The sequence below is a fragment of the Pollachius pollachius genome (genome assembly GCF_949987615.1).
Source record: "Pollachius pollachius genome assembly, chromosome: 4".
NCBI classification, from domain to species: domain Eukaryota; kingdom Metazoa; phylum Chordata; class Actinopteri; order Gadiformes; family Gadidae; genus Pollachius; species Pollachius pollachius.
The window spans coordinates 8,366,083-8,494,645 of NC_136937.1; the positions used below are offsets into that span (position 1 = coordinate 8,366,083).

Consider the following 128,563-nt stretch of genomic DNA (forward strand, 5'->3'; position numbering starts at 1 on the left):
TAAAAGTCAATATGAACGGGGGAAGGGGGATATAACTAAAGAGGGACCGACAACGCCACCTGGGGAATTACACCCCAGGAAATATATAACAAAGAAATTTAAACTATATTACAGAAATAATAAGGACACAGGTTCGAGAACTAAAGAGGCAGAGACAATAAATATACTAACTTTCTTTTATTACAATAATAACTAAATAAAGAAAACTGGAGCAAAACCAAACCAAACCAAACAGCAAAACAGGGGTTCTGTAACCCAGCAAACCAATGGTCAAACAATGCAGGGGCGTAGGAATGAGTTTAACAATTGGGGGGACACATATCGGAAACCTGACCGATCCGTTAATGGTTTGAACAGAAATATGTCATAAATTAACTACACTGAAAAAAATCACAAATATATTTTATTCTACTAAAAAGATACATTTGTAAATGTAAAGGAAAACACATTTTGAATGGCAGTAATGAACGGATAAATATCAATTCTTTAATTGCACGCTCAATCATCCAGTTTTTTTGAATAAGAAGCGGTGACAAGACGCTGTGTTGCGCTTTCAAAATAAAATAAAATATTTTTCTCCCCCCCCCCCCCCTCAAAACTGTTAAAAAACGGGGACCCTACTCACCACCCTAGGAGGTAACCAACAGAGGCTGAGTTCAGCCATCTTGGCCCTCTTATCTTGCACCTAGGTGCAGGAGGAGGAGCTAAGATGGGGTTGCATTCTCAACCCCTACTGAGGTTCACTACAATCTACCCCCTGGTTTTTTAATCGTCGGCCCGACGATTTACATTTACTGCCATGGCCTAAACACCACACAGTCACTAAGCAAAGGCATCAGAGAGTTAGCAGTCCCAATAGCACTACTCCCAGCAACCTGAGGAAGATGGTGAAGGTTTGGGTGTCTGCCTGCGTTTGGACGGGTAGTTCTCCTCAGGGAGGCCTCACTGGTGCTTGGAATTTCAGTGCTAGTTGTTAAATACGCTGGGCCTTCGCTTGGCTGAGATGTAGCAACAGCATCAATTTGGTTTGGTAAGAGGGTGATGATGACAGGCCGCGCTGGTAGGTGGTTTCTTGGGACAGCCATGGGTTCAGAGGTCACTACAGCCCAGTCGCTATCAAACGAGGACTCATCTGCTAAGTTGGATCCCATCTGTTCAGGGGGTTCACTGGGGGGACAATTAGCAGCACAATCCACTTTGCCTTTAATGAAAGAACGATGAACATGCTTTACCTGCTGGGGGTTATGCATGTTCACCGAAGCCACAGTATACACAGACCCTACCATGCCAGGGGCCTTTACTACTTTATACACTGTTGAGCTCCAGATGTCTTGAATTTTGTGACGGCCCCTTATGCTGGTGTCTTTGAGGAGGACCAGCTGACCTTCTTGCAGTGGGACATCACGAACATGCCTGTCATAGTGTTCCTTCCGCCGGGCAGCTGCAGCTTCCAGATGCCTGGTTGTACTTTCAAAAGCATGACGTAGCCGTGTCTGGTGTTCCACGATCCAATCATGGGGGTGGCCAGGTACACGTTCCTGTACTCTGCCCAACAGAAAATCAACAGGTAATTGTGGGTCTTGGCCAAACATCAGGAAAAACGGAGACTCACCAGTCGACTGATGTGCTGTTGTATTGTATGCAAAGGTCACTTGGGGCAGGTAGCTGGACCAGTATCTCTTCTTGGTAATGGGCAGAGTATGAAGAAGGCTGTGTAAGGTGCGATTGAACCTCTCACATTGGCCATTTTCAGCTGGATAGTAGGGTGTGGTGTGGCTCTTCTCAATGCCATACATCTGGCAGAGCTGCTGGATTAGGTTGCTTTCAAAGTTCCTGCCCTGGTCAGAGTGGAGGCGACCAGGCACACCGAACCTGCAGAACCACTCATTGACCAATACTCTGGCCACTGTGGATGCCCGCTGGTCGTGGGTTGGGATGGCTTGTGTATACTTCGAAAAGACATCGGTCATGACCAGGATGTTCTCTGCCCCACTCTTCGAAGACTCCATGATGGTGAAATCGATGGCCAGGATCTGGTTTGGACGTGAAGCAAGCAGGGGACCCATATAAACCCAGGCAGTAGGTTGACTGTGTTTGGATACCTGGCAGCGTTCACATTCCCGACACCATTGCTTGATGTCGTGGTGCATCCCTGGCCAATAGCACCGCAGACGGACCAGCTCTGTTGTTCGCTCAGTACCTTGGTGCCCATGTTCATTGTGCAACTGCTGAAGTACCTGTGTCTTGAGCGATGTAGGGAGTACTAACTGGAGCCCTTCATCTCCTCTAGGGATGATGACACGGCGATAGAGCACCCCTCCTTGCTCCACCAGCCGGTCCCACTGTTTGATCAGCCTGAACTTTGGCTCAATGGTTCAGGGGGTGCAAGTTTCCCTGGTTTCTGGGGCGGGACATGGGTTGTGTGGCAGCAGGAGCTTGCTGGGGCTGTATAGCTGCATAATCCTCTCTATACTCCCTAGCAAAATGACCTGGTTTTTGACATCTTATACAGATCACCGTTCTCTTACCATGGCCTGACTGAGTTTTAGGGCCTTCCTTAAGGGCTAAAAAGCTCTTTGTGAGGTGGATCAGTTGCTCTTGCTGGTTGCAGAGGATTTCCTTCAGTTCACTCAACTCAGAACTGAAGGATGAGTTACCTGCCCCCTGGTGCTTGGACTGATTACCTTGTACAGTGTGCTGGTAACTAAATGCACATGGAACAGAATAGCATATGCGCCTTGCACCCCCAGGCATCCCTTCTTGTTCCCATCTAATAGCCTCAGTACGGACCTCTATCAGGGTGGCGTTAGGGTGGCCCCGGACAAACTGCTCTGCGAAGGGAACAATCAAACACATGTTCAACAAATTGATCTCTCAACAACACCTCCCTATTAAGTGAACCATGAGGGTTTTTTTGTACCACCTTCTCCATCAAACACATTAATGCATGAGAGAACTCTTGTTACGTTTCATCATCTCGTTGCTTCTTGGAGAAAAAGTCTTCCTGCAGGGACACATATGATTTTGTACACCCAAAGAGTTCTTTTAATATAAGCAGAACCTTATCTGGATCTGCCCTTTCCTCTGGGGACCGATATTTAATTTCTTCTCTTGCTTCTCCCTCCAGGTGATCATAGATGAAGAGCGCTTGGTCCGCTGGAGACAGGTGACGAGCTCGTATGCAGGCGTGGACCTCTTCAATCCACTCCCCAATGATTAGTCCTGTCCTGCCCCGAAAGAGTGGGCATTTCCGGTCTCTGGGGAAATTAATCAGTCTCTCAGTTACTGTAGGAGCTGAAGAGGGTCCAGGAGCTGATGGAATTGCTGAGCCAAGGCTGGTTAGCCTCTTGATCTTGACGCATGTGTTGATTCTCAGCTCACAGCTGAGTGACCAAGTCTCTTAATTGGGCGACCTCCTCCTCCATGAGGAAACAAAACTGAAGAGGTGAGAGAAACTGTCCGTGCCAGGAACTGCCCGGCACCTGCTGCTGTTTTGTAGTAAAAAATAAAATAAAAACCCTAACAAACTACATACAAATCAATTGGGTTGTGGAAAAAAATAAAAACTACAAGTCTCTGCCTCAAAGAAATCCTGCCGTCAATGCCAAAATGTGGCGGGGCTCAGTGTAAAAGTCAATATGAACGGGGGAAGGGGGAAATAACTAAAGAGGGACCGACAACGCCACCTGGGGAATTACACCCCAGGAAATATAGAACAAAGAAAATTAAACTATGATATTACAGAATTAATAAGGACACAGGTTCGAGAACTAAAGAGGCAGAGACAATAAATACACTAACTTTCTTTTATTACAATAATAATAATAACTAAAGAAAACTGGAGCAAAACCAAACCAAACCAAACAGCAAAACAGGGGTTCTGTAACCCAGCAACCCAATGGTCAAACAATGAAACAGATAAAGGGAAAATAACACAAAAGCAAACTGAACTAAAGCAATCAAAACAAAATAGCAAAACAGAACCAAAACAAAACCAAAACAAAACAGCACAGCTAAAACTGAACTAAAACCGTAGAAAACAGCAGCAGGGGATCCTAAAAAACAAGAGACACTAATTAATAAAAGTTCAAATGGGAACCCAAAACTGTTAAAAAAATGGGGACCCTACTCACCACCCTAGGAGGTAACCAATCAGGGGCGTAGGAATGAGTTTAACATTGGGGGGGACACATATCGGAAACCTGACAGATCCGGTATAATTTTTAGGTGGGACAAATGCGCCTGTTTCCGATATCGGAGGGGATGTGTCCCCTCCGTCCCCCCCGGTTACTACGCCCTTGTAACCAATAGAGGCTGAGTTCAGCCATCTTGGCCACTTTATCTTGCACCCGGGTGCAGGAGGAGGAGCTAAGATGGGGTTGCATTCGCAACCCCTACTGAGGTTCACTACACACATTTTAGATGGTAAAATGGTTAAGATGAGGGTTTTGGTTAGGGTAAGTATTTTTACATCTGATTGAGTTTAGGTTAGCTTTATGTTGTGTTTAATAAAGTTTTCCTGAATTATTCTTGAGTTACTCATGAGATTCATTCGCGGTCCAAGGAAAAAGTAGTGCGTGTCCCGATAGGGCCCCCACGAAGGAATAGGGTCCTGGAACTGCGATCCTGAAACCGCAGCCTCCTGTGTAGCAGGGACATACCACCCTGAACGGGAGCTGAGGCCTGAAACACTATTAATTCAGTTGTTTAAATCCTCATAAGATAACCCACCAAGAGAAGTTCTGCTTTACTTGAAATTTAAATGTTTCTGTAGCGGACGACTTTAGCATACTGAACAATTGCTTCGTTACATTTTATTCGGATTTATCCCGATTATTAAACAGAATGGTTGTTCCACTCATGTGCAAATGAGCTGTCTCAAATGCAAATACAGACCATTTGTATTTTATTGTTTGAAGTATTCTATGTAACACCGCCCAACAGTCATAACAAAATAAATTCCTAAACTGAACAGGAAACTTTGTTCGTAAATATCCTTACGCGTTCATGACACAAATGGTCAGGGTTGAGGAAGGTTAAGGTCAGAGATGCCCTCCAAGAGCGTTATTGATTCAGGCCTACATTTTCCTTATGACTGTATTGGTGATGTACTTTTAATTGCATTCTTCCTTTTGTGTGTTCACAAAAGGAAAAACACAGATTTTCCTGAATTAGAAAGAAATGAGAAGGGACCATTTTTCTCTTATTTCTTCACGATGCTGCCATCTAGCGAGAGACCGATGTATATATATTTATTAACAGACCTATTCTAGCTGACCTATTCTATTATTTTCAGGATGTTGTCTGATGGATATAATTAAAACAAAATTACAGTTCAATTAAAGTCACTATTACAGGCGGCTATATTAGACTCTACAATATTTATATGAAATTGTACTTTATATCAACCATTGGCTGTTTTGGCTAACTTAAATCTTCCATGTTTTTATTTCACTACATTGCATTTATACCTCACCTTGATAACACTTTGATACCTTTTACCCAACATTGTGTGTGTGTGTGTGTGAGTGTGTGTGTGTGTGTGTGTGTGTGTGTGTGTGTGTGTGTGTGTGTGTGTGTGTGTGTGTGTGTGTGTGTGTGTGTGTGTGTGTGCGTGCGTGCGTGTATGTGTGTGAGAATTATTTGTGAAAAATAAAACATATTTTACCAGGGTAACATTCAGGCTTGCATTTAACATAATTGATATATATATACACATAAAGAGCATCAATCAAAAAGATTCAATTTAATAAAAATAGACCTTTTCTCAATATATATATATATATATATATATATATATATATATATATATATATATATATATATATATATATATAACCAAATGAACCAATGGTTCATTTGAATACATTGGGACCAAAGAAATCCATGATTTGGAGTCATGAGCAAGTGGAATTTTTTTGTTAAAAAAAGTATTTCATATTGAGAAGAGATTATACTTTAGACAATTTCAAACATTTAAATAACATTCATGTTTTGTTTTGCTTACACTTCAATATTCAATTATATGTGTGTACTGGGACCTGGTGTTTGCATTTCAAGAAAAACACGTATAAATTAGAAGAAAAGGGGCATGTAGGAATGAAAAAAGCTTTTTACAACGTCAGTCCAGTAGATGGCACCATTGACCCATCCAATAAGAAGGAGACAAACAATATCTGCATTTTCGTCATAGAAGGCACTTAACGACTCTGACTTCATTCTCTGTATAACTTCCAGAGCTAGTTTTTTCATGAGATTTTTTCCAAAGACCTCACTACAGGGAGGGTTTTTGTCTGTCCCCCCCTGCTCATTCATTGCCACGAGTATACAGTTACAGCCAAAACTGCTTCTTCTATCCGCCCATTTCCCACCAATGGGACAGCAGTAAACCAGACCACGATCAAGTGTCGCTTGAAAGAAACTCCCATGTTGTTCGTTGATCCAGTTGTCGAGATTAATGCAAAATGTTTTGCCCAAAAGTTTCACACATAATATAGCACCCCCCTGTTGGCTCTGGTATAACCGCGTTTATAAGGCGTTCACTTCTCACCACGTAACGTCTTGAGCGGGGTCCTCCAAATGTGCGTTATAGGCGAGAGAGAGGGCGGGACTTCCCGTCATGCAAGAGAGGAAGCAATATCTGTTGCATTTACACGGGTTTAGCGGAGAACGGCCAGAGAGAGGGCGGGACTTCCTATAGAGGGATATCAGTCTCTGTAACATGTTTAGGAAAACCTCTGAATTCATCCTCCTTGTCTTTGTTGTTGTTGTTCTTCTTCTTCTCATGTTCTTATTCTTCTCGCTCGGGGAATGTTAACTGGTGTACACAGCTCTAATAGACTGGGAGACTGGGGACTGTTAACTGGTGTACACAGCTCATAGTTAGTAGGCAACCAGGGACTGCTCAACGGCGACCACATCTCACAGAAAGCAAGATGCGGGGACATTGCGTGGCAGCAGACCGAGATAACGCTTCCCTTCACGGCCCTCTCTCAGTCTCTCAGCCTACGTGTGCCTTAAAGTAGTCATGACAGCGCAAAGGGGCATCCTCCTTAATGGATTCCCGACGTTAAGGCTCAATTATTGTTTCAGGTCGACGCAATGCCAACACATGACAACACAGATGCTTCGACGCAGTCGTGAACCTGTTTTGGTTCTGCGTCGGGTTTAAGTGAGCGGAACCAATCCCAGCCCTTGCTGCTGCGTCGCCTCGACGCAAGGCTACAGTTTCTGGGAGGCGGATGTCAGGCCCTTGCGGTGGATGCAAGGAGGGTCCGCAAGGACGTGATGGCTCCGTAAACCCCCCTTGCGTTGCTTCAACGTGGAACCATAATCAGTCCTTTAGGCTTTGGTCATCTTTTGGGGCTTTGCGGCGGGCTTCTGCTGGCGGAGGTGGGCCTGGATCTCCTGCCTGAAGAGCAGCATTCCCAGCTGGCCGTGCGAGGCCTCGTTCATGGCCTTGGTCTGCATGCACATGCGGTACTGGTCCGGGCGTAGCTCGTCTGCGCAGTGCTTCTCGTGCCACAGGTGGAACAGCCCCCTGGAGGGAGCCCGCACCACCAGCAGGTTGCTATGGAGATACTTCCTGTAGAGGTGGACGTCCTCGCCGCCCCAGCCTTTGATGTCCACGTCGAAGCCCCCTAGAGGAGGGAAGGAGGGGAAGGGGTTGGGTGTTGGGGAGGGGCAGGGGGGAAACCGTTGTTAAGGACCCAACTTCATCGCTAAGTAAGAGGCACAAGTCGATGGCCTTATTATTTATTCGAAACAAGGTGTAGGCTAAGGGTAGTTGGTTTTATTTTTATTATTATTTACTAACTGACTTTATAAAAATAATCAAAATCATCATCATCATCATCATCATCATCATCATCATAAACGTCATCATTATCATTATAATTAACTAACCTACTTTATATTCTAAAACGTACATCAACTATTGTAATACTTTTTTCACCCTTTACAACAAGGGTACATTAATTAACTATCATTGGCATTGATGAATTCAGTAATAAGCATTATTATAAGCATAAACATTATTACACAGCATTAGCATAGGGGTGAGGGCAACAACTGACTATATCCGTTGTGTCGCTGCTACAACAAAAACGAGTTGTGATTGATTCAGCTCATCATGATTAAAATATATGATGTTCGTCCCAATCTTTCCTCAAACTGACGTGGGTCAATACCATCATGGCCTACAGGTGTGTGAAACAGTTATCTCACAGTAGGCATTATGATTGGAAGGCATGTTTATGAGCAGGGAACACAGTGATTATTATTGTACATGTTTAAACGTGCCGCTTTACAGTGAAGCATTCTTTCCCTTCTTTTATTTTAATTTCTTTGTTTCTGTTGTCCTGCGTGTCGGAGACCGGCTGAACACGTTATGATATGTTTTGAACTTGGTCTAGGTTAAGAGAAAGGATCTAGAATACCATCAACATAATTATAGTAAGATAAAAAAGAAACGCCATTCTTTTAATATTTGTGTGTTGTTTATTTTTCCAACCAGAAAAGTTTTTTTGTAAAGCTATGCACGATTTTAATCTTGGGCAGGGATTTAGTTGGCGCAAATACCATCATTAGCTCCACCATGATGAAAGCACATTCTGGAACTTTCTGACCCAGTTGAACTCATTCGGTTATTTCCTCAGCAGAAAAATAAAGCTAAGTGGGCCTCTTTGTTAAAACACAGAAAGACAATTATACGAACAAAGCAAAATAACACGTTGTTTCGCATAAATATAAAACCAATGATAGAAGTCTAATTAGTGTGTTTGTGTGTGACCTGTACCTACCTATGTTTACAAAGTCTGATCTGTATTGGCAGGTCATGCCGTAACCAAAATCCCTCCAAAACCCTGTGTCCTTCTTAATCACCTACGAAAGGAAAAGGGAGTTGGTGGTAAATTCACAAAAATGATCTAGCTAACATACACAAACCCACAATCTACTCAACATAAGCACGTTTCTGGGTATTTTTTTCCTTTGCCACTGAAAAGGAAACGGGGCACAGTAAATATTTATATCCCACCCAGAATTGAAAGCAACAACTCTCTGCCCAGGGGTTTTTCCATTAGTGGTTGGCAGTTGTCGGCCCTTGTTTAATGTAGAGGGAAACATCAAATAGTTTGTATTAAACTGCATTACCAGCTGTTGCTGCACAGGTGGGATGTGGTCGGGGCCTCCGTAGATAAGTGTGGGGTTGTACTGGCTGAAGAGCACAGGGTAGAACACCTTTTTACCTGGAAGAAAAGGAAGAAAATATGTGTTAGACCTCTGAACATGGCTGTGGTATGTGTGCTGTGGGGTTGGCTGGCTGTGTATCACACTGTGGCTCGTGTCTGCTTGCGTGTATTTGTTCTGTGATTTGTTTTTTCGTTTTTTGTCAGATTTAGACTATATGCATAGGCCTACTACTTGGAATCTTGGTTTCGTTTCTTGTTCCATAGTATTGGTAGCGTGTTGGAAGCATGTTGGTAGCGTGTAGGTAGCGTGTTGGTAGAGTGTTGGTAGCGTGTTGGTAGAGTGTTGTTAGCGTGTGGGTAGAGTGGTGGTAGAGTGTTGGTAGCGTGTTGGTAGCGTGTTGGTAGAGTGTTGGTAGAGTGTTGGTAGAGTGTTGGTAGAGTGTTGGTAGCGTGTTGGTAGAGTGTTGGTAGAGTGTTGGTAGCGTGTTGGTAGAGTGTTGTTGTAGCGTTTATAGCGTGTCGGTTGCGTGTTGGTAGAGTGTTGTTGCAGCGTTAATAGCGTGTCGGTTGTGTGTTGGTACAGTGTTGTGTGTGTCGGTAGCGTGTGGGCGAGGCTCACCAGGTAGGGTGTTGAGTCGGCAGGTGGTGAGGAAGTCAGCGTTGAAGTAGATGTCCACGTCGCAGAAGAAGAGCAGAACGTTGCCTCCCTTCCAGGCTCGGGCCCCCAGGTCCAGACCCCGGCCCCGGGAAAACTCCTCGTCCAGCTGGATCAGAGTGTAGTTCTTAAAATTTTCCTCCCTATAATATATAAAAAAATGTTGGAACGCCATGAATTTGACAAAGTGTAGGGAAAGAGTGGGCCAGTCGATTAAAAGATAGACGTATTCATGAATTGTTCTGAACATGTTTTCTTAAATATGGTTGTTGTGAGGAATATGCTGTTCTTCAGTTCATTGTAGACATTTGTTCTGCCTGACCTACATCCGGACACATCCAGATCAGTTTATAGCACCTGCTCTCATTCTCTCCGCTCCCTCAATATATTCTCAAAAATAAAACATTTTTGTTGTCAAATTAGAAATGCGTAACTTCTCTGACTCAGAATATTTATTTTACATTTGTATGAAATGATGTGACTCATTGTGTTCCATATTTTGCTCTTTCTATTTGTGTGTGTGTGTGTGTGTGTGTGTGTGTGTGTGTGTGTGTGTGTGTGTGTGTGTGTTTGTGTTTGGGTGTGTGTGAGGTGTGTATTTTGGTTTGTGTGTGGTTCATGTTAGAATTAGAATTAGGGCATTTAGCAGACGCTTTTATCCAAAGCGACTTACATTGGTTAATACACACATTGACACACCGACGGCAGGGTCAACCATGCAAGGCGACAGCCAGCTCGTCAGGAGCAGGCTGTCCCTTACCCTAACCCAAATAAAACAAATTTAAAAAAGTGTGAAATCATGTGTGTGTGTGTGTGTGTGTGTGTGTGTGTGTGTGTGTGTGCATGACAGACAGACAGAGTGAGACACAGGATGTGGTGTTATACTTTCTACAAACGTTTACAAAATAGAAAGTATACAAAAGTTTAATGGGTGACATTTTTAACATTTGCAGACAATCTGAAAAGAGCCCTTGAATACTTTTTCAAGGCTTGCACGATTTTAGGAGCTTTTTAGAAAATCCCCTCCTTAGGGGAAATTCTTGCAGCGCTTATGACACAATTCTAGAATCTCCTGTCAAGTAAATAATAATAATTCATTATATTTAGACAAACGCTTTTCAATGACCCAAAGATGCTTACAGTGAAGGGGGGGACCTAACTCAACACCACCAGTGTGTGTGTGTGTGTGTGTGTGTGTGTGTGTGTGTGTGTGTGTGTGTGTGTGTGTGTGTGTGTGTGTGTGTGTGTGTGTGTGTGTGTGTGTGTGTGTGTGTTTGTGTGAATATGCGTGTGTTTGTGTGTGAATATGTGCGTGTGTGTCCGCTGTTTGTGTGTGGAGTGCGTGTATGTGGCGGGGGGGTCATTGTTTGGCCATGTTATAATTTCTATAAAATCCAGGTGTAAGAGGTTAAACACTGGTGAAATACAGGTGAAATACACGTTAAATACAGGTCCAAACAGTTAAATACTGGTTAAATACAGAGTAAACACACCTAAATACATTGGATTTATAATTTTATCAGTGACTTGCACAGGACTCACGCTTCAACCTTGTTGAACACAAAGAAATAATTCAAACGTTCACAGCAACTCTCATTTAGGTGTTCAAAATGTGCATTCGATGCAACACACCTTCATGGACAGGTAATCATAAAACTATATTGAAAACACATCTATTAATAGTAGGATGTGGTGGTGGATGTGGACGTGGATGCGACAGGAAATGCATCCCATCTGTTTACAGTGGGTGTAGTTTGCGCTAAATACCAAAAAGAGGTCAAAACTGAGTTTGATAAACACTCAAGTACCGTATCTGACACACATACACAGATCCTATTAGTTCTGCTGTCACGGGACGGAGGAAGACTTGGTGTGTGTGCGTGCAGTCGTGCGTGCGTGTGTGATCATCTGTGTGCTTGCCTCCTCTATCTTGTCGCTTGTTTGTCCTTGTGTTCAAGAGATAAGAGTGATGTTCATAGACGTTGATGTGTGTGAAACGAAAGGAAGCCTGAACTCTTCCTGGATTCATCTTGGTTGTGTTTCTGATGATGATATGTAACATAGAAGATGCAATATCTGTCTCTGCCTGTATTTCATCATATCGTGTCATCTGTGTGTGACTGTGTGTGTGTGTTTGTGGGTGTGTGTGTGTGTGTGTGTGTGTGTGTGTGTGTGTGTGTGTTTGTGTGTGTGTGTGTGTGTGTGTGTGTGTGTGTGTTTGTGTCTGTGTTTTTGTGTGTGTTAGCTCTCGGAATGTAATCTTACTTTTGTCAGACATCATATCATGTCGTTCATCTTAAGCAATCAAACACGTGCATGCTTGCACACGAATGCACGCACGCACGCACACACAAATACACACACACACACACACACACACACTCTTCTGCACCTTTTCCTCACCGTAGGATTCTTATCATTGTGTGTGTGTGTGTTTGTTTCCCCCTAGCAAGCCCTTCCTCCTACCCTTCTATATTCTCTGCTCAATCTCCCTTCTCCTCCAAGGCTCAGTCTATTGCTCTGTGCTATTATAATATCTCATACTCTGAAATATTATTCATATGTATTGCTAGATCTCTTCTGAGCTCCCTGCCCTCCATAGCCTTGTGTAAACACCCTTCCTCCCTTTCTCTCTAACCACACTTCCTCTCTACTATTTTTGCAGAGCCCTTACACATTTCAGTCCTTTCAAGTATATTTTGCTGTAGATGTATTATTTATCATTATCAGATCATTGCGCTGTTTGAGCCTCTGGAATCAGAGATTTGGATTTGGATTTTGAATTACATGCATATTTATTTATATGGGATAGGTTGATAAATGTGTACCCCAGTGCTGTATTTATATGAGCACCTATTTATCTAATTTGTAATAGCTTCCTAAAAGTTGTAATATTTTGCTATATGTGATGTTAAAGCAATACCTATATAAAAGTTGGTAAAGCTGGTTGAGCTAATGCCAAAACAACAGGCTTACTGTCCTTCCCATTGAGAGGAGCTGAGTGTTTTGGCTAACTTGAGTTGTTATCTGGGTGTGACATTCCTGGTGTGTCCAGTCTCAGACGCATTTCACATTTATAAAAGCAATGTCTGTCCGGAGAACTAGACTTATTAAGAGCTACAATGCTATCACTTCAGTCATTGCTGGCAACTTGTCCTGGCTGAAATATCATCTTGATTTGCACTTACTGTACTGTACCAGGACTAAATTTCACAAAATAGCACTTAAGTACAATGCTTGCGTTTACCTGCTTAAAGCAAGAGTGTAGAACACTGAAAATGGTGAAAACTGAGAACTCCAGGACCAATTCATACTATAATTGAATGAAATTGAAATTGGATTTACAGAGCAGGTCAGTGTCAGACCAGATCAGCTTTGAAAGAAGCATGTGGCGAGTTGGTGTCTCTACTTTACAGTTAGGTATAGGGGATCCATAGTAGAACTAGGATTGACAATGTTTTAGTGTAACCAATAAGACAATGAAAAACAAAGCTATTTGGACTATGAACTTGTTTTAGTGTAACCAATAAGACAATGAAAAACAAAGCTATTTGGACTATGAACTTGTTTTAGTGTAACCAATAAGACAATGAAAAACAAAGCTATTTGGACTATGAACTTTTCTATCCCTCCTTTCTCGTTTCTTCTATTTTCTTTTCAACCATTCACTCATTCTCCATTTGTCACTCAGACTTTTTATATTCCTCCTAATCCCAACAATTTGGGAAATGTGCAGCTTTTCCCTTGAGCCCCACAGACAGACAGACAGACAGACAGACAGACAGACAGACAGACAGACAGACAGACAGAGACGGAGATGGATTCAAGGCCATACTAAACCGTCCAGGCAAACGATATTGCCATGGCAACAAATCTCATAGCATATGCAGCTTGATTCAAAAAACGAATAAAGTAAGTATAACCCCCCTCCTTATTTTATTTTAACATGTAAATGTTAAATCTAAATAGAGGGGTGGGGTCTGACCTAACAGTGTCAGACGTTATGTCTAACAAGACAGTGGGGTGTTTGTGACCTCTGGGCTGTGATTTCACTCACCTGGATGTGTTCTCCAGAATGCTGCGCACTTCTTCGACCTGTTCCTTCCCGAAATACACCACTGTCAGATGGACCAGACCATCCTGGCGCACACACACCTCCCTGTACACACACACACACACACACACACACAGACACAACCCCCCCCCCACACACACACACACACACACACACACAAACACAGTGAAGGACGAAAGATAAGAGCTTGGCTCACAGTTATTGTGTGTGCTTTCTGAAGGGGAACTTTAGGAAGGAAGAGAGCATTTACATCAGAGGATGTTTAAAAATATACCCGAGAGTGAGAGAGAGAGAGAGAGAGAGAGAGAGAGAGAGAGAGAGAAGAGAGAGAGAGAGAGAGAGAGAGAGAGAGTGAGAGAGAGTGAGAGAGAGAGAGAGGGGGGGGATAGGGGGGTGGGGCGGAGAGAAAGAGTGGAGACTAGAACTGCAAGCTTTTTGACCAAGATGTTTCCAGCAGTCCACTCAGATAAAAAATGATTCATGCACATATGCACACACACACACACACACACACACACACACACACACACACACACACACACACACACACACACACACACACACACACACTGTAGAAGTATTTTCCTCAATACGGATTAGGCTCAAAGTGTTTACTCAGCAGCTCCTTTGCGTACCCCTTCAGCAGGCCGACTGTGGCTAACAGGGTCTTATACGAGCTCTGCTCCGGGCTGGGGGGCTTGTTAATGGCCGGCAGGACTGCTGCTCTAGAATAGCTTTGATAAGCACTACCTAGTAAATAACCCAGTACAACCTTTGTACTGTTTTATAAGGAAATGAATCAAAACATCGGGGTTAACCTGACCTGAATTCTGTTTTTGCATTGGTCACGCAATCATGCATAATTATTTTTTATTATTATTATTGTCCTATGTCACGCTTTCACGTTGAACTATGCTTAATGGCATGTGGCTCAGGAGGTAGAGTGGGTTGACCGGTAACCGGAAGGTTGCTAGTTCAACTTTCTTGAAAATAAAGTTGAATCTCATTAGAGATTACGAAAAAAGTCTTATTCTTCGTCTGAATGAGCCACCAACAATCTGACCCGTTCAGATCCTTCACAGCCCTCTCTGGATGCTTATGATTCCATCGAAGTTCAATTAAATTAAAAAAGTTGTAAAAGGTAACTGCAGTGATGGCTTACACAACTTTCATCATCTAATATTTGATTACACAAGGCAAGGCCAGACACATCGTCAATACCAGTAATGTATTGTGTACTGCATAAATCGACCCCGACGGAAAGAAAAATGTACAGATCAATGCCTCAAGCAACAGGCCTGGCTCCAACCAAAATGCAGGGAAAGCCAAGTTTAATGGGTGAGACTTCAGACTACAGACTACACAGGCCGGTGTCTCACTTGAAGTTCTGCATGAACTGCTTAAAGGTGTCGGTGCGTCGGGCCAGCGGGACCACGATGTTGATGGGGATGTTGCTGGTGTCGACCCTCTCGTTCTTCACCTTCATCAGGGGTCCAAACGGCCGGAACAGCACCATGCGCCGGAAGTCCCTCTTGGCAGCCCCCCTGAAGGTCAGTTCGTACATGGTGCCCTTGTCCTTCTCCGTCCGGGTGATGCCTAGGTGGTCGAGAACAAACATGGATTCAGGTTACGCTCTCCGGTAAGAGCAGGTTTGCTCTTTTGTGAGATTGTTGAGGCGTAGACTGTGGTTAGGGGGTGCTGGAGGCTGTTTGGTTTGATACCCACAACCTAATGGTGTGTTTGAGGTGACTCGTACACCAACCGCACGAGTTCCTCTTGTGACGTTATTACCTGGCTTGGAGCACTTATAGCGGGCCCGTTTGTCGTCGTCATCATTGGCTAGTCATTGTGATTGTTAGCTACATTAGCCTCTTTAGCAAACCAGCTCGAAAACAAACCGCACAACTTTACATTGTATCGCACGCACAGCAAGACCGTGCAATGCACAAATTGGTGACCGGATTAAAGCAGCAATCAAGTGTGTAAACATTAATATGACCAACGTGGTACAAATACAAAGAAAATACATCACAACCTCACTGAGTTCAGTCAACCTCACTGAACTTGGTGGACTCGCAGAATCCCGAGTGGGACTGACTGAAAGGGAGCGTTCCTCCTTTAAATGCCGCAAGAAAGCTTTGCAACTCGTGCGGATAGTGTATGAGGCATCTCAAACACACCATTACCCTGTGTTGGGTAAGAGCAAGATGCCTTGAGTAAGATGCCTAACCTGGAGCAAGATGCCTAACCCCTACCTTCTCCGTAATTAAGGAATAAACCAAGAGGGGCTGTCTCGTTATTGGGAAATATCGAACGACCAGGTGGTGGTGGAGGTGGAGGAATAGCTGAGGTTGATTGGATTATAGCGCAGTGGCCAACACTGATTAGCTAGTGAGTTAGTTTGACTGTTAGTGCTTTGAGAACATTGTTTTTTTTTCATTTTCAAGGAAACATCTGGTCGATGGCTGTATTGTAGACATGTATCTGAATGCATTGTTTGCCAGGGATAAAATAGATGAAAATTCAGTAAGTAGTGACTTCTGTAGTCTGTTATGTCTGACATACATCTTGGATGGCACACAAACTACACTTTTGTGCTTGGGTCACTCTTTCTGATTTGTGTTAACCACCAAAATGGCTTCTATATCAAACGAGGATTTTCGGCTCCAGACACTACATCAAATTGATTTGTCTTCTATTTGCCTGCACTTCTTTGTGAGAGACGAGTGATATGTGTACATCTGGCTATTGGACATCTGATGCGTGTTGTGCATGTCCCTATCTGCTCTCTCGGGAACTCAATGCAAGCTCAGATACCCGGGAAACAGCTGCACACACACTCACATACAAACCCACAAGTCCACCAAAGCTTGCACGCTCACACACATACACACACACATACACACGGAGAAACACACACAGACACACATGAAAGCACACACCCACCCACCCACACACCCCCCCCCCCACACACACACACACACACACACACACACACACACACACACACATTAACACACATAGGGAAGCACCCACACACATACATACACACAAACACACTCAGAAACACACTTACACACACACTTACACACACACACACACACACACACACATTAACACACATAGGGAAGCACCCACACACATACATACACACAAACACACTCAGAAACACACTTACACACACACTTACACACACACACACACACACACACACACACACACACAGATGGACGGAAGGATGGATGTGTGTATAAAAACAAGATAAAAGAACAAGGATAGGACAAAGCCACTGAGAATTTATGAAGAGCAGAATTACCATAACACAAGGGAAATAATGGATATAAGACAAAGAGGAAGTAATTGCATACAGAAAGAAGAGGGAGAGAGAGAGACAGAGAGAGAGAGAAAGAAAATGAGAGAGAGTGAGAGAGAGAGCGAGCGAGCGAGAGAGAGAGAGAGAGAGAGAGAGAGAGAGAGAGAGAGAGAGAGAGAAAGAGAGAGACTATGTGCTAGTAATGACTTCCTGTAATAAAAGCCCGGGGACGTACAATCTCATCTCCCATAGGGATCTGGTTGGTTGCACACTTTAAATATGTAAGATATAGATCATTCAAAGTATAAGCCCCTCGCTCCCTCTAACGGTCTTCCTTTTCCTATTCCTCTGGCTCCTAGCTCTCTTATCCTTCCTCTCAGAACCCAGCACACTTTGGGTACATGATGGATGGTTCTGGACGCACGATATTAACGTTTATAAGATTTATCATAAACTTTACACGCCTTTTTGCTTCAGAAAGTCGGGAGTCAGCAACTTGAACACGCAGTGGCTGTGCAGCTCGACTGATCGGAATAAACAAAGAGTTTGCACAGTGAGTTTCTCCTGAGGCGTCTCTTGCCCTCTCTGCTGCTAACGTCTCTCTTCCCTCCCTCCCCTCCTCAAATCATCTGCAATACACAATAGACCCTCCCCCACCCCCACCCCCACATTATCATCATCATCATCATCATCATCATCATCATCATCATCATCACCCTTTATCAGTTGGCTTTCAATGTGCCGCAGAAAAACGAAAGTAAACCAAAAAAGGGGGCAGCGATGACATTCGAGACGGGCGTAAAACCGCCGCTCACCCTCCACGAAGTCGGACGGCGTGTAGACCTTCTCCGCCGCGGCGGCGGCCGCGCCCCCCCGCCCCCCGGGACGGCGGGGGGGCGCGGCGTTGAGGGCGAGCAGCGCCGTCTCCAGGGCCTCGCCCAGCTCCTCCCGGCGGTCCCGCCTCACGGGCTTCTCCTCGGGGTGCCTGGTGAGCCCCGTCTCCAGCTGGTACACCCGCTGCAGGGTGAAGCTCTGGAAGGGCGCCACGGCGTACTCGCTGGCCAGCCGCGCGCCCACACTCACCTCCGCCCGCGACAGCTGGCTGGCCAGGAACTCCTGGAGGTCCGCCTGCTGGCTCCTGGCGCCGCCCGGGACCCCGTCCCCTACGGCCGCCGCTCCTCCTCCTCCCCGAGCGGCGGCGGCGGCGGCGGCGGCGGCGGGCCCCTGCGGCGGCGGGGGGCCCCCTCCCCTGCTGCTGGAGGCCCTGTCCAGCGTCTCCTGCACCCCCTTGAGCTGCAGGCTGCGCTCCTGCAGCGCCTCCTTCAGCTGGGAGATCTGGGACTTCAGGGAGGAGATGTGGAGCCGGTGCTGCTCCTCTCGCTCCTGCAGGAGCAGCTGGTAGGACTGTCCCCCCGGGGGCCCGCCTCCTCCGACTCCTGCTCTTGGGCGCCGGGGGGCCCCAGGCGCTCCCCCCGGCGCCCCCCCCAGGGAGGGGAGGGTGTGGCCCGGGAGCTGGGCGTCGGGGTGGGGCGGGCTACAGTTCATGACGTAGAGGAGGGACAGGGTGCAGCAGACCAACACGAGCACCCCGCCCACACGGGACGCCCAGGAGAGCAGGCCGCGGCGAAGCATCATGGCACGCACACACACTCTCGCGCGCATGCACACACACACACACACACACACACACACACACACACACACGAGACTCACAAAAGGGGTCAAATTCTAAAGCCCAAAGCACAGGGCTGTGTAGGGACGGATGCAGAATGGTGTTTTTGATTATTCATGTCCAGCAGGCCCTAATGAAGCAAACAGGGAAACACAGCCCGCTACCTTCACGCTGTGTGGGCTTCCATCCATTCAAATCAATATGATGCTATTTATTTTCATGAGGTTGATTATTCACATTGATTTCTTGCTGAGCTAATTAGTATGACTGAATTTTCGCAGGTTGCGCCATCTCTGACGATAAGGGTGATAAGCTTGCTTTTTTAATTGGCCTCATCAATTATCTCAGGCCTCGTACGAAAAGGTCTTTTTTTCGCCTTTCCTGGTTTTCAATCAGCCGTCGTCTTGGAGACCTCTTTGATGTTTCTGACCCGATCATGTACTATTTTGCCGCACATCATGGTGCCACATGTTCTTCCCTCTTCCCGTCTTGATTCACGACACCCTTGCGCTTTAATCTTGAAAAAAAATGAATTCCTTCATGTATTCCGTCACGGTTTGTGGAATGTTCAGAAGTAGTCCAGAAATAGTCCAGACGCGAGTGGAGGAAAAATCGTTGTAACCTTTTTAGGGTTTAAGGCAAACTAAGCATGGTGACACCACCTCAGGGCAGGAGGTGGAGCCAACGGAGGGGCCAGACACTACGTCCGATGAGAAAGCAGGCTCTCGCAGGTCCCTGGGGGTCTCTTCAGAAGATGCATAGTTCCTCTGTGAGTGTTCTAGAAACCGGGGGTCAAAGGAGATGAGTGGGTGGTTGGGGTTGAGAGAGAGAGAGAGAGAGAGAGAGAGAGAGAGAGAGAGAGAGAGAGAGAGAGAGAGAGAGAGAGAGAGAGAGAGATGGTGTGTGTGAGAGAGAGAGAGAGAGAGAGAGAGAGCGAGAGGGGAAGGAGAGAGAGAGAGAGAGAGTAGAAGAAAGGAGGAGATGAGGAGAGGGAAGGGAACAGGGGGGAGGAGAGAGGAGAGGACATAAGAGAAGAGGAGAGGAGAGGATAAGGGAGAACAGAGGAGAGCAGAGGGGGGAGGGGGAGGGGGGAGGGGGGAGGTTCCAGACACATTAACAGACATGGGAAGAGAAAGAGAGATCGTTTGTTATTTGATTAAGTGTCAAACATTGCTAAACAAATCTCTGCAGTGTACACATCAGCTGTTAACATTACAGCTCCATCAGTCTGTTCCTTGTCTATATAAATGACCCCGACTCGGAAGTAAATCTAGTGCGCTGCTCAGACTATTTGTCAAGCTTTCCCTATGCTATAAGCTAGTTTGCACAAATATATCATTCTAGTGTGGCCCATGTGGGCCATATCTGGCAACACACCAAATAGGTAAATTAAAAAAACCTGAGTAAACAGGGGAGGGGGAATACAAAATGAGGAATTACCCTCCCAGGATGGCTACCAGTCCAACAAATGACATGTGGTTGCTCTATTGAAAGCCACCCAGATCACAACTTTACCAGTCCATTCTGGCGGGGCGGGTGAGTATGTCTAAGGCGATAACTATTTGTACTACCCTCGGCCAAACATAAGCACTGCTCTGAGACTAAGGCCACTGCAGAACAATATAATCAGTGATGTGTGAAAGTGTGTGTGTGTGTGTGTGTGCGTACGCGCCCGTGTGCCTCTGTGTGTGTGTGTGTATAAGGTCTGTGGAAAAGCAGAGAGAAAGAAACTAGGCTTCATTCAGACGCTGTCTAAAACACACACTGCTGTGGTATATGATCGTCATCATGTAGGTATAACATTAATAAGTGTATGCTACACGTGAACCTCCTAAGATGGCGCAATTTGAGTGGTTCGCTATCTCGTGATCCCATGATTGAGATCTCAAACTTAGGATATTGTTTTGCGCGTGTGACGGTCGTCTTGTCACGCTAATAACAACAAATAAACTGCTAATAAAAACCAATAAATCCCGACAAAAAGTGTTATCTTGTTTATTTTTGGAGTGTTCACATGTAGAATATGCTAAAACAAACATTCACCTCTTCTGCGAATAATTGTTAATTATATATATAAAACACCTCTATAAATATGTATACATTTGTTTTTTAATATAAATTATTTAGAGTTCAGCTGAGAGCTAAACCTACAGAGGGAAAGTAGGCTGAAAAGCACATTCAAAACCTTTCTATCCAGTTTGTGTGTGTGAGGGGTGTGTGTGTATTTTGGTGTGAATGTGTGAATGCTTACGATTATTAAAACATATCCTCATGTGCATCGCGGTGTTGCCATGAATTGGGAGACTGTCAATGTATCTGTATACTCGTGCCTGGCCCGAACTGTAAGAATACAGTTTCTCTCTCCCACACACACACACACACACACACACACACACACACACACACACACGCACGCACGCACGCACGCACGCACACACACATGCACGCACACACACACACACATACACACACACACGCACACACACACACAGTTGGGCCTTTGACAACGTGGCGAGGTGAAGCCAATCCTGAAGAAAGGATTAGTATATTGCACCAGTGAATACTTCACTGTGTCTCCCAGTGTTTGAATAAGTGCAGACAGAGCTCTACCTCGGCCAGAACCCTCCACAACGCTTTTGAGAGGACATTTTCTCCTCCTGGGGTCGCTCCAGGGTAGCACACTATACAGCCAACTACATGGCTGCTGTAAAGCCAGCCATGCCGTCTCTTAAGGCTACACTTCATACACCTCTATCGCTAGAAGCCAGAGGGAAAACACACAATGCGCCATTAAATTGCTTCCAGCTGCCGCGCTGCTGTGGGTTTCATCGATTACAAGGGGTTGTGTTATTCCTACTAACACGAACGAGACGAGGAGGAAACGAACACTCATTCAAATCATTAGGTCATGTCTCAGGATAAATGACTCGCAGTTTCCTTGTTTAAACTGCCTGCCTGTTTTTTTTTTTCATCATCCTTTTTTTCTGTCATTATACTGCCTGGCCCGAGGGTTAGGGTTAGCCTAATATGGGATCCGGGTGTCAATGCTATAGCAGAAGGGGGTTAGGGGGGGTTGTGCCTGGTTTCCTGTTTTGTAAAAGAGATATTTTAACCAAAGAGAAGCTTTCAAGGGATTTTATCACAGGTATTTCTACCGTGGCAGGTCTAAACAGTGTTGATTTGAAACCCTCACGTTTTTTTACTGTTTGCCAGTGCTAGACAATTCTGCGATCACTGTTAACAGCCAATAATGCACTTACAAATCCCCGCTTCCAGCAACATGATTAGAGAAAACAAATAAGCAGTATTAGAAAATACCCACTACAGCAAGATTTGAGCTCGAACGGGGTAGTCTAGTCTGATTTGTGAGACCAGTGTTATGCTTATAACTCTATTGTCTAATAAAATGCGACTAATGCGCATCTTAGCTTCCTTAAAGAAGGTGCTCCCAAGTCCAGCTAATCTATTCAATGCTGTTGAGTCCTGAGGGAGAGATTCATCATTGAGGACGTGCTGGGTGGGTGACGGTTGGGCACTGGGGGAGTTTAATCCACAGACTCCCACTGCTGAGTTCATTCAGTACTGTCTGGCACTGACTTCCAGTGTGGATCGGTTGAACAGCCATCATAAATCATAAGCCATCTGACTAACAGCTCACATTCAGTACTTCAAATGGCCCAATTCATTACAACATCTGCATGTCATTTTTTTTAATCAAATCAATATAAGTACAGCATCCTCAATGTTGCATCGATAGCCCCATCTAAATGGGAACGGGATACTAGGGTTCGGGGTCCATAAACCAAACTGTCCCTGAACACAGTTTGGCACTTTCAATCGTTTCCTGCTGTTCTGACTTCATTTGCCTATAACTCAGACTTGGAATGAATGTTTTTTTAACCGCGGCTAAACCGTAAAGCCACCACATTTCACAACAGCCAAGCCGAACCCACACTGACTTAACTGTTGGATAATGTAACAGTTCCTTGCTTTAATCCCTTCCTCCACTGCCACCCTTCTGTGATCTTCTGGACAGTGTTGTCATGGTTTCTAACTGGCCCTTCCTCTTCTGATGCTTCTTCTTTTCCAGGGCTGTTAACGAGCCTTAGCTCGAGCTATTTAAATGCAACACATAAGACACATGTTACTGTGTCATCATCAAAGAGCAGGACATAATAGGAGAGGGGGGAAGAGGGAAGGGATATGAGAGGAGAGGAAAGGAGGGGGAGAGGAGAGGGGAGGAGAAGGAGAGGAGAGGAGAGGAGAGGAGAGGAGAGGAGAGGAGAGGAGAGGGAGAGGAGAGTAAATGACAAGAGAGGAGAGGGAGAATAGGGGAGAGGAAAGAGGGAGAAAGGAGAGAAGATCAGGGGAGAGGGGAGAAGAGTAGAGGAGGGAGAGTAGGGGAGGGGAGAGGAGAGGGAGAGTAGGGGAGGGGAGAGGAAAGAAGAGGGAGAGGAGAGTAAATGACGGGAGAGAAGTGGGAGAGTAGGGGAGAGGAGAGAGGAAAGAAGAGGAGGGGAGAGGAGGAGAGGAGAGAGGAAGAGAGAGGAGAGGAAGGGAGGGAGGGGATGTGAGAGGAGAGGAGGGTAGGAGAGAGGAAAGGAGAGGAGATGGGGGGGAGAGGCGAGCAGGAAGAGGGGAGCACAGGAAATGTGAGGGAGAAGAGAGGAGAAAAAAAACCCCTGAACACAGAGTGTGAGGGAGAAGCAGAGAGGGTCTCAGATTCCCTCAGGTGATTCGGCGTCCCCCTCATTAGGGGAGGTTTTTCCATGCCCTGTCCCGGAAGGTTCTCTGCCTTCCAACTCCTGGAATGCCCTAAAACACACATGTTCTTCTATTCCACTACAGGCAGTCCCTGTCCAAGTCCCTCTTCCTGCTTCCCCCCCCCCCCCCCCCGCGCGCCTCAAAATCCATGTTTCACTCTTAGGGCCATGCTATTAAGTCATTTAATAGTCCAGTTGGCTATTTAGAAGACTGTTTAGTCCTCTAGAATTACAGTAAATTCAGATACATGCTAGGTAGCAGCATGTGGGAGCTTTGGCACCACTTTCTCAAGGATGCCTGCGAGGTAAGACTGGGCACTCTGACTGGGGTGCAAACCAAAAACCTTTCAAATGGGATATAAACACACTAAACTGCTATCTCTATCATTCCAGTCAAGATCAAGTTGGAGAATAAAGAAAGTAAGAAAGAAAAAGAAAGAAAGAAAGAAAGAAAGAAAGAAAGAAAGAAAGAAAGAAAGAAAGAAAGAAAGAAAGAAAGAAAGAAAGACTGATATACAGAGTCTGTAATTCTAAACTCCAATCCAAATGCACAGCAGGAAACCTGCAGTCATAAAGTTTCTGACAACAAATTAGAAACATCAACCAACAATGTAATCTCTGCTCCGCCCCATCAACAATTATTCGGGATTTCCTGTATCAATAAATCACGATGAGGAAAGAAAGAAAATGGAAATACCATCTTGAAAGATTAATTACAACCCTAACCCTGGGTGTTGGGGTAAATGAGGAGAGGAGGTGTGTCTGTGTGTATATGTGTCCATATATCTGTGTGTTTGTGTGTGTGTGTGTGTGTGTGTGTGTGTGTGTGTGTGTGTGTGTGTGTGTGTGTGTATGCATGAATTACAATAGTCTACAGGGTAATTCCAGAGCACTGCTGTCACCACCCTCCCCAGCTATCTGGCATAACCAGCTCTGTTGCACTATATCTTTGCGCTGTCGCCGTGAGAAATGATCATAGAGTCTTGAATGCCCCATTGCTATTATAATTAGTAACTTTCATTGACGTGTCTTTGTCTTATTGTAAACATCCACTGAATTGACCCTGACGAGGGAGATTGGGCTACAGTGTCGCTCTTTGGGGAAGTTACATCATTGTCAGTGAAGGCGTTGGAGTGTGACTGGAGGAACAGTTGGTTGACATCGGTGCCTCTATGGAAAGGGAACTGCGGTCTGATCTAAGTAACGTGAGAAATAAGGGGTCCTTCCCAAGGGGGATGAGCTCATAGACACGCACACACACTACATAAGTGCACACATACACACAAAGATATACAAATTCCTTTCCACAGACAAATTCACACACGTACACATACGCATTCTCACAGGCACACACACACACACACACACACAAACACACACACACACACATTCTCACAAACACATTCTCACACAAACACGGACACACACACACACACACACACACACACACACACACACACACACACACACCAAGACTCCCTAGCAGCGATTGTACATTAGAAGTTAGAACTGTCAAACAAGCCCCAACACCACACATGCTAATGTATTCATCTCACTTGAAATATAGTCAAATAAATGTGGGGAAACTAGCGGGAGGTGTGAAATCAATTATTTGACTGCAAGGTGCTTATAACTAACAGACCTAAAAAGGATTAGAACCATTTCCCTGAGGATAATCACGACCAGCAAGCCGTCAACATGCAGAGATTGTGTGTGCATGTGTGTGTTCGTGCGTGCCTGCATGTGTGTGTGTTTGTGTGTGTGTGTTTCTGTGTATGCATGAATTACAATGTAGTCTACAGAGTAATAACAGAGCACTGTTGAGGTGAACATCTAAACCGAACCATCTCATAATTGTCATCATCAGCTACTCCTCGCGCTACTTGAATTTGTTTTAAATTCGTCCAACAACAAAAAAAAGTAACAATTTATTAAGGAACGAATAAATACAAATCCTCTAAGTACGCCTACATATATCTAATTCAGGCTAACTATCACAATGTCCGCATGGCTTAGATGCTCTTCATTTTCTAATATAATTAACGATTAACACAAAGCTACATTGTTAATTATTCAACAGCTCCCCTTCCCTCACTTACCTCCGCGTGCTTCTGAGTTCTCTGACGAGAGGGATAGCCCAGTCCGCGAGCGCAACTCGTCGTGGCGGACGTGTCATACAAGCGTGTGTGTGTGTGTGTGTGTGTGTGTGTGTGTGTGTGTGTGTGTGTGTGTGCGTGTGTGTGTGTGCGTGTGTGTGTGTGTGTGTGTGTGTGTGCGTTAGCGTGTGTGTGTGTGTGTGTGTGTGTGTGTGTGTGTGTGTGTGTGTGTGTGTCTGAATATGTGAGAAACACTCGACTCTGAACGAAGTCTGAGTGTGACCTGAGGAATATCGCTGGTCCCACCCACTCGCCTCCTCGGATGCCCCCGCCCCCCATGTAGCCTTCTCATAAAGGCGGCGTTGTTTACCTGCTTCAACAGCAGCACGCTCGCTTGGAACACTGGCGTCTTTCATTGCTTCTTCGCTTGAGTCCAAATTTAAATGATTTCAACGAGAAGACCCATCTTTCCCCCCCTTTTTTTCTTCTTCTAAACTCCTAACGAACAAATAGGTTGAGTGTTGAGTGATGAATATCTTACTACGTGATAAAATGATCAACTCAAACTGGCTCTATGGATCAAAATAGCCTAGATATCCGCATTTCTGGCTATTTTAAAACCTATGTGAACCCCATTTCCCACCATTCATTGTGTAATAGTATCATTGCAACATCTAAATGGGCTGTTAAAACATATGAATATGATATGATGATATGAATAATCAGGCCTAATTAGTTATGCTTACATTAAATAATATTATGTCTGAACCCCAACATTTTAGTTTTAATGTTATGGCCTAGAGTTGAGATGGGGCCAGTAAAAAGCCGTAATCGCGCTATAGGGTGAAATAACCGGCTAAAACAAAAGTGTGCCGCCCAAAATATAAGGGGTTATTCCATGATTTTTATATATTTAATTCACCTGCAACAACAGAGAAGCCGGAGGCAGCAATAGTTCAAGATGTTTGAAGTATGTGGATGCATGTGCGTGGGTTACGTCAACTGTCAGTACCTTCCGTGGTCCCAGTTGTCCGGAGTTACACATCGGTTCTGATATCTTTCTATCATGATAATGCGTGTAATGGTCTGGTAAGAGGCTGTGCTCACCACTTGGAGGCGCTACTGACCAGACATTGAATCTGTAGGCTATAGTATTCTGTGAGGCACTCCTTTTCGGCGTGAATCCAGCATCGAACACCATAAAGCCCGGCACCTTTTGAGTTAACGTTTAAAGTGCATTAGAAAATAGGATATATCTTCTTTATGTCGATGCATTTGAGGCGAAAACCTTAGTTTAACATCACATGAACTGAACTTTAGCGACCCCACGTGGAAAACTGACTGCAACACTTTAGTGGAACATGGGCTCCAAGGAACGTTGATTTAAAACGTAAGTAGACTAGCCTAGCTCATAATTACTCACGTTTTGACTATGAAACATATTATCTATGATGTGGCTTTAGATAGATATGTGTTTACATAAGCCTAATAAGTTAGATCTTGTAACTTTATATTATATTACTTATACTTTGCAAAGAAACAAAATCTATCAGAGATGTAAAGGCAATTTCCCTTACATAAACTTACAAACTGACTTAAATCATGAATATACAATTATGTTGCAAATGAAACTAGCCTGCCTTTTGTAAAGTGACAATTTGTTCAGTTAAATAAATGTGAAATTAACATATATTAGACCTCTCCTCACTTTGTAAAAGCATTGTTGCAGCAATATTTAAAAATGGGTTAGTCTCTAGTCTGCAATCTCCCGATAACAATAACAGCAATAGCCTTCTTTGGCAACAATTCCTGTGCACAACGCAAACTTCCTCATTATGCCACTGAACCGTTCACGTTCACGGATGTCAGCATCTCTAATTGCGTCAGCAGGCTTCCTCATCCACCTCAGACCGGCTGCCAGTGTTTCGCGGGCCCGGGTCGACTAACAGCAGCCGGTGTATAGCACCCACAGGTGATTTACGAATCAGTGTGCTCCATGACAGTGGGTATAATAGAGAGGAAGATGAAACAGTGCACTTATAACCTAATTAAAAAGTGTCCAGGTCTTCTGAGAGACATGCCGGAGACAGAACGTGTTGGAATAGAGAGCGAGAGTGAGATAGTGAGGGAGTGAGAGAGTGATGCTCTATTTAAGCGAGTGAACAAAGAATAGCTGATGAGGAGGAATCTGAGGGTTTTAAATTATTGAACGGCTAAACAAGCAGCTGACTTTGCATTGCTTAGTTAGAAGTGGTGCCACATTTGTATGCAGATTTTTAAGCCTTATTTTGCCTAATGAGATATTTACTCACAATCCTTCTGCACATATTGTTATAGTAGTGATGAGAATATTTAATTATCGGGTCAAAATGTGTGTCTCATCAAGTCATCATTATGAATCACAATCATTGTGACTAATCACATTGTAATATGAGATGCTACCAGATAGTGATAATTGTTATCACCATCACCATTACCACCATTGAGAAATACTTTTTCACTCATTTGAAAACTGCACAACATGTGGCCTTTCCTCCTATACTTTGACGTGATTGCATATAGTAATTACAGCACAAGCAATTAAAGCACAATGTGTTAGCATGTTGGGCTCTGTCCTTTGGGATTGTGAGTCTGTAAATGAGTCTGTGGGGAGAAGGCTAGAGACTTTGTTTTGTGTAGTTACTTGACACCATAACAACACGATGCAGGAAGTGAAAAAAAAAACACTAAGTAAGCGACAAATATTTTGTTCGTTTTTATGAATAAACAAAATAAACTATTTCATTAACTCTAGTAATATTACCAACTTGAAGGTGTGCTATTTCTGGAATACATGTTCAAATGTATGTAAAATTATATAAAATATATAAAACCATTTAAAAAATAAATATTACACAAACATTTTTCAGATTACATGTCAAGCTCTTTTTAAGTGTACATACAGCAGCAAGTCATCATCACACTACCTACCTCAAGTTATTGAGGTTCATTTCATTACCATCATTAAATTTCAAACGTTGTCTACGTGTAGACTAGTACTACACTTAGTACTACATTAGCGTTCATTCAGGTCTAAAAAAAGGACAAATAGGTTTTCATAATAAAAAAAAATGAAGCAAAATAAGTTGCTTTAGGGACCTGAATGTAGTTTTGCATAGTTTTGTAATCAAACGTTTGCAACAAAACTAAAACAATGCAAAAGGTTATAATAAGAAAAAAAAAAAACATCCCAGGCTACATTGAACTTCTTCAACATCTCCAAAAAGGTGAGCCAGTCCACAGAAATAAAGACTATAAACCCAGTGTCATCCCCCTCTCGTCCAACAATGTTGTGTACCATTTAGAAGCTGTTGAAGTTCTGAAAGATCTCCGCCGCCTCCAGCCATGTCCTGAAGCAGGCCAGGCCCTTGTCTCGGATCTGTTTCCTTCCTTTATCCGTAATTACCTGGCCGTTCTCCTTCACTATCACCAGCTTGGGCACCGCTGTGATCTTGTAGTGCTGTTTCAGTTCACTGTCACACAGAGAAGAGAAAGTGTGTGTTGTGTGGGTGGGGTGAACAAGCAGATGACAGTCATAGTTGTCGTTTTTTCTTATTAAAAGAAAGAAAATAAACATCACTCAATGAACATTCGCTGTTATCACTGGATGTAGGCCAGACATTGACCTCGACCTCATGTATCGATGCCCATTGCTTGTGGTAAACCCTGACCCTAATCCTTAAGACAGGTTGACTCTGCCAAGAAGGCTATCTTGCATAACAGTTCAGCCTATTACGACTAGGCCTACTGTACATATTTGACTGTAACATGGTATTGGAAGAGACAAGGATATAATATGCATATGTAGTAGCTTGGTTTTATGGGTATAGCGAGGGGATATTTTCTTTAAGGAATACGCTACTACGTACTTACTTTTTGAAATCATCGGTCCATGGTAGGGCAAGCCAGTCCCCATGCATATCATGATAATATTCAACCATGTCGTCACTCGACTTATCGGACGATATGAAAACTATCTCAAACTGTGCAGGGGGTTCGCCTTCTTCCACGAGTTCAGTGTAGAAATCACACAAAATAGGCGTAAAGTCTCGACAGGGTGGACACCAACTCGCAGAAAAATAGATCCCAACCACTTTGTTCCTCAGCGCCAGTTCGGGGTCAACGAAATCCCCGTCTTTATTCAAGAGAGTTCGTCCGGAGAACACTTCGACCATGGCTCCACAACACAACGCACTTCAGATAACGAGGCCTGTAGAATGTATAAACTGACTTTGACAGGTGAGAGGTTATAAACTTGTTCTAACGCTGTGTAAAGGCTTTGAAGGTATTCGTCTACGACCGAATCATCTAAACTTGCTAATATATTTACCTGCTAGACAGTGCGTGCTCATGTTTCCATGAGAGATCGAGGTCATTCTAATGCTCGTCTCTCAACCAATGGGATGCTCGGAGAAATTTAGCAGCCACGTGGGTTTCAGCCAATAAGTAGCAAACGTAAGCTTGTATGGAAAAACAACGGGGACAAATAAAGCGGGGGCATGTACTGAACAAAAGCGATGTACTGTTTAGTGTAGGTACTGAACAAAAGCGATGTACTGTTTAGTGTAGGTACTGAACTTAAGCATGAGGATTCACGTCTTAATACAAAAGGACAGTTTCCTAGCGTGCTGCAGTCTACGTCTGTTCAAGCATTTACATAACGTTGTTATTATCCAATCGCTAATAAAACATCCTATATCAAATCATTAAATTTTTTGCGAAGTGGTCAGATATAGAATTTCCACATGTTCAACATCCATTTAAAATGTTGCATATCTTTCTATCATCTATTTATAGTATATTTAAGTAAAGTTAATCATATCATGGTCATTCAACATGAGGCCCCTACAATAACCATTATAATAAATAATAACTGTAGAATAGCAAGTAAAATAGGATTTTCAAAAAGCCAATCTCTTTTGTTTTTAAGGAACCACTGCCCACTTCTATGAACAGCTCAGGTCTTTTTTCAGCAGTGTGACTGTGAAAGCAAAGTGGGCTTGGTCAAGGGAGGCCATTTGGAAGGAAACTCAGCCATTGTGGGTGAGGTTGTTACACACTGACCAGCTCCACTGAAGACATCCACAACCCCAGCCTTTTTTTCTCCCCCCCCCCAAAGGACTTGAAGTAGGACAAGAAACTGCAGTTTACTCTCCGAGATGACCTCGACCAACTCCAGTTTATCAAACATGAGGCGTCTTGTGGCACAGCTGAAGCTTGAGGCGAGCGTTGAAAGGATCAAGGTAACTAAACATCACACGTACACAACACACCATGAAGTTCGTAGGAAAATGTACATGTTACATATGTCAAGTGTGTCAATGGCTCTCATTTCACTGGGGGATTCATTGTTTAATTGTAATTAGGTGTTAGAGACTGAATCTACTGTATGTTTAAAAATGATAGTTTCAGCCATTTTGATACCTTACCTGTAAAGTCAACAAATGTGTTTGTGTGTGTGTGTGTATGTGTGTATGTGTGTGTGTGTGTGTGTGTGTATGTGTGTGTGTGTGTGTGTGTTTGTGTGTGTGTGTATGTGTGTGTGTGTGTTTGTGTTTGTGTGGATGTGTAAGTGTGTTTGCATGTCTGTGTGTGTATGTGTGTTTGTGCACATGCGTGTGTCTATCTCTCTGTCTGTTCTAATGGCGTCAGTCGCGGTTAATGGAGTCCCTTTCGCTGTGTCTCCTCCAGGTGTCCCAGGCTGCCTCAGAGCTGCAGCAATACTGTCTGCAGAACGCCGGCAAGGACGCCCTGCTGGTGGGAGTGCCCACGGGAAGCAACCCCTTCAGGGAGCCACGCTCTTGCGCTGTCCTTTGAGGGGCCCTCAGAGGATTAGCATCACAACATCCATGCCTAACTGTACCCCTATAATGTATCGGGGTTCATAATGTTCCCCTCGAGTTACCGTGTGGAATGTAGAGAACTTCACAGTCAATGTTTTGGTTGTTGTTTTCATATATAGTATAAGGGAGAGGTGGCTCCAGGTCAATGGATTTGGGTTTTCGATGAATCAACGCTTTTTCTTTCTATAGGTTGATTTTTTTTAACATTTGTATCAATGTTTTTTATTACTTATGCTAAACAACAACACGGATGAAAAGAAGGATGATGTCACTTTTTAGTTTTTCTGCCAAACTGTCTGTATAGCTACATCAGTGCACTTTCACTTTGTATTTTTCTACTTTCAACCATAATAAAAAAATATCTATTGATTGATCATTTAATTTAAATGCAAATGACACTATAGGACCAGTGGCAGTGAGTGAGCAAGTAAGGAAGTAAGAAGTAACCAAGTAACTAAGTAAGAAAGTAAGCTAATATAAGTGCGTATCTATTGATTGTACAAAGTGGGTGTTTGTGTAGGGCTGTAAATTGCCCCTTGGAATTTTAGCGGGTTGTAGTTTCCTGAAGCTGGGGGCTAAGTTTGGAGCACAGCTAGCAAGAGGAAACAGAGTCTTCCTGTTCAAACAGACACATACACACATACACAAACACACACACGTACGCACACATACACACACACTCACACCCCGCCACACACACAAGCACACACACACACACACACACACACACACACAGACACACAGACACACACGTACGCACACATACACACACACTTACACCCCGCCACACACACAAGCACACACACACACACACACACACACACACACACACACACACACACGTACACGCATGTGTGCGTACATGCACACCCACACCCACACACAATCTATACTTTACTTTATACTTTATGAGTAAGGCCCTTTAAAGGTCAATTTCAACACACGTGAGGTTACAAAATGTATTTTTTAATCACCAATGTAACAACAATCACGTATATCATTAAAAGTATATCTACTATTCCTTTTACGTGTGAGAGATGGAATTGTGTTTCAATGATCCCTTAGCTACCAAGCACAAAACTTCAATTTCCTTAGCCCAAGGGGGAGACTATTGTCATGAGACATCTCCTGTGCTTGCTCGGTCATTTCCCCTTCCTTTAAGCACTTAAGACCAGTCTCAATGGATGTTACATACTTCCCTATCTCCTCCACTCAAATAGAGTGTTCATGTGTTTTCTTTTTGTTCAGTATTTTGCTGTTTAGATAACCCTGAATGCTCAATTTTAACAGTGAATTGATTCGGTAAAGGGGGGAAAAGACCCCTCCTTATTTCGAAATTATAAATTTGCCAAAAATCGATATTTAAATTGAAAATGTATTGCATTTTACTGTACAATAGGTTAAGTAGGATTATATATTCAATGTTCCCATTTTTTTTTTTCCGGTTCCCCCCTAACCTGCCACACCAAATGTGCACCCATGATAAACAGTGATATGATGTCTTGGCTGATAGAAGACACACAACATATTACCAAAAAATATATATGGAATAAATCGCAAATAAATAAAGACACTTTAAAAGGTAACATATTGTGCCTGTATGTGTTTGTTCACGTGTCTGTATGCGTGTATATGTGTGTGTGTGTGTGTGTGTGTGTGTGTGTGTGTGTGTGTGTGTGTGTGTTGCTGACCTCTGCTGACCTCTTGTGTTTGGTTTTTGAACTGTAAATAGGATGAGATATTAATAGTAAATATTTAGGATGTCGCGTAAATATTTGTGTGTGATTTCAACATTCGTTCGAAAATTGCTTTATGAATGTTGATTTGTTATAGATTTTTGGAATTATGTCTATAACTGCTCCAGTACACACAGCCACATATTATGAAAGCGTAACGCTTTAATAAACACATACACACAATATAATAAGAAGTAATATAGATCAATCCAAATGAAATTGTTTAAACGGTCATCAACAATGATGAATGGTGAAGTCTCAGGCTCAAACCGGTCTTTCAAGCAGGTAGAATGGTGAAACTAGTGTCCAGGCACTCCCAGAAATATGTCAATGGATTGCCCTTCTGAAAGGCTGCAGTTCAATGGAAGGTGTTCCAGTGTCCTCCCTATCCTTAGTTTCACCGGCGCTGACGTAGGATAGGCCTAATTCCAAGTCCTTTGAGATACTGTTAGCATTGGTTTATACATCACCCCTGCACTTTGGATTATACCACGTAGTATTAGATGATCTCAACCGGCTATGTAGAGCGGTCCACTGTATAATCTAGTCTAAGGAGTTCAGAAGTAGAGAGTATGGAAAATGTGCTCAATAGATTTAAATGCCAACTATCAAATGAACTTAATTTGAAATACATCTCACTTGGAACCCCTTTAGATAAGCAATTCCTAAAAGTACATTTGTAATTAAGGACGTCAATGTAGATGGTGGTATTTCCCTTTAAAGGAAAGTGAACTGGTGTTTCGACCACGCCCCTTTCTGTGGTGTAAGTGCGGCGTGCAGCCCGGCTGCTCTCCGGCTGTCTCTGCTGGATCTGCTGGACTAACCCGTCAATGAACTCTCTCCCTCGAGCAGCGCACAGTATAATTTGTCTTTGGATAATTCATACCTTCACACAGTCGCACCGATGGAACGGTCGCCTCACCTGTAAGACTATTATTTGAGCTATATGAGTCTCTCTAACATAAACTTAATTTAGATTATTACTTCTTGGAGCAGAAGTATCCTACAGAGATGTCCAACTCATTGAGACTGTACGTCGGCATAGTTACAGGTAAGTTTAAAGCAGCGTTTGCTTCTTCATCTTAACTTGTAAGCCTGTCGGGACTGTTTACATGCAGGCTACCTGGCTTTTATTGCCTTATTAGTCCAATGAATATTTAACACATCTGTGTTATCAAAAATCAAAACTGCAAAGGTTATCATGGTTGTTAAAGTTTGTAAAGGTTATTATTGTTTCGTAATAGCCATATAATTCACATAGTATGCTACTCTGTTGGTGTTGTAGGCCTAGACGTCCAAATACTTACAACCTTCCTTTCTTTCCTGTGATCACAACTTAGGAATGTGAATGTGACTGTTGCAAACAGCCTTCTGTCATTTGACTGAAGATTAAAATGAGTCAATGCAGTGCTCAGTCGCAGTGTGTGTGTGTGTGTGTGTGTGTGTGTGTGTGTGTGTGTGTGTGTGTGTGTGTGTGTGTGGTGAAGGAGTTTACTCTGTGTGTGTGTGTGTGTGTGTGTGTGTGTGTGGTGAGGGAGTTTGCAGTGAGTGTGATTGTGTGTGTATTCAGGAGGGAGGGGGGGAGATAGGTTAGTGTGTGTGAGATATTAATATACAGGTTGATATAAATGCAATATGCCATTGTGTGAGATTATTGTTTGTGTGATCAGCACTGTTTGTTTTTTCCTCCAGCTCTGGCCTTATGCAAATACTGCCTGGCAGAATGGAATTCCACAGAGGAGTCGTCTACCAATCGAACTGTGTCCTGCCATCACCATGGCAACCTCAACAATTGCACAGGTAGATATGACCGGGGAATGTGTGGGCAAGTCATAAAAAAAACAAACTCTATGAAGTCTAAAATGTAGTATCGGTAATTGATGGAAAAACAACACCCCCTGAACAAAAGGAATGCAACCAGGAAAACAACGAGAGAGTAATGGAGACAAACGCATCAAAGATTGAAGAAGGAAGTTATTGTTGGGCTTGCACCACCAGTGTCCTATTACTGCTCTGCTCTACAGAGAGGACCACCATTACTATCAGGAGTGGAGTTGACCTGGGGTTGTAAATGGCGTCTCTGTGTTATTGGGAAACACAACACCTGGCGCATGCAACCACGCAAACATAGACTAGTTCAATCAAACTGCGGAGTCATGGATTCTTACAATAGGTTTTCGCCAAAAGGCTATTGTGACCGGATAGCCTACTCCTTAATTCTCTCGGGAGGCATTGTGCAAGGGGCTGTTGTAGTGTTTTAAGCTCACAAAGATGTGCAAAGTGTTTGAACTGTTGTTAAACAATCATAAAAGTAAGGAAGGGAAAGAGGGAGAGAGAGCATGGGGAAAGAGCGGGGGGAGATAGTGAGAGAGAGGTAAGGAGAGAGAGAGAGAGAGAGAGAGAGAGAGAATCACAAATACCACACCAGATATTCGTAATCAGGTGCAGTAAAAAAAAAAAACGATTGGCACCGGCAGCATCGCCCATGTTTTTCCTGCCCGTGACATCACCAGGCTTCCCGTGAAGATCATGTTGCTCCTGGTCTATTAAAAGGCCAGTCCACAGCAGAGCGAGAGGCCGCCAAACACAGAGAGGCAGGCAGCTCATCAATAACAGCAGGGCTCTGTTAAAGTGCACTGCAGAGTTTCTCTTGCGTATGTCATCGCTTCCATGATGTCATCAGCAATGGTGGCCCAAGATGAAAGCTAATTAAAGTTGGGGGATGGAGTGAATTAACCAATCAATGTTGGTGTCTCTTAAAATAAACCGTGGAAGGCCGAGACAGGTGGAGGTTTAATTATACATGCTCTGTTTGAACCATAAATAGAGTTGTTGCCTGGGACTCTGCAGAACATACCAAATTAACCTAATTCACCTGCAAGTGTGCCAGTGTTGAATGTCTGACATGCAGCAACACTGCATGTCAATCATTCAACAGGCAGAAAAGATTAGGATAGCGTGTAACCCTATGTTTCTGAATTCAACTTGCTTTGGGTAAAAGTGTCTCATTAATGAGTCGATGCAATGTGGTTACATTATCCATTTGTGTTATCTCCTGGTGTTTCACACATACGCAAGAACATTTGCATATATTTATCTTAACCTGATCCCACCTTTGTACCTATGTGCAACTCATCATTCAGCAAATGCTTGTCAGTACAAGAAATTAATCCTACATTATGCGTAAACGTGTAAATTCCTACCTGTTAGGGTTACGGTTAGAAATGAGTGGGTGCGTTAATGAAAATTTAAATGTAAATGTAATGCAAATGATCATGAACAGACTCCCAACAAACTCGATAAAACGAAGAGTTATGCCTTGTGTCTGCAGAATTGAATTCATAAAAAACTTCAGGCCAAAAAGTAAATTAGTATTTTCAATTAGATTCCAAAATGCGGCCTGCAAGGGAAAGCGGTGTAGCATGTAGTTTGAGCTATTTTTGCACAGCGATAATATTAAGGTCATGTTTAATAATATTGAATTTGTTCTGAAGAGTAGGTCTTCAGGCATGACAGAGAGCATGGCTCAGAGGGACTGTGGTAGCTAGTACTTCAGTTGATACAAGTTACAAACAAGGCAACTGTGTTTAAAAACCTGTCCTGTACCTTTGAGCACGCAGCCAATACCTTCAGCCAAAATGATGAAGGACTGATGAAATTAAATTTTAATTGAAAATCATTTTAATTAAAATCCACAAGTGTGTAATGAAGCTTGTTATTCTTAAACTAGGGGCCCTTTTTCACGTCTATACTCTAGATGAACTCTTGTTTTGAGTTTGCCTGGCAGGGGTATCCAAAGACCAAATTGATTTAGGGAGAACATATTGGCGAGCCATGAGTTGATGGGTTTCAATCATATTTGCTTACTTTCAGACATGATATCTTTTCAGACAAGGGTATTAGCAGTCAACATTTTTGTTTTGCTTCCAGAGATGGTATTTCCCCTGAAAGTTATAACAGCCTCGCCATGTTCCGTGTCTGCATATCATATCCACAGTGGAATCTAAAGATACTGGGCAGTGGAGCGGACATTTCACCAAGTGTCCCACTGAGCTGAAGCATTACTGCATCCACGGGTCATGCCGCTACATTAAGGAACAGAGCGCACCTTCATGTAGGTGAGGATGTGCAAGCATGAATACATATTTACTTGGACTACAGGGAAAAGCACATAGCACTCATCACCGGAATGTAAGTCAGGCCAATGAACATCATGGTTTTGCATCAGGTTTTTCAGTGGTGACTTGACCTTTGATCACCCATACTCTTAATTGTAGAACAGATTTATAGAATATGAGTAATATGTATGCCTATCAATAAATACATTTGTTTAAGTTCTTGTTCTTTTGGAAGGCCTAATGCCTATTTGCCTTACTATCAAAGAATGAATTGAGGATGCATATAAAGAATATGTAATCATGATATCCCAGTGTTATACCACATCTGTTTCTGTTGGAACAGCAAGCAGTAAACGTAGTAACACTATAGATACACACACACACACACACACACACACACACACACACACATCAATACACACACACACACACACACATCAACACACATCAACAAATGATAAAATCGCTTTATGATGTGCTTGTTATAAATAACCATGCATCCCCTTGCAGGTGTGATGGAGGTTTCACAGGCTCCCGGTGTGAGATTTTGGACCTGGCCTGGCAGATAGGAGAGCAGAAACAGATCATCATTATCTGCGTGGTGGCCGGCCTGGTGCTGTTGGTCCTCTTCATCATCTTCATCTGCCTCTGTTCACAGTGAGAACTTTGTGTGAGAAATGATGACCGGAAAGATAGAATAAAATACCACATGTTTCAGAATGGTCAATGACGCATTTAAATTCACATCCAAACACTGTAGCTGCTGCTATTGCTACTACTATTGCAAACCTGGTTGAAATCCGATTGCTATTGCATACTTTTCTTCATCTTTCTTTTGTGGGTTTTCAGCTATTTGTAGGATGTACTTTATTCATCCCAGACTGGGAATGTGGGTGTCACAGTAGAAGTACCACAAAAATGAACATGATATGAGATTCTTGCAACGTACCTAGAAGAAAAAGTGAGGTAGTGATTATGAAACCAGGCAGTTCCATCAACGGGCTGTTCCATTAAAGTATGTGTCATTCTACAAATGTTGCGCCCTAAAAGAGTAACAGTGGTCGGGGGGGAGATAAAGTCACAGATTTACATTGCACAGTGTGTTGAAGTGTCTCTGAAGGGACTGACGGGACGTCCTGTGACGCTTGTGTCCCCCCTAGTCGGGGGTTCAGGAGGTTAAGGCGGCGGGAAAGTCCCAGGGACGTGGAGGAACCGGACAACAGGGAGAAGTTCAAGATGCTACCTAACCACGTCCAGCCAGACCCAACGACCCCATCCACGCCGTGAGAGACGGTGGGTTCAAGTGTGTGTGTGTGTGTGTGTGTGTGTGTGTGTGTCGGAGAGTGTGTGTGTGTGTGTATATGTGTGTATGAGAGTGTGCTGTCAAGCATTGTGTAAATCCTGTGCGATTGTCTCATAACTTTGGCCACACACAAACACTTCATCCCAGACTGTTTCCACTCCCTATATAGAGTTCACTGCACACACACGCACAAGACAGAGAGAGCGTTTGTGAGTGAGTTAGTGTGTGAGAGGTGGCATACGTACACCGCTCTAGCTTGTGTATAGTGTGTGTGTGGGTGTGTGTGTGTGTGTGTGTGTGTGTGTGTGTGTTTGTGTGTGTGTGTAGTGTGTATTTGTGTGCGTTTCCACTCTGAGTGGACATATTGTAATGCTTCAGAGGATATTGCCACCGGCTTCCTGACAGCTGTTGCCTTATCTCTCCGCAGTCATAAACCTCTGCCGGGCCCGCCCTCCCGGTCAGAACAAGGTCCGGGCTGGGGGGTCTAACAGGCAGCGGCATCGGGACATGGAAGCCGGTGTGTGAAAAACGGATTGGTCAATCACATGCTGATGTCAAGACGAGATAAGCAGAAGAAATGGCTAACTGATTTGCCGGTATTGGGAGATATGCTCACCCCGCCCACCCGACCCCGCTTGCCCCTGCCCATCCCATCCCAGCTGAAGACTCTCAGCGGCAACTCAGACTTTACTTTTCCCTCCTCGCGGCTGGGTTGTGTGTTTTGAAAGGTTTGCTTTATCTTCGGCAGTAAACAGGAGTAGGCCGCCTCTTCGCATGTAGCGTGGCTTTCTCTGATTGGACGAGCTCTGATATGCGCTGGCTCCATTCATGCTGACAGCCCTACGTTCATAGAGAAAGGGCCCGGAGCCAATGGTTGATCAGGTTATCAATCTTTCCCCTCTGCTATACTTTTTGTCACTTTTAGTTTAGGCTCCCGTTGAGCTGAACTGAGAGGTAGAGAAGATCAGAGATGTTGTATCCTGGATCCGCTTGATGAACCCTTACCACATCGATAATGTGAAAGCAGCTAGGCACGATATTATGTGTTTGTGTAAAGAAGCTTTTCTATTTCTGTATACCGTATTTATAGTTGTATTTACGTTCTGTACGCGCTATAGCTTCTAACGTTCTACTTCACACCGCGTTTTCGACCGAGTTCTTGGAAACGTGCCTCAGTCAGTATCGCTGATCTCCAATTGCGTTTAGCCTATTGTTTTATTGCATTCATTTGGGGGAAGAAAACTTTTTTCGCTTCATCCAGAGAAAAAGTCACGTAAAAAGCTCCTCATAATCACAATACTCATTTAGTTTCCCCAAATCAACCCTGCCATAGATTCTGTATATCTGTGCGCCTGCAGTACAGAATATTGTTACTAGTCAACATCAGCAATGTAGACAGACTAATGAACTATGCTAGCCATACCCCCCCCCCCCCCCCCCCCCCCCCCCAACCACTCCTGGGGTTGGAAGATGACCAATTCTGGGGAGTATTACAAGCCCAACTTGTGCTGGCAGGATTATTATTATTTGACGCGTGTATTTGGAGCCGCGGAGCCTGCGAGTGACGTCTCCGGGAACAGGACCGTGACTGTGTTCGCACCAGACGGGGCTGAAAGTCTTTCACTGTGTTGACAACTTTCCAGACGGAAGCGTGGAGCCGTTCACTGAGTGCAATGGGTATCTCCTACGTGCGCGCTCCACTCTGAGAGGAGAGCGTGGAGGAGGAGGACTGTGTGAAGCTCCACTCTGAGAGGGGGAAAGGGTGGAGATGGGGGGAGGAGGACTGTGTGACCCGCTGCCAGTCTGAGAGGGGGTGGAGGAGGACTGTGTGACCCTCTGCCAGTCTGAGAGGGGGGGAGGAGGACTGTGAATCTCCACTCTTAAAGGGGGAGATAGTGGAGGCAGACTGTGTGAAGCTCCACTCTGAAAGATTGGAGAGGTTGGAGGGGGACTGTTTGTCTCTTCTCCACTCTACATTTGAAGTGGGTGGAGAGAATGGGGAAGCACAGTGGGAGTAAGCAAGATTTCTGATAGATGTTTTTATACATGTCAGCAAGTTTTAAATAAAACAAATATTAATTATTTTTCAAATTCAGACCCTGGAAGATCTGATCTGTTTGTTTATTAAAGAACCACACCAACGGGGCCTATTCAGGTGGGCATACTGTTTGACTCTCAGCCCAAATGTTCTGGGATGATCCCCCGACAGCCGTAGTTTACCGGAGGGCATCGCTGAGAAAGATGCCTTAACCCTGGGCATCGCTGAGAAAGATGCCTTAACCCTGGGCATCGCTGAGAAAGATGCCTTAACCCTGCACTACCCTAATTAATGAGAAAAGGAAAACACTTTCTGGATGAACGCATCTGATAAACACTAACTCACTATGTAAAGTGCTTTAAGTGCCTTGAAAAGTGTGCAATCAAAATACAATGTGTTTATTTATTACTGAATAGTAATGGTAAAATGATTGAGTTTCAGATCCACACAAAGATGTCCCAGTTGGGAAATCATGCTTCTTCTGTTTACCTGTCATATCTCCCCTGGTATCACTGAAGTCCCTGGTGACCAGTGATCACATGTTCTACTGTTCCAGGTGTTCAATGCTCAGTAGAATAAACTTTTGAGCTCAAGGCGTAGAAGGAACTACCTAGAAGAAAACATTCCGGAATAACCAAGCGACCAGTTGTTATTTAGAGATGTTAACCAAATAGTATAAATAATTTGTACTTATCTATAATACTACTATATTTTCTGTCGACTTTCATTTTTACGTCACCACAAACATTAAATATGTTTTTACTTGTACTCCAATACATTTGCAGTGGACTGAAAATGATTGCCTTACCATAATGGATCTTTACTAAAAATGTACTTTTTATCGTGATGGCAAATCAAGGCACATCAAGCCCAAATAATATTTGCTGGAAAAACACAAATAGATGTCGGTCAGTTACAGCGAAAGCAGCAGTATGAACACATCAATCTAACTAGCCATAGCATTCATCCCCTAGCAGTTGGGCCGCTGGTTGAAGACTTTTGGTACAGAAGTACATTTTATTTGAGCTTCTCTTTGACTTACTAAAGTGATTTTCTTACGGACAACTTTTACTATTCAATTGAGGTGTCTGTACTTATACTTCAGTAGGTACTCATAGTCACATTGTACAGTTGGGGAATTTGATTTACAGATTATGATGCAGTAGATACTTTTAAGTATACAAAGTTTTATACCAACATAAATGTCACATTTTGGCACTTTAAATGTTTTTTATTGGTACATAACCCTGTTAATGTCTTGGTAAGCAGAATTCAGTAACCGAATGTGATAAAATATAGATTGATCCTTTTACCTCAAAGGAATTATCTTTAATTACTCTTTTGTTTAATGGCTAAGCACTCACAAATGTGTCCGTCTAGGATTTTGGTCAATGGTAAAACTTTTTCCGGAAAGAGAATGCTTATCTTGCTTGTCTCTACTTGAATTTTATCTTCAAGATTCCTGCTTTCAAAATGTGTTGTAGTAACTGACCAGTGACCAGGAAGAATCACAGTTCTGGATTAGAGTACCTTTCAAACCCTGATTAGGAACCTTTCGACAGTACCTCCTGAATTATTTCTAGGTCTATTTATATAGCAACCTTTGATCAACAGTTTGTTATGCAGGTTATCCTGCAGAATTTTGATACCCCTTTGTTTTCATACTCTCCTTCAACATGTAAGCCTTAATGCCATGGTTTAATCACAGCTCTTAACATCCAGTATGAAAACCGCTAGGCATACCTGAGAAAAAATCTATTGCTGGATCATGGACAGTCCTTAGTAGTTGACACATAGCAATATATTCTCACACAACAGTATTCAAAGCTGAAACACTGCCAGTAGGAAGAGGAGAAGTTATTTCTTTCTGCAGTCGGTTAGCAGTTAACCTAACAGAGTTAACCCTAACCCTAGCAGTGAGTTAACCCTAACTCTACTAGTGAGTTAACCTTAACCCTAGCCGTGGGTTAACCCTAACCATAGCACTGAGTAAACCCTAACCCTAGCAGTGAGTTAACCCTAGCAGTGGGTCAACCCTTACCCTAGCAGTGGGTTAACCCTAACCCTAGCAGTGGGTTAACCCTAACCCTAGAAGTGAGTTAACCCTAACTCTACTAGTGAGTTAACCCTAACCCTAGCCGTGGGTTAACCCTAACCATAGCACTAAGTAAACCCTAACTCTATCAGTGAGTTAACCCTAGCAGTGGGTCAACCCTTACCCTAGCAGTGGGTTAACCCTAACCCTAGAAGTGAGTTAACCCTAACCCTACTAGTGAGTTAACCCTAACCCTAGCAGTGAGTTAACCCTAACCCTACTAGTGAGTTAACCCTAACCCTAGCCGTGGGTTAACCCTAACCCTAGCAGTGAGTTAACCCTAACCCTAGCCTGTAGTTTGCCTGAGGATTTTGAATTACCTGATACAGTTAAGGACAGATACATACCAGATACTTTCAATGTCGCATTTCCAAATATCTTGAAAGAGGAGCTGGTACACAGAATCTCAGCTGTCATTTGATCTGAGAGAACAAATAGGCCAATATTATTGGTTGGTGAGGATGGACTGGAATGTGTGAAAGTGTACTGCTTGCGCCAGCTGCTAACTTCGGGCTATTAATGACGGTTGGCATAGAGATGTTGCAGCCAATGGAAAATTATGTATTTAATCTAAGTTGGTTTGAATAAGGACCTAAAAGTTTGTTTTGTTTCGGCACAGTGGTAATAGGGCTTCTAAATTCGAAAAAAATCATTGTTGGGTAGTAAATCATTTAATTATTTTTAATTTTTAAAAGTGATTCATGGGTTTGAAATTGTTTTGCGAGACAGTTTTGCCCTCACCAAAAATAGTGATGGGATCAACAAAAAGTCTTGCATTCTGATTCTGTATAAGCCCTATTAAGTTAGTTTAGTTAATGTCGTGTTGTCGCTAAGCACCACAGGAGGTCAGTATAGGACAACCATTCTAATATTGGAACTGGCTTGTAATGTTATCACACGCTTGTCATTTTAAAATGTATCCTGTGGATTAATATAATTTATTTGATGGTAAGTCATCCTTGATAGGTTTGACGCATTAATTATTCAAGCCAACACACACAGACTACCCACACCACCCATGGGTTGCCATCTAAATCACACAAAATAAATTCCCTGGCAGGGAAGGAAAGAATATGTAAAACAGGGGGAGGGAATATTTTTTGAAAATTAAGAGGATCATACATTTCTGGAGGGGTACTGTGCTGTCTCATAATTCGACAGGGTATTAAAGAGTTGACGCACAGAGGCCAACCGACATGAGATTATGCACACACACGGGCATGCAGACACACACACACACGCGTGAATTGCGTAACAACTGTGGTTGGAAAAAGTTGATCAGTCTTTAAAGTCAATAAACTACATTCTTCACATCTGGTAAAACCACAAGGCGTTCCCTTCCCCAGTACACACACAGTCACACAACGCACGCCCCACACCTTTTTGATTGTTTGACAGCACAGTTCGTACTAATTTCTTCTCCTTTTCCTTTCAAAATCCTGTATTTGTATCAGCTATAGCCTATTTATTTGTCCCTTGTACAATTAACGTTGCAAATGACTTCAAAATGTATTTAGTTAACGTTTTTGTACACCCTGTTGGTTATCTTAACCGTCCAATGTGTGGTTTATCACAACAACATCGACATCCTCCCTTGCAGTGGTGTATCGAGGCATTCCACTCCTATAATTAGTCTGTGCGTTTACACGTGGAATCAGAACCACGGACAGCGCCTGCTCCATGCAGCTGTAAAGGAGGGACCTGGATGATAAAAGCCTGGTGGTGGGGGGAGCCTATGGTCAGACCGCGAATCAACTCTGATGGGGAAACACCTGGGCGCCGGACACACCACAAACAGCTTCCGCTGGATTGATCACTTTCATACACCAAGGAGTAACCGGTCGGATTCACTACTACAAAGACGCGGGAATGCGATGAACAGTTCGCAAGAAGTTTCACCTTCAAACTGTTGGATGGATATATAGACTACATTTTTGACAGCTGTTTGTGTGTGTACGTGTGTACGTGTTTGTGTTTTTGTGCGTGTGTGCGCGTGTGTGTGCGCGTGCGAGCGCACGCGCGTGTGTGTGTGTGTGTGTATGTGTGTGTGAGCGCTTGGTGGGGGGCATCGATCGCTTGAGATGTCCGGGGAGTACCCCGACCCGTACGAGGGCTCCACAGAGTTCTCCTCCGGCTGCTGCCTTGTGGGGAACTTCTCCTTCAGCCTCAACGCCACCCACAACAACAACAACAAAAACAACAGCTCCACCACAAATTCGTTCATGCTGTCCAACATCAACAGCAACGATAAAGTGGGATACGGCGGGGACGGCTCGGCCGCGCTGAGGATCACCATCTCTATCATCTACTCCGTGGTCTGCGCGCTGGGACTGATCGGCAACCTTCTGGTGCTGTACCTGATGCGTTCCAAACACGTATGGAGGAAGTCCTCAATCAACCTTTTTGTCACCGGGCTGGCCCTGACGGACCTCCAGTTCGTGCTCGTGCTGCCCTTCTGGGCGGTGGAGAACGCGCTAGACTTCAAGTGGATCTTCGGCAAGGCCATGTGCAAGATCGTGTCCTACGTGACCGCGATGAACATGTACGCCAGCGTCTTCTTCCTCACCGCCATGAGCGCGGCGCGCTACTGGTCCCTGTCCTCTGCGCTTCGGGGTGGCCGGCGCGGTGACGGAAGCGGCGCGCGCTGTGCGCGTTGCTTTTGCTCCGCCAAGTGGATCAGTGCGTTGATCTGGTGCGCCGCCGTCTCCGCGGCACTGCCGCACGCGGTGTACTCTACCACGGCCACCGTGTCAGAAGAGGAGCTGTGTCTTGTGAAGTTCCCTGACGCGCCGGGGGACGCGCAGTTCTGGCTGGGGCTGTACCACGCTCAGAAGGTTCTAATGGGCTTCGTTGTCCCGCTGGGCGTCATCAGCGTGTACTACCTGCTGCTGCTGCGCGTCATCCACTCCAAGCGCGGCAGCAACTCGAGCGCGAAAAGACGCTCCAAGGTGACCAAGTCCGTGACCATCATAGTGCTGTGTTTCTTTCTGTGCTGGCTGCCCAACCAGGCGCTAACGGTGTGGGGCATCCTGATCAAACTCAACGTGGTGGACTTTAGTTCCGAGTACTACACGACGCAGGCGTACCTTTTCCCCGTGTCAGTGTGCCTGGCGCACTCCAACAGCTGCCTGAACCCCATCTTATACTGCCTGATGAGACGGGAGTTCAGGAAGGTGCTGAGCAAACTCCTGTGGAGGATCACGTCGCGGTCCGTGACCAACATAAGGCCGTTCACAGCCACCACCAAGCCGGACCCGGACGAGCAGGGACGGGTCCTGGTTCCCATCCACTCCCCTGAGGAGCCGGTGGCGTTCTACCCGCCCGGGGCTGTGGTCTACAACCACAGAAACGACGCTCTGCCGAACAGTACATGAGGCCCGGGCCGATCTGACTGGGAGTGTTTTGGTTGAAAATCGTTGATTTGGCTGATTTGGCTGATGACCGGCACATTTCAGGCAAATTATTTTGTTGTTATTGATTTTATAAGAAATACAATAGCGATACCCGAAACATAAATTAATGTAAATGTTGCTATTTTCTATGATTATGTCTACGTGCTTTTGTATGCATTTCAAGATGATCCACAAAAGGAACTGAAGCAAAAAAAGGACGAGACATAGAAAAACAAACAATGCAGGAGCCTTTCATTGTGATGGAGAGAGCATACTCATGTTTTCCATAGGGGCCCAGAGCTGTGAGTGTGTGAGTGATCTCTCCCTGGGGGCCCCTTCTCCTGGTAAAGTGTCTCACTAAACAGACAGTGTTATTCAATCAAATTTCACCGCCTTCCTTTTAGATATAAATTGACTGTCACCACTTCTTGGTTCCATTGTTTTGTTTTCGACTCTATTTTATCATTCGATGTTTTTATAGACATGTATTAATGTCTCACAATGTGAGACATTACCGCGTCACTTGTGATTCTCGTGTGTGTGTGTGTGTGTGTGTGTGTGTGTGTGTGTGTGTGTGTGTGTGTGTGTGTGTGTGTGTGTGTGTGTGCAGAATAGCTAAACGACTTTGTGGTGGAGAAGCTGACTGAGATACGTCTAGATTCTGTTGATTTTTATGTAAATGCAAATGAATGCCATTTAATATTTACAACAAAATCATGTCCGAAAAACAGACTGAACCCAAAACGTCTGGCCTCACTTCCTCAGTCAGATTGCTCATCTCACCATGCGATGGAATCTTACGCAAGTAGCAATTTAATGTCGTTATTCAAAACCAATGATGTCAATCGCACAGCGTCGGACGACTCAGCCAAAGAAATAAATCAATAAAAATATCCGGTCGCTCGTATAAAGATTATTTTATTTATTAAAACACTCATTTTGACAATCGCAAAAAAACAAAGGTGGTACAAAAAAAATCACTTGACGTCTCTGACGAAAAGGGCGATGAAGACACAGCCGAGGAAGGCCACGGCGGACGCGCCGACGACCACCACCACCACGCTGCCGGCCATGTTGACCAGGGCCCCCAGCCCCGCGCCCACCAGGATCTGGGCCAGCTGCACCATGCATGTCAGCGCCGCGCAGTCCACGCCCGTGCCCCGCTGCGGCTCGTTGGACTCAAGTAGCCTCAGCTGCTCCTGATGGTTGGAACATTTGATTTGAATAAATTGCATATTTGACATGGATATTGACAAATATATATCAAATCATTCAGCTCAATTAGATTACTATTTGGGTGCATGCATGTCCATGTGCGTCTCCTTGTGTGCGTGCGTGTGAGAGAGAGAGAGAGAGAGAGAGAGAGAGAGAGAGAGAGAGAGAGAGAGAGAGAGAGAGAGAGAGAGAGAGAGAGAAAGAGAGAGAAAGAGAGAGAGAGAGCAAACGAGAGAGAGAGTGCGGGCGAAAGAGACCACGCACTCCTAAACACAACATGTGTCCCGCTACCTCCTCCTCGCGCTGGTACTCTGCGATGAGGTTGAAGGGGATGGTGTACAGCGTGCTGGACATCACGCCGAACACGCTGCAGAGGACCAGGGTGGCCACCACGTTGGGGAAGAGGCCGATGAGGCTGGTCCCCAGGCCGAACACAAAGTAGCCCACGAAGTACAGCCCCTTCAGTCCAACGTGGGGCAGCAGCAGTCGCTGCACGTCTGGAGGCGGACGCGGGGGAGGACGGAAACAGATAAAAGTAGTTTGAACCGGCATTGTATGTATGAGAGCCGCCACAGCAGGTCAGATTTAAATGCTATTGCTTGAGTTTAATTGGCCTCAAGTGGCAGAGCGACCCGTGAACTGCTAATGAGTGGAATGCTCAGAGTGAATTTTAATTTCGAGTTGACTTGCCCTGCCGCTGTTTGAAACTGAATATGGAATCACTCATCACTCATTAATAGGTCTAACAGACCTAGGTAAATATAAATATATATAATAGGTAAACAGACTGTTGAATGAATCATACAACGGCAAAAACCAAAAAGGCCAACACTGTGTTAAGCGCCGATAGGATTTCGGTCCTTCCGTGACTGGCTCACAGTTTCAATTTAAACGTCAAGGTTGGCACGACATGTTACACGCTGCTGCAAGCGATTTTTCCAATCCCAAGTGTTGTTTGTACTTGTGCCATTATATTGCTGCACTGCTACTTCTCACACTCCAGCTGGTAGCTCACTGCAGCCGAAAATCGATTTGTTTGGCCCATCGCAATCCTCTTGGTGCAGCTGGCTCCTTAGAAACAGGATCCGCTCAGGAACGCTGAGGGAGCTGTCTATCTGCCCTCACAATGCCATTCACTGCGTTTCACTCTATTTATTGCAGTATACTTTTAATATTGAATAATGTTCAACTGCTGACTGGACAGCTGTGCATCCTGACACCTGACCCCTTAGCTGAATACAATATGCATAATAAAATGCCCACGTATACCAGTATATTATATATAATATGTATAAACGCACACACACACACACACACACACACACACACACACACACACACGCACACGTGCGCACACACACACGCACGCACGCACACACACACGCACGCACACACACACACACACACACACACACACACACACACACACACACACACACACACACACACACAACTGACTTACATGAGTAGAGTGCCGAAGATACAGCGTTGATGCAGAGTCCCCAGCAGCCGATTTCCACACCTCTCTCATATCTGCTATAAGCTGTTGAGCTATGGGCAGCGTACGGGTTTCCTTTGTATACAATCTGAGAGAGACACACTTGCCAAAGTCACTATGCACTATGCACTATGCACACAAATGGTTCCATAACCTGTGCTATTGAACGGCTCTAAATGGCACAGGGTTTGTAAAAGCTGTTGATGAATGAACCAAGAAAAAGGACTGTACCATTGATGCAAGAATTGATGTAAGAATTAAGCTTTCACTTTAATAGACCTTTTTCAAAGGGTTAGGGTATTATATAAATGAGATCGGATTGATCTTATAATTAAGCCTTTTACTTGAATAGACCCTTTTCAACAGGGTTAGGGTCGTCACTCTTAATGCCAGTTCCCAAAGATTACGTGGAAATTAACGAATAACGCACTTCACATGTGTGTGTGAAGGTGTACTGCTCTTTTTCCGCCATAGGTGGCGCCAAAGAGAACGAAATGGAGATCTTCGATATTAGCACTTTGTTTCACTTTTCTTTCAATTTACTTAGCAGTAAATTGATCATAGAAGTCATGCCCTGGTATATCAGCGCCCCCGCCACGCTCCTATGTGTTCTTCATCAATAAACACCGTGGGTGATGATACAATGTCTCTCCTCAAAGACACCCACACATACATGCACGGAACTCGCACACACACACACACACACACAAACAAACACACAGACAGACAGACCAACAGACACACACACACAAACACATAGACAAACATACACACACATGCACACACACAAACACACAGACACACACACACACAAACAAACAGACACACACACACACATACACACAAACACAGACACAAACATGCATATAGGGGGATAAGCGAAGGGTTATAATACTATAATACCATAATACCGGGTTATAAACGAGGGGAACCATACCTGTCCCATGAAGTCAGTGAAGAAGAGCATGTTGCAGAGGAAGGCCGTCCATCCCAACAGGTGACTAATGCACAGGTATCGGTAGTGGTTTGGCATGTTGAACATGACCTTCATTAACGACCTGAATGTCATTCTCTTCTGGGCCTGAACACACACACACACACACACACACACACACACACACACACACACACACACACACACACACACACATACAGACACACACACACACACACACACACACACAAGCAGAGAGAAAGACAAACACACAAATAATTCAAATGGAGATAACACCAGGCATGTGGAGTATTGGTTTACATAAAAATGAAGGGTAGTGTCATTTTGTTTAGTGTAATGGAATGGAATTTAACGCGTATAATTTCATTTAAGGCCATGTATTGTATGCAATGTAAAGTAATCGAATCAAGTATGATGAAGAGATGCACATATTGTGAAACCTTGTGACCTCAGTTGGGAAACTGTACTGGCGACAGGTCGTTGTCCTCTGTCTCTGTCCGTGTGTCTGTCTGTCTGTCTGTTTATCTGTCTGTATGTACGACCATCTATCAGTCTGCCTGCCAGTCTCCCTGTCAATCAGTCCAATTAGAAACCAGTTGGAAACTAGAAATTTGAATGAAGGAGGGTTCAGTGTAATTAGTCAGTGTTATATTTGCCTGTATTGCCCGTAGGGTTTTTCTTGTGCTCTCTAAATGTGTACCTATTGGTGCGTTTTATTATCCATCCGTCTCGGAAGTCCGAGGACGTTGCCTAGCGACACGCATGAACACGCCCCTTTTCCTCGGACGGCGAACTTGCTTGCCCGGATGAACTCAGAGGAGGCCGAGCAAAATTCCGAGACAGAATTCAAGATGGCTGCGCCCGGTGTGACTTGAAGTATGAACTGTTTTCATTGTGCTTGGACCGCTTTGGTGGTTTAAATGGCAATTTCAATCACTCGTATTACTGCAGTACCTTACTGCGTCCGTATCTCTGCCTATGGCCTATTTTTGAGCGCCTGGTACTCTGCCAATGCTAACGCGACAACAGCTTTCCGGGTGGCGCCCACGTTTTCCTCCAACGACCGAGCGAGACATAATAAAACGATTGAAGGGTGGGCGCGACGTCACATCCGCGGTCCGAGTCGGTTCGCAGAGAATACTCAAACGCACCATTTGTGCGGGAGTGGGTGTGGATGACGGCTGGTGTAAGCAGCCCCAGCTGGCCCCTCTCAGAGTGATTGGACTCTGGGGCAGGGGGAGGCTGCCCACCTGTTGCGCATTGAGCAATCAACGTGCAACAGGTTCAACCGGCCGTCACCGCACCCACTGCCACCGGTGGCCAATCAGGTCTCTCTTCACAACGAGAGACCTGAATAAATGAATGCGTTTCAACAAAGCCCTCAGGACCTAAAAACATAAGGTCAAATCAAAACCAATCAATCGAAACAAACCCCCCCACCCCACCCACCCACCTCCTTGTTTGGCTGCTTGGCGCTGGATGTGACGGCGTTGGCCTCGGACAGAACGGAGAAAGACCGGGGCCGGATCTCCATAGTCGTCTGGTAGGCGGGCTCCTTGGGCAGCGCTCCGTAGCCACCGCCGCCGCCGCCGCCGCCGCCGCCGCCGCCGCCGCTCTGGTACCGCATCAGAGGGATGCCCCCCGAGGTGGAGGTCGAGCTGGGGAGCATCATGGGGGACTGGGGCACCTTGTCCAGGGGCGTTTCCGGGATGCTGACCAGGTGGACGGTGAGGAAGAGGACCCAGGTCAACGCCGAGAAGAAGTAGATGACCTGGTACTCGGAGCCCAGCAGCTTGCCCAGCAAGGAGTTGCCCCAGTCCATGGCTCCTATCAGGTAGCCGAAGGCGCCTCCCAGACCTGGAAGACCAACCGCCGCAGCAAAACGGTAAGACCGCTGAACCGCTGTGACTCGTCTGAGACTCATTTAGTAGCGGTGGGCCGTGACACAGAGGAGGGCACCAGACTGATTGATTGGGCCTTTTTGCGTGTTCAACTGTAGACAGGGTGTCCGCCCCCCCCCCGCTTTGCCATGTAGGTGATTTGGAAAACTGTCAAACCTTTCAGGATTGTGTTCATTATTATATAAAATGGCCGAAGGCACAGAAGCAAGAGGCACTTCAGTGATTAAATTTAAATCCGTCTGTCGGATTTAATTTAAAAGTTTCTACTCTTTTTGAGGAGCAGAAGTTAAGGGATACGCACCGGTCGAGTATAGGTTTGAAAAGGTCTGTTGATCCTCTCATTTTGTGGAAGGGATCGTCGATGTGCAGCCAAGGATGTGAAGGAGTATATATAAATCACGGTAAGGTATGGTTTCGCCTCGTTCTGTTTTCCTCCACCACCCGGCCAGAGCCCTATCTCTGGCCCCCAACGCTAGTGGATCAGACAGTCGGTGTGTCTCGCCTTCATCCTGTTTTCATCCGCCTCCCTGCCAAGCGTCAGCTTCTAGCCCCCCACTACTCTTGAGTTGATCGAAACAATTTATATGGATTCACCTTGATCCTGTTCCCATCCCCCTGCCTGCTAGACCTGTCTCTCACTGTACTGGAGGAGTAGAACAGGAAGCATTTTGGAGGGTTGGCATGAGCATTAGATATCCTTCTTTCACTTTACAGTCCAACAACAGGTCTGGGAGCCGATCTTACCCCTAGAGATCAGGGGATTGCATCTTTTTGTATGTTATGATTATGATTATTATTATGATTAGAAGGTGTCTGCCCTGCACTTGTCATGTGTTTTTATTTACTGTGTTTTGTGATGCATCAAGAACGCAATAATGGTAGAAAATTACAGATGATATAATAGTGGGAGAAAGCAATGCATAACAATGGGACAGTGAAATAATAATGGGACAGTATAATGATGCAACAACGCATTATAATGGGACACAAAGCAAAACATTGAGTGTGAGTGTGATGAGAGTCCATGTAGCAGGATGGCATTGGTTGTTGGGAACCAGGGTAACCTGCAGGAGCTCATGAATAAAGGGTTGAACATAAATCTGCATTATTGTGGCGTTATTTGATCCATCATGTCAACGCACAGATAGTATTATGCAAATGATGACAGCGCAGAGCGACTAATGGCCATACCCAGGGTGAAGCATCAATTCACTCGCTCCCCCCTGCATCCATGAGACTGTTTGCCTCTGTTATCCTCAAGTCTAGGGGATAGAGAGGCTAACATAAAGCCAACTCAAGGCGTACAGACTCTGGGTTTCACGAGAAAAACAAAGCAGGCAAAAGCTGTACTGGTTTAACAGATTCATCCACCTGCTTTGGATGCTTGAATCCTTTCACTTGTTTGGGTAATGGTGTGATTTGTTGTTGAAGTGTAACAAGTGTAGTCTATAAATGGATAATGGATCAAAATAACGCCAAACCATAATAACCTATTTAAAGTGTGTCAAGCTGCATTCTCCAGAGGCCAGCTGGATTATCCTAGCCCAGCCTCAAAACTCTCAAAATTACCCCAGCAGTAATCTTATAATTAACACTGGCAGTGTTTCATGACGATTAAAATCATGGGCGGACAAAAACGCTTGGTTTGGTGAAAGAAAAATGTAATTAAACACCCATTAATTATACAAACGCTTTTCTGATTCATTCTGTTTCTTGCCCTCACGCTCTTAAACACCCGCACATTCCCACACACACACACACACACACACACACACACACTGGATCCCGATCTCCCTCCAACCCCCTTAAGAAACGTCACATGATGCCCGCCTCGCAGTGGCGTCAGAGTGGTCATGACGCAGGTCATGTGTCCGGGCTCCCTCTCTCTCAGCACAGCCCCGTGACTGCAGCACATGACCCCCGGTTGGGCTGGATTATACTGGCCCCGCACCGACGGCTCACTACACCCTGGGCCTCCACGAGCAGATCACTGGCTCCTGGGCCCTCATACTCTGTGGAGTAAAGCATGAGCCGCATGGGGGATACAACATGGGGCCTCATGGGTTTTAAGCATGGGCCTCAAGTGGGGTAAAGCATGGGCCTCATGTGGGGTGAAGCATGGGCCTCATGTGGGGTGAAGCATGGGCCTCATGTGGGGTGAAGCATGGGCCTCATGTGGGGTGAAGCATGGGCCTCATGTGGGCTGAAGCATGGGCCTCATGTGGGGTGAAGCATGGGCCTCATGTGGGCTGAAGCATGGGCCTCATGTAGGGTGAAGCATGGGCCTCATGTGGGCTGAAGCATGGGCCTCATGTAGGGTGAAGCATGGGCCTCATGTAGGGTGAAGCATGGGCCTCATGTGGGGTGAAGCATGGGCCTCATGCTATATTTAGCATATTAAACTGATGCTCATACTGTCTGGGGTGAATCATGGGCCTCTTGCTAGTGGTGTTATGGTTCTGTTAAGGGTTGTTAAAACGATTATGATTGTTATGATGATGTTTATAAGTAGTATTAGTAGTAATGGTGGTAGTCCTGGTGGCAATAGTAGCCGTAAGGAAAGTATTAGTGAATTAAAAATGTTTGTTTTTGCAAGAAACCGTATTAAAAGTAGTGACATCAGCCTTCTATTGGGAGTAATAGCAACAACTTTCTTGGCACTGTAGCTTAATAGGACAAGAGGATATATATTTTTGTGCTTCTTTGTGTCTAGTATATTGGAACTTTTTAGATGAGAATAGGCAAACTAACCATATCAGCCTCGTCAATTGGATTTCCAAAAAAAAAAAAAGTAACAATGTTACTGCAGAGAGGACTCGGAAAAGGTACATTTGAAAAGAAAGATGCAGTTTTCAACTGGGGCATCTGGCGTCATCATCTTGTGCAACTAGAGCATAAAGAACAATTAAATAGATAACCCTTATAGAGTCCCTCACACTTTCATAAAACCCAGAGCCCGAGATCAAATTAGCATTTCCTCTATAGCTAATCACCTACACCAATCCACTCCACACCAAATTAGTCAGCAGGCAGAGCCGGGGACATTACATGCATGACACTTGTGTGTGTGTGTGTGTGTGCGTGCGTGCGTGCGTGCGTGCGTGCGTGCGTGCGTGCGTGCGTGCGTGCGTGCGTGCGTGTGTGTGTGTGTATTTGTGTGCATGTGGGTGTGTATGTGTATGAGTGCGCGTTCATGAATGTGTGTGAATGTATGTGTGCCCTTGGGCGGGTGGCCTTGTGCACAGTTGTATTTGTGGGGTTATGTGTCTGTGCGCGCGTGCACTTGCATATACTGTATATGAGTTAAATTCAAATTCAATTCAAAGTGTTTATTGTCATATGCACAATAAGAAACATGTTCTCAGTCATACAATGTAATTCTTCCTTTGTTTTCCACAGATTGAATGCCAAGAAAGAAATATAAAAAATATGGAATATAGAATATACAATTATTAGAGTTATTAATTATAAGAGTTAGAGTGTGTATGGGTGTGTGTGTTTTATTTCTGCATACACATGCGTGTATCTGTGTGTGTCTGCCCATGTCATTAGTACATTTCATTTATCATTATCATTAACACAAGGACACGTTCCAGATGTGTGGTTCAGCGTCTAGAGTTGCGTTGAACATCAGGAACACACTGTTCAGATGCACAGTGTGTGAAGGGCTAAATCCAAAAGTGTCTGTGTGTTCAAAGGGGCGCAAGATAGCGTAGTTAGCTAATGTGTTAACTAGCTAGTGTTAAGCCACAGGGAGGTTCTGGGTATTGAATCACAATGAGCCCTCGGTCTTGCCGTCAGCATCCTCGACTAAGATGTATTATTCAGTCAGGATGGTGTAATGGCCAGGGTTATGGACTCCCAGTCTGAAGTGACTGGGCTTGAGCCCCAACCTACCTGTAGGCCTCCTTAGGCAAGACGCCTCTCACCCCACCTGGCACCAATTTACGAATCCTCGAACCATCGCCATGGGTTGCTTCGGATTGGAGACTATACGGTGCGTTGTGCAAACGGACGCCCATCCAGTTCCACGAACCTGTGAGCAGGGCGTGGTAGTGGAGGCCTCTCTCCTTGTCTTGGTAGGAGCACACGTCAAAGAGGTAGGCCTTGATCGGCCCGTCAATGAAGTCGGCCGCAAAGTCGAACAGCACCACTCCCAGCATCACCACCACGATGGCCCATATCCTCTTGAGTTCCGGCTCACTGACGATTGCTGCAAGACAAGACATACACGCACACACACAGACGCGCGCGCACACACACATACACACACACATACGCATAAAATAGTTCATCATACGTACGAATCAACTTATGATGTGTGCCATGATGTACTATCTGGCAAATAAGGAGTCATCTTGACGAAAACAGAACACCCTCCTCCCCCCGAGCCAAGGAAGACAAATAAGTACATTGACGCTTAGCTCGGATTGAATAAGCTAGCAGTATATCAATACTCAAACAACACTTGGGTGGAAGTAGTAGTCGTGCAAGAAAAGGAGCATAAAAGCTATTGGTCATTCTTTGCAATTACTAAACTGAGGGCAATCACAGCTAAGAGCACGGTGTCTTGACCAAGCTATTATGCTTTCCCTGGGGTAGGTCACCACAACCTCAGGAACATTGAGATGATCAGCCTACACCGTGTGAGCTCCAACCAGAGCAAGTAGCAACCCCTAATTCATCCAACCCTATACACGCATGTAACACCGCATGAATACAGATTATTTATTAAGCTATACGTGAAGCATTATGCTCACCATTTATTCCATCATGCATTTTGGCCATACATTAGTAGATAATAACATAGAGGATAATTTGTAAAGTCACAGTCAAGGTCAGTGGTCATTATTAAATCATAAGTATGCCAGCATGGGGTTAAAATTGTGTTCTCACAGTTTTTAATCGGACTAATAGCACTCTACAAACCTAGCGGGAATGCGACCAGATCAAGGAAAACCTCCCCCCCCCCGCCCCATGCATGATTATGGAACCGAGTGTTTGGTGACAGTGCGTGGTATAAAGTGTGAGCGCTGCCTTCAGCCCTTTAGCGCACTGAGCTGCTGTTGATGGCGTTTGCGTATTTCGGCCCCCGGAGACTAAAGTCCCAGATGAGGTAGGAAAGTTGTTCCAAACAGGAAGTTAAATAAAGTCAGTTTCTTACCACAACCGTTTATATAGCACTTGCATATCGGTAGTACCAGTTGATGGGTTCCATCCTTCCCAACCCCAATCCCGCCCGTCCGCTCCACCCCCTCACATTCTCTACCCACCCCCTTCACATGCACCCCCCATCCCCTCCCATCCATCCAAACCCTCACATCCACCAATCCCCCCCTGAAATACCTCCACCCGGCCCCTCACACACACCCACCATGTCGGAGGGATGTATTATGTATTATTGTTTCATGACTTGACTACTCAAACATGTATCCCCGTCATGTCAGGTTTCTGGAATGTAATGACTTTCCATTAAAGTATAGGATCTGCGTCTTTGGCCCATTATACAACCCCACGCACATCCACCCAGCCTCACCCTCACATCCGACCACCCCCACCCTCACACAAATCCACCCTCACCCTCACATCCCCCCCTTAACATTCATCCACCCTCACATACATCCAAAGACCCCCAAAATCCCCCCCCCTTTAACACACATCATCCCGATTCCCCCCCGGCCCCCCGGCCACTCACCTGAGACCATGGCGTCCCCGTTGAGGAAGAGGCTGATGCCCAGCAGCATGAGCAGGCCCAGGGCCAGGATGTAGGGCCGGCGGCGGCCCCAGGACGCGCGGCAGTAGTCGCTGGCCGAGCCGATGACGGGCTGCAGCAGGAAGCCCAGGACGGGGCTGATGAGCCACACCAGGCTGTAGAGGCTGCGCGGCAGCCCCACGCTCAGCAGCACCGGCGTGACGAACGCCGCCTCCACCGCGTAGCAGAACTCGCGGCCGAACATCACCAGGCCGTGCAGCAGCAGCCGCCCGCGTGACCGCCGGGGGGGCTCCACCGCACCGAACACCAGCGCGCCGTCGCCGCCGCCGCCGCCGCCGCCGTCGCCGCCGCCGCCGCCGCCGCCGCCGCCGCCGCCGACGTCCCCCATCGACTGCTTGCTCGCTCGGGTGGGACACCAGTCCAGGGAGGTGGTGGTGGTGGTGCCCGTGGTGGTGGTGGTGGTGGGGGAGTGCTCCGGGAGCCGGCAAGGCTGGGGCTGGGTGGACTGGTCTTCCACTAGCAGAGTCATGGTTTAAAAGTCCGGAAGGAGGGGGGTGGAGGGAGAGAGAGAGAAGCAGGAGAGAGAGAGATAGGGGGAGAGAGAGAGAGAGAGAGAGAGAGAGAGAGAGAGAGAGACGCAAGACCTGTGTGTGAAGAGATGAGTCTTGTCCAGTCGGCCCTGGCTGGTGGATAGCCGCTCCTCAAAGTTCCTCAAAGTTCCCCAAAGTTCCCAGTCCCTCCGCTGGTCGCTCGGTAAGGCAGCTTGGTGGATAGTCCTCCGCTCTAGAGCATAACTGGGGAACGGAGCAGCAGCAACACACGACCACTCTCTCGCTTGTTCTCTCTCTCTCCCTCCGTGTGCGGGAATGGCAGGCTTCTCTGATTAGTCTGAGGAGAGCAAGGGGGCCGTGCAAGGTGAAGACCGCGACAAGAGGGGAGGAGAGAAGTATGGAGGCGACGTGTGTGTGTGGTGTGTGTGTGTGTGTGTGTGTGTGTGTGTGTGTGTGTGTGTGTGTGTGGGGGGGGGGGGGGGGGGGGGGGGGGGAGATGTGTGTGCTACTTTAGATCACTTGTTTTATTGCCCTCACTGTCACTGAGGCCTGATGTGCTGCATGGCCGAGAACCTACGGCAAACTGCCTTGTTATTGTTTCTGTGGTTTGCTATGACGTATTTTCTATCAGTTTGTCACCCATTGAGAAGTAGTTAAAGGAGTAAAGACATTGGTACAAAGGGAGGACAATCTTCAAGGAAATCATGCACAAGGTGGGATGACTTGGTGAGGCGCCTTTGAGGTCAGAGCATCATGTGGTGGTCGGTATTTACATATTTGCCCAGGGGCTTAGATAGAAAGGCGAGAAGAATATTGAATGGCTTGAAGGGGCTTAAGGGGAGTTCAACACACAGACCATTAAGTCCTTGAATTGCAAGAAAGGCTTGAGTGTTTCATTAACTGTAATGGCATTTCATTGAACTTCCTTCCCAAAACACAAACCGTGATTCGTTTCCTTTAGTAAACAATTAAACGCCAGATTAATTTGTGCCTGCGCATGCAATTAAATAACATCCTGTTGTTGTGATTTTAATCAAACAAAAACACAAGCAATATTTGACTACCCAAAAAGTACCAAAGAATTGAAATAGCCATGCTGGTTCGAGGAAAAATGGATGTGAGATCCACTTTGATTTTCTCATCTCAGCAAGGTCAGGTGTTGGCTTTACACCAAGAACCAGCAGACTTTACCCAGAAAATCACAAGAGAATCATTAGGACCAGGCAGACACAACCACACACAGCGCACACAAACACATACACTCTATCAGGAGTGCGGGCCTTTTATTTGAGGGGATACACATAAGCTTAATATATTTAACAAAAAGTCACAAAGTGTAGGGCACATTCACTTTTGTGTACCAGCAACTTTTAACGTGTGTTCAATGTAAAGTCAGAATATCCTGGGTTGCCAAACATAGATTGATTTAACCTCTATGAATCTCTCTCTCCCTACATTCTCTCACACCAAATCTCACACACACACACACACACACACACACACACACACACACACACACACACACACACAAGCCCACACACACACACACACACACACACACACACACACACACACACACACACACACACACACACACACACACACACACACAAGGAGATGTTTGTGGGCCGCCTTCGCAATGCTTTAAGCTGATCAAGTGATGGATCATGTGACTCCCAGCCACGGCAGCTGAGCAGTGAAGCAGGAGGAGAAAGGGGGAGGAGTTATTGAGGTGAAGAGAAAAGAATGCTTTGAGCAATTAGGTGGTTTTCTGCTGTATTAAAACATGGTATATTACAGGACACAAACACTACAAGCTGACAATTTAGTTGTGTGTTCTACTGTGTTTAGCCATGCTATTCTACCGGAAACAATCACTACAAGCTAAAGAATTAGTTGTGTGTTCTACTATGTTAAGCCAAGCATGTCTTACGATAGCCTAGCTATTGTCACTAAATGAAAGATGGAGGACCATAAAGAATAAAGTTGAGAACATGTGATATGTTGGTGGGCGAGGGGACCCTCTTCTCTTTTGTTAATTATATATTATCAATATATTTATACATTAGAGAGACTGTAAGAAACCCATTGTTCAGTTTGACCTATGAACAGTTGAGCCTGTGGAACACAAATTGTACAAGGCTGTGTTTTATAATAATAGAGCACTTGTTTATGTTTCAGCTTCTCATTGAGCCTGATGCTGTACTGATGTCCTCCTTGATTAAGAATATATACAACGTGACTCCACCTAGGGTTTGATATTTATGATCTGGTCAAATGTAACGGCATTTCTGCAACTCCACAAGTCCTTAACTTGCAGGTACCTGAAGAAAGAAAAAATCTCTAAGCTTCTCAAAAAGTATGAATTGGTATAAAAAAAGAGTATAAAAAAATTATAATAAAAGAATAAAAAAATATTAGTATTTAGTGGTAGGCCTATTTCCCACTCTGCCACTTATGTAGATGTGTTCACATTATACTGTAAAACAACAACAATGAAACAACGTATTGCGCTTCAAGCCAAAGATGAAAAGCCATCTTTACGTCATTGGTGTCAAAGTGTAAAATTATGATTATGATCCTCATTTCAAGGTTTGCCCACCTAAACTGCAGAACAACCCTGTCCATTTCTATTTAATCACCAAATTAAGTGCGCATCAGGCCTGCATGCGAGGTTGACGAAACATAGTGCACCCTGCTGGGGGTGTAGCAAGGATGTCAGAGTATATATAGATTATTAGTCACAAGATAAATTCAAAAGACACCCTATACTTCCATATTATGAAATGTGTTAAAGGATTATTGAACATACAGAAAGCGATAACATTAAGGACATAGATTTCATACCGGTTGGTCACAGGAGGAGGAGGAGGAGGAGGAGGAGGAGGAGGAATTGGTGGTAGCGTGTGTATTGTGTGAGCGAGTTGCCTGAAGGGTTAACTCTGGTGACTAGATGACAGAGAGCATAGTGTCTTCAGGCTTATCAATAAGAAATGAGCCCCACTGTTAGTTTTCATCTCCCTTCTTCCCTGTATCGATCTACACTCATGGTGCCAGGTACCCCATAACCGCCTTAATTCCTTGGAGGTACTCCAAAGAATTGAACGCATTCCCTTATCCAACTATATATATTTAATTGCCTATACGTTCCATAGATTTAACATGCGATTTTCCTTCCGCAGCACAGCCGAGCATGAAATAGCGGATTAGGCCATTTTCCTAATGGTTTTCCAAGAGACATGAGGAAAATGGCAGAATAGATTCCCTGTTCTACATTTCCCTACTCATTGAGCGAGCCATCCTCAAAGCCGACCAGATCACACTGCTCAGTTTCCTCAAAGCCTCCTCCAACCAAACCGGGGAGACACACACACCCCTCATTCTGTCTTGCCCCCTGCTGAGGAGTAATGACTACGATAGTCCCTTCATCAAAGGCCCCCTGTAAGCGCTTGTCTTGTGTAGGATCAAGGGAGGAAGATCCCCACTGGAGATGCACAGTCTGAGGTGATCACCATCATCACCTCCACCTTCACCTACTCCGGCTCCACCATCACCACCACCATCTCCATCACCCCTCCACCACCATCACAAACTTTTTGGGTGGGAATTAAGAGTTATCGTTTATGCTTTATATTTATGCTTTTATCCCTTTGAGTCTGCCTCGTGTATGTATGTAAGTGCTACATAAATAAGGTTGTCTTGCCTTGCCTTTGTATTACCTTTGCCATTTTTATAATGCATTTCGGCAAAATATTGAATTGTTTATTATTAAACAAAAGAAAAGCCATAGACATTAGGATATTCTGAGTGAATGGTTCTCTCCACAAAGCTCTTATAGCTTTAGTCTGTTCTCGCAGCTGAAATTCACTGTGAATGACCCTGTCTACGGCCAGGCCTTGTGAGAGTCAGATGGATTAAGTCACAACACACATTCCAGTATGTTGATGCATGCATGTGTGTGCACATGTGTGTATGTGAACTTTAATAGCTCATTAGGAACAACTGACTGAGCAAGATGTGAGGAAGGAACAAAGCCGCTGTGTTAAAGCCATGAATAAAATGTAAGGAAAGACAGAGAGAGAGACGAGGGTGGGGGCGAGCAAGATACAGAGAGAGAGAGATCCTAATGTTATTTTTTTATTTTAACTGTTTCATTTGTATTCTAAAGCACTCAAAAATCATTCTTGGTGAGATTCAAATTGATGTTGTTTTTCTCAAAACTAGAATTCAGCTCGAGGATTTGTAGTCATTTTTTGCCATTGGTAGAAATCCACCGAACTGTGTGTGTGTGTGTGTGTGTGTGTGTGTGTGTGTGTGTGTTCTATACTTAATATTTTCTCTAAAATTTTAACAAAAGTATTATCGCGACACAAATGAAAAGTCCAATGTGAGTATTTATGGATTTGGTGTGAATACAGAGTGCACGTCTAAAGCATATCTGCTCCTACAAAAGTGTTGACAGAGCAGTTAAGTTCATTGGCTCAGTTACAATAGTGGATGTTAGTCATGGTTTGGCGGCATAATAGTTTTCTGTTATGAGGATTAAAATTAAAGCCTTTATGAGAACTTTCTTGTGCAGTTATTACAAATGAATGTAGAAGTGAAGCGCAAATGCTTTGAAGTAATTAATTGGGACCCTAAAAAATAGGGACATTTGGAAAAAAAGTTAGACTTAAAATGAATATAGACGTTCTGCTACAAATTCCCAGGAAGTGTACCGTCTGTTGAAGTTTTATCATCTGGACAGCAGCTCAAATGGGTCATTGTTATATATATATTTGAGATATATAACGAGAGTTTCAGACAAGATTTTAACTCTAAAATGTATAATAAATCACCCACGTCTTTAATCAATTTAAGTTGTTTCTCTTGCATACAGAAGTTTAAAATGGGTACTGCAGACCAAATTCACAATATTGAAGCCACGTCTCCAACCAAATTACCCGGAATATCTAGTCCCAAGAACTTCTATTCCTATATATTGCTTCAGCCCCTTGTGGTCTGCGTTTCCATTCCATGTGACATCGTCTGGGAATTGTTCTGGGCTCCAAGCAATCACCATCTTTTAAATGCAACTCCAAGATGAGCCCATGGTTCAGCACGGCTCTGACGTCGGAGCCTTTTCAAAAAAGAACAAGGCTTTTAAGGTTGGGTAGAAGTGAGGAAAATCTCAGTTGATCCAGTTTGATTCCATGGATGCAGCACGCTGCGTTTTATCTGCTAATTTGTAAAAATATTCGGCATCCCCGGCTGGCAGCAATAGAGATCAAATTCACCACTGGTGGTAAAATATGGAAATAAAAAATTAGAAACACCTTGTAGTGTTGCAAACAAATGCAATCCCACACAGTTCTTAAACTGAAAGCCGAAAGAAATTGAATTTCAGTGTAGATAAAGCTGATGGGTTTTTCAATCCCCCAGAGTGAATGGACATAAAGAACAGAAAATCATATAAACAATCATAATGGCCAGGCACGTGCGGGGGGGGATACCACCTGCCACTTTGCCTCTGAATGTCCAAAGAGCCCTTTTTAGTGGCCATTTAAATTATCAATGCTTCGTAAAATTACACAATGAATGTGTCAATCAATTATTCGAGAATAAAAAAAAAGATTCTCGGTTTTCATTCATTCATTTTTACATCTAGTTTAGTACATTTAGGTTAAATTGTTGATCTAGTATTATGTACAATTTCATATTGTCTGTAGGGATATAGTATGGACAGTACTATGTAAGACTACACAATACATTTTGTTTGAACATGGGTAATTCATTATTTCAAATAAAGATGACATATATTGTTAACAAATCTTGTTCTATGTGCCCTCAGAGCCCCTGCCCCTCAAAAGGTCTCTGCACGGCCCTGATAATGGCATTAAATCATAGGAGTTACAGGCATAACAAAGGAGAGCCCCTATAGGACTCCTGCATATATGACACGGCATGGTGTCTCTGGTTGACGTGCAGAATGTCTTCACAACCCCATTTGCACACACACAAAAAACACATAGAAATTTTCAATCCATTTTTATTGCTGGTCAAAAAACTATTTATGGATAGTATTTACAATATAACGTCAGGCAATGTTCCTGTACTTTAAGGCACTATTATTTAACAGATTTTGCAAAATACTAGCAAAATTTCAGAAATGTTGATTCAACTAAATAAATATAATAATGCCCACATCCTAAATTAGTGATGGTAACCTTTTTTAGTTAAAATAATAACTGAACAAGACAGTAAAATTGTTGTCTTTCATTGTATTAAGATAAATTATAGTACTGTCACATACTTAATTAGCAATTAATTAAAACAAAATATCCTCCAGAGGCCCCAGAGGCAACGTTCCAATTGGCTGCGAGTTAAAAGCACCAGATGTCATTCTCCTTCGTTCTCCTTTACATAATTGCATTTGTGTGTCTTTGGTGTGACTGACATTCATTCCCCCGAAGTCGTGTTGGCTTGAGGAGCCACTTATATTTCACAGAGCTCACAGCTTTGCCCCGGGAACGTTATGCTCTATGACACCTGCTGCCAGAAACTGTTCCACATCATGGCTTTTAAAGCCGTTCTCCTCCAGAACCTCGCGGGTGTGTTGCCCGATACGAGGGTCCCGGTCCAGGCAGGGGTCTGCAGGGGTACGGGACAGAACCGGAGCGGGTCGGGGGCATTCTTCCTCTCCACGATCCCTGACGAAAGACCCCCGTTCCTTGTTGTGGGGGTGGGAGCTCACCTGGTCGAAGGACAACACCGGCGTGACGCAGGCGTCCGTTCCGTCAAAGATCTGCGACCACTCGGCTTGGGTTTTGGTGGCGAAACAACCCTCGAACACACGCTTGAGCTCCGGCCAACCGTCAGGGCTCATCTGAGGGGGCAGGTCTGCGGCGTCCAATCCCAAGCCTGGAAGAAAACAAGACGTTCAGAAGAAGTCAGGTGTCAGAGACAAGCCTTTCAAGCCTCCTCTTTCATGAAGAGGAGCATTTCTTCAATACAACTCCTACATTTGTAATCATGTAAAAAAACATGAAATACCGTTGGAGCAAAATGGGAACAGGGTATATATAGAGATGATTCGACTCAGATCTTCAGAATCACAGTAAAACTAGCAAATGTCAAGTTGATGTTGTTGTGTCGGCCCCTCAGCACACTTTTAGATGAGAATGGGAGCAGAGCAGTCTGCCGGCATTCAGGAGGACAAATGCGATTTGAATTACCCCCCTAAATTCTATTACAACTCTCAAATGTATTCACAAACATACTTACCCAGCAACAAACAAACAAACAACCCAATGTTTCATCCCTCGCTTGCCCCGGTATTAAATTGCATCTCAAAATTGACTTGTGCCTTATTGAGCTTCACTACAGCTCAGTGTACCACAACAAAGACCATTGATGGACAGCTCCGATATGAGCTCATAGGAGTCTTAAAGATTAAGCCTTGTGCGTGTGTACGTTTGCCTTTTAAGTTGCATTGGTCTAAAAAAATAAAAAGCTTGATCCCATTCATTGAATAGAATAACTTGGCGCCTAACCTGTCAAGTTTTGTGCCGTGGAATGATAGGCATGTAATGAGCAAGTTCAGGCTAACATCAAGCACTATATACTGAACTGTAGGTGAAGTCGTACATTTCCCCCAAACTATTAAAATATTAAAATCGATGTAATTGTCCATTTTTCCTCACTTGTCTGCATGTATGACAACAATTAATACATTAGGTGGACTACGATGCTGTAGGTTTGATTTTAGAGCTATTAGTGCAATTTGTCGGAAATGGCATCACCATCCGTCAGTTATTACTGAGTTATTAGTGAGTGAAAACGCGTGCAGAATATTTGTTTTGTATTGAAGGCGCCTCCCTCTTTTGATTTGTGTAAAGATAAATGAAAGCAGTACTGTCACGTACTTCTGGGTAATTCATTAAAATGTAATGTCTCCAGCCTCAAGAGGCTGCCCTCCTATTGGCTGAGCGTTTGGAGCACAATATGTTATTGTGCTTCTGTATGAGCCAATTTAGAATTTCAACCGCTCCTGGCACATTTCAGACCAGTCAGGGCATCTCTAGCCCGATTGGTTCGGGGAATGACAATGCGTCGAATGCAACTTGTGGAATGGGGACACGTAGGGAAGGAGGGAGCAGAGAGGGAGGGGACGATTTTTTAGGTAGTTTCAAAATCGTGCAACTCTCTAATCTTACTACCAACAGCACCTTTACAAACAGTTTGTAAAAATGATGCAAGAAATGTTTTGCCTCAATATATGACACCATGCTGAGAGCGTATGCACTTGCGGTATTGTTGAAGTTTTCTTTTGATAATAGCATCCACCTAATAACACATTTAAAGATCCCATTGCATGAAAATCTCACTTTATGAGGTTTTCTAACATTAATATGAGTTCCCCTAGCCTGCCTATGGTCCCCCAGTGGCTAAAACTTGCGTTCGGTGTAAAACGAGCACTAGGTATCCAGCTTGCCTTTGAAAAAATGGAAGCTCAAGCGCGCTGATTTGGAATGTGGCCCCTTATGTCGTCATAAGGGGCCAAGCTACCTGCCCTTTCTCTGCCTTGCCCGCCCAGAGAATTTGGCCCGCCAATGAGACAATGAGCTAAGACCTTGCGAGCGCCAGGTGTGTGTGTGTGTGTGTGTGTGTGTGTGTGTGTGTGTGTGATTACACATACTGTAACGCAAGTGTTGCACACCTCTTTGCTATTTGGATAACCGTTCTGCTGTTGGTGTTATGGCGCATAACACGTTGGTTCTCTGACGTCTCGTATTTCCACAATGAGACTGTAGTGGGGGTTATCTCAGCCATCGTTGAGCCCCGCTGCCCGCTGCCCGCTGCCCGCTGCCGCGAGGCACCACCACCACGAAGCACCACCGCCCAGAAGCGGGCAGCCGGCAGCGCGTCTGCTTCAGTCTACTTAAGATTGATGTGGAAGTGGAAGAACCAGAGACGTCTGAGAATCCGACGCAGTCGTTTGTGATTAATAATATCGTCTGGAGTCACACAAAGCTTTTGGCCGTGATAATATGTATTATATGATATGTAGGCCTATTAGGCTATACGATATTATTTAGATATAGAGCTCCAGGAATGTAACATAAGTGTTGTAGGACTACACTTCTTTATTGGGATAACCGTTCTGCTGTTGTTGTTATGGCGCATAACACGTCGGACTCTCGTCTCTGGTATTTCCACAACGAGACTCGTAGTGGGGGTTATCTCAGCCATGGTTGAGAAGGTATTGGGAGAAAGGAAATTTGGCTTTTACTCCCTGAAGTACATGAACCATGACATGGAGGAGAAAGGGATTGTTGCCAGAGATTGGCTCCCGCTTGAGCCCCGCTTCCCGCTGCCGAGGGACCACCACCTCGGCGTTGCCCGCTGGCGGGAGACAACCACGGTCAACAATCGCGGGCAACAATCCCTTTCTCCTACTTGTAGTGGTTCAGCCTACTTCAGATTGATGTGGACGTGGAAGAACCAGAGACGTCGGAGAACCCGACGCAGTCGTTTGAGATCCATAATATCTTCTGGAGGTGCACACAGCTTTTGGTCGTGATAATATATATGATATGATATAGATATCTATGCATAATATGATATTATTTAGATATAGAGCTCCAGGACTCCTGAATATTTACAGAACACGGCCAAAGGCTGTGTGCGCCTCGCCATTGCGATACATCCACTGTAAACAGTGCATGGTACTGTGGCCAAAAGCTGCTCAGGGCTACACCCCCACCATCCTCCTTGACCCGCCACTCTCCTCCTCATTTGCATTAAAGCTACAGACACCGAAATGGCGCGTTTGGGGAAAGCTCAATGTGCGACTGGCTCCTAGTGGCTGTAATTCTGCACCACGGCTGAATTTCGGGAACGTCTTCAAATACTGTGTTAGGGGCCCACTAATATCTATATTAAAGCATCCATAAAGTAGCATGCCATGGTACTTTTAAAGGTGACATATTATACCACCAGGTGCGAGTGTGATAAGCCGTTACAAGCCGTTTTTGACATTTAGTAGTAGCTATCATCCAATGTGACATGTATTTGTATATATCTTCCTTTAGATTACGTAGGGTCAGACTGTGCCTCCATCACCTGGGCGAGATGAATGCACGCCTACCTCCCAGAAAACAGAGACCATGACAGAGACAGAGACAAAGACAGAGAGACAGAGACAGAGAGAGAGACAGACAGAGACAGCGACAGCGACAGAGACAGAAACAAAGACAGAGAGGAAGAGACAGAGACAGAGATAGAGATACAGAGACAGAGAAAGACAGAGAGAGACAGAGAGAGACAGAGAGGAAGAGACAGAGACAGAGAGAGACAGAGAGAGACAGACAGAGACAGATACAGAGACAATGACAGAGACATATGGTTTCTGTACGCTACAACGCACCGCGGAGCAGCTGCAGGTAGAACTGGGGCTCGATCGCCCCGACAGCCACGTGCTTCCCGTCGGCGGTCCGGTACGTGTCGTAGAAGGGAGCGCCGCTGTCCAGCATGTTCTGCCCCCGGCCGCGCTCCCACATGCCGATGGCTCGCGACTTCCATATGAAGGAGCCCATGTAGGCCGCGCCCTCCACCTGGGAGAGAGAGAGAGAGAAAGAGATAGAGAGAGAGAGAGAGAGAGAGAGAGAGAGAGACAGAGACAGAGACAGAGAAACTACAGACTCAGAGGAGATGCATATGGCATTATTAATTTACAAATTATATAAATTTAATTTCAAAAATGTTATCAAAATGCAATCAGGCAACAGCTCATTCCTACATGTATGCAATGTGTGTGTTTCTGTATGAGCCAATTTAGAATTTCAACCGCTCCTGGCACATTTCAGATCAGTCAGGGCATCTCTTCCCCGAAAAATATAAATGAATAGTTTCTGCCAAGTTCAAGGCACATTTGCACAATGATCTGGTCTCAGCACATACCTTGACTCTGTTGGTTGTTATGTCATATTTGGAAGCTCAATCTACATTTTTCCCCCAAAAACTCTCACCAGAAGTAACCATTTAAAGGGTTATTTTTCAACATTTTCTTCCGGGGGGGCATGCCCCCCGGACCCCCTTAGCGTTGCTAGGTTACCAGCTCACAGCACCACTGCTACAAAAACATCTAGGGGAAACACTGATGTATGGAAATAAATAAACACAATTTTATTATATTCTTTATCCTATTACTCTCCCAACCACAATCAGCCAAACATGTTCGCCTTGATGTCAATAACTAGCCAGGATTTGCCTTTTCAGTTTAGTTTACTTTGTATTTGCTGCTGTACACCTGAATTTCCCTCACGAGATTATATAAGCGTTATCGTATCTCTCATCATTTAATAGGATTAAAAAAGAAGACGAAAGAAGTTAAAAAAGGAAATTAAAAATAATCTAATAAAAAAGCAGATAGGAAAAAGCACCTCCTAAATGCAGACAGCTGTAGGACCCTCTGTATTGTAAGGAAATAAGGCAGGGAACAAATCCTCCTACACCAGAAACGATCATGCTTCCTCAAGCAGACCTGACTGATCCTCACTGCATGCCATTACTTCGCCCAAGCCCAGAGCAGCTAACCATCAGCGACACATACATACATCTCAGCACTCAGCATCGTCTGTAGTGCACCCACCATGCTGGCATCGATCACCTGACCCTGCCCAGATCGGGTGCGCTCCAGCAGGGCTAGGACTATCCCGAACGCACAGGTCAGGCCTCCGCCTGCAAAGTCCGCCACCAGGTTCAGCGGAGCATAGGGCTTGTCTCCGTGACGACCCAACCTGGACAGCAGGCCTTTGGCGGGAACATTGAGAGGGGAGAGAATGAGAGCACAGAAACAATGTTGACGTTGTTGTCGTTTGGAAATGTTATTTCAATATCATACGATTTTTCTTTAAGCAAGTCAGGTCCTGTCTACAAACCTAACCACAGATACAAACATTTGAAATGGTTTCAGGCGAAGTAGGGCAAGTGAATATTATTCACTTAAATGTAACCGCTTACGTCAGCACACTCCTTTGAGATGCCATTCTAATGCCAACACTAACTGATTTGACATTTCACGCAATTCAAAATTAATTTTATTTAAATAATTACAATCAGCAAAACATTCTGCCGAATTATCCTGTGGCTTGACACTAAATATTATATGTGTCCCCAATTCAGCATGTGGTAGCGTTTGCTTAAAGGTTACACATTATACCACCAGTTGTGAGTGAGATTGGCCATTACAAGACGTTTTGCTTCGCAAGTGGGCGTGTCCACCTAGATGTGTGCTGGATCGATCAGTCTACCAGCCCTGACCAGCGGACTGTAGCAAACATTGCTCATCTCTCCTTCATACATCTAGGTAGACACGCCCACCTATGATGTCAGAAGAGGCAGATTTTACAAAACGGCTTGCAACGGCTAATCACACTCACCCCTGGTGGTATAAAATGTCCCCTTTAAACTAATGCATGTATGGATTTCAATATTAACTCAAAGCCATTACCGGACATGGCGAGGTAGTTTATATCGTGTCCCGCCGCCGTAGCGTATGGCCCACTCTGTCCGTAGCCAGTCAGCCGAGCGTAGATAAGACCCGGATTCTCTTTCAACAGTTTCTCTGGACCAAGGCCCAGTTTCTCCATTACACCTGGAATTTGGTTTGAAATAAAATCATAAATGTATCCCTTTATTAAGTCAATAGTAAAACTTCTATATTGTATTAAGAGTATAGAGTTTGGATTTGGGACGCCTGAATAGAGTTGCTAATCACACACAACTGGGAACAGACATTCCTATCAAAAATGGAAGATATAAATTATTCTACTTCTTTCAAACAAACTGCAGGGTAGAGCATCTAAAGGGAAATGAGAGATCAAAGTCAGATACAGTGGGACAATTTCTTTCATGCATGATTTAACACCAATACATTCGGCAAGGATATTTGCCTGCTAATGACGCTGAACATTCCGATAACCAACCAAACTTTCCGAAACCAAATTTAACATTCCATTATACTGAACTGAACTGAAATTTACATTTTTCCAATATCCCGAATTGAACAATCCAATATACTGAATGGAATTAGAATAAGTACCTTTGTGAAACAATATATTGCGGACGCTTTTATCCGAAAGCGACTTAGAATAAGTACCTTTGTGAAACAATACATTGCTGTCTGTACAGTAAGGATGTTCATAGAACCAAGTGCCAAGCACCAACAATTGTGAGGTTAACCTAACAATTAAAGGAAAACATATTATCCCACCAGGTGTGAGTGTGATTAGCCGTAAAAAAAAAAGCGTGTTGAAAATCTGCCTATTCTGATATCCCAAGTGGGCGTGTCCACCTAGATTTGTGCTAGATACATCAGTCTACCAGCCTACCCAGTGGACTGTAGCAAACGTTATTCATCTATCCAGCACACATCTAGGTGGACTCCAAGCACCAACAATTGTGAGGTTAACCTAACAATTAAAGGAAAACATATTATCCCACCAGGTGTGAGTGTGATTAGCCGTAAAAAAAAAAGCGTGTTGAAAATCTGCCTATTCTGACATCCCAAGTGGGCGTGTCCACCTAGATTTGTGCTAGATACATCAGTCTACCAGCCTACCCAGTGGACTGTAGCAAACGTTATTCATCTATCCAGCACACATCTAGGTGGACTCGCCCACTTGTGATGTCAGAAGAGGCCGATTTTCAAAACAGCTTGTAAAGGCTAATTACACTCACACCTTGTGTTATAATATATCACCCTTAACTTTACAATTCCAGAACGATCAGAGCCTACCTTTACGATAGGGCTCCAGAACAACATCTGATTGCACACACAGCTTCTTGAGGATGCCAACGCCCTCCGGTGTCTTTAGGTTGAGGGCCACCGAGCGCTTTCCTCGTGCCTGGGTGTCCAGTGCCATGGCGGCCTTCGTCCGGTCCACGCGAACCACGCTGGCGCCAAAGTCCGCCAGGATCATGCCGCAGAATGGCGCAGGCGCCAGGCCAGCCAGTTCAATGACACGAATACCAGCCAGTGCCATTGGAAGCGCTGATAACACAAAACAACGCCTGGGGAAAATGCAATGACAACATTTTAGGAAGATGAAATATGTCTTTGCCTGTTTTAAGAAGCCATAATAATATCACGACTTCCAACTTAACACAGTTTGGTAGAATGCAAAGCTTTTTCATATATATATTTAAATCTGGATAAATAAAGTAATATATGCATTTGGCTGAGACAAGGACATCCATTAAGAAGGTCGACCATGTATTTATTCTACATCACTCTTTTCAATGGATCACTATTTGACACAGTAGCTTACCAAATATGTGTCTAATATGTAACCGGGCTAGTCAAGGTGTCATAACATAACAGGGTCCAAAGGTGGTCTCCATACAAGCCAAATAAGTTGCTGTCCGAGATCGTTCCTTATTGTTATATAACACTATTGAAATGCCAATACACATACCAACATATGTTCTTAGGCCTTTGTTACTGTTAAACTCATTAGAATTAGCGAGCGTGATGACTATTTGACAACAATGCAATCGACTCAATGGCTGAGCTCCTTAATACAGCACTTTGTTTTGCTATTACACATAAGTTTGCATCTAGCGTGCAGCATTCAGCATATATGCACCATGTCTACATGAACAGGCACCTGTAGACATGTTTATGAACTTAACCATTGTTTACCTTTAAGGAGATGTCAGCTTGAACATGACACTTGCGAACTGCAGCTACGGGTCACAGGGCATGCGATTCTTTATTTTGAACATCAGACGCCACTTCCCCTGTGACGTCAGAGAAAACAGTGCTTTCTGGGTATCTGAGTTTATATTGCAGATCCCGCCACAATTTTTGAAGGATAAGAAAGTACCAAAAAACAAAAGAAGAATGACTTAAAGAAAATAACGTTAACTTGTAGCCCTACCGATTTAGAATGCACAAATGGCGGATATGTAGTAATATAAAGGTATTCAATCTTTGGAGATAAAGACTGGTGTGACAGATTTGATGAAAAGCCTCAAGTATGTATGTTAGTTAGCCTCTAGTATGTTGATTAGCCTAGTGTGTTGGTTACTCTAGTACGTTAGCTGGTCTTTTGTATGTAAGTTAACATCTAGTATGATAGTTAGATAGATAGAATGTGAGTCAGTCTCTAGTAGGATATTTGGCCTCTAGTAGGCCTATATATTACATCTTTAGGCCACTTTGCATATTGAGTCTGTGAGAAAGACGTCAGTTTTATACAACATGTCTATTTGACAGCAGGTTTCTGAAATTATAATTTTGGAAATGCCAACCGGGATTGAATGTCCGAGACAGGGAGACAAGTTGTAATTAAAAAAAAAACAATCCAGTAAAGTGAGAGCACAGTGAATTTATAATTGATTTATTCTTATTCGTATCGAGTCAACCCTCAATCTGCCGAGACAAGATAACTATGTTCCTTAAACTTTTGGACCAGCTTCAAAGAATTGCCCAGGTAGTAACAACTACTGCACGTACACACAAAAACACACTCGCAGCTCTTGGCCACACACTTTCATCGTCATCGCACAGCGTTCCTCAAACAGCTTCAAACAGTGTTTTTGGGGTAATTCAATTTTTAAATCCACTGTTAACACTGGACAGGTAAAGCTATGGTTATTATCACACACTCACTCACTCACTCACTCACTCACTCACTCACTCACTCACACACACACACACACACACACACACACACGGGGATCTGACAACACCATGGTCCTATGAGCAGTCTTTTTGAATGAGCTATAATTAAACGATAAATAAAGACATCCATATCTGTATTACGGCTACACTCCACACAACAACTCCACTCCACGCAAGGTTTTCCAAGCTTTATTAATGCGATTAAACCGCACGGCAGCGTAATGGTGCATGAAGAGCAGCAAGGACGTTTGGCTGATATCACAGGAGGACACACAGTCGTCTTCAGGTTTGAGTGACATAGTTTCAACCATCTCAACTCAGACCCATCCACCCGTCCATTTTAACCACTTGTGAATGGCCTTGTTGCCGCGGTTACGGGGCCATCATGGGTCGGCTGGTTGATTGGGATATTGTCCCCACTGGGGCCCTACATTGAGGCTGTGGAATCTCCTTAATACAGTGCTGTAGGGTGTAGAGTGGCATTGGATTTACATTTAAAGGGACACCAGTGATACTGAGCAGTGCTGCAACATAAAAAGAAAGAAACTAAACAAAGACAAACTAAATCATATTAACCTCTTGCTTTAAATAATGCTCTATAATAAGACTATAAGTAATAATTGATATTGCCAACACTAGTGGTATCACATTGTCTAATTGAATTAGTTCAAAACGTACCATCTACAATGTCAATCTTGTCTTCAGCAACACAATGTTCACGCCGCCACCGTGTGAAGAGAACGTGTCAATGTCTCCACCTATTGGAAGTTGTTGAGTAACGCATGTATTTTTTCTACATTGAAAGACTTCACAGACTCGTAAAACAATGTATGTTTTCAAAATGTTTCCATTTTAAGTAAATCACAAATTGAAAGATAGAAGAAAAAGTACATATCCAATTTCATGGTCTTTATTTCTTATTTTGTTTCGTAAAGTGCACAGAGGTATATTCATATCAATGGACTCAACAGTTTACATTGACATTTAGGGCATTTAGCAGACGCTTTTATCCAAAGCGATTTACAATAAGTGCATTTGTTACAATAAGTACATTTGTCATAAGAAGTGAAACAATATATCGCTGTCGGTACAGTAAAGATGTTCATAGAACCAAGTGCAAGTATTACAATCGCTAGGCTAACCCATTCCCCGTGTAAAGCAATGATAGCAGCTACTGTAGATGCTACACAATTAAGTACCTTGAATAAGTGCAATGTACAAGTGCCAGGATGTACAACATTCAACATATGCAGAGTCGAGGTGAACTCTGAACAGGTGAGTTTTGAGTCTTTTGCGGAAGCTGGTGAGCGACTCTGCGATCCTGACTTCGGTAGGGAGCTCGTTCCACCACTGAGGTCCCAAAACAGAAAAGTTGTGACTTCGCTGATCGACCTTTGCTTGCTCTTAGCGTTTTAAGCATGTAAAATTGAATACAATTTACTGTCCATTACTCTTTATATTTACAGAAAAATATCTAAATGTAAAGCATAAAAAAATCAAATAAACAAATGCTTATAACTTACATCCTTCATCCTTGTAGAGCCAACAAATTGCATTGCACAACAATGTGTTGGCTCTACATGGATGAAGGATGTAAGTTATAAGCATTTGTTTATTTGATTTTTTTATGCTTTACATTTAGATATTTTTCTGTAAAAATAAAGAGTAATGGACAGTAAGTTGTAAATTGTAAAATTCAATTTTACATGCTCAAAATGTAAAACATAAGCATAAAACAAAGACATACATGCTTATGATTTCATTCTCAGTAGAGGCAACGTTTCCATGGTGTAGTGCAGCTGTTGTTTCATTAAAATAGACCTTGCATTTTGAATTTACTGGCGTGAAATTCAAACATCTAAAGGAGATTCCAAAAGGTCAGGTGGGAGGTTGACCTGATTGATTGATTGATTGCTGTGTCCAGCAGAAATGGCCACAGCTGCTTATCATTCCCGGAGCCTTGTCCTAGCCAATCACAGCCTGTGACCCGTGACTCTCTGACATACTATTAGTAGTGCATGATCAGAATACCACATGCTCACTGAGCTAATCTTAGTGGACTGGGTTGGAGGTTAAACGTGAGGTTACACAACACATACAAGGCCATGTACTTTATTGTCAGGCTCATCTGAACAGATTTGGATGAGGAAGTGATTCAGAATGGGGTAAAAGTGAATTTGTGTCATCACACGATGCCCCATTTTCACCATCAAGCTTTTTTGTATTTAGAGGCCAGTGTACAATTCAACACTAGTATCGAAATACATAGACGAGATAAAAACATTTGAGGGACCTCAAATGATACAACGAGATGTCAGCTACTATCTCATCATTTACAGCTGTGCATTCTTTCCCCTCTGCCCACTAATACCCTGCAGATGGGTGTGGAGTTCTAGGACCCTACCATTCCAGCGCCAAAATAAAAGCGTGGGGTAATCATAAATTATAGCAACAATAACAGAAGGTCTGTATGCCATAATACACCACCAGACTCACAGCGGACACAGAGCAACAGGTCTAGCCTGAATCAAGCATGCCCTCATCTCGGAGAAGTTCTCAACCGCAGATTCTATACAAAAATGCCCGAGGTCAGGACCTTGCTGAACTCAGCTGGCTACAGGCATGGTCACTCCACCTCTACTTTGTATCCTTTTGTTGTTACTGCCGACCATGTGAGAGTTATCCTCTAAGAGTCATGAATATCCATTGTCTTATTGAATACATGCTTGGAGAATTGCTGCATGTATCTTCCCATGATCATGCTCTAAAATGTGATCAAATACTTTGCTGCCAAGAAGGGTCACGATAGAAGTTATTCATCATTGGCTATATCCCCTATAGCATTAAATCAAATGTGTGATGATAGACCCTGGGCTATCATCCATCCAGAACACAGAGGAACACAACACTCGGCAGTGGAGCTGGCTTTCAAGTAGTGCACCCAGGCACTCCTTTCCCCGTGAAAACATTGTTAGAACACCCTCAGCCCTCAGCACAGTCTTGTATTGTGTTCTCGTGTAACAAGGCTTCATTGTTTGAATCCTCTTGAATATGTCCCTGCAGTTTGCGAGGGAACCCAGCCCCATATATTAAAGTCAAAGCAGCACCAGAGACCATGTTCATGGGAATAACCTGCAGGAAACATGCCGGTACGAGAGCTCCTAATTGGACCATGGATTGGTGAGATCCAACTGAGCGGTCTTGTAAAACAATGAGGACAACTGGGAAAACAGTGAAAAGAGAGAAATCCAGCTACAAAATCCATCTAGCTCAGATGCATTTGGGGAGCACATTCATAATTTCTTATGTTTGTTTATTTGTGTTATTAGGGCGTTTTATTTTATTGCACACAATGCACAACTGCTGTTTATTTAAGGCGCTGTGTTGATTATTTATTCAAAACAGCAGTATGCAAAAGATAGACCCTGTAGGGCGGCAGCTGTAGAGTCCAGGCCATGTAAATACAGAGGGAATAAATGGAAAAACAACAATGGGGTCAATATTTTTTCGAGTTTAAGTCTTTTAAGTCTTCAGTCTTTCCCTAAAACAGCTCAAAACACTGTTGAATTATTTTCAACAGTACAGTTTAAAATAATAGATTAATAACCACACTCACCTTTGGACCAGACTCCCTAAAGAGTGCTGTTGAAACAAAACAATTCAAATAATCAACTATTCGAATCATTTTCCATTCAAATGTAGTAAGTGTACTACATTGTTTTTTGGCGGGCGGCTGAGGACATTTCTTGTGAACACACTGTTGATATCGGCCTAATCTCTTCTTTTCATATGTTTTGACAACAAGTCCCTGGGGGACACGCTTTGTCCCCTGTGGTCCTGAGGAAGTGGACGCACCTAGAAATGCAAACATTTGTTTCCATTACTCCTGACCAGATGTTTTAAGCATACTCAGCTTAATGCCTCCTTCTTCTCCAGTATTAACTCATAACAAAGGAAAGACATTAATTCATTTCCAATGCTGGGGAACCTCCGAATAAGCATCCTAAATATACACCATAATAATAATAACAATAATAATAATAATAGTGAATTGCATTTATATAACACTTTTAATCACGCATAGTAAGTTTGAGTATGTGTGTTTTGGGGGATAGCACACATCATCCGGTACCAGTGTGTAGCACCCACCTGGTTGACACACAGCCGCCCTCACGCACTCAAACCATACGATGAGTAAAATAAGCAAACATAAATTTAAGGATATGATTCAATCAGATCCATGAAAAATGAATGTGTATACGTAGACTGGTGAAAAACAATGTTTCTACCTGCAGGCGCATCCTTATCATCTTCACCTCACCACCTCTATAGGGAGGGGATACAACACAGGGAAGGAAACACTAACCTTTGTGTCCCTTTTCCAGGGACAACCTTAACATTCCTTGGACATTGTCCAAGGAATGTAAATGTTGTCATCACGTTGTCATCATGTTATAATGGGGTTGCACTCACACAATGTGGTCAAGAGACTATATCCTACTGCCACAACTCATGTGGTGCATAGACTACAATATAATGGAATGGAATAGAGAAACAATGCAATGCAGATTAAAGCTGATTTATTTTACCCGAAACAACATACAGAAGAAACAACCAAATAAGGAATAAAGAGTGAAATATCTCTGTCACCACTGTTACGCGAGAACATTTTAAGATCACTTTGAAAAATCCACCGCTGAAAAGCCGACAGTTTACTAAGTACCTCAAACGGTGCATTGCCAGCGTGCTCCAATCAAACACAAGCCCCCGTACCAGTCTTGACAGTGAGACAGGTAAAGGCTGATGGAGAAGCAGCTTGAAAGTGAGACCCTCACAGAGGCAGCAGCAGAGCAGTACAAAGCAGGATAAATACACGAGACGTGGAGATGATGGGTAACAGCTGTGCTCGAACCCGAGGTGAAGACCCCGACGACATCGCCTGGCCACAAAAAGAAAACGACTGGGATGAAAGAGAGAGAGAGAGAGAGAGAGAGAGAGAGAGAGAGAGAGAGAGAGAGAGAGGAAGAAAAAAAACATGCTGCACAGAAGGAGGATGAAAGAGGACTGGGTTCCCCCGATAGCACCACAACACAAATAGCCCCAGGAGCTCCACTGGTTTTGGGCCTTGGAAGGATTCTCCCGGCCAGGACCTAGTGTATCTCCTCTAGAACCATGAGCCCTTTCAGTCGACCGGAACCCCGATGCTGCCACCCTGTGCTCAGGCGCTGGACATCCATTAATTAACCCTTGCAAGTGGGATGGGCCAAAGGAGCAGGACGGCTGAAGAAATATCAGTGACCAGCTGAAAAAGCATTGGAAGTCGGAATGGATGTGAAGTGAGGAGGACCCTAATTTGTAACAGCTGAACTGTGGTGGGGTTTGGCAAACCCACTGCTAGCCAGCCAGTGTTGTAAAGGACTTCTTATCCAGTTTAAGAACTGTATGGATTCACTCCAAATGGGAAGATATAATGTTTAGTTTACAGCCTTCTCTCATGTTGGAGTCCAGTGGTGGTGTGACTGATACAGGAAATGGGATGAACAACATTTAATAGAGACCGCTATCCCCTCTATCTCCTGGTCTTGAAAGAGAAGAGGCTGAAGACCCTGGAGGCATTGTAATTGCGAGAGAACAGAAGCAGATTTGGGCAATTAATCATTGTTGCTCCACCCAGGGCTTACTGGTCAGCGAACTGGTTTAATTGGTTTGGGAGAACTGAGACAACATGTCCAAGTCCTGATTGATCAACCAAAACTGTCGGCCTGCGGGTGAACTTCAGAGTTGAGACTGATGGAGGTCCTGAGCGGAGGAAGATGACGCCCACCATCATAGTGAGTATAACTGATTGTTTAGGGAGAATTTAAACTCAAAGTCCTTTGGGAAAGGAGGAGGACAATGGTAAAAATGGTGGCAGGGGCATGGATTCCAGTAACACAGTCCAGAGACAGTGGAGCACATGGCCGGAATTCTTCACTATCAAATCAGGAAAGGCTGATAGCTGATGGCCAACCCCAGACAGGGGGAATTCCAGTTCAAAGTCATGAACTGGAATTAACACCCCCCCCACACACACACCATATCCCAGAAATAAACTGTACAATTTCCCAAATTAGTTAGATTACTAAATCTTTATGTTGCGCAAAGGCTGTTTAAAGGTGTGACTAACAGTAGCAGTTGCAACAACTTGCAACCGTCAAAACTAGTCAACCAATAGAGGGAGTTGTCACTATGAGTGAGGCCCTTCACTACCCACCCCACTTGGTGAAGTTAGAGGCAGCAGAAGTTAAGTTTAGTTACGTTTATTTGAAAGAAGGCCCAGTGCAAATTATTATAAACATACAATTTTATACGTGGTATAAAAATGCCTGAATTAGCCAAAATGCTATTTTTCATTAGAAGTCCCTGGCTAAATTGAATCAATGCAAAAGAAAAATAGAACAGTTTAAAGATTGGAACAGGACACCTTGTTGTGGAAAATAGTAAAAACTGTATGGATAAATATACATATAGAACAACATTGCAAATAATCTACAATTCGACAAACAAATGCAGACAAATCGACACACAGCACAACATGCAAATAAATATACATTTGGACAAACATGCAGACACATCTACTTACAGAACGATATTGCAAACAAGCAGGACGTGTACGCATTTAGCCCAAAAAGGCTTTAGTGCCAACATGTGTACGTTGTATTCATCTATTGTTTTTCATTGGTTATTGAAAGATCATGAACGTTTTCGTCGTCTGCTGTCTTATAAACCCCCTATTCACACGATTCGTATTGGTTTCTGTTGATGAAGTGGCGGTGGAGCTTTTAACCGTTGGTTGCCTTTATCAGCTTATTTGCAACTGTTTTGCTAGTTCATATGGTCAGCTAAGAATTCTTGATATGAAACAGACTATCAGCTTACCCCAATCTACCATTACATAATCTTTCGATGCAACACGTGTTCTGCAGAAGTGTTTTCCAAGTTAAAGCTCCAAGTTGATCAAGTCCAACGTAACATGTTTTGGGTTTGTCTGGCTGTAAAATGCACAGGCTTCTAAAACAAACCGTAAAGCTAAAACAATTGTAAACCCTGGACTACATGTCCGTGCTACACTACTACTGTTCAGTGTCTTCCATGCGGGTCTTGTCCTTAACTGGTGATGAAGGGGTGACCAATCAACTTTTGCGTGACACTTTCCCGCGTGGGGGGCGTGTGCTGAGGGCGAGCCGCTCCATATAGCTTCAGAATAGTCTCAGACCCTCGAGTCTCTCTCGGCAACCGTGTTGGTTTTCGCTCGTTGTTCTTCAGTTTATTAATAGCTACAAGGTGGGTAACAAAACCGACCAAAGCGTGGCTTTATTTGCACATGGAAGGCGTTGGATGATACAAAAAAAAACCAACAACCTTTGGAGCGCACAATCAACGGGGATATAGAGGCTCTTTTTACAACTTTTGTTGCGGTATTGTTTAACTTGCGTATAACGGTTAACGGGAGATCCCACTATCTTGGACAACTGACGTATTTCGTCCCCATTGCTGGTTAATGGATGAACAAAAAAGTCATTAACAGACGTTTTCCTCTTAATGTTGGTAAAAAATAAAAATAAAGAAGACATGCAAGACGACTACAAGACTTGAACCTCTTTTCTCTGTCTCCAGATCCATCAGCATGACGCGGAGGTCCTGTGCTTTTTACGTGGTGGGGATCGCCTGCGCCAACCTGCTGGTCATCGGGACTGGGTTAATGCTCTCTCACGTCTTCAGGAACATCATCCATAACCGTTTGAAAGGGGTAAGTTCTTTATGGCCTACTAAAATAAATCGTCGATCAACAGTGTTCACGTCAAATCCGGAAGCGTGATAGATAAAGCAAAGCTTTAGTCACAACGAGATTCTTTAGATCAACGCTAGTGGGGCATAGCGCAATCTTGAAATAAGTATTGCTATTTGTGGGTCACTTTACGTTAGTCTTCTTGAAACTACTTTCGATGCATGGTGTTGTATTGTTGTTGTACTTTGAAGGCTTATTTTGTTAACCCAGGCCACCCATTGACAGGTTAAATCGGGTATCATGATTACAATAAAGTGATTGCATGCTTATTGAAGAAGAGACGAAAGTCGTTCCGGATTCACTCAACAAAAAACGCATAATGAATGGGCTCGCCTATGTAATGGTTTTGTATTTTGTAGAATATGCAATTTATTGTATTATCTATGAAGTGGTGTTGAACAGTGTTTGAACAGAGTGCATGCATTGCTTTTAATTATATCTACCCTACTGTCCTTCCTAACTAGACCGAGCGTCTGACAGCAGATTTAAACTAAATTACGAGTTTGCAATCTAAAGGGGTAAGGTCCTGCAGCTCTGTTCATAGGGTGTTAGTGGTGAGAGTGTGTTTGGAGTTCGCCACTTTCAACAACGCTGCGGGTGGGTGTGATTAGAGTACACGCCTTTGCATGGCATTCCATTACAGTATATTTCTTTACATTGAATTTAGATTTATTTACCTGTTTCCAAAGCGACTAAGTGCATTGAACCATGACGGTAAAACCCATGAATTGCAAAAAGCATGCGATTAAGTACATCAAATTAATCAAATAAGCAAACTGCCTCAAGTGTTACACTATAGAAACAAGAGGTAGTCTGCCGTCTAAACAGATGAGTTTTAATTCTACAACGAAATATGTGTCGTTTCTGCTGTGTCCAATGCTAGTTTCAATGTTGTGGAGCCAGGACAGCAACAATCAGGAATTAGTCGAGCTGGAGTGGCAGGCGGTCTTGTAGTCCCAGAGCATAGTGGACGGTGCGGGGTGTTTGGTTTGACTACTCCTGGATGTAGAATGGGCAGGAGCCGTTCACAGCACGGTAGTCAAGTACCAGTGGATTTAATCCGATGCGAGCAGCCACGAGCAGACAGTGCAGGGTGCGGAGGCGTGGTGTGGTGTGGGGGAACTCGGTAGGTTGAAGAGCCCAGCTGGGCTGCTGCATTCTGGAGCAGCTACAGGGAACGTGGCGCATGCAGACAGACCAGCCAGAAGGGAGCTGCAGAAGTCTACTCTAGAGGGAGGGTGACCAGAGCCTGGACCAAAACTTGGTCCAGGCTCTGGTCATCAAAGTGTAGGTCTTTAGGAAAGGACGTATCCTCCTGGTGTTGTGGGGCATGAATCTGCAGGAGCCAGTTGTCGCAGCAGTGTTATCAGCAAAGGGCTGCTGGTCATTCAGTGTCAACCAAGTTCCTTTCCAATTGAGTTTCGGAAACCACAGAATTCTTAACGTTGATGGTGAAACTTTTGCCTTCCTTCAAGGGAGAGTTGCCATACTTTAATTTGCAGCTCAAGATGTCATGAAAAGAGGTCAAATGACAGCGAATGACACAATCAGCCCATTCTCATCATGATTAAAAGGGTGTGCATAGGACTGACATGACACATGTCATAGCCATGACATGATACCTGTGATGAAGATGAAGAAGTCGTTATGAACGTTTATTACCGTTGTCATTAAGTCTTATTCAGTCAACTGTTGAGTTTTGAAAAGTTGACATTGCTTGCGATGTATTTGTTACTACTTGAAATGAACGAAGGCAACACAATGGCGTTGTTATGACAACTTGACATCAACCAAGACAACAAAGCCTGTCAATGGCTTTGTTATGACAACTTCACATAGTGTGGTTGCAGTGTGGCCATCTTCCTTTTCAAGGTTTTGCTGTTGTAGGCCTATGTAGTACAGACGACTATCATGCTGTAATACCACAGTAGGTTAGGCCATATACTGTTCTGGACATAATGTTGAATCAATGCATTTGCAACTTCACACATTTAACTGATGTTTTTTTTGTTTTTGTTCATTATGGACAAATATCAACTTGTAAAGCAAACTGTTGTTAAGCTATACATATTAATTCAGTAATTGGATGTATGACATATACATAGATATAAGCGAAAGCTATTCCAGTACGGATATGGCCAGTGTTCTGTCTGCCATAAAATGAACTTTATTGACCAGGACGGTCAACAAAGGTGTGACGACTACATCGCTCTCTTCAGTCGTGGAAGCTTCGAAAACGAAACGGTAGAGGTGCACTAGTTAGTTGGGCACCATGATCATTTTAAGCAGACTTTTAGATCCAAGTAAATATCAAAGTGTAGGTCTTTAGTTCATTTAAGTTTTGAATGTTGTTTAGCAGGCATTATGACCCATAGTGCGTCATTTTAGTATGGCAGCGATGTAGGGTTTGGGTTCAGCATTGCAAAAACCTGAAGCCAGCATGTAAGTAGTGTCGCTGAAAAAGGTTGGTGGAGTTGGCAGTGACCCAGAACCGTTGGACTTGCGGAGAGTTTGTGTGTATAGGATGCTAGCTGCCCCAGGGTGCTGGAATCCACTGTTGGGCCTTCTTAAGGTGTGGTCGAACCCAACTCTTACAACTTGATAACCCAAACGACATGTCGTCTCTATAACTCTCAGCCCCCCCCAACCCCCTCCTGTAAGGTTTTCATTTAGTTTTGGGTTCATTTGTCTCCAGAATCGATGGAATACAAAGGTCAACGTTACTTATTTTGTTTATTTAAAGACTGATATAAAAAGTATCCTCCTCTAACAACTATTCAAACAAAATTGGTTGAAAATTATTAAAAGTGTCTATTATCTCACCTTCCGGAATCTCTTTGACGACACATGTATGTTATTTTATCAAACATTCGTTCTGCAAATTGAATTGAGGAAAAACTGTGATTTTAAGGTATTTAAAAGAGTTAAACAGTGTGATAAGACTTAATGACATCTTAAATCTTGATATTTCCACTTTAACCCATTCAGACCGGATCACGCATCTGTGCATGTTTACCTTTAATGGTAAACGCATTGATGCGCAATCCGGTCTTAACCCATTTGTACCGGCTGCGTGGAGCAACATTGTATCTACTAGATACAATGTTGCGCCGCACAGCAGCCTGTTGCGCCACAGCAGCCGGTACAAATGGGTTAATAGCGGGGTGAAATTTGAGCATGGTTGTAATGCCTTTAACAGCGTGCCTCTCAGTATTTGTGCAATGGCTTTTGTACTATATCCTCAGATTCAATTGACTGTTTTAGTAGACAAGAAAAAAAATTGAACTTTAAGTGAGGAGGTAGAAAAAGTGTTTCTTTAGGATAGAGAAAATGACAGGAACAGTTACATGAAACACATCGTTTTTTTAATGTATTGCTTTGTCATTTTTCGGTTATTATGTTTTTCCCTAGTCCATTCACATGGGCGGGACAACACATTGAGAGGCCTCACAGGTCAAGTGAAACATTTGACTCTGAACTGGCCTAAGGGCAATAAAGTCCCACCCATCCAGAGAAAAGCACGCAGAGTTCAAACAATGGACAGTGCATGTTATGACAGCGTAGCCGCGGTCAAGTTGCTTAGCATGTGGAAAAGACTATAAAGTATGCACCATGGGAACATTGCCTTTGGCGGTTGTTTTCTTGATACATCACATCGGCTAAAAGGGGATTCATTCTGCCCTGTTTCAATGGGGTCATGTGATTACAGCAGTTGGTGTAGACAGTTTGAAGATTTGGCAGGTTTGGTGCTGTTGGAGAAACTTCCCTTTTTTAACTTTCCCGTTTTTTTTTTTTTTGCATCACTAGTCGTTAGGGTTATGGTTAGGGTTGGTCGAAATACTTTTTGTTGACTCATGCTGCATTATGATGACATGTGATTGTTTGCAGGCTGTTTCAGACTACTGTGCTGGTCAGAGTACTGTGTTGGTCAGAGTACTGCGTTGGTCAGAGTACTGTTTTGGTCAGAGTACTGCGCTGGTCAGAGTACTGCGTTGGTCAGAGTACTGTTTTGGTCAGAGTACTGCGTTGGCCAGAGCACTGCGTTGGCCAGAGTACTGCGTTGGTCAGAGAACTGTGTTGCTCAGTTTCGTACAAGAACTGTACAAAGGAGTGCAATTGAGGCACTTTCGTGAACAGTACCCATTGGTTAACAAATACAATAGAATAAACAAACATGGCTGTCACCTCAACACTCAAACACTTTAATATATGTTCAATGCAGCAGAGCATTAGGTTATCGTAAAACACATGAAGTACCACACTGGGGGGTACTATTGAAGTAGAGGCCTCCCCGCCTTGCTAGGGCCGTCATTTCAAACAACACAGAAACCTCTGCCAAAATAAAAGCGTGCATACAACTTATCGCCTCAGAATAGCAGCATTGTGTGTTCAGGTTCCCCCTTGCTTGAAGGAGCTAACTTGATGTAAACCTTCGCTAACAGGTCCTCCACCTCTAAGCCTCTTTCCCCCGGCTGACCTCATTGAAAAATAAATGAACAGAAATGGAGGTGGGGGGTTTGTAAGTTGGTTCTCTCACGTGGTAGCGTGGTGTGTGTGTGTGTCTGTGTGTGTGAGTATTGTGGTGACCCCTCCCGCCCCCCATACAAAATATGTTTCTTGACAGTTATTAATAGCCAAAAAAAGGACAATGTCATTTTGTTGTAACGATTGAGTTTAGACTCCTTTGGAAATGTCTTTGATAAAGCCATATCCATAGGTCTCTCTCAATTGTGCACTATTACTTTTAACAACAAACCAAAGACCGCTTCAACATCAAAGGGCACCGTCGTATGTGTATCCACCTGTTCTATGTGTTGTCCTACTGGGAGTTGTCTCGTGGTTCCTATAGAAGGCAGCACGCGTTAGAAGACAGACTCTTGTTGTTGTGGTTTCCCATTGATTTGTTTTTTTTTTGCTTCACGGGACACACAAGGGACGGTTAGCATATTGTTTGTTTTCACCATGAAAGTAGAGGACCCATCGAGACCCATCTCTCTCTCTCTCTCTCTCTCTCTCTCTCTCTCTCTTTCTCTCTCTCTCTCCCTCTCTCTCTCTCTCTTCCCCCCTCGTTCCACAATCCAAGGTGACAGCTTTATTGTCCTTGGCAACTCAGCTGAATTTTAGTCGTTGAGCGAACAGAGGGGACCCCCGACTGGGCGAGAGGGGCGGCCCGCCCCTTTAAAATAAGCAGGCCTGCAGAAAGTTCTGCAGGCGAGTTCATAACCAGCCCACCGCCACATTCCACCATGTTGTATCGCAACCAAACTTAATTGTTTTTGTTGTTTCCGTAACTCATCACAGTCTGGTCTTCTTTCTCGGGGGGCTGTTCTTCTCCCCCCACCCCCCAGACGTTAGGGCAGTGTGGTATGGATGGATTAGTGCTCTCTGGCGGGATTGGCAGGGGCCTCTTTGGGCTCATTATAGTCACACTGCTTCCCCAACCAGTAGGCACCGGCTGGCCGTAACCACATGACCTGTCAGCTGGGTCGCCGTTGGCAACCGTCGACAAAGGAACTTTGGAAGCGTTTCTCCCCCCCCCCATCCCACTACCTAATTGTATGTGTGTGTGTATGTGTGCTCTCAAGGGTGTGTGTGTGTGTGTGTGTGTGTGTGTGTGTGTGTGCTATCATGGGTGTTTCTGTGTGTGTGCTCTCGTGTGTGTGTATGCCCTCGTGTGTGTGTTTGTGTGTGTGTGTGTGTGTGTGTGTGGAAGCCAGGTGTCCCCCAGAAACACACACACACACACACACACACACACACACACACACACACCCACACACACACACACACACACACAGACAAGGGCTCCAATGGTGTTTCTTTTAATCCATCGGAGCGGTTATATTTGCATGTATACATCCATGTGCAAAAAAAACTGTTGATTATCATCCTCTCAAAAAAACGGTTGATTATCTTCCTATTAAAACACCTGTTGCACATAATTCAATCACTAACACAGCACCTCCACTACCACTGAGGAGCACTCCCAGCTGTCTTTACTATGTTTCTTGTATTTCGCACTACACCCATTGACAGCTTCCGCCGCACACTATGCATGTTCCCTTGTGCTCCATCATCTCGGCCTCCCTCGCAGCCCCGACAGTCCAATCGTAGCGCAGCTGTCTCTGACACAAAGCCCTGTGCGTGTCCTCTTTTCGTCGTCTCCCAGGAGATCACTTTGACGGAGGGCAGCCGCGTGTTTGAGTCATGGAAGAGCCCCCCGCCTCCCGTGTACATGCAGTATTTCTTCTTCAACATTACCAATCTGGCGGAGGTGAAGGGAGGGGCCAAGGCCGTACTGTCTGAGATCGGACCCTACACGTACAGGTAGGACTAGGAGGACCCTCAAGCGGAAATGGGAATGCACACGGCCAGTATTTGCACGTGCGTGTGCACACACACAAACATGCGCACGGGCCCACACACACAGACAGGCTCACACACGCACGAGCGCACACACATCCATGCGTGTTTCTGGAGCTCAGAGTGAAAATTTGTCTCATCCTCTGAACCCCTCCCTGTTCACTGTGTAAGTTTGCTTTTCCCAAGCGTGTGTAAAATGAGATAAAATCTGACTGGATGACAGAAGATATCAAGGTCCGCAGTGGCCTCAGCGGAAATGGGACATCTTACCAGTGCATGCAATCATGACACAGCCCACACTTCAAAGTTGGATTCACCCATCAGCCCGAGGGCATCACACAAGTCAGGAACCGTGTGTTGTAATGTAAATGGTCTAATGTTGGCGGCTTCTCTGTTTTGTACTCGACACTCTCATGCGTCGAAAAAACCCCGCCTGTGTTATAGACAGCGTAATCACACATCATACAGCATTTACACCTACAAAGAAACACAAACTACAAAGACACAATGAAATGTGACAGAATAAAGTCAAAGGAACACACACAAGACGTACATACACATCACGTAACGCATTCTCCATGGTCCCCCCGCTACACGATCTGCGATGGACATCACAACCCTGTGGTTTTCCGCTGAAACGAATCACGGCGTCTTTGTGTTTTCGTCTGTGCCTTCCCAGGGAGTACAGGCCTAAGGCCAACGTGACCGTGGCGGAGGACGGCATGAAGGTCTCGGCCTACTGCCCCAAGACCTTTGTGTTTCTGCCTGAGAAATCCGTCGGTGACCCAGCTGGTGATGTCATCAACACCATCAACATTCCAGCCTGGGTAGGTCACGGCCTACTGTGCCCCCCCCCCCCCCCGCGTCTCCACCCACCAGAACAACTTTGCACAAAGTGAACTAAATGAACCCCCTCAGACCCATCAGTCCCAACAACCAATTCCAACGGAGACTCTTTGAGCCTCGTAGTTCAACAATTCGTTGTCTCTTCTTCTTCCTCCTCTTCCTCCTCCTCCTTCCTCTTTTTCTTCTTCCTCTTCCACATTCTTGTCTTCCTCCTTCTCTATACTTGTCCTTTATCCTCCCGTCCTCTTCCTCCACGCCCCCTCCTCCTCTTCCTCCCCCACTCCCCCTCCTCTTCCTCCTCTCCTTCTCCTGCTCTTCCCCGTCCTCCCCTCCTCCTCATCCTCCTCATCCTCCTCTCCTTCTCCCTCCTCCTCCCCCCTCCACCTCTTTGTCTCCCTCCTCTTCATCTTCCTCGTGCCCCTCCACCTCTTCACCCCCCCTTCTCCTCGTCTTCAATGTCCTCCTCTCCTACCTGACTCCCCTCCCTCCTCCTTCCTCCTCCTCCTCTCCTTCTCCCTCCTCCTCCCCCTCCACCTCTTCGTCTCCCTCCTCCTCCTTCCTCCTGCCTCCTCCTCTGACCGGCCCCCTGACACCCCCCCCCCAGGCGGTGATGCACAAGGTGAAGGGGAGTTTCTTCAAGGCGTCCGGTGCCTCCATCTGGATGAACAGTCTGGGCGTGGGCCTGTACACCACCCGCACCGTGGCCGAGCTGCTCTGGGGCTACGAGGACCCCATGCTGGTCCGCCTCGCCGCCACCAACCCGGATGTGGAGGGGATGTTTGGGCTGATGTACAAGGTGAGACACCTGACGTGTCTGTCATTCAGTCCAGGGAGGGGGTCGGGCCGTCCTGGCAGGAAGCACGGTGTTAAAAACAGAAGATAGAATTCCCCCGCCAAAAATATGTTTCATTATTTCTGCCGACTTAATACGGGTGGTGGAAATAAAGACGCAAAACATTGACGTGATTATTGTCAACAATTGAGTTGGACATAAGCAATGTGATATGTGACATTATTGAATTATAGATGATGGGCCTGCATGTGGACACCTGTCATAGTCCCATCAGTGTTTCCTATATATAGACCAATGTGTGGCGCAGCGCCACAGAATGAACACCGAGTGCCACAAATTCTTGCTGCTTTTTTTATTCTTTTCTTGCGCGATTTTGAAATACAAATGTTGTTCCGTTCATCCATCTCCGCATAGCGCTCTTTCTCCCTGTCGTTCTCGTTCACACACGCACACAGAGACAAGCGCGCATACATGCCAATGGTGCGCGGGTACACTACCACTTGTTGGATCAACCCGCGTGTCAATGATACACTGCACACACACTGACAGCGGATTGACCCGCGCCTCCTCTCAACACGCCTACAAAGGAAAACCCGAAGCAGCGAGATGTTTGCGATTAATGTGAAATGCGGTTATAGTATATATATATATATATCGGTGTTAGACCCCCAGCCCGTTGTGCCGGCAATTTGAATTCACTCTGCAGCAGGGACTGGAGATCGGGAAGATCAGGAAGATCGGAAAGATCGGAAATTGGGCCGGTCCACTGTGAAATGTATTTTGTGTGCGATTGCTCGATTACGCGAATGAGCAAACGCGAATTGTTATTATTTCTGGTTTTATTCAAGTCACTTTTGCAAATGTTGCCTTTTGAGATTTTGAAATGAGAGTCTGGGTCCGCAACTTAAAGTCTGAATGGATTGTAGAAAAACGGATCTCTTGGTGGGGAATTTGTGTACCACACCGGGAAACAGAACTTCATGGATTATGGCCGGGTTCATACATGGAGTGGTCAAAGGTATGCACACACACACACACACACACACACACACACACACACACACACACACACACCCTGTGTCAGATGTACACTGTTATTGCATTAGCTGAATCCCGATAATATAATTCATTGTCAAAAGTTAAGCACCCACCTTACACCACAGCTCCTTATCAACATGATGCTGACACGGTGTGCCCGCTGTGTGTTTGCAGCCAGCTCACATTCTGGAATTCAAACCAAAGCAACTCCATCAACGGAACAGATGGGAGCGCTTTCCACCCCCTGCTGTCTAGAGATGAGCGCCTCTACGTGTTTACATCGGACCTTTGCCGGTATGTGAAGCACAACAACCGTTACTCTTGTGTGTCTGTGTGTGTGTGTGTATGTGTGTGTGTGTGTGTGTGTGTGTGTGTGTTGTGTGTGTTAGAATAAATAAATTATGTTTCCTTATGATGTGCTTCATGATCTCCAAATCTAGAATTGATGTTATTTGAAGATGCAGTGATAGCTTCTAAACAAAGGAACTAGGCCCATTCATTTTTGTCCGTGGTGAGTGACCGTAGCCAGCTAAAACGTTTATTGTAAGATAAATATAAATGTATCAAAAATAGTGTTTAGTGTTTCATTTGGCATACAGCATGTTTTCAAGATGTATAAGATAATTATCTATTCTTGTCTGGCACTTTGCCTCAACTTTCCGCAGAGTATGGTGTGTATGGGGGGGGGGGGGGGGGGGAGCCTTTTATATTTTGTATGGGAATAATGTCCACAGCTTTGAACCCCTGGAGTTGTAAACATAACATCCGGATCGCCTGGCAGCAAAACAGTTGAGTGTTTTCTTGACATGCATCCGCATCCTATACTGTGAGGGACTCCTGCTACACAAACATCAGGAAGTATGACCGGCCGCAATGTATAGGAGCAGGGGCTTTTCTTTTTTAAAGATGTAAGATGAGGTGAGAAGAGGAAGGTTGCAAGAGAGAGAGAAAGAGAGAGAGAGGGAGAGAGCACTTTGGACTTTTGAAGCGTTGTTTGATGATGTTCTAGGTGCTCATTAAAATGTGCTGACCTATTTTTCGTAGTTTTGGAAACACTTTTTTACAATGTTTTTTTAGAAGGCCAAGAGGATGTGTATTTCTAATGGCCTTTGCGTTTCTCAAGACCTCTGATAAAATAAAACAATACTTTTTTTTCGGCTACAGCCTCATCAACGCTACCTGAACAAATTTAAAACATTTCCTCAAACTCACATTAGCTGGCCAGCATTCCGTGAGCTAAAGTAACTCAGAAATTAACTCAGGACATACTAGCAGTTAAGAAGACAGCAAAAATAAAGAGCTCCACTTCTAACACTAAAACTTAGTTTCTGGGAAGTTATGTAACTGCTCAGATATTGGCCTCTTCACAACTGCCATTTTCCACTGACATGGGGATACTAGCTAACAAGTGCATGTAAAGGTACTAAAAACTAATGCGCGAATAATCAGCGATATCACTCATCAAGGCTACCCCAAGGTTAACCCAGCGTTTGTGTTCAGATACGTGCCATATTTATTCAGTTTGGGAAATCTCACATGGTCTATAAAATGGGCTGGCCTACAGGATTTAGATGGGAATCATTTAGCAACGCTTTTATGTTGCAAGGTCGTTATCAATATCTCCTCTATTTACTGGACTCATGAGCTAACACTTGTATGCCATCTGAATCTTACGCGGATTGTGTTGCAGACATTGGTCAGACCCATGTTTTTCTCAAAAAATAGGCTGGCCTACGGGATTTAGATGGGAATCATTTAGCAACGCTTATATGTTGCAAGGTCGTTGTCAATATCTCGTCTATTTACTGGACTCATGAGCTAACATCTGTATTCCATCTGAATCTTACGCGGATTGCGTTGGAGACATAAATCAGACCCATGTATTTCTCAAAAAATAGGCTGGCCTACGGGATTTAGATGGGAATCATTTAGCAACCCTTATATGTTGCAAGGTCGTTATCAATATCTCGTCTATTTACTGGACTCATGAGCTAACATCTGTATTCCATCTGAATCTTACGCGGATTGCGTTGGAGACATAAATCAGACCCATGTATTTCTCTGGACAAACCATCTGGACAACAAACAGGGCACGCCAAAAGTTACAATTTTGAGACAGAATCGCCAAAAGTATCAGTCAAAACCCTTATTGGATTGATTGGAAAGAGGCCATGGTGAAAGTGTGATTATCCCTTACTCAACTTTATCCAAGATTTGTGATTCGATTTAGGGTTCAGGCGGGATTATCCTTTACCATACTGTATCCATGCATTGGGTTTAGGTTGGATTATCCCTTACGTATACCAAATCCATGCTTCAAGTTTATGGTTTAAGCAGGATTATCCCTTACATATGCTATGTACAAACTTTGGGTGGTTTGGGTTAAGGGCTAGAATTAGGGTAAGGGTAAACCTAGGTTTTGGTTCTCATTCTGATGTGACTATATTCCTTGTGTTTTGATTTAGCAGAAGCTTTTATTCAAAGTGACTTGCTGTTAATCTGAGTATGTCATTAAAGGGGGGGGCCTTGGTTTGGGTTGCCTTTTATTCCCTTTATTCCTTATATTATTCTTTATTCTGATGCGACTCTATTCCAGTATCAACACCTTCCTCCAGGATGCCTGACAGGTTAAGCCGCAGACATCGCGGGGATCAAACCCACGACCTCTGGTCAGCTGGTGTAGGGTTTCAGGTGATCAGACGCCCACCGCCATTGGCGAGATGACAGAGGAATTCTGAAATGTGTGCGCTGGCTAATGCGCTCATCAATCTCGGATCGGGTGGGCCAGACAATGTCCTTGTGCTCGCTATGTGCCCATGACGTCCATGTTTAACTTTTTTCAGCGCCGACAACCTTGACCTGTAGCACAGTTACACACCGCAAACATCCTCCCTTCCTCCCTCCCCCGCCCCTCAACGTTGTGTGCAGTGTGGAAATAATCTATTCGGAAGCCGTGACCCCTGGCCTCCATTGGATACATGTCAGGAACCCTCTCCCCCCCCCCCCCCCCCCCCCCGCTCTATGCTTCCTCGACACTTTCACCCACTTACTGATTGTATAGCACTAGACTGAGTGAGGGTACATCCTTGTTTTTGTCTCCAAAGGGGAAGGCCCACCCCCTTCCTTTTCTGTCCTTGTTCTTTCCACATTAACACATGTAGGAAATGCATTTACATGTTTTATTATAACCCTTTGTGTAAACATTGTCACGCACACACAAAACACCCACCCACCCACACGTACAACACTCTTCCTCTTTTCAGCCGTATCAATCATGTTAAAGCTTTCATGAGTTTAAAACCCTGAGCACTTGACCCCTAACCGTTTGTGGGACATAAATTTCATGACAAAATTGCAGCTCTTGAGGGACAAATTCAAGCATAAGGTAAATCTTCAGTCGACAGTGTACATTCATATTTTGGCTTGATTCGCTCCCCGTCCGTAGGTCTTCAAATGACCGTACAACTGATCTCTGTCCATTAGATAGCAGAGTTTCCCTTTGAGGCGTCTCACTCCTCTAACACTCTTAACACAAACCAGGCCTCCAGAACGACCCAGTCCACACACGGGTTGAAAAAGGGTCGGTTTCCCACGATTTCACAAGAGAAAAAGGTTTGGTGGAAGAAAGTTGTGTGTCCAAAAAGATCCTTCTTTTTTACTCACTGCTTCTAATTAAAATACCAGGGGAAAAGGGCCAGTAACGTTTTTATTGCGCAATTGTGGGCTGATGCAGCAGCCATGGGTGTCTTCCCTGCCAGTTGGCCGGGGGTGTATAGAATGCACCCACGGGTGCCATGGAGAACACAAAGTTCCCCATGGCACCCGTGGGTGCTCCACAGACCAGACAGCACTTTATTACTACAGATCACTGTAGTTTTGTTCATCAAAAAGCTGACTCTTCCCAGCCAAGGCGTCCCCCGGTATTGTATACAAAACTGTCGACAATCAAAAAGCCGACTCTTCTGTCGGCTTTTCTGTCGACTCCTGCCGACTCTTCTGTCGACAATCAAAAGGCCGACTCTTCCCAGCCAAGGCGTCCCCCAGTATTGTATACAAAACTGTCGACAACATGTTATATCATCTCAACATTTTTACAGTGTTGCGTTTCAGATATTGAGTTTTTTGTGGGATGTCCAACACAGAAGAATGCTTTCACAACCGTCACAAAATAAAGCGGATCTTGGAAGTAGAAATCAGGGCAGGGTGACAAATTCAAAGTGAACTGTCATGACAACATGGCACCCTTGGACTTTTTCGTGACATAACTTTAGAGCCGGCATCGGCCTACCCTTTCTCTCTCTATTTTATCCTCCATGAAGGAACAAAAGGTTGTTATGACTGCGGCCTTAAACAAGGCAGTGCCTCAGGAGGAAGAGTGGGTTGGCTGGTAACCGCAAGGTTGCCAGGTCAATCCCCGGCTTCTCCTAGCTAGCGAGTGTCGAGGTGTCCCTGAGCAAGACACCTCACCCTAACTGCTCCCTATGAACTGGCTGTCGCCGTGTATGGTTCCTCTGTGTGAATGTGCACATGAATGGGTGGATTTCAGGCGATACTGTCAAGCGCTTTGGACAAAAGCGCTGTATAAGTGCAGTCGATTTACCATCCATTTACCATTCATCCCCGTGTGTACTTCTCACACTCCAGGTCTATCTTCATGGAGTTCGAGAAGGACGTGACGGTGAAGGGGATCCCCGCGTACCGCTTCACGCCGCCGCGAGCTGTCCTGGCCAGCAAGGAGGAGAACCCGGCCAATGAGGGCTTCTGCGTCCCGCCCAAGGAGTGTCTGGGCTCCGGCGTCCTCAACGTCAGCCCCTGCCGAAAGGGTAAAAAAGCCAGCCCCGTCTCCCGCCTCTCTCATCGCCATCTGGGCGCCGCCTCACTTCCCGATATTTCACTCTTCTCTAGACTGAAGGACGGCCGAGTTCCTCTTTTTCGTTGTACTCTCTTCTCGTGTACGGACGCGGGGATACTTCTCATTATTTATAATTGTATAATTTATTTTCTCTTAGCGCTTAAAGCACGTTCTAAGCCGCCGTTTGGGGAAACGGTGACTGCGTTTCTCGAGTTGACTCAGCGAGGAGATGTAAACGACACCCTAGCCGCATTGCTCGTGTTAGTACCCCCCAGTTATAACACAGCACGTTACTAGGAGATCCCCCCCCCCTTTCTCCTCTCTCCCGAAACTAGCCATGTGACGCAGCGCTCGCTTGCTTGCGCTCTACTAAAGGAGGGTGATATTTTATTATGGCCTGGAGAATTAGAGAGTGTGTATTTGACGTTTGCCGGTGTAGGCCTTTACATTTTGGCTGTGTGTGTATGTGTGTGTGTGTGTCGGAGCAAATATGTGTGCACAGACACAATGGAATGTCCGGGGTGTCCTTCAGAGTCTGCTTGTGTGTGTGTGTGTGTGTGTGTGTGCGCGCACTGTGTTTACTGTGTGTGTGTGTGTGTGTGTGTGTGTGTTTGTGTGTCCGCGCTCTGTGTGTGTACGTGTGTGTTTGTGTGTGTGTGCGTGTGCGTGTGCGCTGTGTTTACTGTTTGTACTGTGTGAGCTGAGGTAACCTCGCCGGTACGAGCTGCTGCCGGCCGCTAGGTTCTGTTTTTAGTCTGAAGGCCCGCGCCACCAGACACGTGAGGCTTGTCTGGGGTTTGAAAGTGATATGGCTTCTGTCAGCATAACCCTCAATCATAGAGCACGCACACGCATACAGAGACTTTGATTCCAGGAAAAATAACTCATATGATTAATGATTCGATTTAATAATGAACTAATAATTTACTTTATTGGAGGCCGGTCTCCTTGAAGAGGAAGTGATCTCTCTTTTATCCGTGTAGAAGCTCACCGACCATGCATAGCACCCCTTATGGCACAAAGGCTTGACCTACAGGCCCAAGGCATGGTCAGAACTTTGTAACAAACTCAAAGAACATGATGGCAATACAAGGCAAGTGAAACTTGGTTTCACAGCAGTGGTTAGGTTGCGGGCGGTAACAGGGAGCGTGTATTCCGACACTTTGTCCACAGGACAGTAAAGAATTACAATTAGGGCATTTAGCAGACGCTTTTATCCAAAGCGACTTACATCGGTTAATACACATATTGTCACACCGACAGCAGAGTCAACCATGCAAGGCGACAGCCAGCTCGTCAGGAGCAGTTAGGGTTAAGTGTCTTGCTCAGGGACACATCAACAATCAGCTAGGAGGAGCTGGGGAACGAACTAGCGACCTTTCAGTCACAAGGCAACTGCTTTACCTCCTGAGCTAAGCCTACCCCAGGAAGAATGACAGGAAGGTGTGATAAAAGAGAGGGGGGGAGCGACATGTGAATCAAACTTGGGGGGTCGACTCGCCGCAAGGCCCATTTCCTCGGTGATAAGCATACTACCCGAGGTCCCCCCCCCCCCCCCCCCCTCTCCCCACCAATGGGAAACACCGTTGAGTGAAGACAACAGAGCACTTAAGAGCCGTCATGGAGATCAGATTCACAGAGGGCCAAAGGCATGCGGCGAAATGGTTGATCAGTTGTTCGACCGGTAGTATGACCCCATTTATTGTGTCATCGTTTGGCAGATTCATTCATTCTTATGACAGGAAGATATATGCATCAGTGGCGTGACGAAGCAGGAACGGGCCCCCATGCAAGATGGCCAATCCCAGCCCTAGCCCCCCCCCCCCCCCCTGCTTTGACGCGGGAGCATCAAAGCTCTCAGAGCCTAGTGCGTGCGCACACATCGTTGACCTTTGACCTTCGTTTGACAGGGGACGAAGGGACATAACCTCCGCAAGCGATCGGGACGAGGTCACGTGATCCTGATACCGTGATTATTAGGTTTATGTTTATGACAAGAGTTTATCAGGAATATAAACATATATAAAACCCATTAATTCCAAACTACATACCCTAATATTTGCTGTGCATGCCACTGTAAACAACACTGCATGCCGGCTTAGACAGGCATGCTGTCGGTCGGTGACCCTGGGTGTGGTGAAACATCTAGCACCATTTAGTTTGTTGTTTTCTCCCATCGGGGAGCACTAGCCAAGCTCTTAAATCATGAGAATCTGGGAAGAACAGACCTTATCACTTACTAAATCCAAACACAAGATGTAATCTCGACAAAGTTTCCTTCCCTGTTGTGTTTGCCTGCTGCATCGCCCACTACTCACGGCAACATTAACGCTACTCAATTTGAAGGCCTTATTATTTTTTTACAATGTATACTGGACACAGTGAAAAGAGGTGATCTCCATCTTGTAAAAATGCCACGATTGTGTCAAATATATTTTATTTAGTAAATGTCAATGCTGTTTTTTCAAATTTTATACCAAATCACTGACATTCATTGCAGGTGTTCTGTAACCAAACATTGTCCATGTTCCACCTAAACAATTAGAGTACTTGAAAGTGTGTTTGCCATGGTTCAAGATTGAAGAGGAGTTGGCTACCATATCCATGACCGTGACACCTGAAACAACCACAGCGGAGACTCCAGGTTGAAGAATAGACTTTTGACAAAGAGGGGAAGGAACTGCACCACAATATATTGTAAGATAGGAGAATCCGTGTGACATGCCTTAAGTGTATCCACAGAAGGGACGAGCCTGTCATGTCTGCACCCATTGTGTCTGATATGAGTTGTAGGGGAAGGGAGGTACCTTGTATTGAATTGAGAAGGCATGAGGTCTACTAAAACAACATTGACTTGGCAGATTCTGAATTAATAACTTGAGGTATTTATAGTGGCCGTGTCTAAAAAAAACTGCTTCCTTGGTAGTACCTTTGGTTAAATTATAAGAACATACTCTACACTAGGCGTTCTACCTGAGAGAGTTAATGTTGGTTCTTTGAGACAGAACGAGTCTTAGCGGATTTGTTTTCAGTGTATTGCTTTTTTCCTAACCATATCCCCAAACCTAACCCTCTTTACTTTTTATAATAAAATAAAGAGGGATTGCCAAGGGATTTCTTGCTCTTGCATATCGATCTCTGATCTCCGGTATAAACTAGGTGTTTAAGAACACTGTCTTTTGTTTAGAATTTGGTCGCCCCATTTGACGTATTTTTCCAAGGGAAAAATATAATTATGTTACCCATCCAGGTTGACATTCCTGTTTCCTCTTTACCATTTCATATGGATTTGCTTTCCATTCTGCCCATTCAGCCCTCTTTGCCAGGATCCTTCATTAGTTCCTTACCACCTGCCCTTACCTCCTCTCCTCTACCCAGGCGCTCCGGTGGTCGCTTCCTTCCCGCACTTCTATCTTGGGGACCCCAAATATGCCAACGCCTTAGAGGGGCTCAACCCAGTGAAGGAGCTACACCAGACCTTCCTGGATCTCAACCCTGTAAGACACTGCCCAATTTTTTGTGTTTCTATCAAACTGATGCGGTCAATTCAGGCCCTCCGCTCCCTATACGCCGATTACGCAGAGTACGTAGGGCACCAAATACCTGGGGGGGCACCTTAATTTTTATATACATTAGTTAATTTATATATCAATTAGTTTTATATATATATATAAATTAGTTATGAAGAGGCCCACTGTTGTTTTTTCTTAATTGTATAACCGAAATTTAATATCACTAAATTTCGGTAAATGAGATGTTTTTACCTCATATATAAAAAGAGGCTTCCACCCCTCCACCGAAACGGCCAGCTTCAGCCCTGGGTCAGTTCCTCTGTTATCTACCGTGACAGGGTGGACAATAGTTTAGTAGCATGAATAAATTGCACAAGGGGTGTGTTGTGGCGCCCACTAGTGTTCCATAATTAAATGAAGAATTAAGTAAAGTTCCCCTTGCTGCCATGACGTGATGTTTACACAGGTTAAGATCACCAGTGAGGACAAAACGAATCAAAGTGAAATCAAAATCATTCACTCAAGACTTATCTTTCAGAGCCGAGGCAAAATAATTTCATGGTCCACCATATAAATAAATGAAATGTATCTGTTGGGCTTAGACCACTGGGATTCCTGTTCGTGCGAGCAAGAAAGCCCAGGTTAACATCCACATTGGCAGGGTCTCCTACTTCCCGTGAGTATTTGGTGTTTTCAACTGTATCAGATGACGTTTTAAAAAGCAATCATTCAAAATGTTATTCCTGATCTTTCGCACGTATTGCAGGACAACAAGGAACCTAATTGACACAATCTTTCCAGTCATGTTTATCAACGAGGTAAGCCCCTTTTTTTCTTACTTTCACTGGCGAAATCAGGCATTTTGAGGTGGGTGATTCGTTCAATCACTAGATATTGAATGTTTGGTTTGGACGGGTTGAATCAATGCTAAATGTAAAGGTATCTTTGTTTGATAAAAGCATCTGATGAATTGAAAGTTATTGATTGCTTGTTCCCTTATGGCGTGGCACTGTTTTCTCACAACAGACTGTGGAGATTGACGACGCTTCCGCAGAGAGACTCAAGAAGCTGCTTCTCATAGAGACTGTGGTGTCCAACTTCCCTCTCCTTATCGTGGGCCTGGGTGCCATCTTGCTTGTCGTCTTCATCCTCCTCCTGTTTCGCAGCCGCCACCAGCAGGTGAGGCATCTTATGTTTAATGATTTTCACAAAAGCATGTGGTCCAATATTATAATGATAAATATAGTTCATGTGTTCTTTTATGTGTCCGTTTGTCTTCTTTTGACTTTATTGTGCTGAGCTTATTCGAAACATATTTGATGTTGGAGGTCCCTCATTAACACTTCACACGATATCACTACAAAACACTAACTTTGTGCTCACCAACACGGGCGATAATTCATAACTCATCTGCTTCAAGTCGTACTAACAGCATTGTGCATGTGTGTCACCTGATATTCCCCCGTGCAGAAGGAAGTTAAAAAGATTGCATTCACCAAGCCTCTCTACGCTGCCTCTGTAAGTGTGTCTTTTGTCTTTGTCCTTTCAACCATGCTTTCACGTTCCACCATTTCATGTCAGCCTCATACACTTTTTAACCCTCCCACCTAAACATCCGCCATCCAATAGGAAATGGTTTGTGTGGTTAACCAAGTGGTACGATTTGTTTATGTTCTTTGTTTGTCTTGTTTTGTTTGTTTACGACCCACTTCATATTGAAAGATATATCACTATCTACGATGACGGCATAGGGACATTTCTATCACATACTACAACTAAAACATACCAATATGTATTTATATCCAAGTTTTTAGTCCAACAACATGTGAACAAGGCAAGGTCGGGCATACTAGACCAACACTTTGTGACATGTGACCCGTTTTCTCCGCAGCCTACCACCAAAGACGACTCACCCTACACGGCCGTGGGTCAGAAAGAGAAGGAAGATCCCCAGAACGGAACAGACATGCACCTGTCGCCTCTGACCTCCGAGCAGTAGTACACTTCGCCAGCAGGGGACGCATGTCTGTGCACAGGCACCCCTGTGGAGGACGGCCAGTCGGAAGGATTTGATAGAGGTCCAAATCGTTTTCGGGAAGAGGAAAGAATTCCATCTGTATTTATAAGCATACTCATGATAAGTATAAGGAGAGGTTACTCAACGTCCCACAAGAGATTGAAAAAAGTTATATTTTTATAATATTCTCTATGATAGATACTTATCGTCTCAAAAACACACTGGCGGCATGTCAGGTTAAGTATTAGAAGAGTTACTGTGTTTGAAATTGGTTATTTACTAATGGAGAGGCCTTTCCACCTTTTGGTACATCTCAAACTTTTTTGACAACAAAAATATGTGTTACTTATTCCACAGCCTTCCTATGTTACATTTTCAGTCGATTCAAATAGTTATGGTAATGGACGGGTTGTTCATTGTTTTTAGTAACTCTGCTTATGACACTGTTTGTACATAGACTTGTAATCTTGAACTGCATATAGTCCTCTTCATGTTTAATATCATCGCATCAAGTTTAAAGCTGTGGGAAATGTTCTCAGTTTTGTAAAGTTGTGTTTTTTTTGTTGATTGTGTAATTTTAATGTTGGAAAATTGTAGAGATATATAGAAGTTATTCATATTTGGTTTTTTTTTAGTGCCATGCAAGCATTTATTTTGGTAATGGAACGTTCAAATATTTTACTTACAACTACTTTGTTTATTTTCCTTAGCCTGTGAAAATGTTTCTCTAACCCTTGTCACTGTTGAGTTTGAGTCTGGACAAAATCCATTTTTGTACCACAGAAATTTCAGAAATGTAACCATTTTAGACACAATTAAGACTCAAATTAAGAAATTGCACATTGATTTTCAATGTGTCTGTGATATGGCTGTGGCTTCGCCTAACTGTTATAAAACACTGAACTGTTTTGAACTGTTACTGAAGGCATTGAACATTTACATTTTTAGCGGCATGGTCTTTCTTCGATTCATCTACCAATTGTAGGATATCAGAGATGATGTCTAACCAGGTCTGAAACTTTGAAAATGTCAAAGGTTTACTTGAAAGAGAGCTTCAAAATACAACATATCATTTCATTTTCCATGCAATAAGCCCATTAAAAATTCCAGGGTTTTTCAAATCATTCTTTTTTCAAACAAAATGAATCAAAATGCTGAAACAGAGCATTTGAATAAATCTAACAGAATTTGCTCAAATGGTTCAAACTTGTTTGAACCGAGCCTGGCTATGCTCAGTTAGAAACGATAGCGGCGTATCTGTCGAATTGTACGTATTTCAAAGTTGAAGTTGAATTTTATTTTCTGTGTAATTGATTCTTGTGTTTCATGAAATACAATACAATCAAATTGTGTATCAAAAATTGCCTTGTATGATTTTATTGAGCTGTATATGCTAGTTTTTATTATGTAGCCTTATCGCATATAAACATAAGTAAGTATTAACACTTGCGTTAAGTAGTGCCATAATGTAGAGTAATTTATGCTCCATTACTGATACCGGGATTTATAAAGGGTGCGTGCTAGTTATAACTCGGTTATTACTCTGGTTATAACCAGGAATATGTCGTTTTGATTACACAGTTCATCATTCATAATTTAATAATACAAATATATATGGTGAGCATTAACAGAAATTCAAGTACATATATTTATTTGTGTGTATATTGGACCCTAAATATGTTCTTGCGATTTCATCTATGGATTATCCTCACGGAACCTTTCAACTATTACCGCATTTTATAGTCGGACGGACATGATAGGAGGAGGGCAAACCTAAACATGGCGTTCAATTTCGGAGGCGCCCCCACCAATCCTGCTGCCAGTAAGACTTTTAACTCCAAATGTGGCTTTCGTTTCGATTATTAAGCATTGCCATGTATTCTAAATGTATGGACCAAAATTTGTCCGCCGTTGTTGAATCAACAGAGAAAGATCACAGACTTGTAGCCTGCTGTTGTTCCTCAGCTAACGTTAGCAGTATAACAGATGAACCACATCCCATAAGCTTAGTATATAGTCTATAGATTATCTCATTTGATTTCGTATTTGAAGCGTTCGTAACAGTTTTCTAAGTGGTGGACGTCATCATTTGTAGATCAGATTGTTCGATTTATTAACGGCTGCATGTGTACAGCCACAACTGATAGGTTTCAAGCCACATGGCGTTTTGTTCCGTTTATAATTTACACTACCCATATCATGACATCCCATATTAAATGTTGTATTCTATCATAAAGGCACGACTGGATTTTCATTTGGTTCATTTGGTGCCAAAACCACAGCATCCTCAGCATTTGGCTTTGGCGCCCCTGCCACCACAACCACTGCCGCCTCTGGATTTGGTAGTAAGAACAACACTTAGTCCTGTCCACATCTCCTTAAAGTCCTACACAAATAGTACTATGTCGTCTATTTGGTAGTTGGAGCATCACTTGTCCTGTCCACATCTTCTAAAAGTCCTAACCAAATAGTCTTCATTTGTACTATGTTGTTTATTTGTAATATGTATTCTCAGGAAATGATAGTGCTTTCAGTTTGGTCAGCACTACTTCTAAGACGATCTTCCTGTGCTGTAGCAGACTATTATTTGGAACGAGGTCAAGGCGTATGGTGTATCAAGTGCCATTGGGTCTGACTGCACATTGTGTGCCTCTTTGTTGCCTCTGTCACAGCCCTGACCGCCCCTGGATTTGGGGCTGCAGCCACAACTGCTGCAGCAGCTCCAGGATTTGGGTTTACCTCGGCCACAACGGGTAAGACCTGCACACGGACATGTACACGACCAAGCCAAGGATAGCTGTGGATTATGAGTCCAGTTAGGTGCCCTTTTTGGATATAACGGGAGTCGTTTGCTTTGTTAGAATTCGTACAGGTTTTCACAAAGTAATAATAAATGTTTCCTGTGTACCTTCTATTATCGTGTGTGTGTGTGTGTGTGTGTGTGTGTGTGTGTGTGTGTGTCCGATAATGGTCAACATTCAGTTGTTATGTCATTTTGCTTTAATCAAATGCTTTGAGATTGTACTTTTTACAAGTAACTTAAAGATGCATGCCCATATCAAGTGTAATGAAGAGTTTATTTTTTCATAAAGTTTCTTCAAGATTGCATGATTTGTTTTTCTTATCCTAACCTCTTCATGTCGCCCTCTCTCTCTGTCTGTCTCTGGCTGCCTGCCCTCCAATGGCTGCAGGGTTTGGGGGTCTTGGAGCAGCAAACCCCACTGCTGGTGGGTTTAGGGGGGGGGGGGTTGGTTTGAATGCCAACATGGCAGCATTCATCTTTAGTGTTGCATGCTTTAGTCCAGCTATCACCACTGGCACTGTTATCAATGTTGGTAATGGCCTGGCTAGCACAGATAGTAGCCCTATCTGTGTGCACATCCACGTCCATCATTTTCATAACTTTGACGTGTCTTTGAAGTTTTTTCAACACGCAGTGATGAGGTGTTTGTGGCTGTGTGGCACTCTGTCTGGGCAGTCCCTTCCGGCCACCATTATATTAAGTACGTCCTGGCACTTAATGTATGCACTTATTGTACGCACTTAATCTACATTGCACTTATTCATAGTACTTAATTTTGTAGCATCTGCAGTAGCTGCTATCACTGCTGTACACGGGGAAAGGGTTAGCCTAGCGAGTGTTAGTACTTGCACTTGGTTCTATGAACATCTTTACTGTACCGACAGCGATGTATTGTTTCACTTCTTATGACAAATGTACTTATTGTAAGTCACTTTGGATAAAAGCGTCTGCTAAATGCCCTAAATGTAAATGTAATGTCTTTGGTGTCACGGTATGTAGTGCAGTTCATATTAGCTTTTAAAAAAATAATCACAAAGTAGATTGTCGTAACCATGGAGTTCGTCCTATTACTCTGTGCAAACTATGTGTTCGGAATCACTTGCCCTTTAAGACACCTTAATATTAACCTGGCTTCCCTGGTCTGGTATTGGGAGGTCTGCTATCCATTTAATATACAGTATAGTTTAGATTTGTAATGTTACTATTTTTGTGTTGCTTTAAGCGAGTAATAGGAGATCTCTGTGTAGGCCTTAATATTACTTTGTTTTTCTGGCAACAATATGATCATAAACAAAATGAATTGATCGGAACTACTCTGTTGCAGTGCATATTCTGATACAGCCCACACTGTATCAGAACGCCCAGCTTTGCAGCCTCCTATGATCTGCTCTTAGGTTATTTTTAGGTTAGGGTAAGGTTTAGGTTCTGGAGGACAGTGGTTTTCAACCCTCACCAAATCGAAGCTGATAACGTTGTCATCAGTTCTCCTTTCCTCCTCATCTCTCCCCTTCTCCCCATCGGTCCATGTGTACTACATGCATGCACATGTTTGTTTCGGGAGGTTTTTCTAAACATCTTGTCTATTGCTCAGGGGCCTTCGGGGGCTTTGGAACCACCACCACCGCTGCGGCCGTGCCAGGCTCCACCTTCAGCTTCGCTACACCCGCTAGCACCACAGGTAGGGCTCCCTCCTGCTCCAACCAGGACTACATGGATTTGAATTGGCAAGGAAACCTGTTTTTCCGCACTCTTAGGGCTTGTTAACCTATGAGAAATATCTTTGCTAATGTGCTATGCGTCTGAGAGGGGTGCTTCTTCTTGGGTGGCTGGCTGGGTAGGTGTTCTGTTATCTGGCATGAAGTCACGGTAAATAACACGTTTCCATGTCAATCAGCTTTCGAAACAGGTAGAGTAAATTCCTTGTCATGGGAAGATTTGTTAATTATTTCAGGTCAAATCTCGAATATTGGTAACTTCTGAGAAAGCATAATATATTCTAATGTGTCTCTTTTTTTATTGTGTATTTCAATTTATTGTGTATAAAATTTATGTGCAATAAATTTACTTTTATTGGAGCTATGTACTTCTGCTTTTCTTTTTGTAATGAGCGTTCCATCCTACCGCCACAAGATGTCTTCCTTCCTCTCATTCTCTAAACTCTTCTTTAACCACTACTTATACAGAACGATGAGGTCAAGCGTCACAAAAAAGAGTTTAAATCGTATTACCATCATGGGACTTTTGTTTTTTCCTGAACAATTTCTCTTCTCTTCTGCTCTTTCAGGGGGCCTCTTCGGAAACACCCAGAACAAAGGCTTTGGGTTCCCCACTGGACTGGGGGCTGCCACCGCCCCCGGGGTGGGGGGATTCGGGGCTGCGTTAGGGGCCGGTCTGGGTGGCTTCGGGGGCTTCAACATCCAGGCTGCTCAGCCGCAGCAAGGTGAGAGACAACACTGAGAATCAGGGGGGGGGGATAAACAGAATGCGGCACTTCTTGGTGTCTAACAATTGCGCCTCACAGACTGCCCTACTCATGGTAATCTCTCTCTCTCTCTCACTCACTCACGCTCTCTCTCACTCACTCACGCTCTCCCCCCCCCCCCCCTCTTCTCTCCTCTCAGGCGGTCTGTTTGGCCAGCAGGCCCATGGGCAGGCCCAGCTCTACCAGCAGGTGACGGCCCTGTCGGCACCCACTCTGCTGGGGGACGAGAGGGACGCCATCCTGGCCAAGTGGAACCAGCTGCAGGCCTACTGGGGCACGGGCAAGGGCTACTACAGTAACAGCACGCCGCCCGTGGACTTCAGCCTGGAGAACCCCTTCTGCAGGTTCAAGGTACGGCGGGGAGGGACGACTGGAGAACATGGGTTCTTGTAATGGTGTGGATCGCACTAAAAAACATTTGCAGGGTGAAACATGGGACGGGCATACTTGGAGTTTGTGTTAAAGCCCAGAAAAATGTTGCTCTGCGCAGTTGCAAAGCAGGAGTGGAATATGTACACATAAACTCGTACGACTTTGGCCAAATTAATTATTAAATTTCACCCGTTTCTCTCTGCGCTCTCAGCAAAGGCGCTCAGCAATGCAAAAGCAAAAATGCCTGATGACCCTTGGTAACCAATCAAAAAATTCCCCCTACCCCAGCTGTTAAAACTTTCCCGGCCTGATTGGGGCCTTATGCAATAAGTCTGTCAGGTGTTGTTTCCCTCTTCTGTTTTGTAGCGCAGGATAATCTATTGATGTGGTTGTTGGAATCCCAGCCCGCATTGAAGGCTTATAAACACGTGTTGTTAACTGAACAGTCAGGGGGGTTGCTTGGATGGGTTGAGGAGATAGTGTAGCGTCTTGCGAATTCAACTCCCAGCTGAAAGGTTTCTGGGTTGGCTTTGGATAGAAAGTGATTTCAAATTATGTGGAAATGCTCGTTTTTATTATTATTATTATTATTATTATTATTATTATTATTATTATTATTATTAAAAGCATTCACGTATACTTGTATGCAGTGTGCCTATGGGGTGGTACTTTAAAACAGTGTGTGTGTGTGTGTGTGTCTCTGCCGTGCAGGCGGTGGGCTACAGCTGCATCCCCGGTAACAAGGACGAGGACGGCCTGGTGGCCCTGTGCCTCAACAAGAGGGAGGCGGACGTGCGCGCCCAGCAGCAGCACTTGGTGGAGTCCCTCTTCAAGCTGCTGGGCAGCAACCAGTCGCTGTCCGTCAACGTGGAGGGAGTCAAGGCCCTGCCCGACGACCAGTAAGATTCCCTCTCACACGCGTTCTGGAAGAAAAAGGATATGGCGGATACAATTTGTGGGGAGAAATGGATATAATTGGAGCAGTTTATACCGTCCGGAAGACCTTGGGTTGGCTTGTTGATGCTCTCCTTTCTCATGACTTCTCCCTCCCCCCCCCCCCTAGTTTAAGGGCAAAGCTAATCTCTTCTTCTGCGCGTCTCCTCCCATCTCTGCCCTGTTGACGGAGCTCCAGCTTCCACATCTCCACCTTCCACTTCTTCGCGCTTAGATGAGGTTCACTGAAAACATGTTAGAGTTGATGTATTAACAGATGTCGACGTGTGGCAACATGATGAGATTTTACAGGGATTTCACCGACCGTTTAATGACATGAAATGGTGGGTCAGCTCTAGAGTAGAGGAACAAAGTCTTAATTTTTCCTTACTGTTTATTTTATCAGTCAATCCTTGGTAATCGCTTTGTACCAATTCTTAAAGATGTCAAATGTGTCAGGATTTTTAATTGCTTGCACTCCTCATTCTACCCCATCTATAAATGCCTCACTTAAAATGCATTTTCTGGGGTCTGAGGATTGAACCTTATTCATCCCTCACCAGGACGGAGGTGATTGTGTACGTGGTGGAGCGCTCACCCAACGGCACCTCTAAGCGCATCGCGGCCAGCACGCTGTACAGCTTCGTGGAGCAGGCCAACGTGAAGGCCCAGCTGGCCCAGATAGGGGTCCTCATGTCGGTGACGCGCACGGAGCTCTCCCAGACCCAGCTCAAACAGCTGCTGCAGAACGCGCCCGCAGGTCGGTCTCCCGGGGCTCTCTCTGCGTGGATTTGTTTCTTGCTCTATTTGTCTCTCTCCTTTTCTATCTTTCAGTCTCGTTCAGTCTCTCTGGATGTGTGTCTCTCTCCCAGTTTGTCTCTCTCATTCTCACTGTCGGGCCTTTCACAGATGCACCGTACGTCTGACCTTCTCCGGATGATGCCCGGCAGGGCTCGCGTTTATCATGCCAGGTCCCCTAGTGTAAAGTCCAAAGAATCGGAGAGCCGGGGAGAATTCACAGCGAGCGAGTTGGCGTGTTACTGACGTTGCTTCTTACCTCGTTCCAACTTCTGGCTGCTTTCCGCTTTTCTTCTGATATGATATAAATTCATCATGGTATCACCGCAAAAAGAGAGTTGGTAGCCCATCCGCCATCTTTGATGTGTTGTAAAGAAAACACTGCGACTATGCTGCCTACTGTGTGCGTCACGGCCTGCCTCCAACACGCTCCACCCAGGCACCACCCCTCGCCTGATGTATACAGAGCATCTCCCATATGTGGGAACACGTCTGATGCGGCTTATCTCCTGTTGTGTGTTGCATGTGTGAAAGTGTAACTCCTACTCATCTTGGGGCCTGATTCTCTGGAGTTAAATCAGTTCATGTGTGAAAGGCCTGTGTGTCTGTCTCTCCGTATGTTTCTCTTTCTTCCTGTCTCACTGTCTTTGCCTATCTCTCTTCTTGTCTTTATTTCTCTGCCTGTCATTTCATTAAAAAAAAAGAACTGAATACAAATTGTAATTAATGTCAAAAATAGTCGAGCTTTGTTCCGTCAAGTAAACGCCATGTTTTTCTACTTGTCATTCTCAGGCGTGGACCCCATCATATGGGAGCAGGCCAAGGTGGACAACCCCGAACCTGAGAAGTAGGCTGGGTTGGCAGCACAGAGACTGGGACCTTTTTTTAAACCAGTGTAACCAACCGGGTCCTGACCTCCTCTTCCTCCCCTGCAGGCTGATCCCGGTGCCCATGGTGGGGTTCAAAGAGCTGCTCCGGAGACTTAAGATCCAGGAGCAGATGACCAAGCAGCACCAAACCAGGGTTGACGTGAGTGGAGATCTCAGACCACCATACCATCCACAGCAAGCACTCCCAATAAAAACCCTGTTCCTTTCTCCTCCTTGTCTTTCACCCGTACACAAAATGACCTTCTGTGTCGCCCGTGTGTCCACTCATCTCAGATCATCTCCGGGGACATCAGTGACCTGCAGAAGAACCAGGCGACAACGGTGGCCAAGATAGCCCAGTACAAAAGGAAGCTGATGGATCTGTCTCACAGAGTCCTGCAGGTAGAGAATACTCGCCTGGATATCGGGTTCACCTCAAATACACATACAGCTACAGCTAAAGGCTAGCTCATCAGGCTGGTTCTGCTGGCTATTTTAGCTAGCTTAATGCTGGTCTGTCAGGCTAGTTAGTTAATATGGGTAGTTGAGGTGCATAGTTTATCCGGGTAGTTCAAATGGTTTCCTTGGCTAGTTAAAGGAGCGTTCATTCGGCTAGTTCAGATAGCTACTTTGACTATCTAAAGGAGTTCAGCTGGCTAGTTCAGATAGCTACTTTGACTAAAGGAGAGCTGGAGGGTTCACTGGGTGCATCGTGGGCCAGTATATCTATCTCTGTGTCCAACCCATGTCTTCTCCTCACTCCTTGCCTTATCATCGCCCTCCCTTGCCCCCTGCTAGGTGCTCATAAAGCAGGAGATCCAGAGGAAGAGCGGCTACGCTATCCAGGTGGACGAGGAGCACCTACGGGTGCAGCTGGACACTATCCAGTCCGAACTCAACGCCCCCACGCAGTTCAAGGTGGGTGCTTGTGTTGGTGGCAACCACAAGAACTACCTCATAACACTGTGAATATTCGATTCAGTATGCACTCTGTCTATATATATATGTTTACATAGTGTTTATTTGTAGTTGTCTTTTTGCACTATTATGTTATGTTGTGTGGTTAATATATATTAGAACATTTGGAGCATGGGGAAACGCAATTTCGGTTATTTTTGTAACTTGTTGCAAGGTCGGTCTGACAGTAAAGTTCACTTTGCCTTTCTTTACTAAGGCTCAATTCATACTTAAAATAAAATATTATGTGGGCATGGTTTTGCTCCGTATTATATAAATACATTCCTCCCCTGTATTATATTTTTTTTATAAAAAAGGGGCGGTTAAATGAGCTGATGTCCCAAATCCGGATGCAGAACCACTTTGGGGCTGTGAGGTCAGAGGAGCGCTATAACGTGGATGCGGACGTTCTCCGCGAAATCAAACAGGTGAGATTTTACCTCCATTATACCTATGTATGCATATGCACATTTCTGTTACTTATGATACACCCTTAAAAAATGTGTCATACTTTGACCCAAAGCAAATGCGGATACGAATATGTTTTGATTAATACATTTGGCTAGTTGAGTTGGTGTTGGGCACCTTGCACAAGCCGATCCCAGAACATGTGCCTTACCCCTGACCCTGAAGGACTCACCCTGAGAGCCTGAGCCTCACCCTCACCACCTAACCCTGAATCCGTAACCCTGTCCTCCTCGTGCAGCACCTGAAGCAGCAGCAAGAAGGCCTGGGCCACCTGATCAGTGTGATCAAGGACGACCTGGAGGACATCAAGCTCATAGAGCACGGGCTGACGGACAGCGGGCACATCCGGAGCGGGCTCCACAGCTGAAACCCCCCCACAGACCCCCCCCCGACTTAATGCACCAAAACTCAAAGCCTCCGTGGTTCTCCGTGGACTCCCTTCACATGAAACACAACAACTACAAACTACAATGATGGTTTCCGTAGTTGTTTGAGACATGAATGTGAGAACGAGTTTTACGAGACGGTATGTCCCTAACATGCAGAGTAGTCACGGACTGAGTACGATTTTCAAAACCAACAACACATGCATAAAGAAAAAGCCCAACGTAGTCCATATGTCTGAACAATATTGCAGTTACACCAACATAACTTTCAGGCATTTGGCAATTGTTTGTACAACAAAATGTTATTCATTGTAAATAGGTTTTTCATTGCAGTTGTAACATGACAAGCTCCATGATTTATTAATAAAATGAAAAATCCTTTCAAAACTTTGGCTGTACTTCTTGCGTGTGACGCAAATGATCCAAGACTGTACAATATCGGGGTCCATAATGTTTGTATGAACTCTTTATACCAAACAACGTTGCTAATAATTTAATTGTTAACAGACTTTGGCTAAGCAATTGGAAGAAATCAACCAGAGTAATCCTATACCTCCCTTCAGGCCTCCCTCAAAATGCATAACTTTAGAAATATGTCCACCTAGCCTGGTTTAAGGCTTCGGTATTATGCAGTGAGTACATGGGTGGGTAGGTAGACAGACCGGTAGGCATTGATTTTAGGCCTTTTAATGACCATTGTTAATAGTGTATGTAATGAACAGTTAGTAGTTTTTTTAGATAAGGGCCTCAATAATTATAACAAAGTCCCATTCCTCTTAGGTCACTCACTACTACCAATAAACAGCCAACCGTACCCTAACCCGACCTTATATTCAACACATTTTCTCGTTTGAATGGCATTTGCACTGGGCAGAGAACTACAAACCATGAATTATTGCTAGAATAGGTATTCACAATCCCTCCAGCAAGTAGGTAAACAAGTATTGGTGATGATGATGATGCAGATGACCCCTGAAAGTGAGTGTTTATTACTGGAGCCAGGGACCCCTCCAGCCCCAGTTATTACACTTACATTTCATGTAAGCTGAGGCTTTGGTCCAAAAGAGACAAACAATTATACAATACAGTGCATTCAACAATGAAGACACAATCCAAAAAGTGCAAGAATAATTTGAGTTCATAAAATTTATCTAAGCTAAGCAACTGCTTTAACTGCTAAAATATATTACAAATGTATTTGTAAGCCCATGAAGGGTTACAAATACCCCACTGGGGGTTGGGGGCCCCCCTAGTCTATGAGGGGACAGCGAGGGCCACCAGGCGAAAGGCCTCCATGAACTCATTGATGTCGATGCTGCCGTCCTTGTTGAAGTCGATGCTGAGGGCCAGGTCGGCGATGGCCTCATCGTCCACCTCCGTCTTCAGATGGGCGCTCAGGAGCTTCCAGGTCTGCCGGAACTCCTCGAATGACAGCGATCCTGAGGGTGGAGAAAGCGCTTGTTCACTTCCAACCCGTTGAAAACATGAGCGTCGTGGTTACGGGTGGCCGCTGGTTTCAGTGTTGAGTTTAAACGTGACGTGAGGCAAAGTTATGTCTTGTATATGTATTGTTTTTGACCCCACTTCCAGCTTAAAATGCTGCACTGGCAACAGCAAATTGATTTGTAGCATCCCAATAAATTCAATAACATGCTGGTTTCATAATCAGTTTGGATTTAAGGTTAAATACAGGCTTGGAAGAACTGATGATAATCGTGAATAATGTCTTGCAATGTTTTAATAAAAAACGACAACATACTAACTGGTGGATAATGTGATAACATTTTTGAATAACAACTGATCATTTAATACCTGGACAGTAATATAATACAATTAGTGAGCCGATAACATACAACCTTTTTGCTCGTAATGTTAATATTACATTATTCATAATTTATAAAATGATCAAGCAAGTAAAATATTTTTGCTTTAGTAGTGTAATAATTGTATACAATTCTAAAACAATTAATTCAATTATGAATTGATAAAGTTACGATTCAAGTTAGATTGCGCACTATACTAAGTATAATGTGATTATGTACAAAAAAACAATAATATTACATTATCAGTTTTTATATATATTTGAAAAAAATCAGTTCTGACAAGGTGCAAAGATTTATTGGCTAGTGTTTGACAATGCAAAATAATCTATTCTGCTTCGGTCGGAACCTCAGTTAGGATTGCTCATGTAGGAGATACTGTGGAGAACATTCATCAGCTAAAATATTTGATGGCACAGAAATGGTGGTAAATATACTGTATATCTACTCTGTTGTATTAATTATGCGATAGAGGTCATTAACAAAACATATCAACTCAACGGACTCGTAGCTGTGGGAAAGAATTTCCGCTTGTGTGCCAAAGGAAGTGTTGTGTTGGTGAGAGATTCTCACCAAAATATTTACTGAGAGTACAATTGGAATCCAATAGCTTCGAGAGCGGCTTGCCAAAAGATACTATGGAAGGCTACTTTAGAGAACACGATAAGCACAACATGGTCAAAAATAGAACCAAGCCACAAGGTCATTCCATTGGGACTTGAACCCAGATGGTCAAGTCACAATATGTTGCAGTCCACCTGCATGCCTCCCAGAGGGAAATGAACCCAGACTGACCTTTGCTCACAGGACTTTCAAAGTAAGTCGCTTTGGATCTTGACTAGATGGAATTTAATGCTCCGTACTTAAGATAAGGGAAGACCGACTCCCCTTAGCCTCACCTGAGTGGTCTGTGTCTATGATCCTGAAGATGGTCTCCAGGTTGGAGTGGTTTCTGTACATGGTCTCCAGGATGCTGGCATTGGAGAGCTAACGTTTAAAGGGACAGCACAGCCATTTTAAACACAGGTGCATGAATAGAACGGTGGTATTCTTCTGTGTGTATCAATGAACATCAGCAGGCTTGTATGTTATTCATGTAAATAGATTACGCACGCACGCACGCACGCACACACGCACACACACAAACACACACGCACACACACACACTAACCCTAGGACAAACACGTACGCACACACACACACACACACACACAGACACACACACACACACTAACCCTAGGACAAACACGTACACACACACACACACACACACACGCACACACACACACACACACACACACACACACACACACACACACACACTAACCCTAGGACAAACACGTACACACACACACACACACACACACACACACACACACACACACACACACACACACACACACACACACACAATGGACCTCATGTTTGGGCTCGCTGAAGACCAGCTCCTGGATCCACTCCCGGTATTCCAGCATGCCGTCCTGGGTGCTGGTGCCCAGCTGTGAGCGCAGGACCCTCCAGGGCAGACCCAGCTTCAGCACCCCCTCCATGGCACTGGCCCAGTGCTTCAGAGAGATCACTCCTGGTGGACGGACCGCAGCAGTGCATTTAAGTGACGTCACATATTTGCTTCCCTACGCGGCCACTAGATGGCGGTCAGTAAGCATCAGGGCTGCATCCGGGCTATGTCGTCTCCCAGGGAATAGAAACATCTGCTTTGCAGGGAGACCATTCTTTCTAGCTTCTTGATTTTTCCCTGTTCAATGCACTTGTAAACTCAAAAGAAAATTAAGTGCAAAATAAATATCTTTTACAAAATATTATATATTATTATTATCACTAGGATTAGGATCATAATAGATTATTGCGATCATGGAAATGGTCATTCTTTTTATTATTGCTGTTGTAGTTGCACTTAACCCTAACAGTGTTAAAGCCAGGCTATTGATCTCCCCTGTATTCTCATAGTAGTAGTCCTAATAGCAGTAGTACTAGCAGCAGTAGTACTAGAAGCAACATCACTAGTAGTTGTACAGTTGATCTAATATGGGTCGCGTTTGAGTCAATGACTTTACAGAGGAGCTGGTTATGGGAGTGCATGTTGAGGTATTTCATGTGTAACACCACCTCATGTGTTCTAAATGGTTGTACGTCTAACCAATTGCGTCCAGAGGTTGGAAGGGGGGTTCAGGACTAATTTGAGGGGTTCCCCCTCATGCATATGCCATATGCATTGGAAAAGTTGGTGTGGCGATGTCAGGCTCACTGGAAGTACAACCATCAAAGAAAGTTTCGGCTGAACGGTTTCCAGAGCGATGCTAAAGGAGTACCTGTGTTGTTAGGATCGAAGTGCTGGAACGCACCGAGGAGGTCTGACTTGTGGGCGAACAGTTGCTCCCTCAGAGCGCAGAGAGCCGAACGCTCGGTTCTCCCGATACTGAGGAATACACACACAACCGTACTGCATCATAGATAATACCGTATTCACCTTGGTGTGTGCAGTGCTTTGATAGTAGTCGAATAAAGACATGTCTGTTAAGGGGGCAGGATCATTTAGTCATTATTAAAGTCGGTGTTCGACTTGTATAGCCAAAAAAGGTTCTGGGTTCGATCCCCCTGAAGTCTACCAATAGGCATCCTTGAGCAAGGTGACCTAGCCCCCTGCCAGCTCATTAATGACCTGCATCCCGTTTCACCTTCACGTCACTTTGGATTGGAGTGGCTGCAGCAAAATGACGAAATAGTAAACAGAAGTTCCACAAGCCCAATCAGAACATGTGCCCGATCAAGCCAGCGGTGTCCTTGCCCTTCCTTATCTCCCAGTCCTCCAAAGTATTCCACTGATTGCGTTCCGCTAAGCTCAGAACACTTTTTTCAAATTCTACCATCAGCGAGGAAATCGTACCATAGTCAGTGTTGTCGGAGTATCTATAAAACCTCTACAAGACAAATTATCCTTCCCACAGTGGCTGGAAAGAGTGTGGTGCATTGAGTGGGAGGTTGGTGCGGAGGTGTGGTCCCATACCTCTGTCTTAGGGTGAGGGTCCGGCAGGTCTGGCTGGACTGGTACTGGATGAGGTGTGGTACCAGGTCGGGGCCCATGCGGATGTAGGCTCCCCGGTTGCTGCCCACCTCGTAGTAGTTGGACGCTGAGAATAACGTCAGCACCTGGGAACCAAACAAGAGAAGCCAACTAAAGAAAGCAGGGGGCCTGACAACAGCCAGGGCCTTTAACAGCCAAAGTCCAAAGCTTCTGCTTCACGATGCCTGCAGTCACCATACAGGCATCCCTGAGCGCTCTGAAAATCCCTGCACGTCGCAATCCCATAAAAGCCTCTACTTAAAGACTCAGTAGTGAGAGACAAGGATTTGTCCTAAATACACTGTAGCACCACCCACCCTGCGGTTGTGGCAGAACTCGTAGCCGTCCTGCTTGCACTCGTGGGAGCGGATGAGCAGCTGGAGTTGGTGTCTCCCCAGCACCTCCTCTGTGACGTCGGGCCCCCAGTAGCAGCCCCCGCCCCGCACCTGGTTGGGCTGGCAGCCGTCCTGGGGCATGGGGTCGCTCCACAGGAGGTCCACCATCTGACACGGCCACAGCCCATCGTCCAAAGACCGTCCCGTCGTTACGGCATCAGTCATGAAATGCCGACAGATGAAACAACTGAAACATTGACTTTATGCCCTGTGATGGGAATGTTCGTTTGGCCTCGATTTAGGTTTAACTTTGACTATCGTCGTTAAAGGTCCCATGGCATGCCACCAGGTGTGGTGTAATTAGCCGCTACAAGCCGTTTTGGAAATCTGCCCCTTATGACATCACAGGTAGGCGTGTCCACCTAGATGTGTGACGGATAGATGAGCAACGTTTGCTACAGTCCACTGGGTAGGCTGATAGACTGATCTATCCAGCACACATCTAGGTTGACACGCCCACCTGTGATGTCATAAGGGACAGATTTCCAAAAAAGCTTGTACCAGCTAATCACACTACACCTGGTGGGATGCCATGGGACCTTTAAGCAGATTCTTTCATTATCTTGTATTTTGTACTCGTATACAGTTTTGCATTTCATTCATAAGCAGGGGATGGTAAGAAGCATCTAGCTCAGGGGTCTCAAACTCGCGGCCCGGGGGCCAATTGAGGCCCACAGGATGATATTTTGTGGCCCCCTACTTGACATCAAAGTTTAGTGTTAGTGCGGCCCGTGCTTTGTTGTTGAATGCACATTTTTGCTGAGTGGCTTGCCACGCTTTTTTATCACTCGTGATAGGGTGACCAGATGCCCCGGTTTTGCCGGGACAGTCCCAATTTTGAGTTGCGTGTCCTGAGTCCCGACAAAAGCCAAAGGATGCTAAAATGTCCCGGTTTCCACCAACCACTATGAAATGTCCCCTGTTGTCAGCGATTACATAGCCATCGTGATCTAATTATAGCCCGATCATTAACTTAGATCGGGTCAGTTGTGCTCCTTTTTTCTTCAGAATACTTGATGTGGCCCAGCCTGACCCAGATTCTACCTCCAGCGGCCCCCAGGTAAGTTGAGTTTGAGACCCCTGATCTAGCTTTAACGATGACTACGGGGAGACTGTGTGGACATGGGCTGGGGTTCGAACCCACAGCCATTCAGCTGGGAGGCAAAATCACCAGGTCCTGATCGCTTCATTGGCACCACACAAAGTTCAACCATGCCTCTACTTCCTCTCACTCACCTGTTTCCACTCGTCCCGTTCTGGGGTCCGGGGTTGCGGGTCCGTGTCGTCGTCATCAGCGTCACCGTCTTCTTCGTCAGAGGAGGAAGAGGAGGACACCAGCCTCCGCAGCTCCTGGAGGGACTGACTGAGACCGGCCTGCTTCCGCCTACGACTCAGCTCCTCCTCCACCGCCGTGCCGGAGTGGAGGGAGCGCCGTTGGGCGGTGTGGTGGATCCTCTCCTCGCCTCCCTCGGTGCAGCGGGGAGATCTTCTGTTACCGCCGGCCGACCGGCGACTACTCTTGGGCGGCCGAAGCGCGGACACGTACTGTAGGTAATGTGTTAACGTACGTACGGACAAACATACGGATGGATGGACAGACACATGGACAGACGGAAAGAGGGCCAGACGGACAGACATAAAGAGGGACGGACGGAGAGACAGAAAGAGGGACGGACAGACAGATAGAAAGAGGGACAGATGGACAGACAGAAAGAGGGGCAGATGGACAGAAGAGGCCCGACAGACCAAACATGAGACTCTTCTTTGTGGTGCGTAGAGATGGATCAGGGAACCTTCTCACAGGTTCTGATGGTTCTGCCGAATGGTTTACCTTGTGTCTTTCCATCCTGGCGATGACGTTGAGGTCCGTTGTATCAGAAATCCCCCCGTGGACCACCAACACCTTGCCATCGATCACCGTGGCCAGGGGCAGCCAGCTGAACAACTTCTGCAGAAGCTTCAAGATCTTCTTGCCGTGAACCTATGGAAGGAGTGTTTTCCTAAACTTTGGGTCAGGCGCCAATATTGGGTCACAATCCAGTGTGAGGACGGTCGAGCACTGACAACCAACAGAGTGTGCGGTTGTTGGGTCGTATCATATTTAGATATATGTCTAGATGAATTTAATCAGTATCCGATTCAGATTCTGAATTGACTTTATGGGCAAGTAAGTGTAACCATACAAGAAATTTCCGATATCAATAATCACGATAGAAAAACAGCAAAACTGGGTTGTATTGTTAAAACGTTGTTAAAAACCTACCCTATATTTTCCAAGCACTTCTTTGGTGAATCCATATCTGCAACAAATAAATAACACATAATAGATAAGTGATTGGCTTCGGCTTCAGGCCATCAAGAGGGTGAACATAACGAAGGTTAAGGGGGCCCAGACCCACCTCAGGTTAACAATGTGGTCCTCGTGGTTCCCTCTGTTGAGGTGGACCCCGTTGGGGTACACCAGGAGGAAGGCAAACAGAACGAGGAGGATCTCCATGGAACTCTTGCCTCGGTCCACAAAGTCTCCGTTGAAAACATAGGGCTTCTCCGAGGAAGGCAGGCCGTTCTGCGGCACGTAGGGAAAGAGTTGAAGTTATTTTAGAATGGAATCCAAGTGTAATAAAAAATAATTCCTTTATTAGCCTACATGTTGGTGACATTTGTACGTACCTTATAAAATACTAATAACAGATCTTCTAATTGCCCGTGCAAGTCTCCTAGGATAAAAAGCATTATTTTTTCTGTCTTTATGAGAAAACATTTGCATAGTATGTGTGTGTGTGCAGGCACGCGTGTCTGTGTGTCTGTGTGCGTACCACATATGGTGATCTCCTTTGAGTGGCAGGTGGAGACATGATTAATGTTGGGTAGGATTCTCAGGAGCTTCCAAGCCTCTCCGAGAAGCTGCAGGACGTACCGGGAATGAAGCAGCTACTAGGAGCAACCAAAAAAAAGAAAAAAAGAGAAACCAAGAAACGCTAGATCATGGGAAACAGATTAGAAAGGTTATCCGGGGAAGATGGCAAGAATTGATGGTTAATTGATAGAGAGGTGTTGTAGTTGTAGTACATAGCAGGCTAATTACAGTATCTTGAAAAAAATAATTTCTGCATAACCATATCACTAACATTAGCCCTAAAATAATGGGTGTGATCCTTTGTGTTAGAAATAGGGAAAAGGGGGTTATTAATAAAAATAATAATACAAACAAAAGATTATATTTTATAGTGCCTTGCATTAGGACCCAAGGAACTTACATATAGGAGAAAACAGAACATTACAAATTCACCTGGAATACAAATTTACAAATGTGTGTGTCTATGGGACTTCGAAAGCCACAGTCACCAATTATAAAAATATGAATCCGTCTTTCTATGTACACATGGGGGTTTGCACACACAGCTTAAAGGGGACATATTATACCACCAAGTGTGAGTGTGATAAGCCGTTACAAGCCGTTTTGAAAATCTGCCTCTTCTGACATCACTAGTGGGCGTGTCTCGATGTGTGCTGGATAGATCAGTCCGCCAGCCTACCCAGTGGACTGTAGCAAACGTTGCTCATCTATCCGTCACACATCTAGGTGCCAGGCCCACTTGTGATGTCAGAAGAGGCAGATTTTCAAAACGGCTTGTAACGGCTAATCACACTCACACCTGGTGGTATAATGTGTCACCTTTAAGGCAGCTCAAATCCCAGGCCTGGCACCAGTGCACCTACCTGCTTGTGCTTGAAGGCCTCCACCAGTTTGGACGCCTCACAGAAGGTCATCGGGAAGGTGAGGTGGGGCCCGTGGTAACCGTTGGATACCTCGATGCTCTTGTAGCAGAAGTACCTCTCCCATTCCGTATCATGGACCACGTCGTTCTCGCGGAATATATGAGAGATGAGACTTCCTGATGAGAGACGGGGAAGACAGCGAGAAGTGGCAGAGGCAATCAGCATGGGGGGGGGGGGGGGGGGGGGGGGGGTGAAGGGGGCTTAAAGTGGAGCTTGGATCACTGTGTAATAATCTAAGAGGACCTGAATGGGATTATGGAAGGCATTATCTCACTCTCACTACTGGCTGGAGTGAAGTGTTCCATCAGGTAGCCGAAGAAATTGTAGAGCTGGGAATGATGAGGCAAATGAATAATCAACCATCAATCAACCGTCATCAACTACGTGTTATTGGAGGAAATACAAGTAATGGCTTATGAAGGTTCATAAAGAAGAACATCATTTAAATAAAGAAAGGTCTTCTCTTTAGGCTGGAATACATGGCAGACAGCAATGTCTGTGTCGTTCTTCAGGAGAGCTTATGGGTGTTTTAAATGGTTCAAGAATAAGGAAGGAAATATGCTAACTTTGATGTTATTTCCATAAAGAGAGAAGGCCAGAATACATGGCAGGTATGAATGTCTTCAATGGTTCTCATAGGCAGATGATCATTTGAGGAAAATGCACCTTGATCTGATCCTGTTCTCCTGCATACTCAATGGACTGGAAGATGTTCCAGGTGCACCTGCGTCTCATCTCCAGCCGGGCTACGTACTGGCGGTACCAGCGCTGGATCAGAAGTGCTGCCCTCATGGCTGGAGAGGAGGGTAAAGGATTGATGGATGAGCGGAGCAGAAACATATAAACCAAAGAATAGTTTGATCTGTGTATTGAAGATGGCTTCCTCCAAAAATCAACACAAACTGGATTTTGGTGTATTGTTACAGGAAGCAGGATAGTGTAGTGCAGCTATGGTGACTCCAAGCCATAAGGTCCTGGGTTCGATCCCCAATGCACGCAGCTGACCTGTAGGCCGGCCTACCCACTAACTGTTCTGCTCACTTTGGATAATTTAAAGCATCTGCTAAATTATGATATAATAGCAAACAAAAGCAAACAATAATAATTGATCAAAAGACTCACCGGTCGCAGCTTCACCGATAGCATGGGGTTTAAGTAAACAGATCAATGTACCATTCATGGAAATGTGAAAAATGTGCAGGATATTTAAATGGCTCAATACCATTAAACGTATGTATTTACCTGGAACGGAGATATGTTCTGGGAAAAGACAAAAGAAACCTTCAAATAAAATAAATATAAATATATATTTATTGACGAGTGAACATCTGTCTCTTTTTCGCTCTCTCTCTTACTGTAGCTAAATATCTATATGGAAATAATACGTTCCACCTTTCCACACACATAGTACCATAGTTATGCATGTCCTCGAACAATGAAGCTCAAAGGTGGATCGTACCCTACCTCTTTCCCTCTTCTTTCCCAGAGATGCTGCTGCCTTTCCCATCCCACACCCCATGACCTGTGGTGGTATCTTCAATACCAAAGAAAAAACAACATTCAAATTAATATTCATATATCCCATCTTCATATATATTGAAATATTCATATATTGTGTCACAATATCTCTGACCGTGAAAGAGAGGATTTGGTGCATAAAGTAAGCATTGATTTGGTCAATGTGACTGAAGTGTAAGACAAATTTTCAACAGAGGTATGTATTATTATCTATGTACAGGTAAGTATTTAGAAACAGAGACATAACATTGCAGCGAGAACGTTATTCACGGTCATCATTCTTCAACAATGCATATTAGGCAAATTGTAATAACATAAATAATAGTTCAATAATTAAGAATTATACAATCAGAATCCTCCTTGATCACAGGATATTTTAAAAATAGAGTACATGATTGGACCAATAGCAATCAATCCAAAGCCAATCCCCCACGAAGACCTTGTAAACAAAACCCTTACCTAGTTACAGTTAAAGTGTTGATTCCCAGCAGCTCCTCCACATCCTACAAAGTTTGCCGTTGTCCTTTGCATAATTTCCACCACTATTAACACAACTGCTTCCGGCACAAGTATACTCATTGCTTTATTGTCTCTATACCGGTACTCCCTTTGTTTACAAGTATTTAAGACACACAACAGCTCTCTGTTTCTGTCGCTGACCTGGGCTTGCAGACGTCTACTATACAGGCGAGTGTCTTGGACGGCAATCCCCTGTGACCACTTAATCAAAACGACAAGTTGCAAGGGGATTAGGATTAAAGATGAGTATGACCGTGCAAGCCCCGAATAAACAAGATAAATACTTGTGTGATAAAGGGCACTCGTTAGATACAGTAGGCTGCATTTGTTGCTGACCTCATATGCAAAACAAACCCAGTTGCAAAACCCAAAATCTGTATGTTTCTGCAAACAGATCAAATCTCATAGTTTCTGTACCAAAAATAAATGACATATAACTAACATAAAATCGTTTCTACGTATTTTTGGTTGCGAAACATTGAGATTCAACGTGTCCGTGGTGTGCTGAACCGTACTGCACTAATAGCTAAGTTTGTTCAAAACCATACAGCATCACGTTAATGTATATTGCAGTGTGTTATCAGCGTTGGGAAAGCTACCTTGAAAGTGTAGTGAGCCAAGGCTAAGCTACAGGTTAGGTTACTCTTCATTACATTGAGCTTCAGTACACTGAAGCGGTCTACCAGAGAAATGTAGGATGCTAAGCTACCGGTTACTCTGCATTAATGAGATTCACTACACATGCTGTAAAAGTCGTTTACAATTCAAGTAGTCAAGTTGTAAAAAATACAATTATAATTATAAATCTTATAGCTTGGCCTTATAATACATACAACAATACATTTTATTTTAAAAAGCGCCTTTCAGGGTACCCAAGGGCACTGTACAAATAAGGTACATAAAGTCAATACAAAGCAATCAGACACTGACACTATAGACATAATACACTCAGGGACAGGGACAGAGAGCAAGCGTACAGGACGGAGATTGACATATGGATGGATATGGATGCAAGGTACAAAGGGAAAAACACACATAGAAACAAACAATACATAGGGCATAAAGTGTACACCAGATGTAGGGAGGATAACAAGTAAAAACAGGGAAAATAAACGTGGCAGTGCAAGTAGAAATCAGGAGGCGGAAAGGAAAGCTGAACTAAAAGGATGTGTTTTTAACTGTGATTTAAATGTAGATAAGCGCTTTGGCGCATCACGAGTGTCAGGGCATCCCACAGCTTTGGGCCTGCCACACTGAAAGCCCTGTCACCCATGCAGCAATATTATACGAGTTAAATCCAAACAAATGTTGTCCTCAAACAAATAAAACGTGTTTTTTTTTAAGTGAGTGAGTAGCAGACTTTGAATGTTGCCAAGGATTTGTATTGGTATGGAGTGAGAAGATCAAGGGATGAGATTATGTGTTTATTTCAAATACTTATCTCATGTTCTTCTCTAGCCTTAAATAATATCAATTGAATGCTCACGGTGTATCTATGTGCAGCCATGCCCCCTTTTTCAAGGAAGGCTTGGTGGTTTAAACCCATTGATTTCTTTGTTAATTGTCATTGAAAAAACTTTCAATGGGAGAAAAAAATGTACTTTTGGTCACACAATAAATAGACAAATTTCCAAAGCAAATGGTCCTAAATAATGGAAATTATTGAGATAAATACTCTTCAGTAGTGTATCGATGTTTGCTTACATCATGCCTAAGTGCACAATAATAAACCATTATTTAACCATAGTTAATGCATTCACAAGCATCAACTAACATTTAACAAGTTTAAACGATTTTTTCTATTTTTATTTTCATTTTTTTATCTTTGTACTCAGGCATCTGTTGAAAACTAGCATGTTAGCTAATATACTTAAGACAATGCATCTGGTTCGTCCAATGAATTGTCATGTACATGTCAAATAAAATCAAATAATAATACTCATTAAAGGACATTTTTCAACTTTAAAATAAATATGAATACTTTATTAACATTTGTGATTGACGCATGTTCAATGTATCTCACTACAGTTCACTTCAACTTGCTTTAGAAATAAAAAGATAGGTATTTTTATCACCAATAAAAAAAATAACTGAACGCCAGATGGCTTTAACGAGTCTCCAAGAGGCTTTCCATCGTGACATATTACATGAACTGACTAAACTTTGCAACTGAAATCTAAACTGAAGCACTCACTTGAGTCAGAGTTCTGATTTAAGCTAAAAAAAACCTGCTGCATCAAAACAGGTCCTATATACGTATGTTTCTATTTTGATATACATTTTAATAATAGTAATAATACTACTACTACTAATAATAATAATAATAATAATAGTGTCTGATTGAGGGGCACCTGCAGCAATCAACCTCCTCAGACCTTCGGTGGAACATAAGTAGTTCTTTGTGGAGTTCTCTGTGATTGTGTTCCAGAAGCAACAGCTGTCAGCACATCGCCCCCCGCCCCCAGTGGGAGATGTCAGACGTTCAAGGTCTTTAAGAATTTTAGAAAAAGCTTCCAAGGAATCCGTCGCCTGCTGTGAACTCAGAACTCCCCCCGTGATGCCCTGGGATGAACTCCATGTTTGTGTGTGTGTGTTGGTTTGTGTGTGTGTCTCAGTATATGTTTGTCTGTGTGTCTCAGTATGTGTGTTGGTGTGTCTCAGTGTTTGTGTATGTGTGTGTGTTTGTCTCAGTATGTTTGTGGGTGGGTCTGTGTTTAATACATATGATTTAATTAATGAATGCATGTTCATACAATGCATAATTTGAGTACATTGCCCACTATTAGGTAATACTGGCTTGCAGAACAAAGGTGTGTGTGTGTGTGTGTGTGTGCGCGTGCATGTGTGTGTGTGTGTGTTTGTCTCAGTATGTTTGTGGGTAGGTCTGTGTTTAATACATATGATTTAATTAATGAATGCATGTTCATACAATGCATAATTTGAGTACATTGCCCACTATTAGGTAATACTGGCTTGCAGAACAAATAAGTGTGTGTGTGTGTGTGTGTGTGTGTGTGTGTGCGTGCATGTGTGTTTGTGTGCGTATGTGCATGCATGCATGCGTGTGTGTCTACACACACATGTCTGAGCTGGTCCTAAGCATTCCTTTCTCCTGTTGATGAATTAGAGCATGAATATTTAATCATCGGTTCCCCTACCCTCCATAAAAGCAGCATGCAGGGTTCTTCTGAGGACACCAGGGAACGTTGTATGGGTTATGAGCCTTTTTGGGCCTCTTTCTACTCTCAGATGTTAACTGAATCTGAACTTCCAGCTATCGCATCCCCTTTTCTACAGTTGTGCTGTGCACTAAAATTATTCTGATTATAATGGGTTTATCTGCCAAGGTATTTCATGGCAGTGCCAATGTCTGACAGTTTCAAAGGGAGTCAACAGAACATCCTGATCTCAACCAAAAGCCATACAAAGTAATACATTTGTTACAACTTAAATTCGAAGTTGCCTACCACCACCAAAGTACATTAATTTCCAACAACGGCAAACCCCAGCTTTGCTTATCCCCATTATTAAGATGGTAATATATTATATGTATTAGTAACTTTCATCTCTATTATTTATCGACTGTCGAAAAATAGTCTTCTGCATTGCTTCAAACATATATTTTTGCCTTTTCTAGGAAGATCTGTTTCCCATTATTGAAAATAATGGGCACCCTTGGAACGCTATTGACAAATCAGTCAACAGGTATTCAACATTGCAGAACCTCCCCATACAACTTCAAACAGTGTTATCTTGTGTAGAAACTAGCCAGAACTGGTGTTAGCGCTATGAATGTGTGGTCCAACAAGGTACTACTGTTAGCTTTAATATCAGTTGGTTTAATACGGTCATAGAATAAATCGGTTTACATCACTTCATATCTGCTAGCCAGCGTATCGTGAGCTAAACTAAACTAAAAATGACCAATCACTGAGTATTACTCTGCCATTGATTCTACCCATAAAATGGTGCTGCTAGCTTAGAAATGTCTGTGAAATGTACTTAAAAGTGTCTCCGTCGCTAGGTCTTTACCAAGACTCCACTCACTGGCAGTATTCAACTACAGTTGGTGTTGCGAACCAGTTTACTGGCGGGAATTATGTTTTCCGGGTATTAGCCAGGTCGAACGTGAGTTGTTTTGCAGTTTCAAAGTGATATAAATAACAAAAAATGGCAACATTTTAGAGCAAATTGCCCCGCATTATGACTACATTTTGATTATAAATTTAAAGTGTTATTTTTTGGTATCGTTTCACAATAGCAACAAGGCCGCCTTAATGCATGGGCTGGGCTGAAGCCCCTGGGCCTACGACGATCAGGGGCCTATCATGAGCTGCAGTATTAATTTATTATTATTTTTTATTTTTTTATATACTGGCTCATGATAGGCCCCCCGATCGGCGTAGGCCAAAAACAATGCGAATTCTTGGGGCCTACAAAGATCACAGGCCTATCACGAGGCAAGAAAATACTAATAAAGGTCACATTGCTTTGGTATTTGTCTAATTTTTCTGTCCATCACTTGATATGAATTTTTGTGGTTTCTAATTGGCCCAATTTACCAGTGACCCATGTTGACCCAACATGACACAACAGCCCATCACATTCTAGAGGAATGTTTTGGCTTGTGATTCAAATCAATTCATGCACGGGCTTACCTGGGCTGAAGCCTACAACGGTCAGGGGCCTATCATGAGCTGCAGCATTTAATATATATTATATATATTAAATACTGCAGCTCATGATAGGCCTCTGATCTTTGTAGGCCCCAAACAAAAAATCACATTGTTTTGGGCCTACGCCGATCATGAGCCAGTATAAAATATATATATATATATATATATATATATATATATATATATATATATAATATATATATATATATTTTATACTGGCTCATGATAGGCCCTGTGTGTGTGTGTGCGTGTGCGTGTGCGTGTGTGTGCGTGTGTGTGATGGATTCCTAAGGCCTGCCGAGGCCAAAGAGGAACCTCTTACTTGTTAATATGCTGTAATTAGGCGTGTTTGTGTTTCTGCAGTACGGATCATGTTTTCTTTTGGTAATATGGAGTTAAATCAAAATTTCATGGAACATGGTTTTATAATCACCTTGTCTATCCTTCAATTATTTGGTCATCTATAATCTACTAATATAAATATCGTGATGTTATGTGGCTCAGAGAGGGTCACTAATACGTTTTGCACTCCAGACACATGGCATTTACACATTTTCATTGTAAGACCCCCTCTCAGGGGGCCTACGAAACCGTTCAGCCCCAGGGCCCAATGGCAGGTTAAGGCAGGCCTGAATAGCAATATCAATTACAATTACAATTAGGGCATTTAGCAGACGCTTTTATCCAAAGCGACTTACATCGGTTAATACACACATTGTCACACCGACGGCAGAGTCAACCATGCAAGGCGACAGCCAGCTCGTCAGGAGCAGTTAGGGTTAAGTGTCTTGCTCAGGGACACATCAACACTCACAGCACAGCTAGGAGGAGCTGGGGATCGAACTAGCAATCTTTTGCTAAGACTCCTGAGCTAAGCCGATCACCATATAACATATAACACATAACATATAATATATAACATAATATTGCTTAATAAAGGTGTTCTTGACTTTTCTCGATCACTAGAAGAATTGTAAAAAAAATAAATCTTGATACATCACAAGATGTAAGAGAACTTATAATGCATCTTTAATTTGGACTGAAGATCTGATGAAAAATATCAGTCATTCTAGCTTAAAACAGTTTGAAAGTGTATTCCTTGACCTCACTGCTAGTGGATCAAATTTTAAAGTCCAATATGGGCACAGGAAGTAAATTGCCTTTTTACACGCGAGAAACCTCAGTACCTATACACAATGCAAATATAAGTGTTCAAATGTATGTGCCCAATTCAAGGGCATTCAAGAACAAAATAATACATTTCAATAGCCCATCATTTCTTTTGCTGTTTATTAATATTTATGTTTTTGTGACTTATCACCTATTTCAATCATCACCTTTTCATACCACACAAGTGTGGTATGAAAAGGTGTTGTCATTTTACCCCCCTTTTCCTCCTCCACAATCTTCAGTTCTCCTTTTCTCTCTGTCTCCGCCAGATCGTCCACTTCACACCAAAAAGGGGGGCTAAAACAACAATGTTAAGCATCTCAAGGCCAAGCGGGTGTAAATGAAGATAAAAAGCCAGGTTCCCAGGCCCCCACCAAAGGATATCTACCACAGCATCCCCGTCTAGTCTCGCCATACCTCCAACGACACTCGCCACATCGACATCGCTGGGCCC

The 128,563-nt window shown here is 44.2% G+C and overlaps 10 protein-coding genes across 15 annotated transcripts; 5 read left to right on the plus strand and 5 right to left on the minus strand.

Annotated features, from left to right (window-relative positions):
* Positions 1–5,843: 5,843 nt before the first annotated feature.
* On the minus strand, positions 5,844–26,013 carry csgalnact1a (chondroitin sulfate N-acetylgalactosaminyltransferase 1a). Of its 2 annotated transcripts, XM_079734873.1 has the most exons (9): positions 25,769–26,013; positions 18,132–19,684; positions 18,050–18,086; positions 15,301–15,517; positions 13,904–14,005; positions 9,811–9,989; positions 9,154–9,248; positions 8,802–8,883; positions 5,844–7,640 (listed from the first exon to the last, which is right to left on the minus strand). In XM_079734873.1, the coding sequence occupies exons 2-9, from the start codon at positions 18,894–18,896 to the stop codon at positions 7,342–7,344; spliced, it is 1,776 nt and encodes a 591-aa protein (XP_079590999.1). In that variant the 5' UTR covers positions 18,897–19,684; positions 25,769–26,013; the 3' UTR covers positions 5,844–7,341. The 2 variants fall into 2 exon arrangements, with proteins under 2 accessions (XP_079590999.1, XP_079590998.1); XM_079734872.1 differs by having other exon boundaries at positions 18,050–19,684.
* Positions 26,014–27,056: 1,043 nt separating this feature from the next.
* On the plus strand, positions 27,057–32,014 carry gng10 (guanine nucleotide binding protein (G protein), gamma 10). 2 transcript variants are annotated; one of them, XM_079734087.1, is made up of 3 exons: positions 27,057–27,155; positions 30,924–31,047; positions 31,496–32,014. In XM_079734087.1, the coding sequence occupies exons 2-3, from the start codon at positions 30,964–30,966 to the stop codon at positions 31,619–31,621; spliced, it is 210 nt and encodes a 69-aa protein (XP_079590213.1). In that variant the 5' UTR covers positions 27,057–27,155; positions 30,924–30,963; the 3' UTR covers positions 31,622–32,014. The 2 variants fall into 2 exon arrangements, with proteins under 2 accessions (XP_079590213.1, XP_079590212.1); XM_079734086.1 differs by lacking the exon at positions 27,057–27,155 and having other exon boundaries at positions 30,858–31,047.
* On the minus strand, positions 28,587–30,157 carry nxnl2 (nucleoredoxin like 2). Its single transcript, XM_079734162.1, has 2 exons — positions 29,678–30,157; positions 28,587–29,277 (listed from the first exon to the last, which is right to left on the minus strand). The coding sequence occupies exons 1-2, from the start codon at positions 29,977–29,979 to the stop codon at positions 29,106–29,108; spliced, it is 474 nt and encodes a 157-aa protein (XP_079590288.1). The 5' UTR covers positions 29,980–30,157; the 3' UTR covers positions 28,587–29,105.
* Positions 32,015–34,191: 2,177 nt separating the features above from the next.
* btc (betacellulin, epidermal growth factor family member) lies at positions 34,192–41,610 on the plus strand. Its single transcript, XM_079734980.1, has 6 exons — positions 34,192–34,434; positions 35,076–35,183; positions 37,381–37,501; positions 38,012–38,158; positions 38,662–38,794; positions 39,232–41,610. The coding sequence occupies exons 1-5, from the start codon at positions 34,395–34,397 to the stop codon at positions 38,786–38,788; spliced, it is 543 nt and encodes a 180-aa protein (XP_079591106.1). The 5' UTR covers positions 34,192–34,394; the 3' UTR covers positions 38,789–38,794; positions 39,232–41,610.
* A 3,408-nt stretch (positions 41,611–45,018) lies between these two features.
* On the plus strand, positions 45,019–46,311 carry rxfp3 (relaxin family peptide receptor 3; the record flags this gene model as incomplete). The annotated part of the gene is made up of 1 exon (XM_079735654.1): positions 45,019–46,311. One exon carries the CDS (start codon positions 45,019–45,021, stop codon positions 46,309–46,311), a length of 1,293 nt encoding a protein of 430 aa, XP_079591780.1.
* A 995-nt stretch (positions 46,312–47,306) lies between these two features.
* slc45a2 (solute carrier family 45 member 2) lies at positions 47,307–58,140 on the minus strand (the record flags this gene model as incomplete). The annotated part of the gene is made up of 7 exons (XM_079735793.1): positions 47,307–47,528; positions 47,836–48,041; positions 49,007–49,130; positions 49,980–50,123; positions 51,451–51,854; positions 55,935–56,111; positions 57,594–58,140. 7 exons carry the CDS (start codon positions 58,138–58,140, stop codon positions 47,307–47,309), a joined length of 1,824 nt encoding a protein of 607 aa, XP_079591919.1.
* A 6,105-nt stretch (positions 58,141–64,245) lies between these two features.
* On the minus strand, positions 64,246–72,928 carry amacr (alpha-methylacyl-CoA racemase). The gene is made up of 6 exons (XM_079734658.1): positions 72,849–72,928; positions 71,943–72,217; positions 70,656–70,799; positions 69,795–69,955; positions 68,571–68,757; positions 64,246–65,062 (listed from the first exon to the last, which is right to left on the minus strand). Exons 2-6 carry the CDS (start codon positions 72,187–72,189, stop codon positions 64,653–64,655), a joined length of 1,149 nt encoding a protein of 382 aa, XP_079590784.1. The 5' UTR covers positions 72,190–72,217; positions 72,849–72,928; the 3' UTR covers positions 64,246–64,652.
* An 8,039-nt stretch (positions 72,929–80,967) lies between these two features.
* LOC307074187 (lysosome membrane protein 2-like) lies at positions 80,968–102,427 on the plus strand. 2 transcript variants are annotated; one of them, XM_079734214.1, is made up of 14 exons: positions 80,968–81,155; positions 81,489–81,621; positions 87,830–87,987; positions 88,703–88,850; positions 89,474–89,665; positions 90,589–90,680; positions 90,875–90,994; positions 95,345–95,523; positions 98,931–99,049; positions 99,667–99,740; positions 99,831–99,882; positions 100,091–100,243; positions 100,535–100,582; positions 100,956–102,427. In XM_079734214.1, exons 2-14 carry the CDS (start codon positions 81,499–81,501, stop codon positions 101,061–101,063), a joined length of 1,566 nt encoding a protein of 521 aa, XP_079590340.1. In that variant the 5' UTR covers positions 80,968–81,155; positions 81,489–81,498; the 3' UTR covers positions 101,064–102,427. The 2 variants fall into 2 exon arrangements, with proteins under 2 accessions (XP_079590340.1, XP_079590341.1); XM_079734215.1 differs by lacking the exon at positions 100,535–100,582 and having other exon boundaries at positions 80,970–81,155.
* Positions 102,428–102,853: 426 nt separating this feature from the next.
* nup54 (nucleoporin 54) lies at positions 102,854–111,495 on the plus strand. 3 transcript variants are annotated; one of them, XM_079734181.1, is made up of 15 exons: positions 102,854–102,903; positions 103,319–103,426; positions 103,754–103,834; positions 104,273–104,308; positions 105,476–105,562; positions 106,169–106,324; positions 106,506–106,717; positions 107,450–107,637; positions 108,235–108,431; positions 109,262–109,316; positions 109,405–109,498; positions 109,633–109,740; positions 110,137–110,256; positions 110,613–110,723; positions 111,002–111,495. In XM_079734181.1, exons 1-15 carry the CDS (start codon positions 102,861–102,863, stop codon positions 111,128–111,130), a joined length of 1,725 nt encoding a protein of 574 aa, XP_079590307.1. In that variant the 5' UTR covers positions 102,854–102,860; the 3' UTR covers positions 111,131–111,495. The 3 variants fall into 3 exon arrangements, with proteins under 3 accessions (XP_079590307.1, XP_079590308.1, XP_079590309.1); XM_079734182.1 differs by lacking the exon at positions 104,273–104,308; XM_079734183.1 differs by lacking the exons at positions 103,319–103,426; positions 104,273–104,308 and having other exon boundaries at positions 102,855–102,903.
* Positions 111,496–112,403: 908 nt separating this feature from the next.
* ppef2b (protein phosphatase with EF-hand domain 2b) lies at positions 112,404–121,745 on the minus strand (the record flags this gene model as incomplete). The annotated part of the gene is made up of 17 exons (XM_079734597.1): positions 112,404–112,588; positions 113,869–113,956; positions 114,388–114,551; positions 115,300–115,406; positions 115,995–116,137; positions 116,369–116,554; positions 117,683–117,991; positions 118,278–118,427; positions 118,710–118,746; positions 118,846–119,012; positions 119,117–119,163; positions 119,263–119,377; positions 120,167–120,342; positions 120,501–120,555; positions 120,893–121,020; positions 121,469–121,486; positions 121,691–121,745. 17 exons carry the CDS (start codon positions 121,743–121,745, stop codon positions 112,404–112,406), a joined length of 2,130 nt encoding a protein of 709 aa, XP_079590723.1.
* Positions 121,746–128,563: the final 6,818 nt, after the last annotated feature.

Excerpts from the sequence above, each read along its gene's own strand:
- csgalnact1a (XM_079734872.1), bottom strand. The coding sequence starts at position 18,896 with ATGCGCGCGAGAGTGTGTGTGCGTGCCATGATGCTTCGCCGCGGCCTG. Across the intron at positions 9,249-9,810 it reads CCGACTCAACACCCTACCTG|GTAAAAAGGTGTTCTACCCT; the intron begins GTGAGCCTCGCC and ends CTTTTCTTCCAG. Across the intron at positions 8,884-9,153 it reads CACCTGTGCAGCAACAGCTG|GTGATTAAGAAGGACACAGG; the intron begins GTAATGCAGTTT and ends TTCCTTTCGTAG.
- nxnl2 (XM_079734162.1), bottom strand. The coding sequence starts at position 29,979 with ATGGTCGAAGTGTTCTCCGGACGAACTCTCTTGAATAAAGACGGGGAT. Across the intron at positions 29,278-29,677 it reads TGGACCGATGATTTCAAAAA|TGAACTGAAACAGCACTACA; the intron begins GTAAGTACGTAG and ends TCTGTGTGACAG.
- gng10 (XM_079734087.1), top strand. The coding sequence starts at position 30,964 with ATGACCTCGACCAACTCCAGTTTATCAAACATGAGGCGTCTTGTGGCA. Across the intron at positions 31,048-31,495 it reads CGAGCGTTGAAAGGATCAAG|GTGTCCCAGGCTGCCTCAGA; the intron begins GTAACTAAACAT and ends TGTCTCCTCCAG.
- btc (XM_079734980.1), top strand. The coding sequence starts at position 34,395 with ATGTCCAACTCATTGAGACTGTACGTCGGCATAGTTACAG. Across the intron at positions 34,435-35,075 it reads GTACGTCGGCATAGTTACAG|CTCTGGCCTTATGCAAATAC; the intron begins GTAAGTTTAAAG and ends TTTTTCCTCCAG. Across the intron at positions 35,184-37,380 it reads CAACCTCAACAATTGCACAG|TGGAATCTAAAGATACTGGG; the intron begins GTAGATATGACC and ends TCATATCCACAG.
- amacr (XM_079734658.1), bottom strand. The coding sequence starts at position 72,189 with ATGGCACTGGCTGGTATTCGTGTCATTGAACTGGCTGGCCTGGCGCCT. Across the intron at positions 69,956-70,655 it reads AAACTACCTCGCCATGTCCG|GCCTGCTGTCCAGGTTGGGT; the intron begins GTAATGGCTTTG and ends TTCCCGCCAAAG. Across the intron at positions 65,063-68,570 it reads CTACCTGCAGCTGCTCCGCG|GCTTGGGATTGGACGCCGCA; the intron begins GTGCGTTGTAGC and ends GTTTTCTTCCAG.
- LOC307074187 (XM_079734214.1), top strand. The coding sequence starts at position 81,499 with ATGACGCGGAGGTCCTGTGCTTTTTACGTGGTGGGGATCGCCTGCGCC. Across the intron at positions 87,988-88,702 it reads ATCGGACCCTACACGTACAG|GGAGTACAGGCCTAAGGCCA; the intron begins GTAGGACTAGGA and ends GTGCCTTCCCAG. Across the intron at positions 90,995-95,344 it reads TTTACATCGGACCTTTGCCG|GTCTATCTTCATGGAGTTCG; the intron begins GTATGTGAAGCA and ends CTCACACTCCAG.
- nup54 (XM_079734181.1), top strand. The coding sequence starts at position 102,861 with ATGGCGTTCAATTTCGGAGGCGCCCCCACCAATCCTGCTGCCA. Across the intron at positions 103,835-104,272 it reads GTTTACCTCGGCCACAACGG|GGTTTGGGGGTCTTGGAGCA; the intron begins GTAAGACCTGCA and ends CAATGGCTGCAG. Across the intron at positions 108,432-109,261 it reads GCTGCAGAACGCGCCCGCAG|GCGTGGACCCCATCATATGG; the intron begins GTCGGTCTCCCG and ends TGTCATTCTCAG.